Below are 121,646 nucleotides of genomic sequence, written 5' to 3'. Positions count from 1 at the left end.
TCCACCTTCTATGAAGCCAACATCACCCTGATACCAAAAGCTGATAGGGACAGAACAAAAAAGGAAAACTACAAACCAATATCTCTGATGAACACAGATGCCAAAATATTAAACAAGATCTTGGCCAACCGGATACAGCAACATAACAAAAAGATTGTTCATCACGACCAAGTGGGATTCATCCCAGGAATGCAAAGTGCAAGGACCAGAGCAAGGATCTCGGTTCGAGCCCCTGGCTCCCCACCAGCAGGGGGGTTGCTTTGCAAGCGGTGAAGCAGGTCTGTAGGTATCTGTCTTTCTCTCCCCCTCTCTCCATTTCTCTCTGTCCTATACGACAACAGCAGCTATAACAACAATAACAATAGTAGTAACAAAATGGGAAAAATGGCCTCCAGGAGCAGTGGATTCATAGTGCTGGCACCAAGCCCCAGATTTCAATTATAAGTATGTCTGTTTACCCAAGTACTGCAGGTGTCTTTCTGTCTGTCTCCCTTTCTGTCTCTTCCTTCCCTATCAGATAAAGAAAAAAAAGGGGGAAAAATGGCCACCAGGAGTAGTGGCTTCGTCATGCAGATGCAGAGCCCCAGCAATAACCCTGTTGCCAATTCAAAAATACTTTTTATATATAAACTTATTTATACAGTTTTAGAATTTTTATTTTGTAATAATGTGTAAATAATAACTCATAAAATTTTATATCGATTGACATATAAATTTATATGTACATAAGGTTTACATATATGATATGTGTTCAGTGAGGGACTACATATGTGTACAGACAGGCACATTGTACATGTACACATTTATAATGTGTTTGTATACAAACTAGAGTTTGTCAGGTAGAGAACATTAAAGCCTTGCCTGATTTCCAGGTCCACAGATTGCGTTATTGAGTTCACACAGTAAACCTCGTTGAGAGTGGGTATAGGAGTTCTCACTTTCGCTCAACCCTAGGCTCCAGGGCTAAATGGGAGGGGACTGGGTGGACACATCTGTTATGAGGTGATCAATCCCGGGGGTGAAGTGAAACGCTAGAAGAAGAAGAAGTAGCTGAAGTGCCTCCTGTGTAAATTCTGCCACGTTATCTTATTTAGGTATAGTATTTAAGGAACCCTCCTCTTTTAAAATATTTATTTATTTATTTATTTATTTCCTTTTGTTGCCCTTATTGTTTTATCGTTGTTGTAGTTATTACTGTTGTTGTTATTGATGTGATCGTTGTTGGGTAGGACAGACAGAAATGGAGAGAGGAGGGGATGACAGAGAGGGGGAGAAAAAGATAGACAACTACAGACCTGCTTCACCGCCTGTGAAGTGATCCCCCTGCAGGTGGGGAGCCAGGCGCTTGAACCAGAATCCTTACACCAGTCTTTGCGCTTTGTTCCACGTGCGCTTAACCCGCTGCGCTACTGCCCAACTCCCCTAAAAAGACTTTCTATATATAAAAATCAACAAAAACTAAATAAATAACTTCAATGTCAGTTCAGAGGAGAGGAATCCTTTTGTTAATGCCAGCTGGTGGCAACATACCTGATGCTCAAGGACAGTAGTCAGCAAACCAGCTCAGGAGGGCTGACTAGCCCAGGAAAGGTGTGACAAAATAGCATATTCATAGAAGGGGGAAAAACAGATTTCAATTATAAGTATGTCTGTTTAGGGATTGCACTGTACACTGGATAGGAGGGAAAGATGAGCAAGGAATGAGCTGGCATTTAAAAATGAATACCAGTCTTGTGGTCAAGAAAAGTATTATATAAAAATAAAGAAAAAGGACCTGAAATATTTTGGAACAATGGAGGCATGCTTACACTTGTAAAATAAAGAGAAGAATTAGTAGACAAGAGACCACTATGGCTGGAAGAAAGAAAGTGGAAACTTGAGTATCTGAATTGCCTGAGAAAGATGGGAAGGGACAGGACCAAGAACACATAAAAAAGGGATTTGGAGTGACTGAGGAAAGTGTAATAGGAGGTAGGTGAGGAGGGTATCTAGGTCTAAGTAGAAACTATTTCATTAGGTACTTTAACATGTCTTTTTAGGTCTTTCTACTTGCTTGCTACATTTACTGACTCACTGCAAACTACTGTGCACTTTTGCTTTCTGGTATGTATTTTGCCCTTTATGGATACATGTGTACATATGCCCTACCTCATGGGACCTGGTCTATTATCTAGGTTTTGGAGCTTTGTTAGGAAGTGAACCACCTGAAACGGAATTAGAGAATCCTAAGAAAGGAAAGGTCTCACCCAAGTAATGAGGCTGAAGGGTTGACATTCCAACGCCTGATGTCTCTGGACACAGTCCAAAGTGAAGCACGCTGAGGTGGTACTCATTGCATTGACTAGGTTGGGATTAGCAGAAGCAATATCATTTGGTATGAACTGAGAGAAGCATGCAGGAAAGTGAGCCCCACACTAGAGGTTCCAGGACTTGGGGAGATATGGGCTTTATAGAGAAAGCGGGAGGTTCCTGCTGTCGTAGAGTTTAAGAAAGCAATAGATAGTTATTGCTGTAATCATATTATTTGACAATTGGGTTAACTTTGAAAATCCCATTGTTAGGATTTTCTGTATCATACACAACTAGGACATCACCATAATTTATGACCTTTGACATTATTTATATATAGCTCTGTCTTATAAAGTAACATCACCAGTTGCTTCTGTTCTCCCTGGTCTAAACTTTTAGGAGTGTTAACATTTCAGAGAGCAAGCCATTATTAGAAATGTATTAACAATTTGAGACCACTGTTAAAATTCAGTCTGATTACACGTTTGGTCTTTTTTATTATTTATTTATTTATTATTTATTTCCTTTTGTTGCCCTTGTTGTTTTATTGTTGTAGTTATTACTATTGTCATCATTGTTGGATAAGACAGAGAGAAATGGAGAGAGATGAGGAAGACAGAGAGGGGGACAGAAAGATAGACACCTGCAGATCTGCTTCACGGCATATGAAGCGACTCCCCTGCAGGTGGGGAGTTGGGGGCTCAAACCGGGATCCTTACGCTGGTCCTTAATGCCACCTGGCTTAACCTGCTGTGCTACCACCCAACTCCCACGTTTGAAGTCTTAAGTGCTTAAACTGAAGGAACAAATACTCAGCCTATGGTCTGTGCATTAAAAGGTTTATGTGAAAGAATAAGCAGTAATATCACAGAAATCCTGGAGAAAATAAAACACATCTACGCCTAACAAATTTGAATATTATAGATATTCTATAATTAAAACATGATAGCGTTAAAACATTAACAGAGTGGTAGATTCTTGAAGAGGAATACAAGTCTTGCATCAGGACCTAAGGGAATACAGAAATATAGTATTTGATGAGGGCATCCCAAATCAGTAGAGAAAACCTGGGTTTCCATTCTTTTAATGGTAATTGTGCAACAAGACAGTCATATAAAACATAATAAAATTAGAACCATTTCTCATACCCTACAGATATAAAAAATGGCCACTGGGAATGGTGGATTCATGGTGCTGGCACCAAGCACCAGTAATAACCCTGGTGGCAACTAAAAATAGATAAATAAATAAAGCTTCTCAGAACTGGAGGAATAGCCTATTGGGTAGAGTACCTGCTTACCATGCACAAGACCCAGGTTCCTGTCATGGCACCACATGAGAGGTGATACAGCACTGAGACACTGAAGAAATTCCCAGTGCTGTAGTCTTTCCCTTCTTTTTTTAATATATTTTTTCAATAATTATTTATTTCCTTTTTGTTGCCCTTTTTATTGCTGCTGTAGTTATTATTTCTGTTGATGCCATCGTTGTTGGGATAGGACAGAGAGAAATGGAGAGAGGAGAGGAAGACAGAGAGGGGGAGAGAAAGACACCTGCAGACCTGCGTCACCGCCTGTGAAGCGACTCCCCTGCAGGTGGGGAGCCTGGGGCTCAAACCGGGATCCTTACATAACCAGGATCCTTACACAGGTCCTTGGGCTTTGCACCACGTGTGCTTAACCCACTGTGCTACCGCCAGACTCCTGGTCTCTCCTTACTTATCTCCCTCCATATCCAATGAAAATAAAACTGGCCCAGAAGCCATGAAATCATACATACACAAGACCCCCAAGGCAAAACAAAATTTTTTTCTTTGACAATACCAATTACCAGACAGTAATTACTAAAGAAAAGTTGTGATCTATGACTAAGGAGAAAAAAAAAGTCAACAGAAACACTCCAGAAATAACAGAGATGATAGAACTGGTATATTCAATAATTTAAGAAAAATGAACATGATGCTAAAATGGGAAATATCCCCAAAATGAAACACACATATACATATACATATACATATACATATACATATACATATACATTATCTGGGGGGAAAAAACTTTATTGTATAGCAACAGTAACTACTGAAACAAACACAGAGGAAAAAAGATTGACATAAAAATGAATATAGCCCTATTATCTATGGAACAATAGCAAGCAATCTAACAGTTATGAGTTCCAGCAGAAAAAAAAAGTGATCTATTTTTTTCTCAAATTAGATGGAATTATATACATATATATTCAAGAACTTCACTGACTCTACAAGCAGAATGCAGACAAAGCCAACACAAAGGTTATGCATAATCAAATTATTGGGTATCACTCTGAAACGTTTTTTTTGCCCCCAGGGTTATTGCTGGGGCTCAGTGCCTGCACCACGAATCCACCGCTCCTGGAGGCCATTTTATTTTCCCTTTTGTTGTCCTTGTTGTTGAAGCATTGTTGTGGTTATTATTGTTGTTGTTGATGCCATTCGTTGTTGGATAGGACAGAGAGAAATGGAGAGAGGAGGGGAAGACAGAGAGGGGGAGAGAAAGAGAGACACCTGCAGACCTGCTTCACCGCCTGTGAAGCGACTCCCCTGCAGGTGGGGAGCTGGGGGCTCGAACCGAATCCTTTGGCCGATCCTTGCGCTTTGTGCCACGTGCGCTTAACCTGCTGCGCTTGCGCCCAACCCCCACTCTGAAACTTTTAAAAGCAGCAAAAGGAAGAAAACACATCAACATACAGAGATATGGCAAAAGTGACAACAGACTTCCTATCAGAAATGATGAAAGAGGATAACAGAATATTTGAACTGCAGAGACACAAAATGTCAATTACAATTCTAAATTCAGTAGAAATGTATTTCAAAATTGAAGGTGAAATAATGGATTGTTCATACAAGAGAAACCTATTGCAATTACTGCATTATAGGAAATACAACCAGAAGTTCTCTAGGCAAAAGGAGAAAGATTAGTACATTCCATTTTGTAACCATGTGGATAAATACAAAAGCTATTTTTCTCAATTTTTAATATCCTTAAAAATAAAACAAGGTAATTGGTAGAAAGGGCAGGATGATAGGCAAAAAAAAAAAATGGTGGTATGATGAGGCAAAACCTCACTGTGAAATTAATTGTAGAAATACTTTTAAAAAATAATAGGATAGCCAGGATTATAATCTGTAAGATCTGATGCACTGGTGTCAATTAAGCATCCCTCCCAAGCAACACATTTGTCTCATGCACTTAAACAACCAAGCCTAAACTAAAGCACTAGCTGTATAGAAGAAAATTAGACACAGTAGGAATTAGGAGTGTAAGACCTTTCTGAGCATTTTAAGAATCACATAATGGTTTCTTTTGCTGTGAAGAAGCTTTCTAATTTGATGTAGTCCCATAGGTTTATACTTGCCTTAGTCTTCCTTGTAATTGGATTCGTTTCATTGAAAATGTCTTTAAAATTTATGCGGAAAAAAGTTCTTCCAATATTTTCCTCTAAGTATTTGATAGTTTCTGGTCTAACATCCAAGTCCTTGATCCACTTGGAATTTACTTTTGTATTTGGTGAAATACAGTGATTCAGCTTCATTCTTCTGCATGTTTCAACCCATTGTTTCCAACACCATTTGTTGAAGAGACTCTGCTTTCCCCATGTAATAGTCTGGGCCCCTTTGTCAAAGATTAGATGTCCATAGGTGTGGGGCCTCATTTCTGGGCTCTCAATTCTATTCCACTGGTCAGTGTGTCTGTTCATGTTCCAGTACCAAGCAGTTTTGATGACAATGGCCCTATAATATAGTTTGAGATCTGGCAGTGTGATGCCTCCGGTTCTGTTCTTTTTTCTCAAGATTGTTTTGGCAATTCTAGGTCTTTTCTGGTTCCAGATAAACATTTGTAGCATTTGTTCTATTCTCCTAAAAAATGTGCTTGGGATCTTGATGGGGATAGCATTAAATTTGTAGATGGCTCTGGGTAATATATTCATTTTGATGATGTTAATTCTTCCAACCCATGAGCATGGAATATCTTTCCACTTCTTTGTGTCTTTTTCAATTTCTTTGAGTAGTGACTCATAATTTTCAGTATACAAGTCTTTCACTTCTTTGGTTAGGTTTATTCCTAGATATTTTATTGTTTTTGTTGCTATAGAAAAAGGAACTGATTTCTGGATTTCAATTTCTTCTAACTTAGTGTTTGCATAGAGGAATGCCACTGACTTTTGAATGTTAATTTTATAGTCTGACACATTACTGTATTGCCTGATGATTTCTTCACAGCAAAAGAAACCACTACCCAAATCAAGAGACCCCTCAAAGAATGGGAGAAGATCTTTACATGCCATACATCAGATAAGAGTTTAATAACCAACATATATAAAGAGCTTACCAGACTCAACAACAAGACAACAAATAACCCCATCCAAAAATGGGGGGAGGAATTGGACAGAATATTTACCACAGAAGAGATCCAAAAGGCCGAGAAACACATGAAAAAATGCTCCAAGTCTCTGATTGTCAGAGAAATGCAAATCAAGACAACAATGAGATATCACTTCACTCCTGTGAGAATGTCACACATCAGAAAAGGTAACAGCAGCAAATGCTGGAGAGGATGTGGGGTCAAAGGAACCCTCCTGCACTGCTGGTGGGAATGTCAATTGGTCCAACCTCTGTGGAGAACAGTCTGGAGAACTCTCAGAAGGCTAGAAATGGACCTACCCTATGACCCTGCAATTCCCCTCCTGGGGATATATCCTAAGGAACCCAACACACCCATCCAAAAAGATCTGTGTACACATATGTTCTTGGCAGCACAATTTGTAATAGCCAAAACCTGGAAGCAACCCAGGTGTCCAACAACAGATGAGTGGCTGAGCAAGTTGTGGTATATATACACAATGGAATACTACTCAGCTGTAAAAAATGGTGAATTCACTGTTTTCAGCCGATCTTGGATGGACCTTGAAAAAATCATGTTGAGTGAAATAAGTCAGAAACAGAAGGATGAATATGGGATGATCTCACTCTCAGGCCGAAGTTGAAAAACAAGATTAGAAAAGAAAACACAAGTCGAACCTGAAATGGAATTGGAGTATTACACCAAAGTAAAAGACTCTGGGGTGGGTGGGTGGGTGGGTGGGGAGAATACAGGTCCATGAAAAATGATGAATGAAATAGTGGGGGTTGTATTGCTAAATGGGAATCTGGGGAATGTTATGCATGTAAAAAAAAAAAAAAAAAGAAGTAGAAACGCAAAGCAGAAATTGACTGAGTTTGGAGTATGGCACCAAAGTAAGAAAGCAGAAGTATACTAGAGTTTGCAGTGAGTACCTCCCTAATACTTCCTCTCCACTTTTCCAAGCTTTGGGTCCATGATTGCTCAACAATTTGTTTGGCTTTGTATGTTAACTCTCTTTTCAGTCACCAGGTTCCAGATGCCATCAGGATGCCGGCCAGACTTCCCTGGATTGAAGACAACACCAATGTGTCCTGGAGCTCAGCTTCCCCAGAGACCCATCCTACTAGGGAAAGAGAGAGGCAGACTGGGAGTATGGACCGACCAGTCAACGCCCATGTTCAGCGAGGAAGCAATTACAGAAGCCAGACCTTCTACCTTCTGCAACCCTCAATGACCCTGGGTCCATGCTCCCAGAGGGATAGAGAATGGGAAAGCTATCGGGGGAGGGGGTGGGATATGGAGATTGGGCGGTGGGAATTGTGTGGAGTTGTTTGTACCCCTCCTACCCTATGGTTTTGTTAATTAATCCTTTCTTAAATAAAAATAAAATAAAATAAAATAAAAAAAAGAATCACATAATGACTGCCCTCCAACACTCAACTTGGGCTGTTCTAAATTCTATTCACTATGCAGTTGATTTCAAAAAGGGATCTAGTGAAGTCATTCCCTCTAGGACTAGTATAGCTGAGATGTGGCCACTTGCAACCAAGGCTAGTTACTAGAGACACTTACATTAATGAGGACAGAATTAAACCAAAGCAATAAAACTGTTGGGGGGAAAACTCAAACCTCAGCCAGTGGATAAGTCAGGTTAATACCTGAAGTCCCCTTGGAAATGTTATGAAATTATAAAGTCTATCACCCCTCTTCCTCAATGTTTATAAGTAAACACACTTATCAATAACTATTTTTCTCTATAACCCATATTTAACCAAGTCTCAGCACTGATGAGGCCTTTTCACTGACAATTATTATACATCCTTCAGTGCAATTAAGAAATCCCAGCCCTGTTCTCAATCCCACTGCACAAAATCTACACATGGAAAAACAATTCATTACCACAAACCTCAAATAAGCCCCATCAGACAGACTATCCTTGGGGCCCGAGAGCAAATGAGGCCTCAGATTCATTAAAAGTTGCCTTTTCTCTGAAAACCTTTTGAGGGTTCTTCTGCAGATGATGCAACACCAGGGAAAGTTGCTCTAAACTGATATTACTGGTTACCATAGAGATCATATTACATGCATTTCAGAGCTCTTAGAACATATGCCCTTTTATTTCTTTTTGCTTTATCTTTATATTAAGGGGGGAATCACATTAACATAAAAATCACTATTTTAAGCATTTAAACTTTACATATTGTGCCTTTTAGTACATTAATAATGCTATATAACTATCTGTAAGCACTATTTTACTCCAGAATTTCATCATCTCAAAAAAAAAAAAAAGCTTCACTAAGGAGCCTTTCCCTACCCCAGCCCCTAGCAATCACTAATCCACTTTATGCTAATTTGTATGTTCTGATCATTTGTATAAATGGAATAACACAACACATAATATTCTGATTCTAGATCCTTTCATTCAACATAATGTTTTCAAGGAGTTTTCTTTTTCCCATGGTATAACCTTTATCAGTTCATTACTGCTTTTTAATGGCTGAATACTATTCCATTGTATAGGTATCTTACATTGTGTTTATCCACATACATATTGGTAGACATTTGTGTTACTTCCACTTTGGGGTTATTATAAGTAATGCTGCCTGACATCCAGCCAGAGAAGACAGTTATGGTTTTCTCTTGGCAGTTGTGTGGTTTTCTGGGTCCCCAGAAACACATGGAGTTTTGTAAAGCCCTAATTTTTCCAAAGTATCTAATTTCCTAGCCTCTCTTTCCAATATTTATAATTAATTTCTTTACCCCAATTGTTATCACTTGTGTCAGGGAGCAATTATTATTATATTTGCCCTTAGACATTGTGCAAATCCCATCTTCCTTCTACAGCTGCCTCAGTTTGGAGATTGATCCAGGGGAGAATAAACAGAGGCCAGATCTCTGAACTGGCCTAACCCACAACCATTCTAGGAGAATAGAGTGTGTTAAGTTTCCTCCTGTAATCAGTGCTTGGGACAGGAATGGGGATAGTTGCATTCAATACCAACACAGCTCAGAGCAGAAGACACACGGCATTTAAATGCCACAAAACTCTAACAGAGTCCAGCTCTTTTTGCTCAATGGTGGCTGCAAGTTTTTAATTCATGTCCAGAGTCTCAAGAAGCCTGAATTTGAATATAGTTGCCTTTGTGGGAGAGAGCACTTTGGGAGTCCCATGCTCTGCTAGTTTGGCTGCCAACATTCACTCACAGATAAACCCTAACTAAAGGACACATGCTGTTGTGGTCCTGCTAGGTACTCAAAGCAAAAAGTTCAAAATCAGCCTAATTGCAGTCCAGGCCTGGCTCTGTCACTTCCTAGCTGAATGACTGGCAAATTTACCTCCCTCTGAACTTCAATCTTGATGCTATTTCTGGCACCATCATTTAAGATCTAGAGCTTATGCAATTACAGAATCCAGACCTCCGAGCTTCTGCGCCCCATACAGATCTTTGGCCCATACTCCCAGAGGGATAACGAATAGGGGAGCTTCCAGTGGAGGGGATGGAATAAAAAATATATATAACTTACGGTTAATATGGCTCTCCTTGTCTTCACTACTGCAATCTGAACTGAAGAGAATATGGTTAAGACAGTGGGGGCTGGGAACATGAAGTCAAATGTCACTCTTTCAAGGCAAAACAACACACAAAGCTAAAGGCATTGTGGTTTAATTTCAGAAAAAAAAAGGTCTATGTAGCCATAGATAAACTTCAAGAAGGGTAGATACTACATCATTACAAATAATAATCATTAGGTAGAGGAAATCTGGTGGTGTGTGTTTGTTTTTTCTTAAAAAAATATTATCTTTATTTATTGGGTAGAGGCAGCCAGAAATCAAAAGAGGGAGACAGAGAAGGAGAGAGACAGAGAGACACCTGCAACACTGCTTCATCACTTGCAAAGCTTTCACCTTGCAGGTGGGGACTTGGGGCTCGAACCCAGGTCCTTGCACACTGTAACATGTGCACCAATCAGGTGTGCCACCCCCTCCCCACCCCAGGCCCCGTGTGTGTGTGTGTGTGTGTGTGTGTGTGTGTGTGTGTGTGTGTGTGTGTGTGTGTGTGTGTGTTATTGCCACCAGAGCAACAGCTAAAGTTTGGTGCCTGTATGACTAATCTACTGCTCCTAGCAACTTCTTTTTTCCATTCTTTTTTACATAGGACAAAGAGAAAGAGTTACCGGCAGCCCTGCTTCACCTTTCATGAAGCTCCACCCCCATCCCCCGCAGATAGGAACTGGGGACTTAGAACTGGTTCCTTGTGCATGGCAACATATGCACTCAACCCAAGGCACTACCATCTGGCCTCTCGTAATCTTTTAAAATTTTGCTAAGTATCCCCAGGGAAGTGGTTCAAGGAATACAGCACATTCCATTCCATGTAAATGCAAAGTCCAGGTTCAATCCCAGCACCACATATATGCTGTAGTGCCGCACTATACTCAGAATAATCTTTAACATGTCTTTTTTAAAATGCTTATGAAATAAGTAAAGTAAGGTCCATTTCTTCTCTATCCCCAGAAATTCAATTTTAAAAATAATTCATTTCAGGAGTCAGGCGGTAGCGCAGCGGGTTAAGCACACGTGGTGTGAAGCGCAAGGACCTGAGTCAGGAGCCTGGTTCAAGGCCCCAGCTCCCCACCTGCAGGGAAGTCCCTTCACAGGCGGTGAAGCAGCTCTGCAGGTGTCTATCTTTCTCTCCCCCTCTCTGTCTTCCCCTCCTCTCTCCATTTCTCTCTGTCCTGTCCAGCAACAACGACATCAATGGCAACAACAATGATAGCTGCAACAATGATGAAGAAAAAAAAGGAGGGTAACAAAAGGGAAAAATAAATATATAATTATAATAAAAATTCATTTTAAAAATAATAATAAATGAAGTTCCACATAGAAGTTATAGCAAGACAACACATTACCACAGAAGACAGGCTGAGCTGGTAGTCACAAATCCAGAGTTCTGGGCCCATTTCTACCTCTTACTAGCACTGTAACCAGGGGCAACAAACATGAGTAACTTCTTCAATTTCCTAATAAAATTTTTAAAAAGACATTAAATGGCTTTCCTCTTTGTCCCTGTGCTGGTAACAAGATATCAAGTCTAAAACACTTGCATAGCCAGAGGGCTACCTCACCAGGTTAGGCTGGAGCCCCAGCACCACTTGGGAGTGCTGTAGTGTCTCTCCCAGAATAAAAAGGTCACTAAAAATCCAAGGGGCCCGGTGGTGGTGCGCACCTGGTTGAGCGCTCCATCAGAGTGCACAAGGACCCAGGTTCAAGCCCCTGGTCCCCACCTGTAGGGGGGAAACTTCACAAGTGGTGAAGCAGGGCTGCAAGTGTCTCTCTCCCTCTCTGTCTCCGCCCTTCTTTCAATTTCTGGCTGTCTCTACCCAATAAATAAAGACAATTGAAAAAATAAATGTGTTTTAAAAAATATCAACTAAAATCTGATTTGCACACATCACGGTGTGCAAAGACCTGGGTTCAACCCGCGGTGCCCAGCTGCAGGGAGAAAGGTTCCTGCACCCTAAGACAGGGCTGCAGGTGTCTTTCTCCCGCTCTGTCTCGCCCTTCCCTCTCGACTTCGTAGTAAATCCATAAATAATAAAATATATGAAAAAAGAAAAATCAGAAATAAATGAAAGTACTGCAATGGTGGCTTCGGGGAGAAAGGGGTTACTAGCAAGGTTTTTTTTCCCTGATCTGATCAAAGTTTGTTGAACTATGAACTTATGCGCGTGCTAATGTAATATACACATGAATAAAAGCATAAGTTTTTAAAAAATATTTATTTACTTATTCCCTTTTGTTGCCCTTGTTGCTTTATTGTTGTAGTTATTATTGTTGTTGTTACGGATGTCGTTGTTGTTGGATAGGACAGAGAGAAATGGAGAGAGGAGGGGAAGACAGAGAGGAAGATAGAAAGACAGACACCTGCAGACCTGCTTCACCGCCTGTGAAGCGATTCCCCTGCAGGTGGGGAGCCGGGGGTTCGAACCGCAGAAGCTTTTTTTTCTAATTAATTTATTTTTGGATAAAGACAGAGGGCAGTTGAGTGGGAAGGGCCTTGGCTGAGAGGCAGAGAGAGTGAGAGAGACCTCAAAACTCCATCAGCACGTGCAAAGCTTCCCCCCTGCAGGGGGGGGGGCCTTGAACCCGGGTCCTTGCACATTACAACATGTGCGCTCGGCCAGGTGCGCCACCTCCAGGTCCCCAAAACGCAAACTTTTCAGAAGTACAAGGCGACGCCCGGACACGAGCCACCAGTAAACACTGAGCGTAAGCAAACCTGTGCAGGGCGCGAATGGCGCCGGAAGCACAGGGTCGCCTCTCCGCCGCGAGGCCCCGACGCCCAGGGGCGCTCGGACCCCCAGCCTCCAGCCCGGAGGCCGCAGCCACCCCAACCCCCGTCCGCGGGGCAGGTTCCCGCGTCCCGGCGCCCGCTCCTCTGCGCGCGGCCCGGCCTGGGCAAGATGGCGGCGAGCAGATGCGCCACGGCGCTCACGGACAGGGCGCATTTCGGGGCCTTCCTAGACCCCCAGCAACCTCCACACCACACCACACAGCACGTGAAGCTGAAACTCACACTCGCCTGTGGCACACGCAGGGCTGAGAGAGCATCTCCCAGCCTGAGGGAAACCCTTAGCGGAGGCGGAGCTGCGGCAGCCTAGGTCCCCAGCATCTGCCGCCAAAACAGAAGCCACGTGGGTCGTGCACGTGACTGTGTGCTCGTGCATGCAAATGACCCACGTGGACGCAAAGGACGCACCTGCACGCCCAGGACTCACGTGGGCACAAGGCCACGTGCTCTCGCAAGCCCAGCTGCTGGTGTTTCTCATATCCGTGTTGCAAAAGCCTCTTTGAACCGCTTTCATCAAGCACAAGCAGTTCAAATGTGAGCCAGTCGTGAAACATTATTACATGTCAGTAACTTTAAAATAATAATAGTAAAGGGTTGGCTGCCTGGGTGCTGGCACCATGGATAGATAACAGCGTTGGACTCTCAAGTGTGAGGTTCTGAGTTTGATTCCCAGTGTCATATGTGCCAGAATTTTATCCCATATATTTATAAATAAGTAAATATTTTTATAATTAAGTTAGGGAAAAGATAGTGTAGTGGTTCTGTGGAATGTCTTTCATGTCTGAGACACCAAAGGTCCCAGGCTCTTTTTTTTTTTTTTTTCTTTTTAACTCCAGTCACTAGAGCTCGGTGCCAGCAATATGAATCCACCACTCCTGGCGGCCTTTTTTTCTTTTTTTTTCTTACCATTTGATTCAATAGGACAAAAAAGAAATTGAGGGGGGAAGGAGATGTAGGGAGAGAGAAAGACACCTGCAGACCTGCTTCCTCACTTATGAAGCATCCCCTAGTCAGGTTGGGAGTGGACGCTCAAACCAGAATCTTTGTGCAGGTCCTTGCCCTTTGTATTATGTGCACTTAATCTTTGTGCCACCTCCTGGCACCCACCAAAGGTCCCAAGTTTAATCCCCAGCACCTCCATAGAAGTGGATGGCAAAATAAGTATTAAAAATTAAAATAGGTGGTGGTACATAGCATAATAATTATGCAGACAGACTCAGGCCTGAGTTCAATCCCCCACACCACCATAAGCCAGAGCTGAGCAGTGCTCTAGTAAAAAGAAAATTAAAATTAATTGAAAAATAAAAATAAGAATTAAGTTTCATAGTACCTGGTGGGGGGGATGCTTGAGCTGACAGAACACTGGACTTGCATGCCTTCTGGTTCAAGCCCCATAGAATGGTGCTCTGCCACCTCCCCATGTGAAGTTAATTCATATGAAATAAATTTCCTTTCTACTTTGTTGTAAATTTAAAAAATTAAACTAAATTCTACATGCCTAGCTTCACAACACTACTTCATAGATCAAGAATGTCAGGTTCAAAATTAAAATCCTAACTCCTATCTAACCCAGGAAAGCCCCACTACAAATTCCAATTCCACATGTGAACACTCTAATACTTCTAAATCCATCTACAACACCCCACCCCCAGGAGCCATTCCTTTGGTCCAGGGATGCACAACAACAGCATAAACCCCCTGACAGGATGAACCTGATGAAAAGAAAAGTCCCACAAGCCCTGGCCATAGGCCGAGGCTGTGAGGACAGGGAACTAGGACATCCAGGGTGTTGACAGGGAGCTCTATAAGAAGGTGCTCAGGCACTATAAGGGTACATCCTCTTGGTCCCACAGATTCCATGCCCAGTGGGAAGAGCATGGCCATACTAAGCAGGAGGGAAGGCCAAAGTCAGGGCCCCTTTTTTTTTTTTATTATTTTCCCTTTTGTTGCCCTTGTTTTTTATTGTTGTTGTTGTTGTTGTTATTGAGGTCGTCGTTGTTACACAGGACAGAGAGAAATGGAGAGGGGGGGAAGACAGAGAAGGGGAGAGAAAGATAGACACCTGCAGATCTGCCTCACCACCTGTGAAGCAACTCCCTTGCAGGTGGGCAGGACCCCTCTTACCAGTCTAGGGACAGCCCAAAAGAGCACCCTGGGCCCCATGTTTGCTTCTCCACATACCCAACCCCCAGATTATAATAAAAACAGAAATGTGCATATATTTTACAGTCTACAATGCACCTTCTAATACAATAAATCATTTTCTAACATTTATTTATTTTAATGAGATGCATGGAAGAGAGAGACACCAGAGCACTGATCAGCTGGCACTTTGAAAGTCTTCTTACCCCACAGTAAATCCTCTTCATCAGCATTCATGATCCTGCAGAGAACAGCTCAAGCCCATCTGACAGGTGGAGACACTAAGCTGAAAGCAACTTGTCAAAAGCCATACAGTAAAACAGTCAGTGAGCACTGTGGGTCCCCAGTGGAAGGTCTTTCCTCTAGATCTCAAAGGATGTGTTCTTTCTACTCTTGAACCCTACCACCCAGCCTGGCCAATCTAGAGAACTAATATGGCTTACATAAATAAATAAAAGGTAAATATATGGAAATTATAAACATGTGGCTACATTATAAGTATGCAGTCTGGGAGAAATTGAAAAGAGAGAGAGAGAGAGGCAGGAGAGGGAATTTAACACCAAAAACAGAACAGTTTATGGGAAAGAGCCTGAACCCAGAGGAAAAGTCATGACTGGGACAAAGAATGCTATGTAGCAGTTGTGATCCTAGCTGAGACTTGGGGGCTCCCTTCCCACCCCAAGCCACAAAATGAGGGCCTTCCACACAGTTCAGCAATCTCCACCCAAATTCCACACCAATTACAAGGGGTGGGGGTGGCTCCATCACGCTCCTTCTCTCCACCACCCCCCAAAAATACTTTATTAATGAGAGGGCAGCATAAAGCCACAGGACTCATCTGCTTGGGGGCAGCAGCAAGGCAGCAGCAAGGCAGCTGAGGCTGACACCCGACCCTGGGCCAGAGGACCGAGCTTGGCCTCCCTCTAATTACCAGGAGGCCTGGCAGGGGTCTGGTTGGTTATTTAGAGACCTGACCTACTCCTGGCACAGACACATGGGGGCTGGGGCTGCACATACATCAGCTCCAAGCCAGCTGCTCAAGGGTGCCATCTCCTCTCTCCACTGTCCTGGAACCTGCCTGCTGCCTCTGCACCCCAAAACAGCAGCATCATGTCACTTGCACATACAGCTGCTGAGTACATGCTTTCAGATGCCCTGCTGCCAGACCGCAGGGGCCCTCGCCTCAAGGGACTGCGCCTGGAGCTTCCCCTGGACCGGATGGCCAAGTTTGTGGCAGTGGGCTTCCCCCTGATGCTGATGTCCCTCGCCTTTGCCCAGGAGTTCTCCTCTGGTGAGTGACTTCTAAGACCCAGATCGTAGGTTAGGTGCCACTGAAATCCCAGCCTGTGTGGGCTCCAAAGTGAGACAGCTCCCACCAGCCTGGGCATCCCGCACAGGGCACAGCACACCTGAGTGTGGGACTCAGGCAGAGCAGAGCCACCCACTACTTTAGTCTCTGAAACTTTACAGCAGGAGATATTTTTGCTTTAATTTCAGTATTCTTGCATGCCATTGCAATAATTAAACTTGCTTTTTGATTTTCATATGAATGAACAGATAGGGGTCTCCTTAATTGTCTCAGGAATGCTAAAGGCCACGCTTTAAACATGTCTCTTCCTAGTGCTGTTCCCTGCTCCCATCTCCAGGGTTCCTGACCTGATGAGAACACAGTGAGGGAGGGGCAACAGACCCTTCCAGACCACCAACATAAAGTTCACAAACACATCTGCCTCATGTTCTAAAGAGCTGGGTGAACTGAGCAAGTCTCTTTCCCTCTTAAAGAGAACTGGGGGTTTGGCTTTCTTTTCTGGCTTCCTGCCAGTCTTTCCAAAGATTGTTACTCAAGGAAGTGGGTCAACTGCCTCTTTGTACACAAGATGGCGAGTACTGATCCCCATTTCTGCCTCTTTTCCAGAGAATGAATATAGCCAGAGACTTTCCTACCAAGTCCATGTAACCTCCAAGCCTCACAAAAGTCAGTTGCATAACCATTACACTCTCTCCTCTGCACCAGGAATTAATCCTCTAAATGTTAGACCAACAGCTACCAGCTCTCTGGGGCAGGATCCTGCAAGCCCTCTGGCACCAAGGGCAGGAGAGTAGGCAGCAGGGCACCCAACTGCCCACCTGTCTAGGAGTAAACAGGACCAGCAGGTGATATCAAAGACAACTTGAAGCAAGGATAGGTGATATGCCACCCCATGCTGTGGTGACAGGGACCCAGAAAACTGGAACCTGGGTAGAAGAAAGTTCCAGCACATCCATAAAGGGCATAGTAGTGTGGGTGGCCCCTGGGAATCGCTGATCTGCTTGTGTGTGGAGTCCAGCCCCCCAGGAGGTGTGGGCTGCCTCACGGCTGTGTTCTATTCCAGGGTCTCCCATCAGCTGCTTCTCTCCTGGGAACTTCAGTGTCCGGCAGGCAGCCTATGTGGATAGTTCCTGCTGGGACTCACTGGTTCACCATGAGCTGGAGGAGTCTGGCCAGTACAAGACAAGATCCCTCTGGCCTCACAAGGTAAAGGGGAGGCTGGGGCTCAGGCCACAGGTTCAAGTGGCACACAGCTGCATAGCTGAATGCTCTCCTACCTCCTGGCCACCCACTCCACTCTGTGTCTTGGTCACGGGCTTCATGTTCCCTGCATTCCTTAGACAGCAGGTCATGCTTGCCGGCTCCCTTTTATTTGATCAGAGCTGTGGTTGGGGGTTGCCTTACTCCCTGCAGCCTTGCATTTAAGGCAATCCCTGTAGATCATTATGTTAAAGCCGTGTTTAGCTGTTAACAAGAAACGGAGGACCAGAACATCATGCTTGCACATGCAAGCCAGGGATTGAACCAGGGTCTGGCACTTGCAAGTGTTGTGTTCCACCGCTGTGCCACCTTCCTGTGTCCTCTGGAAGCCCTCAACTGTCGGTATCTATAACCCTTCCTCTAAGACTGGTCAGAATTCTCAAGAAGAATCATTTGGTTCTTAATCTGTGCAGGGCGCAAGATGTAATAATGAGCCCAATAGCACAGTTTTAAGCAGCTTTTAAAGGGTTATGGATGTAGCTCAGTAGTGAGCATGTCTTGTATGTTTGACGCCTGAAACCACATATTAGAAAATAAGTAGGGACCTGGTGATGGTACCTCCAGTAGAGTGCAAATGTTACCCTGTGCGAGGACCTGGGTTCAAGTCCCTGTTTGCACATGTATGTGGGGGGAGGGGAGCTTCACAGACCTGCAGCAGTGCTGTAGGTATTTTCTCCTTCCCTGTCTCTCCTCCTTTTTATCTATCTGTCTCAACCTCTACCGAAAGCAAAAGAAAAATAATACAAAAATTAAAAGCTGGGGGTTGGGCGGCAGCGCAGCTGGTTAAGCACACGTGGCGAGAAGCGCGGGGACCCGCGTGAAGATCCCAGTTCCAGCCCCCTGGCTCCCCACCTATAGGGGGGTTGTTTCACGGGTGGTGAAGCAGGTCTGCAGGTGTCTATTTTTCTCTCTCCCCTCTCTGTCTTCCCCTCCTCTCTCCATTTCTCTCTGTCCTATCCAACAACAAATGACATCAACAACAATAATAACTGCAACAAGGCTACAACAACAAGGGCAACAAAGGGGGAAAAATGGCCTCCAGGAGCAATGGATTCATGGTGCAGGCACTGAGCCTCAGTAATAACCCTGGAGGCAATAAATTAATTAATTAATTAATTAATTTAAATAAAAAGCTGCTGGGAGCAGTGGATTCTTCATGCAAGCATCAATTCCCAGCAAGAACCCTGGTGGCAGGCGCTGGGTGGTGGCACAGCAGTTTAAGCTCACATGGCGTGAAGCACAAGAACCCGCATAAGGATCCGGGTTCGAGACCCTGGCTCCCCACCAGCAGGAGGGTCGCAAGCAGTGAAGCAGGTCTGCAGGTGTCTATCTTTCTCTCCCCCTCTGTCTTCCCCGTCTCCCTCGATTTCTCTCTGTCCTATCTGACAACAATAACAACAATAATAATAACAGCAATGATAAACAACAAGATCAACAACAAGGAAAAAAGTAGCCTCCAGGAGCAGTAGGTTTGTAGTGCAGGCACAGAGCCCCAGTGATAACCCTGGAGGCAATAATAATAATAAGTACCTAATTTTAAAATAAACAAACACCCTTTGCAAATAGAGCTTTGGCTGCAGGCAAAATAGAGGGCCCGACCCTGTGAAGTATAATGACTATGATAAGCAAACAGGCAGCAAAGGCTATTGTCTCAAGGAGCCCATGGTGTGAGGACTCAATGCTCACACATATGTCAATGTCAACTAAAGACAGACTGACCAAAAACAGCCCCAAAGAGCAACAAGAAGTGCCTGAAGGCCTAGGTTTCTCACCCAAGGAGCAGAGGTGAGGAGAGACTGAAGAGGAAGCAGGGAAAGTGAGGCAAAGGAAATGGGGCCCTCCTCCCCTCTGGAGGCTCCAGGGAAGTCAGCCTTTCTGGGGTCCCTGGCTGGAATTTGAATATTAGATGGGTCTGGTAGACTGATGAAAAGAAACTGGAGCAATCAGAGGAATAAAAGTGGAAAGTGAGAGGAGGCTCTTTCCCTCTGGCTGTGTCTCCAGTAAACCACCCAGGCTCAGGAGCAGGAGGCAGGCCTTGTGTGGTGCTCACACCCTCTCCCTTCTTTACTCTTTAAGCTGCCCTCTCTTTCTAGAGTCTAATACCAAGGCTGACCCCAGATGGGAAGGGTGGAGTTGGAGAGCGTAAGACATGCATGCCCTCTCTCCTAGGCCTCACAATGTGCAGATGGTCTGATGATGATGGAGCCTAAGGCTCCGGCCTGTGGTACTCCCTCCTCTGAGTCAGGAAATGTACCCTGAGCCCGGCCCTCAGCTGCCTCTTACCTGCCCGCAGGCCCTCCCTTACTCCCTGCTGGCGCTGGCCGTGATCATGTACCTCCCGGCTCTGCTGTGGCAGTACGTAGCTGTCCCAGGCCTCAGCTCAGACCTGCTATTCATCATCAGTGAGCTGGACAAGTCCTACAATCGCTCCATCCGCCTGGTGCAGCACATGCTGAAGACCCGGCAGAGGAGCTCTGATCCTCATATCTTCTGGGACGAGCTAGAGAAGTGAGTAGAGGCTTCCTCTCCTTCAGGCAGCAGCTGGTGGGGCACAGCAATGCTATCTCAGCAGGGCAGTCTTTAAACTCCCCTCTATGGCATCTGTCTCAAGAAAACGGAGTACTTAACATGGCATTTCATGGGACTGGGGTGGGCTGGGGTAGGGTGGCAGTTGTCTGGCACAGGACTTGCTTGCAAAAGGTCCTAAGTTCTATCCCGGACACCACTAGCAGCCAGAGATGAGCAATGCCCAGGCCCAAAGAACACAAATAACTTTCTAGCAGAGGAGAAAGCACTCTGCCTTCAGTTTACAGATAATACATGAAGTCACAAAGGGATGAATCACATTGATGGAGCACTGAGACACACACACACATTTCTTTTTGGGTGGACATGGTGGTTATGCTCAGAGGAAGCAGATTTTCATGTGAACCCAGAATGTCCTGATAGCTGCACAGATGAGCTATTTCCCCGCATGAGTCACCTTGAGACTTAGGATGTAGTCCCCAGAGGGCCCTTCTGACCTGGCCTCCCTTTTCCTTTGCCCAGGGCCCGAAAGGAGCGCTACTTTGAGTTCCCCTTGCTGGAACGGTACCTGGAGTGCAAGCAGCGCTCACACTCCCTCGTGGCCACCCACCTCCTGAGGAACTCCCTCCTGCTCCTCTTCACTGCAGTCGCCTACCTGTACCTGGGCCACTTCCATCTGGGTATCTTCTTCCAGGAGGAATTCAGCTGCTCCATCAAGTCAGGGCTGCTTGTTGAAGAGGCCCATGTCCCTGAGTTCATCAACTGCAGGCTGACCTCTCTGTCCATCTTCCAGATTGTGAGTGTCTCCAGTGTAGCCATCTACACCCTCTTAGTCCCTGTGATCATATATAACCTCACACGACTTTGTCGGTGGGATAAAGGACTGCTGTCTATCTATGAAATGCTCCCAGCTTTTGATCTCCTCAGCAGAAAGATGCTGGGGTGCCCCATTAATGACCTCAATGTCATTCTTCTCTTCCTTCGGGCCAACATCTCTGAGCTCATCTCTTTCAGCTGGCTGAGTGTCTTGTGTGTGCTTAAGGACACGACCAGTGAGAAGCACAATATCGACACGGTGGTAGATTTCATGACTCTACTGGCTGGCTTAGAACCTGCAAAGCCAAAACACCTCACCCACCGAGAGAGAGATGAAAGCCCATAGTGAAGACATCAAGGAGCAGGAGACCATATAGAAGGTCAAATATCTTTCTCTTTCCTCACAAGCCTCACATACCCATATACAAGTGCACCCACATTCAAATTGCTAAGCTTAGGGTCAGCTGAGTCATACTCCTGTATCATGTCTTCTTGAAAGAAAGGAAATACCACCAACACAAAAAGAAGAGCTGAAACACAGCTGAAGACTTAAAGAACCAAAGCTTTAGTTCTAGAGCATTCTCTGAAGGTTGGAAGAAAACTAAAATCAAAGTCCAGGCATTCCACATGGCAAGAAAGTTCTAAAAACTATGGAGACAGACTCACCTTGCTATATACAGAAGGACTATATCCATGGTTCTTCATGGCCAGTTAATCCTGAAGAGCAGCTGGGGCAACCTGGTAAGAGAATCAAAAGAAAAAAAAAAAAAAGGAAAGTCCTAGAAAACTGTTTGATGTGATCAAAAATCCTAGTGACTTTCACAGCTTGTCTTATAGAAATTATGCCCATTTCCCAGACCATGTACGGTCTACTAAGTTAGCCAGGAGTTAATGGTGGCAAAAACTTGTAATCTGCTCTCAGAACTAAGGACAATCAAGAATAAGGCCAAAGCCACACATCAGCTATAGGTGGAGACTTGAGATATACAGAGTTATACTTTCATCATCTAAACCAAAAACTCTAGACCAAAACTAAAGATTGAGATTATGGGCCTTGGACTCAAGCACAATCCTTAATAGGCTCAGATGTGCTTTTAATGCCCAGGAAATGGATACTTTAGCTAAATACCCACCACTTAGAACTAAACAAGGTAGATTATCTCTTCTTGGTCTTTAACTCCCATTGCTGGGCCTTTATTTTGACTTCAGAGGTCATGATCAGCCCACTATACCACTATGTCTCTCCTTTAACATTTCTTTTCATAATTGTATAGTATATACTTCTTCAGACAATGTTTGCATAAACCAATCAGAGCCTTCCTCATGCATATAAGTAGAGAAATGATGTTGCTCCTAATAAATTCAGATAAGTTTACCTAAAAGAAGCAAAAGGGCTAATATACAGAGACTCCCTGTAAGTATCCTATTGTCACTGAGTAGAAGTCTTTTCTGTTGATATACTAGATGAAATCCCTGCCAGTCTTTTCTTGCCTCTTTCCATACATTCTAATCAATTACTTATACTTCCTATACTACGCATTATGATGAGCCTTTGAATGTGTGGTCCCCACCACCCTCTGCTTTTGCTTGGGTTGACTATTGCCCTCCTTCATAGTGTAACTTAACATTTTCCTTCAAAGAAGCCTTCTCTTCTCTCTTTCCACTTCCTGAAACTGGTGCTGCCATGTCATGTATAGCTACCTTTGAGATAAAGACCCTCTCTGCTGTATTACTATGGCCCACTTATTTGCCTGCCTTTTCCTCTTAAATACATTTCCTACAGGTAGTGTCATAGTAGACATTAAATGAATATTCTTCTAAATACATAACTAGACTGCCCTGAAATATTACATTAGTTGGTGTAACAAGCCTACCTAGCTTCTAAAGAACTCTGTATGAGGGGTACTCACTGCAGACTCTTGTGTACTTCTGCTTTCTTAAATTAAAAAAAAAAAACCCTGTATGGAGAAAAACAAACAAACAAAAAAACCTGGTGCCTGAAGATTCATTTTACAGTAACTGACAATCAAGAAGTCAAAGGTCAATGGGAAATGTAAACAGAGTATACCAGAACTGGAATATGCAGAAGCCATTTAAAATTATGTTTATAAAGGTGTCAAAAGATCACTGTGAAATGAATATAATAACAATAAGTGAACAAAAATGAAATATTCAGTATTAAATTTATATGAATGAAAATATTTAACAAAATTCACTAAATATGTTCAAAGTGGATGACTACATGTGACAGCATTCAGGGCTTTTAAAATATTTATACTGGGGTTGGCAAAATACCTCACTTGGATAGTGTGCTGCTTTGCCATATAAGAGAGACCCAGGTTTGAGCAAAGCCCCATTACATTGAAGGAAGTTTTGGTGATGTGGTCTCTTTCTCTCTCTTTCTCTCTCTCTCTCTTCCTCTATCTCTCTCTCTCTCTCTCTCTCTCCCTTTCTGACTCTATCTAAAAAAAAAAAAAAGTACTATGTCTTCTAAACTTCTTCAATTTGCATGAAATGGTTTATATTGTAAAATATAAAACATAAATATTTTAATGCAAATAAGGCATATAACAGCATTTTCCTACTAGTTGAAATGAAGAGAAATGAAGTCAAGTCATGAAGTCTACAAGGACTAAATTCAGCTGGACTGCAAATAAGTAGGACATTGTGTGTGTGTGTGTGTGTGTGTGTGTGTGTGTGTGTGTGTGTGGTGGGGGGAGAGAAGGAAATCTCTTCCTATCATTCAGAACTACCTATTTACAGGTTTCAAGATAAAATGCCAGTTTATATAGTCAAAGGTATGAGTATGGATATTTGGTGGACTGAAAGTATTCCTGAAAGTTTTCAAAAATGAATCATAATAACTGCCTTGAGAATTTCTGTAAATACACAGATGAGGAGCCACTCTATTAAAACCCAGCCAGGAACAGTGAGGGCAGCTCACAATTTTTTATTTTATTTTATTTTCAGAAACTCAGGCAGTGTGATTATGGGGGCGGTACTCAGTCCTTCTTGGCCACCGCCTTCCGCATGGTGGCCAGCACCGTTGTTCAGCTCCTCACGCTTCCTCTTGGCGTGGATATGGGTCCCCACCGCTTTATTTATTTATTTATAAAAAGGAAACACTGACAAAACCATAGGATAAGAGGGGTACAACTCCACACAATTCCCACCACCAGAACTCCGTATCCCATTCCCCTCCCCTGATAGCCTTCCTATTCTTTAACCCTCTGACAGTATGGACCCAGGGTCATTACTGGGTGCAGAAGGTGGGAGGTCTGGCTTCTGTAATTGCTTCCCCGCTGAACATGGGTGTTGACAGGTTGATCCATACTCCCAGCCTGCCTCTTTCTTTCCCTAGTGGGGTGGGGTTCTGGGGAATGGGAGCTCCAGGACACATTGGTGGGGTTGTCTGTCCAGGGAAGTCTGGATGGCATCATGCTAGCAACTGGAACCTGGTGGCTGAAAAGAGAGTTAACATATAAAGCCAAACAAGTTGTTCACTAATCATGAACCTAAAGGCTGGAGTAGTGCAGATCAGATCAAATCGATGGGGTTTACAGTCAACAATATTTATACCCCTTTCCCATATTAGGGAGCTACTCTCTTCCTTGATCCAGCTTTCTGATCCATTTCCAGCCATGACATCATCTCCCCAGACAGTAACTTGGATCCTCCTGCATATCAGATTCCAGTCTCAAGTAAAAAAAAAACAACAACAACAACAACAACAAAACTAGTATAGCCACAGGCCCTTTGGGATTTAACTAAAATATGCCCACTAGCTATCTACAGAACGGAGACCCCCCCCCCCAACTCTTAAGGATTTATTGAGTGGCTACTACTAGGCACCACTGTGGACCCAGCCCACAGCAAAAACCACTGGTGCTCCAGCAACACCCCTGCGAGCTGCGGAGGGAGGCCAGGAAGGCGGGCCCGGCTCTCCCTGCATTCGGGGGCACCTGTCTGCACCCCGGGGGAGCCGGGGGTGAACGGAACGGGCTAGACGCTGGCGGCGGGCAGAGATTTTCGATTCAATAACATCCAGCTAAGGGCAGAGGGGCGGGTCACAAGCAGTTAGGAGGTGCCTCTCCAGCTCACCGACGTAGCACCGCCCCGCCGCCCCGCCCGGAAGTTGTACCCGCGACCCTGTTGCTTGACTTCCGGCCTGGGCCGACTTCCGGGGCAGACGCGGAAGCGCTGCGAGAAGCGGAGGGCCGAGCTCGGTTACCTGGCGTCTGACCCTGCCGTCGGCCTTGGCGAACACTCCTGGGAGAACGAGTTCTGCAGGCCCGCTTCCTCCGACCCAGCCCGGACCAGACCGGCGCGCCTGCCCGCCGCTCGCCCCCGGAGCCCATGCGGGCCGCGCTCGGGAGCCCCCATCGCGGGGCCAGACCATGAGCCTGCCGGGCGGCCCGGCCTCCCCGCCGCGGACCCCGCCGCAGGCCGGCAAGGCCAGGATGAAAAAGCTGCCGAAGAAGAGCCAGAACGAGAAGTACCGGCTCAAGTACCTGCGGCTGCGCAAGGCGGCCAAAGCCACGGTGTTTGTGAGTCTGTCTGCCCGTCCGCCCGCCCGCCCGCGGCCTCTCCCGGCACCGCGCCCCTTCCCAGGGTGACAGCTGAGTGCGGGCGCGGCTGGGTGCGGGGCGGCGGCCTAGCCTGGCCGTGGCCACTTCCCGCAGTCGCTCCGATCTGTCCCCTCGTCTGCAGAGGAGACCTTCTGCCTTGCAGAACTGCGAAGATGAGCTGAGATATAAGCAAACCTCTCGCTACCGAGAAGGTGGTCCCCTAAGTCTTAGACTCCGCTTCTGCCCCTGACCCCCCGTACTGGAGGAAGTCATGGTGAACAGGACAGTTTCCCCTGTGCACAGCTTCTCATCCCCTTTGATAGGTGTATGCACACCACGCTCACCGGCTGCTGGCACCTCCACCGGAGGACGCTGGGTCCCGACCTACTGAATTCAGTCCCTTCCTGCCTCAGTCTGCAGAACTACACTACACACAGATCGCCTTAAGTCTCGCCCTGTATTGTATTTTCCCTTTGTTTCTTCGATCCCACCTGAGTGAGCTCATCCAGTATTTCTTCTCTTGGTTTATCTCAACACATTTCCAGCAAGTTGAATCCAAAAATGTAGCAAAAGAAAAAAAAACAATCATTTCTTACAGCTGAGTAATATTTCATTGTGTATACACCACAACTTTCCTAGCCACTCATCTGTCCTAAAGACAAAAACAAGGGGCCAGGTGGTGGCGTACTCAAATGAGTGCACATTACTATCCACAAGGACCCAGGTTCGAGCCCCCCCCCGCCCCCCCCACCACCTGCAGGAGGGAAGCTTCACAAGCGATGAAGCAGATCTGCAGGAGACTCCCTATCTCCCCTCAATTCCTTTCTGCCCTATCAAGTTAAAAAAAAAAAAAAAATCTAAAAAGATCTATGTACACACCTGTATCCACACCAGCACTATTTACAACAGCCAAAATGTGAGTGTCTTCATCAGACAGAGAGGATAGAGAGAGGGAAAAACACCACAGCACCAAAGCTTCCCACAGTGCCGTGGGGACCAGGCTTGAATCAGGACCATCCACATGACAGAGCAGGTGCATTATCCAAGTGAGCGATCTCGCCAGCCCTTGACCTCTTCTTACCAAAGGCTGGCACATCTCTCAGCTTGTTTGTTTTTTAAGCAGTTTAAGGTAAATTGTAGAAATTAAAATATGAATTTCAAAAGCATTTGTTAAGCACTTGCTCCATACATAGAAGAATATGAAAACTAGAATTAGAGGACTTGATACCTAATTAACTATTACGTTTCACTCTCTACATGTCAAAGGGACCTATAAATAGGACCCTATGGTATTACATGGATTTTCCAACAAAAACATTGTTTTTGTGTTTTTTTTTTTTTTTAAGAGAGAAAAAGGGATATTACTTTGAACATTGAGTATGCATGAGGGCCCACTTAGGAACCATCTTGACTGGAATTTTTCCTTCAGATTGATGTTTGGCCAGTTAATTGGGCCATCAGTAAGGAGCGTGTTTGAAAGCATATTAAATATGGTATAAGGCTGGTGATGTTTTTTAATTTTCTTTAAGGTTCAGAATGCTCAGGGTGCTTAGGTTGGTTGTGTGAGCTCCCCAAGAGTCGAAGAACTTGGGAACGGCCATCCTTGAATTATATGGACTGAATGCAAGCATCTGTGGGTTTCAGCAGTGTGCCCTGTTCTCAGCCAAAGGCTCCCTCCCCTTAATCTTGATTTCCCTGGCCCTCATTTATCACACTTGGTAATACTTCTCTGACTTCAGTAAAGTAGGTGTTACCTCACCCATAGTAGAGCTGAGCTCTACCTTTTCCAGTAGACTCTTTTGTGGTTTTTCTGTAAGGTAAGCTCACTCTTCCTTCTCACCCAGCATCACAGACTGGTTTGGTTTGAAATGGAGCTCCTCTTCCCAGCACCACACTTGATCTGTCATTCTTACTTATGTGACTATGTTCAAAATGTTTCTTAAAGGAAAATGCTGCCATTTGTGACGAAATTGCTCGTCTTGAGGAAAAGTTTCTTAAAGCAAAAGAAGAAAGAAGGTGAGCTAGCTTCCTGTTATGTTCAGATTTTTGGTGAGCGGTAGGGTGCTAATGCTTGGGGGGTGGTGGTTCTGCAGTGGAACTATAGGCTCCTGTTTATACAGCTCACTGGATGCTAATCAAGTGCAGAGAAGCTCCCAACGTCTGGTGTTGCTATCTGTTTACCTCCGTAAACAGTTACTCTGTTGCTCTTTCTCACAAAGTTCTCTTGCCCCGTCTAATCATTAATCCTATTATAACTCCAATTATAAAAGCCAAGATAAAAGAATCTACTTTTCATTCTACAAATGCTTACTGAGCATGTACAGCTCTGTAAGACACAGTGGACATATGCTTATATGCACTTCATGTTGCATTTCCTTCACCTTCCAGCACCCACACAGAGGAGCAAGTGCAGGAGCACTAATGAGTCCTTGTCCTATGGAGTTGTTACTGCCAGGCAGGGATCAGTAAAAACCACACACACATGCACACACACACACACACACACACACACACATATATCTTTTTTTTGCCTCCAGGGTAATCACTGTGGCTTGGTGCCTGCACCACAAACACACTGCTCCTGGAGGCCATTTTTTCCTCTTTTGTTGCCCTTGTTGTTGTGGTTATTGTTGTTGTTATTGATGTCATTGTTGTTGGATAGGATGGAGAGAGGAGGGGAAGACGGGGAGAGAAAGACAGACACCTGCAGACCTGCTTCACCGCTTGTGAAGCGACCCCCCTGCAGGTGGGGAGCCGGGGACTGGAACCGGAATCCTTATGCTGGTCCTTGACCAATTGTGCTTAACTTATACATTTTTTTATGAGTCGGAATACTCAATGCATAGCTCTGATTTTTCCCAGTACTTGAGTAAAACAATGAGTTGAGATAAAAACAGGTGTTCATGCCTCCACTCTCTCCTTTTCTTCTCTGACCAGGTACTTGCTAAAGAAGCTCCTCCAGCTGCAGGCTCTAACTGAAGGGGAAGTCCAAACTCCAGCCCCTGCCCACAGCTCCAGTCTGCCCCTAGCATACAGCGTGGCCAGCTCGGCGGGAGCTAGTCAGGGAGCAGGGCCCATTTCTGGGCTCAACACTGGGGCTGAGGAGCCATTTGGGAAGAAACCCAAGAAGGAGAAAAAAGAAAAAGGCAAAGAAAACAACAAACTGGAAGGTACCTCAGGTGAAGCTGTCATTTGGCACAAGGACTGTTGGCACAGACTAAGTGGTACTGACATGCAGCAACAGATAGACTGGACCACCCACCTCTCAGTCTGCAGCCCTGACAGCCCTGCAGAGCCAGCGGACCAGTGTCCCTGTGGGTGGAGGCATTCTGCTGAGACCTGGCTGAATAGCAGGGGGCAGACTAAGGCCTCCCTCTCTTCTTGTTCCCAACCTGGTCACCTTCAGTCTTTCCTGGAGGCAGGGAAATGGGCTGGGGCCTTTTGAGCACACAGTTGGCTTGGGAAATTTCTAATCTTGTATATGAAATGAGAGGCCTTGTGAAAGCACAAGGCTTTCAAGTCCTCAACACTAGTGTTGAATTGGTTATTCCAGGTGGGTGGGTTAGAAAGCTGCTCAGAGGAGTGGGGGAAAGTCCCTATGCTCCCTCGGCGAGTGTGCAGAGCCAAGCCTGGCTCGTTGCTTTTGGCATCCATGGTACATTTGCCCCTTCCCCTCAGCACTGGGAGGGGCCTAAAGTGGGTGACCCCAGATTTGCGTTTCAGTTCTGAAGAAAACATCCAAGAAAAAGAAAATGGAGGGAGGTGCTCGCAAGCTGGTCCAGCCCATTGCCCTGGATCCCTCAGGACGGCCCGTGTTCCCCATCGGACTGGGGGGTCTAACAGTATATAGCCTAGGGGAGGTGAGTGAGACCAGCGGCACACAGATAGGAGGACCCACAGTCTGGGAAGGGGGTTGACCCTCCTCCCTGGTCCCATTAGCAGCAAGCAGCCCCTTGGCGGTCCAGACCAAACCCAGAACGAGCCTGGTCCCTATGAAACCAGGTCAGTCCCGTCTGCTACACAGCCTGTGAGCTACTCTCTGCAGCCCCAGCCAGAGTGGGGCTGATAGCACAGTGCACTGGACTTGCACATTCTCTCTAGGAACCTCAACAGCTTGCTGGCCACATCTTTTTTTCTAGATCATCACCGACCGACCTGGCTTCCATGATGAGAACACCATCTACCCTGTGGGCTACTGCAGTACTCGAATCTATGCCAGCATGAAGTGCCCAGGCCAAAAGTGTCTCTATACCTGTCAGATCAAGGATGGTGGTGTGCACCCTCAGGTACCCACTCTGCCACAGACTGCTGTTTTTCTCTTAATTACATTCTCCATGACAGGCACGTCATATGTATTGCCTATTTCTGACACTTTCCAAGGTAAGATACTGTATAATCAGCCACTGCTTGGGTACGCCCACGTAAGAGAAGGGATGGGCTTTGAGTTACACCTCTGCTAAGAAGTGACTGGGCTGGGCTGTGGTTCTGTCTCCTCCCCCTGAACCGTGCTGCTTCTGTGGTGACTGTGAGGCCTGATCAAGTCCATTTATTTGTAAAGTGCAGAGCCATAGAGAGGGAAGGTTAGTTGATGCTCTGCCACTTCCCGTATGACCAGAATGGAGGTAGCACGTTCCTGACAATTCTTCAGGACCTACAAGACCTGATGGAAGTCTTGACTTTTGTTCATCCTTGGTTCTACTATGCAAAGCAGTTCATTTTCCCCAACGATCAGTTCTGATCACTGGGAAAACAATAGATGTGTTGAGAGTTTAAGCTTTCCTGTTTCATATCACTAGAAGATGGAGTGGAATGAGGAAGAAAGTCTTACCTTTGGGCAGCAGCTGAGACACCCTTGCATGGGTAATTGTGCAGTGCTCCACCTTGGTTAGAGCTGTAAGGCACACTGAGGGCTCATGGTTCATGCATGCAGTACTTTTCAGAAGATGCTGCAACAGAAAGACTCAATACTGTAGCAGTATGTCCCATTTAAGACACATCTATCAATTTAATGCACATCCAAATTGTAATGGAAATTGATATGCTGGTTCTTAGTTTCCTCTGAAAGACATCACTAACATATTTTGAAATAGCGGGAAAAATAATAGTGTGTGTGCTTAATCCAGTGTGCTCCTATCCACCTGGCTCCTATATTTAGAAAAGCAATAGTCAAGGCCCTTTTTCAAAAAAAAAAAAAAAGTTTTGTTTTGCTTTGTTTTCTCATTAACGTAGATGGACATTATTTTTCAGGTAGACTGTGAGTTATAATTTTCCAGCTATCACTGAGTGAAACCCTTAATATATACTAAATATGTAGGATTCTTGAGTCTCTTCAGATAATGCTATTTGTCTATAACAGCCACTATGACTTTTAATTACTTTAATATTGTTTTATATAATACTGGTTTTTTTTTTTTTCCTCCAGAGTTATTGCTGGGGCTCGGTGCCTGCACCATGAATCCACTGCTCCTGGAGGCCTTTTTTTTCCCCCTTTTGTTGCCCATGTTGTTGTAACCTTGCTGTGGTTATTGTTGTTGATGTTGTTCGCTGTTGGATAAGACAGAGAGAAATGGAGAGAGGAGGGGAAGACAGAGAGGGAAAGAGAAAGACACCTGCAGACCTGCTTCACTGCCTGTGAAGTGACTCCCCTGCAGGTGGGGATCCAGGGGCTCGAACCGGTGTCCTTACGCTGGTCCTTGCACTTTGCGCCACCTGCGTTTAACCCGCTATGCTATCGCCCGACCCCCGAATATTTTTTATTTAGTTAGTTTTTATTGGATAGAGACAGAGAGAAGTTGAGAAGGGAGGGGGAGATAGAGACACCCCTGCATCCCTGCTTCACTTGTGAAGCTTTTCCCTTGCAGGTGGGGACCAGGGGCTTGAACCTTGGTCCTTGTACACTGTAATGTGTGCATTTAACGAGGTACTTGCGCCACTGCCTGACCCCAAGAAAAAAAAATTTTTATAATCATAGAATAAGATGAAAAGTATTCTGTAGTTTGACATGAGAATGTAGAAGCCATAAAGTAGTAGCAGATTTAACTATTAAAAACAAAGAGCTTTTTGTTTAGTTGGATTTGCATTGTATGGTTTTAGTTTCAACTTCATGTTTAAGTGAATAGTTGCACTGTGGCTTTATCTCTGCTGCTTCCTCCTCAAAGACTGGTCTGACTGCTTTTTTATCTTTTTCAGTTTGAGATTGTCCCTGAAGATGACCCCCAAAACACCATTGTCAGCTTTTCTGCAGATGCCTGCCATGAAGAGCTAATCCGGGTTATAAGCGCAACTATGTAAGTTCACCAACACCCTGGACAGACTTAAACAATCACTTTTGGTATGGTGAGGCCTCCCCTGACCCCTGGCCCTTAGTGAATGGAGCCTTTATTTTATAGAATTCTGCATCCTTTGAATATCTTGAAACCTACAGTCAGGAAACTTATTCTGTATGTTCCTAAACATAAATCACTCTGGTCTTATCTCAGTCTAAATTAAAATTTCTCCCTCTCTCATCTAGGGGGAAGCTAACACCCAACCTGCTTCCATCTGGGGCAGACTTTTTTGGGCTCTCTCACCCAGCCATCCACAACCTGATCCAGAGTTATCCAGGAGCTCGGAAATGCGTCAAGTAAGCATGGTCAAACCTGTTCCCTTGAGAGAAGCTCTGGGGCCAGCTGGCAGGGATCTAACCTGGCAGTGACTAGTTTGCTCCTTACACTTACTGAGCTGCTATCATGTGCAGTGCAGGCTTGCTCCTGAGGGAGTGGGTCCTGTTAGCCCCCTAGATGGGGGGCAGGAAGGAGCCAGTGCTCCACCTTATCATCACCAGCACTGCCTGTGTGTGCTGTGGCAGCAAAAGGGTTGGGAAGGCCTGCAGAATGCTGCATCACTAAAGTATCCTGTCTATCTGCTTTAAGTTAATGTGATTTTAAGATATGAAAGAAGTCTGAAGAAAGATTACTTGATCCCTGAAGTGAGATTGGGTTATTGTAGCTAACAGATAGGTATCTTTGTAGTAATGACAATAATGACCGCTTTTGTTCATGCAGTTACCACTGGGTGAAATTTAATGTATGCAAACCTGGAGATGGGCAGTCCCCCCAAGGACTTTCAGAGAATGATACAACTATAAGCTTTGAAGCCTTTCAGGGCCAGACCTTTGATGAGGACCACAGTGACCCCATTCTACAAGGTATCTTGTTGCGTTAGCTTTCTGGGTTGAAAAGTTAGCCTTCTTAGGTAGCCCTCCTCTTTTCATTCATAACTGAGTGTACCCAGAGATCTGAACAATAGCATGACTGCTTCAACTATGGACAGTCTTAGGTCAGGAGGCTCTGTTGTGTATAGAGTCAACCCTCTAGCTATTGCAGGGAGTGGCTTTAGTCATTTTAAGGCTGGGCCCACTGAGAAACCAGGGTTTCTCACCTATTTTCTTTTTTTTTTAATTATTTTATTTATTTGTTACTGGACAGAGACAGAGCAATTGAGAGGGGAGGAAGAGGTAGAGAGATAGACACCTACAGCCCTGCGCACTGTAATGTGTGTGCTTAACCAGGTGTGTCGCCACTTGGCTCCCATCTCGTCCATTTTCTAACCTAAATTCCCTTTCTCTCTCTCTCTCTCTCTCTCTCTCTCTCTGAGTATATATATCCAGAGGGCAGTTTATGGTGCAGCACTAATCTTCAAATGAAATAGTAGGGGTCAGGCCACAGCCTTGGTCCTGCCTTTGCTCCCTGGATTCGCCACCCACAAAATGTTGGAATGGCCAGGGGATTCTACACTTAAGTCATAGAGAGAGCTCTCCAGGCTAGAAGTAAAAAAAACTATTGAAATTCTCATTCTGCCTAATACACTTTACAACCCTAGGTATGTCACACTGCATCCGCCACAATGCTTTTCATTGCAAAAGTAAACACTTCCCTGTCTTACCAAAGGGGCAAATTGAGCTTTCTGCAAGAGTGTCAAGGAACTGAAGGGCCATGTGTGATAAGCCAGTCTCTTGAGCTCACTAGGCAGCAGCAGAACTTAAGGTATTTTTTCCCCCAGGATCCCTGGACCTCCCAGAGCTGCAGCCTACAGCCTTTGTATCTTCTTACCAACCCATGTTCCTGACACACGAGCCCTTAGTCGATACTCACCTAGAGCACTTGAAGTCTCCATCTCAGTGTAGCCCATCGCGGTGCTCAGAGTGAACAAGAAAGGATCAGACGCATCATTTCCATCGTGGTGAATATTTTAACTTAAAAGTACAACTTGGAAAGTATGGAAGAAAGCAGTGAAGACGTTATTAACACATCTTGTGGGGGTTCCTGTGGTGACAAGTTTTCCCTAGGAAAAACTTCAGCTGCTTTATTTTTAGTAATAAATTTATCTTGACAATTCTTATTTTCATCTCATTGCAATCAGAATATAATCTTTTTTGACTTATTGTGCCTGAGGCAAAGTAAACCTAGTTAAACTTCTGGCCACTTTCTCCCCTTGATTCTGATCCTCGTTAAGGAGGCTTACAAGCCAGCCCCTGTGTCCTGAGCTGCTAGCTATTTCATGTCAGCCTTGGGACAGTCAAGATCTACAGTCCAGGGCCCGGTCCATCCTCTTCACTTTGCACACATCTTTCCAGGATCAGATTCTCTCTACCCCTTTCTACATCTTTGTGGTTCCTTACTAGAGAATGCACTTTGAACTAAATACTGAACTGTATAAGAACACAATTTAAATAGAATGTGGTTGGGGACTGGTTCCCATTCTGCATAGCACACTCACCTTGTAAATAAAATCAATGCCACCTTCGATGCAACTGAGTTTGCTGGACTCTGCTTATGACAGTCACATCACCTACTCCAGTTAGTACAACTCCACAGTACCAAGGGAGCACCCCCACTGCCCATCCACCAGGTGCCAGGAGTTGCTGGGAAAGGGGGAAGGGATGGGGACAGCTGGGCCATTCTTGTGTCACAGCCTTTCACTGCTTTCTGGGGCCAGCACAGTGGGATTCGTGTTTTCCTATGAATAAATCTGTCCATCAGAGGGAGGGAGTCAGCATTTAGAGCACTCCACACTAAAGCAGCAGAAAGCAGGAGAACTGGTATTAATTTTCAGACCCTTACAATCTTTTTATAAGTCTGTATAGTTTCACAAAACAAAATAATAAATTTTAGATAATCAGGAGTAGAAAGGGGATTGTTCAAAAGTTGATCATGTTTTAATGAGCTGTTAATCTTTTTCCCTCTGCATACATTGCCTGAATGTATTTCCACATACACAGATGATAAATGCTGCTTGTACCACATTGAACATAGCTCTCCACTGTAGCCTAGGAAAGTAAAACATGATATGATAAAGCCTCACTTCAGAAATGTGAGGTTAGTGTACTGATTACTTTTAGGAGTGTCTATTTTGTAGCTTTCCACTCTGGTACACCAGCTTGAGCAAATACAGTAGCATGCTCAAGGACCCAGGTTCAGGACCCTGGTCCCCCACTTGTAGGGGCAAACCTTCACAAGTGGTGAAGCAAGGCTGCAGGTGTCATCCTCTCTCCCTGTCTTCTCCCCTCTCAATTTTCCTGCCTTAGCAAAGAAAGAAAAAAATAAAAGGAAATGTCCACAGGGAGCAGTGGAGTCATATGCAGGCACCAAACTCCAGCAGTAGCCCTGGTGGGAAAATAAAATTAATGGCACATTGAAAGGTTGGTCTTTAGTTTTAATTGCCGTGTGTACATATGGATAGGAATCTTGTGCATGCATCCCATACATGTATGCTGAGACACAGAACCATGTAGTATGAACCATGTAGTATGATCTTACTATGAATCATAATTTTGAAAAACACTGCCCTAGGTGAAAGTATCTTTCCATCAATTGGGTTGTTAAAAGAATTTTTTTTTGCCTCCAGGGTTATTGCTGGGTCTCGGTGCCTCCACCATGAATCCACTGCTCCTGGAGACCATTTTTTCCCCTTTTGTTGTCCCTGTTGTTGTAGCCTTGTTGTGGTTATTATTGTTGTTGATGATGTCGCTCGTTGTTGGATAGGACAGAGAGAAATCGAGAGAGGAGAGGAAGACAGAGGGGGAGAGAAAGACACCTGCAGACCTGCTTCACCACCTGTGAAGCGACTCCCCTGCAGGTGGGGAGCCGGCGGCTCAAACCGGGATCCTTACTCCGGTCTTTGCACTTTGCTCCACGTGTGCTTAACCCGCTGCGGCACCACCCGACCCCCTAAAAGATATTTTAAATTTTGACACCCTCCTATGTCAATGCGAATGAGGAGAAAATAGGGCTGTGCCTTGGTGGGAATGTTAACTGCTGAACCTCTTAGGAGGATTAAATATAAGTGTCAAAAATTATAAACGTTTACCCTTAAACTTGCTCTTCCAACATTAAGAACTCTGAGGAGATAAGTATGATCTGATGTTTGTATGTGAGAGTCATCACGGTGTTTAATAATGAAAAATTATATTCACTAGTAGGAAATGATTAAAATATGGGGCTCCCACAAACAAATACTAAATCCATATTCAGTTTACACAGGGAAATTACTTGGTTAAAGTATGTTGAGAACACAGCTTATAAAATAATATGCCATGGAGTATGCAAAATATCAATATATCCCATAAAAATTGAATATTCACCAACATAAGTGTTTGTTTCCAAATGATGAATTTTGGAGTAATTTTTACTTGTTTATACTTTCTGTTCATCTTCAGAGCCACAGTGATTATAAATTTCATATCGGAAACAATAAAATTGCATTCATTGGAAAGCAAACTCAATTCTCAGTGTCTCAGAAATAAACTTCCACATGACTTCAATGGATATATTCTCTCCCTAAGCCTACTGTTAACACTGCACTAGTGTTTGGGGGGTGGGGCATGGGGAGGGAGTGAAGGAGCAAATAGACTTGGAAATTTTGGCTACTTTCAGCTGTCTCCCAACCCATATGTGTTTGGGTGGAAGGGGTGAGCAAGGAGATCTACTTTTTCTCAGGAGTTTCTCACTAGCTTCATGATTCCATCAAGCCAAATGTACAGAAGATCAAAGTATAATGTTGGGAGGTCAGTGGATACTAGGAAGTCCTCAGAAGGGTTAAAACTCCTTAGAGACTGCAGAGTTGTTTGGAGTTCTGCCTAAGTAAAATCCTGGCAAAAAACATAGCTACTCCTGGCACTATAGGGGTAGCTTGAGTGTTTCATGGCTTTAGTTCACATAGAGGAATGGAAGTCTTTCTCAAGCTTCAGGGGACCATTTAAAAGCCCATTCCTGGGGGCTGGGCATTAGTGCAGCAGGTCAATCCTGATTCGAGCCCCCGACTCCTCATCTGCAGGGGGTTGCTTCACAAGCAGTGACACAGGTCTGCAGGTGTCTATCTCTCCCCCTCTCTCTCTGTCTTTCCCTCCTCTCTCCCATTTCTCTCTGTCCTATCCAATAACAAGGGCAACAAGAATGGGGAAAATGGCCTCCAGGAGCAGTGGATTCGTATAGGCACACCAAGTCCAAGAGATAACCCTGGAGGCAAAAAAAAAAAAAAAAAAAAAAATTTTAAAGCCCATTCCCTATCCAGGTGTGACTGGATATAAATATATACACACTTAGATACTTTCAGTTCCAATTTCTAATATGAAACAATTCTTTAGTTCCTTTAGTCAGCTGATGAGTATTGCTTTTTTAAAATGTATATTTATTATATATTATTAAATATATACTTGATAATTAAGTATATTTGTGTTTTGTTTTTTTTTTTACCAGAGCACTACTTAGCTCTGGCTTATGGTGGTGCAGGGGATTGAACCTAGGACTTGGGAGCTTCAGGCATGAGAGTCTACATAACTATTATTGTCACATTCCTTTTCTTTTTTGCATAACCATTATGCTATCTACCCGTCCCCAGCCCTGTTTATTTTTTTTAATTGATAAAAAAAAAAATTATTGTCACCAGGGTTATCACTGGGACTCGGGGTCAGTACTATGAATCCAACATTACTGGTGACCACCTTTTTTTTGTTTTTTTTCTATTTGATAAGACAAAAAGAAATTGACAGGAGAGAGGGTGATAGAGATGGAGACAGACACCTGCAGACCTGCTTCATCACTTGTTAAGCTTCCCCCCTGCAGATGGGGAGCAGCAGCCTGTAGGTGAGACTGGGGAGGGGGGTGACCTGAACCTGGTTCCTTCCACATGGTAATGTGTGTGCCATTGCCCAGCTCCCTAGTGTTAGGTTTCAAAGACTTTTCACACTTTGTTCTCAGTACTGACTTTCAGTCTCACTTTTCTTCTTCCATCTGGATTATCCTTTATATTGGCTGATTCTCTTCCCTTTGAAGAGCCAGGACTGACCGACTCTACAGACCTGTTTGCCTCAGTAACCTTTGCTAGCCTGTATTCCAAGGTCTGAGACTCCCTCATCCCTCCTGTCACGGCAGCCTGAGTGCTGTCCCCATAAACCAACCCCCACTTCCTCTTCATTCATGACACGGTCCCCTAGCACCTCCCAGAAGACCTGCGCATGGTTCTGGCTCATTTCAAACATTCACAGTTCCATTATCCAGACAGAAGAAATGACACTGTCTTGTGCTTAACATGCAAACCAGGCTATCATCAGTTATATGAAAGCTCTGAGTAGTGGAAGAAAGATCTCAATTCCACATAAGGAAAAACTACTGGGAAGTTTAGAATAGAACGCTATGCAAAGATTCAACAAACACTTGTCAGATGTTAATAAAAGTCATAATATTAGTTGACCTACTTGGCCTTGAAATGTCTTCCAACCCTGAGTTTCCACAGTTGGAAAGAGGACAGGTGTTAGATGGTGCACTCCGATAATGAGGGAGTGAATGGCACTGAGGTTCAGTGTGCAGTTTAGAATTAGTGCCTGGCTTGGGGGGGGGGGGGTTGGCAAACACTGCATTTACCTACCAACCCTGGCTCAGCTCAGGTCAGCCTAGCAACAGCAACATGCTGGGAGTTGTGCAATGTGGTCTTTCTATGAATTTCCTTTAAAAATAAGTTGTCATCATTGAAACTCCCTAAATTCCCAAATCTAAAGGAACCCCACTTGTGTCTGAGGTAGGGTCAGACTACAGCTGAATCTGTAGTAGCTGTGTTTCAGGATTCTGTCCATCAAAGACAGCCGTGAAAGGTGGGGCTGGCAGGGTGCTAGTGGGGTGGTACAAGGGGCAGCTCTTATATTCACAAGGCCATGTGGTCCAGGCATATCGCACAGCAACTGGGGTGCCAGTGCAGTAATGGATATCCAAGGTCAAGGTCTGGACAGATGATGTTAAAATGGAAACTGGAATCCAACTGCATTCATAGTCATCACAACAGGAAACCTAGTGAGAGAAGAGAAAAAGGAATCAGTGAGAAGGCTTTTCAAAAAGAGTGGGAACTACTTGCCCAGACAGACATGAAGGCAGAGAAAGGGACCCTCTTAGCTAACAGAACCAGAGTCCATGCTGGGTCTGGTCAACTAGCCACCAGCTGGGACAAAATGTTCATAATTAAGTCAACTAGTCAAGAAAGAAAAAATTAAATTGCTGCAGGAGACTAGGAAGCATAGTTCCCGGTACCATTTGGTGAGGGTTCCCTCCCGCCAAATGGCAGCAGTGGATCAGTCAGCAGCCCTGGCACCCCTAGGGGGTAAGGAGGAAGGACGAATAATGGGGCCCAGAGGAACTCTGGGTAACAAGTCCTTCTCAATCCAGTTAAGAATATTTACTGGGGACCAGGTGGTGGTGCACCTCGTTGAGTGCATGTGTTACAATAACCAAGGACCCAGGTTCAAGCCCCCAGTCCCCACTTGCAGGGGGAAAGCTTCACAAGTGGTGAAGTAGTGCTGTAGATGTCTTCTGTCCCTCTCTCTTTCTACTTCCCCCTTCCTCTCAATTTCTGGCTATCTCTATCCAATAAATAAATAAATAAAGATATTTAAAATTTTTTTTTAAATACTTACTTTCAGGAACACAGAGGTTAAATTCAGTCCTGACCCGACTGCAAACTGCAGTAACTGACTAGAGAGAATAGCTCTGCATGCAGAGACTTCCTGGAGCAAGAATTCGTCTAAAGCTTGGTGTCCACAGAATTACCGGAGGGAGTCAGACATGGGATTCTTCCATCTCTTCCAATGAATGACCTTTTCACACAACCACCCCACTCTAGTGGCCTGCTGATCCCCAAGCACATTAAATGTTCCGTCTTAAAATGTCTCAGCCCTTCTAGCCGCACTGCAGGTGGCTCCTAAATAACCCCTTTAGTCAGCAGCCCCAGGTCCACAATGGGCTCATCCTTGCTCTAGGTATTAAAAATTTACGTTAATTCACACTCATTTATCCAACGTCAAGCTTAAGCCTCTTAAAGAAGACATTAAACTCAAAGGAACATCAGAATGTAAAACAACGTGACAAGAGACACCCAAAAATGAGGGTAAGAGGCAGAAAAGCAAGCTCACCCACGTAGGGTGCGTGCATTGCCATGCACGAGACCCAGGCTCAAGTCCTGGTGGGAATCTTTAGTGATCTGATCTCTGCCTGTCTCTCTCTTTCTATGTCTACAGGAATGAACAAGAAGTCAGTCCAGGAGCAGTAAGGTCACCATGAGTAATGCCCTGGCTCCACCCAAAAAAATGAGAGAGAGAGAATGAAGAGAACTATTCTAAAATAAGGAGCCCCACAATAGGCAACCTCCCAATAAAGCTGAAAGTCATTTCAGCTTGTTGATTGTTCTTGGAGAGGAACTATAGAAAAGAACATCAATTTAATGTGGACTCACTTTCCCTTCTATGATTGTCTTGTCTATCAAAACTGCTTCTAATCATATGAGCAGCTGCTTATTTCCCCTGAGTTAAACTCAGACCCCATCAACCAAGACCTGCCCCATCATCATGTTATAATTAAAGACATGGGCCTGTGGGGAGGGGAACTCCTGACCTGACTTTCTCTCCTCATCTTCTTACCATAAACAGCCTGGTATCCATAGTGATCACTTGGATCTGCTGGGTATACGTGAGGATGAGCAGGCCCTCGTGTTCCATGAACTGTATCTTCTCAGGCATTGGTCCTTGAAAGAGAAGCTTCTCACCGTAACCCACTGCGAGCGCCCCTAAGAGTAGCCTATAGGCCACGGTCTGTTTATCTCGAGGGTGGATGCTGCAGGGTGGGGAACAAGTACAGAACTTTTGGTTTAACCTCAATAATTATCATGTTATTTTTAAAGGAAATACTACAAAACAAGGTGAGAATGAAATTGATTGAACTCAAGATCCAGTGACCAGTGGCCTTAGCAAAGTGCTAAATGGTAACTGGAGATGGAGCTCTACTCCTTCATGGGTTGGAAATCTCCAAGTAACAGATGCCTTAGAAGGAAGGAGTAAGGGGAGAGAGGGAGAGACGCATTGGAGGGAAGGAGAAGGGAAAGCATAGAGAGCTAATTCCTAAGACTATCCCAACCATTAAAAGTCCAGTGTTTAATTAAAAATCAGCTGTTCATTATTTGATCTCTAGATTTTAATCATCCATTCAATAAATATTCATTCACAAGTAAGCATCTGTTTAAGTTTCACTGGAATGCAGACACTGCCTGCTGGGATCCATCTGACATTTGCAATGTCCTATCTTCCAGCTAGAGTATAGGCAGAAGCCATGAGGTAGGCTCTCCTAAGTCCACGGTAGCACTCCATTTCCTGCCTGTGTTTGTTTTTTCTTCTGATTTACCTTGGCCAATCCAAGTAAATAGAGGTGGCATGTGTTAGACCCAAGTGGAGGCACTTAAGGCCAGGGTAGACTTGAAGGTAAACAAAAGCATCCATCAACTGGGAGCCTTGTCCTGGTCATCTTCCCTGGACATGCAGTGTGAACAAGAGCATTTGTATTGCATTAAGAGTTCTTCACATTACAGCAGCACATTTCAGCTTAGGTGACTGGCAGAAGGTGCTGCCAATGTTCAATCCTTAGGTCACCTACTCTGTGTCCCTCAGAAGTGAACATCAGGGTGAAGGTGACGAGATCATAGATAGTTCCAGCAAAACCCAAGAAGGAACCATACCTGCCAAAAGGTGAGCTCCTATCACCAAGATCCATAGCCACAGCCATGAATGTGTTGGGCATCTTTATGTTGGGGGCGTAGCCAAAGTCAGCTGTTTGATGCCAGCGGATCTCAGGGAACTTCTCATCTGAGGTTCTATCAGTCTCATATGAAGATAACTGAAAAGCAGAGTGATTGCTGCATCAGAATCATGTTGCTTTAGAATCCTAAATCCTTTAGGAGCCTTTTTTTTTTACAAGCAGACACTGCTTTTGCTTCACTCTTTATTATTATTATTATTTTTACCTCCACGCAAAAAATTTTATTGCTGGGACTCAGTGGCTGCACTACAAATCCACTGCTCCTGGAGGCTATATTTTTCCCTTTTGTTGCCCTGGTTGTTTTATCGTTGTTGTGGTTGTTATTGATGTCGTTGTTGTTGGATAGGACATAGAGAAATCGAGAGAGGAGGGGAACAGAGAGAGGGAGAGAAAGATAGACACCTGCTTCACTGCCTGTGAAGTGACCCCCCCCCGCAGGTAGGGAGCCGGGGGCTCGAACTGGGGTTCTTATGCTGGTCCTTGTGCGCTTAACCTGCTGCGCTACTGCCCAAACCCCCCCCTTTTATTTATTTATTATTGGATAGAGACAGAGAGAAATTGAGAAGAGGTGGAGATAGAGGAGAGAGACAGAGAGACACCTACAGTCCTGCTTCACCACTTGTGAAGCTTCCCCTCTACTTGCACACTGTAATGTGAGCGCTTAACCAGGTGTGCCACCCCTGGCCCCAACTTCACTCTTTTTTAATGTTATTTATTTATTACTTTTTTATTGCTATCCACCAGGGTTATTACTGGGATTCAGGTCCTGCATAATGAATCCACCACTCCCAGCAGCCATTCTTTTTTTTCTTTTTTTCTTATTTTTATTAGGACAGATAGAAATTGAGAGAGGAAGGGAGAGAGAGAGGGAGCGGGTAAAAGAGACACCTGCAGACCTGCTTCACTGCTTGGAAAATGTCCCCCTTGCAGGTAAGGACCAGGGGCTTGAACGTGAGCTCTTGCATATGACAATGTGTGCACTTAACTGGGTGCACAACCACCCAGCCCCTCTGCTTTACTCTTTCGTCCAAGTGTTCATTCACAACTATTTCCTGACCTATAAAGATTTTACTATCTAGGCAGAATCCCCCCTTTTCCCACATGCTACCCCTCTCAACAAGAGAGAGAGTCTGTTTCTCCTCACTGAATCTGGGCTAAGCCCAGATTTTCTCTGACCCACAGAATGCAGCACAGGTGATGCCATGAATCTCTGCCTTCTGATTTCATCCTCTTAGAACCCTGAGACAACTATGTTAAAAATACCTAACTACTCTGCTGGAGGAACAAGCAGAAAGATGTCAGAAATCAGAAGCTGGTTGGTATATTGCACCAAAGTAAAAGACTCGGGTAGGGGGGTGGGTTCAGGTGATGACAGAGGAGGACCTAGTGGGGGTTGTGTTGTTATGTGGAAATTTTATACATGTACAAACTATTGTATTTTACTGTTGAATGTAAACCATTAATCCCCCGATAAAGTAACTAAAAAAAATCAAGCTGGGGCTGGGTAGTGGTGCACCTACTAGAGTGTACATGTCACAAGGCACAAGGACCTGGGGTCAAGCCCATAGTCACCACCTGCAGAAGAGCTTCATGAGCAGTGCTGCAAGTATCTGTCTTTTCCCCTGTGCCCTCTCAGTTCCTGTCTCTAACAAAAAATTAATTAATAAATAAACCATTTTTAAAAGAAACTGGAAGCTGAGGAGAAAGAATTCATACCCCCAGTAATTCCAGCTGAGGGGCCAGTCTTGTGAATTCTGGGTGCTTCAGTTCAGGTTGCAGCCTGACTGTCCTCATTCACTGTTCAGAGGAGCCATCCTAGCTGGGCCCTGCCCAAGTAGCTCATGAAATACACGGTTCTTTCAGCCACTAAATTGGGGGGGGGGGGGTTACGAAGCATGTGGTAACTGATATATCTGTGCAGTGTCATGTGTCCATTAACAATGTGGAACTTGCTAAGAAATGTGTCTCCAGGCAACTTAGTGTGGACTCAACATCAGGCATGGATTCTGGACACTTAACGGACCATAAGGAACAAAGTAGCATGAGACCAGTGAAGCACAAGGGTAAATAGTGCCCTCAGGAGAAGCACTCGAGCCGCACAGGGCTACTGCCATCTGAAACGCTATTGGGATGGCTATATTGTCACGGAGCAGGGGGGATGCATGCGCACATACAGTCCACCACTGACCACACTGTCACTGTGCGTCACCTTGCTGCATGACACAGGGCCCTGAAGAGAGTCAGAGAGGAGTCTGCCTCGCCAAGAGCAAAGTCAATGGCATCAGAGGTCCCAATTCTCCTCACCTGCCTAGAGCCACACCTCCTGCCCAGTGGGCCAGGCTTCTCCTGACCACTAGCTTCTCAGTTCAGCCATCCAGTCTGTTCTGCTCAACAGACTAAAACAGCAGTAATGGTGTGGCAAGCTAGCCCAGCCTTGGGAGACCAGGCCTGCTTTCACCTGCTCTTCTGCATTGCTGTTGTCACCCTGGAAAAGGAGAGGTGGACCCAGGGAGGTATGAAAGCACCTAGAGGAGCACGGCCAAGGTGCCATCTCCCAGCTGCCCTACCCATGACACCTGTAGTAACCAGTGATACTTTCAGACACAGAGTTTTGAAGTGGCCTGTGTCATAGCAGTGGCCAAAGTGCAATACACTTTGTAGGACAGATCTGCAGTGAGAAAGTGAATAAGTAGCAGTGTCAAGTAGTGTGGAGTAAATGCTATCTTCATGCTGCAGATAGCAGCAACCTACATTTAAAACAAAGTTTATCATTATTTAAAAAAAAATGGCCTCAATATGTTTTTAAAAATCTAGGTGGGCAGTGACTAGTGACACAACCAGGGCCAGGAGCATGTGTGTGAGAGTGACTAGTGATGTGACCAGGGCCAGGAGCATGTGTGTGAGAGTGACTAGTGACGCGACCAGGGCCAGGAGCATGTGTGTGAGAGTGACTAGTGACGCGACCAGGGCCAGGAGCATGTGTGTGAGAGTGACTAGTGACGCAACCAGGGCCAGGAGCATGTGTGTGAGAGTGACTAGTGACGCGACCAGGGCCAGGAGCATGTGTGTGAGAGTGACTAGTGACGCGACCAGGGCCAGGAGCATGTGTGTGAGAGTGACTAGTGACGCGACCAGGGCCAGGAGCATGTGTCTGCTTCCCGCAGACACAAGAGGACTGAAAAGTGGAATCACAGTCACTACCGGCCAGTTCCAGGATGAGGGTCACAACCACAGAGTTCCTGGAAGGAGCCTAAGGTATAGTCTGAAGTTTAACAGGAAAAAAAATTGTGACAAGGGCCACTCAAATCAAGGAAGCTGTTCAAAATGTCAGTTTGCTGACAATTCTAGTGGCGATTCTCCATTCTGGTGCATCGGTTGCACTACCACATAGTGGCCACGTGGGGGAACCAGCTTACCCACATCCAAGTGAGATCACAGTGCTCTCCCTGTCTGACAGAAGCACTGCTCAGGCTCCCACTGGGACTGGTAGAAGAGCTGCTGCTAGTGCAGGTGTGTAACAGCCAAGGGTTATAACAGCAGCCACATCTGGAGGGCTGTACACTACTAGCACACCGCAGTCTGCAGTCTGTTCCACTGTTTCTCTAAATGCCTGTGACAAAAGGAGATGCTGAGAAAGTACAGCTTCTCCTCTCCACTCTCTTGCTGCTGCTCCTGGTGGCTCTTCACTAGTCACTCTCACACACATGCCCCAGGCCCTGGTCGAGTCACTAGTCATTCTCACACACATGCTCCTGGCCCTGGTCGCGTCACTAGTCACTCTCACACACATGCCCCAGGCCCTGGTCGCGTCACTAGTCACTCTCACACATGCCCCAGGCCCTGGTCCTGGTCGCGTCACTAGTTACTCTCACACATGCCCCAGGCCGCCCTGGTCTTGGTCGCGTCACTAGTCACTCTCACACATGCCCCAGGCCCTGGTCGCGTCACTAGTCACTCTCACACATGCCCCAGGCCCTGGTCGCGTCACTAGTCACTCTCACACACATGCTCCAGGCCCTGGTCACATCACTAGTCACTCTCGGACACATGCTCCTGGCCCTGGTCGCTCCATGAATTCCAGTCTTACACCTCTAACTGTGTTGTTGTATGCGAGAAGCACTTGCAAGTTGACTCCTCTTACTCCTCCTCTTCCCTTTTTAAAATTTTATTTTATTTATTTATTATTTATTTTTGACAACAGGGTTGCCACTGGGGTTAGTGCTTGCACAGAAACTCCACCCGTCCCAAGGACTATTTTGGGGGTTTTTTTGTTTTGTTTTGAATTTTTCCAGTGTTTTCAAAATTTTTCAAGTTTTTTTCCTATTTTCAAAATTTTTCAGTTAGAGACAGAGAGAGAGAGAGAAGGAGAGGCACCTGCAGTACTGCTTCACCACTTGTGAAGCTCCCCCACACACGCAGATGGGGGTTAAGGCTTGAACCCAGGTCCTCATTTATGCTGTTGTGTGTACATTAATGGGTGTGGCAACACCTGGTCCCCAAGCCTGACACTTCTATGAAGCCAATTCATCTTTCCTTTACAAGCCAATTCCGCTTTTGAATGTCCCAACTTCTCTGAATCACAAAAATAAATACTAACAGCTAGTATGTGTTAGGCTTTACATGGATTAACCCAGTGTGATACTTAAAAAATAACAGAGATTTTTCAACATCCTGTGCAGAATTATAGAGCTACAAAAGTATCAGAGTGGGATTTCTTCTCAGGAAGATGATCTCTGGACCCATGCTCTGGTTCATTGTTTCATATTCCATAGCACCACTTGGACAATATATATTTATATCACAAGGTCTCTACACATCTGTTGATGGTGAAAAAGGTAAAGTCCAGGGCAGGCAGGTGGCTCACCCAGTAGAAAGCACACATGACTATATGCACGGACCTGAGTTCAAGTCTTAGGCAACCACAAGGGAAGCTCCATGAGTGCTGAAGTGTGCTTCAGTCTTCCTTTCTCTGCCTCTCACCCTCTACTTGGAAAAAAAAAATCACTGAGAACTTTGGAATATTATAGGCACTGAGGCCAAGATAACTTTGGTAGCAAGACAAAAAATGTTAAAGTCCAAAAGCCAAAGGGCTTCATGTAAGTGCAAGGATGAAGGTCCAGGGGGCTCATGCTGCGTTTCTATCACCTCACACAGTCCACAGCATGTACAAAATCCCCCAATACACACATTTGGCTATATTCTAGTCCCCATGTGTATAGGCCAAGATTAAAAAAAAAAAAAAAAAAAAAGTACCTCAGAAATCAAAATGTAGTCTCTACCAACAATAATATAGAACTGGTGACAGGAGTGGCTATTTTGGAAATAATGAGCAAGGTAATCTTGTTTCAAGTCAAAACAAACATAAGAGAGAAGAGAGAAAATGATCACAAAGTTATCAGTGGAAAGGCTGCTGATAAAAATCTTCCTCCAAGGAAAGGCCTGGTGGGATGGAAGGCAAACAGGCTGGGACAACAGTGAGGATGTATCTGCGGGCATGCAGAGACAGCTGTCTGGAAGCAAGTGTGTCCCATTAAGACAATATAGCCTGTTCTGTTATTATTAGTGAATTGGAGCATGCTTATGCAATGCCTTGCTGGATTAATTTCCTTTCTCTCTCTCTCTCTCTCTCTCTCTCTCTATCTCTCTCTCTCTCTCTTTCTCTCTCTTTATTGTTGTAGTTATTGATGTCATCGTTGTTGGATAGGACAGAGAGAAATGGAGAGAGGAGGGGAAGACAGAGAAGGGGAGAGACAGACAGACACCTGCAGACCTGCTTCACCGCTTGTAAAGCGACTCCCCTGCAGGTGGGGAGCCGGGGGCTCGAACCGGGATCCTTATGCTGGTCCTCGAGCTTCGAGCCAATTGTGCTTAGCCTGCTGCGCTACCGCCTGACTCCCTATCTCTCTCTTTTGTGAAAGAGAATACATACAGCACCAAAGTGTCTTTCACTGTGGTGAGTCTTGGGCCTGTGCTTAACCCTGATCACGCACATAGCAAAGCGGCATGCCATCCATTTTTCTTTTTTCTTTTTTGTTTTTGCCTCCAGGGTCATCACTGGGGCTCAGTGCCTGCACTACAAATCCACTGCTCCTGGGGGCCATTTTCTTCCATTTTGTTGTCCTTGTTGTTTGTTGTTATTGTTACTGCTGTTACTGCTGTTGTGCTATTCAAATTTTTTAAAAGATGTCAGCGGAATGAAATGTTATAAGCCAGTGGGTTTACTACTTAATAACAGACAAAAAAATTAGTAAAAGTCCCAAAATATGGAAACTCAGCAGTGCACTACTTAACAAATACTGGGTCAAAGAGGAAATTAAGGAAGAAATCAAAATGTTCCAAGAATTCAATGAAAATGAAGACATGAGGTATCAAAATATTTGGGAAACAGCTAAGGCAGTGCTGAGAGGAAAGTTCATAGCCATACAAGCATGCATTAGAAAAAGCTAAAACAAGAAAAAATTAAAATAACCTGATTGCACATCTTAAAGACTTAGAAGAAGAACAACAAAGGAACCCTAGAGCAACCAGAAGGACTGAAATAACTAAAGTCAGGGCAGAAATAAATAACACTGAAAATAAAAAAAACTACACAAAAGATCAATAAAGCTAAATGCTGATTCTTCGAAAGAGTAAACAAAACTGACCAACACTTAGCCAGACTCACAAAACAAAAAAAAAGAGAAGAAAACAAAGAAATGAATAACCCAGGAAAGAGATCTCAACAGCTCCCCCACTCTAAAGCCCAAAAGCCCCCATTCACCCCACGTGTACCTGGACAAAGCCAAATGGGAAGAGACGATGTGTCTGTCGCTGGGAGCCGAAGTGGAAGGTCTGGCGCCAGTCGTCAATGAGCTCGGGGAATGTGCAATTATACAGGTCCCTGTTAAAATCCTGATTGGATTCCCCTAGTAAAGACAGTTCCGACTGAGAGGAGTTTGGATGGCACACAGTAAGAGCAGGCGTTCCTCCCAACCTCAGCATGTGCCCTTGGATAGCAGCCTGCCTGCAGTCTCTCCAGGCCGGCCTGGGGACTTGCTCTGGCCACTGCAGCAGCAGAAGCTTGAGATTCGCTCCAGCTGTGGGATCTGCTCTCTCTAGATACACTTGGAAGACAATATGAGCAATTCATATTGACTAGCTTATGAAGGAGGAGAGGCACAAGGGAGCCACGGTACCCCAGTGGACAGACTGCACCACCACCACCCCACACTGTCCCAGGAGTGGGAGAGGTCAACACAAGCTCAGTGAGCCAACCCTACAACCTGCCAAAAACACATCAGTGGTCTCAGCAGAAATTAGCTGAAGCAGCCCAGACAGAGAACTAAGAAATCATATATATATCCTTTTTTTAAATCTAACTTCAGTGACTAAGTTCTGGTTTGTTACACAGAAAAATATAGCTAGCACAATGGGGAGGTGGCAGATTGAGCACTTACCCTGGTACCATATCACCCCTTTGAGTGTCATTTTGTGTAGGGGATATATCATGGCATTCCAGAGGACAGAGTATTCTCTGGGACCAGTCACGAACTCAAGTGAACCCATTCTAGAGAAACAGAAAGCACAAGTATCACAAGGAGCTAGGGCTACACGAGCGCTGCTCCCTGAGCTGGCAGCTATGCATTTTTCTCTCTACTGACAAAGACCATGCAAAATCAAACTGAACCACTCTTACATGTGAAATTGTGAAGCATCTCTAAATCTCACACTCAGGCTCTTCCCAGAAAGCTTTTGGTCATCTTTCTGTGAGTTCCAAGAGGGCCATCCCAGTTCTCAGAGAAAACCATTAATGTGAGCAGGACTTTATTGTCTCTCACATACTCAACATATTTAATGAGAGTTCAGTGGATAGTCAGTTAAATTGTTTTAAGCTTTTATAGGCAGTGCTATGATTGTCTTCTTGATTACTGTGCATGCAGGCTTAATTAATTCCTTAAAATCTATTTCCAAAAGTGAAATCACTGAGTCAAAAGATTTTTTTTATTTGCCTCCAGGGTTATTGCTGGGACTCAGTACACTATGAATGCACTGCTCCTGGAGACCATTTTTTTTCATTTTGTTGCTGTTGTTGTTACCATTATTACTGTTGTTGCTGCTGCTGTTGTTGGATAGGACAGAGAGAAAGTGAAAGAGAAGGGGAAGACAGAGAGGGAGAGAGAAAGACAGACAGCTGCAGACCTGTTTCACCACTTGCAAAGCTGCCTTGCAGGTGGGGAGCCAAGGACTCAAACTGGGATCCTTAAAGCCAATCCCTGCACTTCACACCATGTGCCCTTAACCCACTGTGCTATCACTGGCCCCTAAGATATATTTTCTTTTAAGTCTGTGAATGTGCTCTAAAATGTCCAAGTAGAACACTTCTATGAATTGGTACTTGCAGTAGTTGTGCATGAGAATGTTGCCTTGCCCTTGTGCCCTAGGATTGTCCCGTCCATGTCCCCAGGTATCTGGTAAGTCTGGCATTAGTTCTCTCCTGTCTGCTATAGGAGATTCTTCTTGTTTCCAAGTTGACTGACTTCACTCCCCCATAGGCAAGTCTTTACCCAAGAGCTCAAGTCCATCTTCAAGCAGTTCGCATGCTGTTAACCTCTATGCTAATATCAGGATTTAAGTAATGGGCCCTATAACCCCCTCTGCCACAAGTATTCTTCCTGACCCAACCTGTCCTAAGTGCGCTTTCTTAATCCTTTGACTACATGTACATTTGTTACATCTGGGAAAATGTTTGTTCTCACTGGAAGGAAGGTGCAGGGGCCTATGGCAGAAACTAAAGCCATCCTTTGTCATAGCCATTTACTATGTCCATGAGAAAATAAGGAAACTTCTCCGAGACGTGGGATCTCTATCTACTGCACACCTGTGGAATCTACACTTCTGAGGTCACTGTGTGACTTGAATCAATCATATAAAATAAAAAGAAATGGTTGTAAAATATATATGTAAAGTATTTACAACAGAAGCATTATGGTAATAAAATACATATTATATAGAAAGCTTTCAGTAAGTATCAGCTATTATTATTACTAGGGAATAGGATCACAATTGCTTCATGTTTGTAGTGTCAGACTGTAGTGCAGAAGACAGTGAAAACCAATCCTCTCCAGTGCATGGAGTAAGGACAGAGAGACTTCCAGGCACCCCTGGACCTGCAACAACACACACCTGACTCCTCAGACGGGCCCATGGCCCTTTTCTCTTATACAGTTTCCTGCTAGGTTTTCTCCCTCCAGATGGGAGGGTGCCCGCTTACCTCATCCATGGGACCCCACAGGTTTTCAGCGGTCTTTTGGATGACCAGGCTTCAATGGGTGTTCCACCCCAACAGGAGGAGATCAGCCCAATGGGATAGTGAAGATTGTCATACAGGGAACGCCCAAAGAGCCAGCACACTGCTGACATGTATGTGAAACTTCCATGGCCTAAGTTTTCTGTTTGGAGAAATAGTTAAATAAAAAGAATCAGGGATGGGAAGGGCACCGGGCGGTAGCACAGTAGGTTAAACACACGTGGCGCAAAGTGCAAGGGCCGGTGTTAAGGATCCCAGTTTGAGCCCCCAGCTCCCCACCTGCAGGGGGGTTGCTTCACAAGTGGTGAAGCAGGTCTGCAGGTGTCTGTCTTTCTCTCCCCCCACCCTGTCTTCCCATCCTCTCTCAATTTTTCTCTGTCCTATCCAACAATGATAGCAATAACAAAAATAATAGGGACTGGGTGGTGGCACACCTGGTTGAGTGCATATGTTACAGTGCTCAAGGACCCGGGTTTGAGGCCCCAGTCCCCACCTGCAGAGGGAAAGCCTTGCAAGTGGTGAAGCAGGGCTGCAGATGTCTCTCTTTCTCTCTCCCTATTTCCCCTACCCTCTCGATTTCTGGCTGTCTCTATCCTAAAGATAGTAAACAGACAAACAAAAAATTTTAAAAACACAATAATAACACCAACAAAAATGATGAACAAGGGCAACAAAAAAGAAAAAAAAAATAGCCTCCAGGAGCAGTGGATTCTAGCACAGGCACCAAACCCCCACCAACAATAACCCTGGAGGCAAAAAAAAAAAAAAAAAAAAAGAATCAGTGTGTGTGAGATAAGGTAAGCAGGCAGAATATAGGACTTGTATGCTTGAGTTTCTAGGTTTGATCCTTAGCATCTCATGCTGGAGTTGAACAGTGTTCTGGCTTTGCTCTTTCTCTCCTCCCTTCCCACTCTCATAAAAAAGAAAAAATTGAAAAAAGAAAAAGGACTGGAAAGAAACACAAATGGCCCCACTGGGAGAAAGGAGTTGAAAGAGGACACAGAGAGGGAGAAGGCAGAGAAGAGTTTGAGGAAGGAAGTACCACACACACCAGCAGAGGGAAGTGCAGCTTCTAAAAGCCATGGCCAGTGGGGTGCAAGTGTCTATCTTTCTCCCTCTCTATCTCCTCCTCCCCTCTCAATTTCTCTCTGTCCTATCCAAAAATAATAATAATAATAATCTACAGGAGCAGTGGATTCATAGTGCAGGCACCAAGCCCCAGTGACAACCCTAGAGGCAAAAAAATAAGATAAATAAAAGCCATGGCCAGCAACATACAGCTGCAGAATACCCAGAGGGTCTATGACAGTCTGAGTCACCGTGAGGGACACAAGTTACTGAGGGAAAAGCAGAAGCCAGGTTACAACAGATACTGAAAAGGGTGAGCAGAAAGCTATCTTCTACTACAAAGGACACAAACCAGAGGGGACAGATTAGGTATTGTGAGAAAACTGTGACATTTACTTTTGCTTTGTTCTGTCCTACCACTGTTGTATGCCAGGGACCCAGCACAGAGCCTGATGGAGAAGAGCTTGAAAGTTGGCTGAGTGGACAGAGGGCAAAAGGGCAGTGCCTAAGGGAGGGAAGAAGGTTCTGGAGGAGATAGGAGCCCACATGGAGGTAGCCCCCTCAAATGACACAGAAACAAAGGAAGAAAGAGGAGAGGAGAAGATGCTGGCAGAGTACTCTGAGCAGCCCCAGTATGTTCAGCAAAACCAAATGTAGTGCCAGCTGCTGTGTGGCAAGAGGGAGATTCAGTGCAGAAACGTTAAAAGAAACAAATGGAATGCTCACCATTCCAGGAGTGGGGCATTCAGGAAGAGATGATTTTAAAAAATGAGTGAATCGCCATCCTGACTTCCCTAGGCAGATGAACTCACCAATATGTCCTGGAACCCCACCTCTCCAAAGCCCTACCCACGAAGGAAAGACAGGAACAGGCTGGGGGTAGGGACTGATCTGCCAATGCCCATGTCCAGCAAAGAAGCAATTACAGAACCCAAAACTCTCCTCTTCTTCACTCCAGCAAGAATTCTGGGGGCAGGGGTAGATCACATAATGGTTATGCAAAGAGACTCTCATTCCTGAGGCTCCAGAATCAGTCCCAGGTTCAATCCCCCCACACCACCATAAGCCAACGGGGTAAATGACAGGGGAAGTAAGGCAGGGCTCTGTACCCCCATTCCACCAGGACCCAACATGTTTGCCACAAGGAATCTTGTTTTTATATCATCAATGTAATGGAAGTAAATATGGAAAAGCACCAGAGGAAGCCAGCACAGTCTCAGTTATCTGGGAGAGAAGAGGAAAAAAGGAAAGACACTTAAAAGTAGTAAAAGGTGTAGAGATAAACTAGAAAGGGAGTAAAGGCAGGCGGGGGTAGATAGCATGATGCTTATGCAAAGAGACTCTCATGCCTGACTCTCTAAGTCCCAGGTTCAATCCCCCACACCACCATAAGCCAGAGATGATCAGTGCTCCAGTAATGAAGAAGGAGGAGGAGGAGGAGGAGGAGGAGGAAGAGGAGACAAGCAGGAGGAGGAGAAGAATGAGAGTAAAAGCAGGACCATTGAAAAAATGGGGGAAAAGAATATATATACACAGATACAGATAGATAATTATGGAATCAGCCCATATCAATAACCTTGGGTGACTGCAGTTTCTATTGGAGGGAATGGGGTTAAGAACTGTTGGTGGTGGGAATTGTATGGAATTATACCCCTATTATCTCACAATTCCGTAAATCAATATTAAATCACAAATAAAATAAGATAAAATAAAATTTTTTAAATGATTAAATACTAACAGATAAGATAGAACCAAATTCAAATTGACAGATTCCCCTGGGACACTAACCCATCATGTGTGAGAGACGGTGTGTGTTCCAGCAGCCACTCACCTGCAGAGGGCGTTGACCACCCTAAGTCAATCTCAGCAATATCTTCCAGCTCCTTGCCTGACTGGACAAGAGACAAAGACAAGATGCGCACAGACTGGTAGGCAGCGGTGTTATACAGCTCTGCTGTGGCATTAAATATCTGGAAAAGAAAAGGAAACATCATTCTTTCCTCCAACCTTTGTGGGGGAATCAACTATCTTACTGCTTTAGTCAATACTGAGCTCTTCTGAAGAGCAATACACCAAGGCCAAGTGCATAACTAAAACCAATGATGGGCAGATTGAAGTTGCCTTGATCCCCACTGACCCAGAGAGACTCATGAATCATGACCCCAAGGAAGGCAGGAGTCTAAGGACAACTGTAATTCTAAACAGTAGGCTCACTATAGACCAGTGGGCTTTGCATTAAAGAAGACAGAGCATCAGTTAGATTACGGGGGTATCTCAAAACTAAAATGCTTCTATTCAGGGGGAAAAAAGAAGAAAGAAAAGCAAAAGCATCTGATAACACAGAGCCAGGGAACTGAATTAACTTCTTTTAAAACTGATGCCAAAATGGGCCGTGGGAGGCAAGCTTGGATGATCCATAGCATTTAAGAGCATTTAAAAGAAATAGCCTGAGAAATGATAGTTGAGCTATTGAATCCAACTGAAATGGGTCTCAGAACACTTGTATTCTCATCTGGGTCCTAGCTAATCAACAAATCTCAGGGTAAATGCTGAGAACAGTCCCAAGAAACTAGACATAGAAAAGGCTCTGTCTAAAGGCAGGTCACTTTCTCTCAGATCACTTAGTAATAATTCATCAAGTGTGGAGATAAGAACAGGTGTGGTTAAGGCATTTTCTGGACAAAGCTGTGCACAGAGTTTCTAGAAAAGTCTAACAGAAAAATCAGAATAAAATGCACTAGCTCTTAAATGTTCAGAGAGACAGGATATTTCAATTACATCACTATTTTATTTTTAGAAAGAAAAGTATTATAAAGGTGTGTGTGTGTGTGTGTGTGTGTGTGTGTGTGTGTGTGTGTGTGTGTGTGTGTGTGTGTGTGTTCTCTTCCAGTCTGCTCTCTATTCCCCTCTAGACTAATGGGGTTTTCCCAAAACAAAGGGCTAAGGGAGTGTTCATGGGGAGGAGGCAGTTCTCTGAGGCCTGGGGGAACAGGCGGTCCAGCTGAGCCGGGCCAGCCACCACAGCAGCCAGGAGGCTGGGACACTTTCCATTGGCTACTAGCCACAGAGTGTGCAGCTGGCTCGCCTTCCCTCCTGCCCACAGTGAGAGAGAAAAGACAAAGCAGGCAGAGTGCCCCCACAGAGCATTTCATTGAAATACACTGCCCCTTGAATGCCTTTGCCACTGAGCCTGCTGTGGCCAATCCAATGGCCAGATGCACAAGAAACAACTCTGAAGGTCTCCATGAGAGCCAGGACCATGACCATGCTGCCTCCTGCACTGCAGCAGCACCAGTCTGTCGGGGTAATTGGGCTCCCCATTATCTGGACAAAGAGCACAAGAGGGTCTCAGGAAAACTCCAGAGGCCATCCACACCTGTGTGTTCTAGATCTCAACTGGCAAGTCAAATGTAAAATAAATATTCCTGAGTTAGAGCAGGCAAATGTTCTCACAGCATATCTTGGCAAGGAAATTATTTTTCAGCAGTAACTACCTGTAAAAAGTCACCTCCCTTGAAATTCAGCTCTGCACTGAGCGCAAAGGATCAGATACTGCTTCCATGGTAACAGTGGATGAAGCTGCTTTCTCTCTCCCACCCACACAAGCTTCCGCACTGATGGGAAGACTGAAGTGCCTTGTAGCAGCAAGATGCCACCTTGGGGAGGCAGCCTGGGAGACTACACCACCTCCCTTGGGGCCCGTTGCTAACACCACAGAGGACGGCTAGGCCAGCAGAGTCAGGAAGGCTGGCATTCTCTAATACTGTTACCAGCACACAAATGGGATCCAAAATGTCGGCTGGAAAACTTCCATTTTCAAACTCACATGCTATTTCAAGCCCAAACTTGAAAGTCACAGAAAGTGTTAACAAAAATAGGAATGTGTGTGTGTGTGTGTGTGTGTGTGTGTGTGTGTGTGTGTGTGTGTGTGTGTGTGTGGAATGACAGTAGTACTAGCAGTCAATTACTTCTGAAATGGGTCTCCTTTCTCAGTCTCACCAGGTCTTTGTGATGGAAGCATTTCTCTGGGGATATTGGCAGCAAACTTAGGAATAAAGAGATTTCTGGAAGATTTTCATTTAAATGACACTTGGTTTCCCCGCTGATGAAAGGGGAAGCCTTACTCCATCTGCTGAGATCAAATTTCATCTCATCAAACACCTCAGTGTAATTATTTTTCTACCAACTATTTAAATGAGGATGTAAATGAATACGAAGGCATTTGAAGTCATTAAGGCAGCGGGGACCAGGAGAGAGCACCACTGCCTCTCTGGGGACCTGCCGGTCACCATCAAAGCAGCTGCTTGCCAGTGTTCATTTTGTAACCTTTATACCACATCCTTGAATTAATGAAGAAGCATCAAGAATCTATTTCCTCAGAGAATCTAGGTCTGGAGCCTTCAGGGGGAGCAAGGCGTGTGTGTGTGTGTGTGTGTGTGTGTGTGTGTGTGTGTGTGTGTGTGAGAGAGAGAGAGAGAGAGAGAGAGGGGGAGAGTATGTATACACACACACATAAGCACACACTCTGAAGGACACAGGAAGTCATAGGGATTTGGATCTGCAGTGTGTGTGTGGGGGGGGTGGTTTTGTATGAATGGGGTTGGTGGTTCAACAGTAAGCAGAAGGGTCTGAGATTCAAGTCCTCGCACCAGTTATGACCAAGCTCTGGTCTGTCTGTCTGTTTCTCTTTCCCTCTTCTCTTAAATCTTTTTTTTTTTTTTTTAAGAATTTGTATTCTAGGAATCAGACGGTAGCACAGCGGGTTAAATGCACATGGTGCAAAGTGCAAGGATTGGCATAAGGATACTGGTTCGAGCCCCCGGCTCCCCACCTGCAGGGGAGTGGCTTCACAGGAAGGGGAGTCACTTTATAGGCAGTGAAGCAGGTCTGCAGGTGTCTCTCCTTCTCTCCCCCTCTGTCTCCCCTTCCTCTCTCCATTTCTCTCTAACAATGATGACATCAATAACAGCAACAATAATCACTACAACAACAATAAAAAACAACAAGGGCAACAAAAGGAAAAATAAATAAATATTTTTTTAAATAATTTGGATTATTTTACATTCTACCACAGCATAACATATAAGTTTTAAAGATAAGGTCACAACTATGAGTACGCCAGCTTCCTGTGGATGTTCTCCTCTGGAGTTTCACTTCTCTGCATGCACAGTGGAGCAAGGATTGTTGAGACACTAGGACCTGGACTGCCTGCCTAACACTGGCCATCTTATTTGGAGGCTAACTAGAAATAGCCACGTCTTAAGACCCAGCCCGACTTAGGAGGCAGCAGATGAACATTTAGACTTTTTCTCCATTTATAAACATCTCACTCTGTGTTATAAATAACACTCAGTTTTAAAATTCGACTTTACCCTAACAACAAGATGGGCATACAATCTGCCATTTCCTTCATTTGAATGTGAAGAGTAGTGGGTTAAAGTGGAAATATTACCTCCTCTAAAAAGGCGCTTCAAGGGAGGGAAGAAGAGAGATATTATGTGTGTCTGTGTGTGCACACACAAGAGCACTGTGTGTTATCAGTGGCATTTTAGATAACTTCATAAAAGACGGGCTAAAAAGCCTGACTTTTGGTAATATATCTAAAAGGCTATCTTGCAAACTAAGTGCATGATTTTAAACAGCAATACAATCTTTCAGCAGAATCTTCTATTTCCATATATCTGAGCTTGTAGCCCTGCTAAACACAGAATGCTTAAGAGTGAATTCTAGCTATACAGCTATCAAGAACAATGAACCCACCTTCTCTGACCCATCTTGGACAGAGCTAGAAGGAATTATGTTAAGTGAGCTAAGTCAGAAAGATAAAGATGAGTCATCATCAACAGAAGTTGAGAAAGAAGATCTGAAAGGGAAACTAAAAGCAGGATCTGACTAAATTGAAAGTAGGGCACCAAAGTAAAAACCCTGTGGTGAGGGGTAGACATGCAGCTTCCTGGGCCGTTGGGGGTGGGGTGGGGATGGGGGTGTGGGATGGGACACAGTCTTTTGCTGGTGGGAATGGTGTTTATGTACACTGCTAGTAAAGTGTAGTCATATAAATCACTAGTTAATTAATATGAGAGGGGAAAAATTAATTGTATGTCTCGAAGTTTTTAAAACACAGACTGAGTCTTTTTAATATATAGGCTGTGTATTTGATATGCAGACCATAGCCTAGACCAAAGCCTAGACCAAGTAGATCAGAAGCAACCAATGGCACAGCTACATAAAAGATACTGGGTACTGTACAGCAAACCCTAACAAAAGGACTTTTCAAAGTTAACCCAATTACCAAATAATGTGATGAAAACATTAACTATCCATTGTCTTTTTGAACCCTAAGACAGCAGGAACCTCACATCTCCACTATAGAGCCTATATTTCCCCCAGTCCTGGAACCTTAGGATAGGGCCCACTTTCCCGCATGCCTCTCCCAATCCATATCAAATAATATTGCATCTGCCGATCGCAACCTAATCAACGGAACGATTGCCACCTCAACATGCTTCAGCTCAGACTGTGTCCAGAGACTTCAGGTGTGGAATGACAACCCTTCAGCTTCATTACTCGGGTGAGACCTTTCCTTTCATAGTATTCTCCAATTCCATCCCAGGTGGTTCACTTTCTAACAAAGTCCCAAAACCTAGATATAGACCAGGTTCTGTGAGAGAGAGCATATGTTCACACATATCCATAAACAAGTGCAAACTATATACCTGAAAGCAAAAGTACACTAGAGTTTGCAGTGAGTACCCCCTAATACTTCCTCTCCACTATTCCAACCTTTGGGTCCATGATTGCTCAACTATTTGTTTGGCTTCATATGTTAACTCTCTTTTCAGCCACCAGGTGCCAGATGCCATCAGGATGCCGGCCAGGCTTCCCTGGACTGAAGACCCCACCAATGTGTCCTGAAGCTCCGCTTCCCCAGAGACCCAACCTACAAGGGAAAGAGAGAGGCAGACTGGGAGTATGGACCGACCAGTCAACATCCATGTTCAGCGGGGAAGCAATTACAGAAGCCAGACCGACCTTCCACCCTCTGTAACCCACAACGACCCTGGGTCCATGCTCCCAGAGGGATGGAGAATGGGAAAGCTATCAGGGGAGGGGGTGGGATATGGAGATTGGGTGGTGGGAATTGTGTGCAGTTGTACCCCTCCTACCCTATTATGGTTTTGTTAATTTATCCTTTCTTAAATAAAAAAACAAATAAAAAAAAGTGAATTCTAGGCAGAGAGAATATGTTTACACTTAACAATCAAAATTCGACAGAGTGTGACAGAAATTGGGATGGGATCCCCTGGCACAGACTGCGATTGAGAACCTAGCTGTACAGATACAAACAGATCTGTGCAAACAGGGCTGCCTGTGCAAATAAGGAACTGCAATGAAAGCATTCAAGAAAGTGCTGTTTTCCTTACTGAGGTCATACTTACTAACTCCCCACTTCCATGGAAAACTACTTTTTGGGGGGTTTGGCCTCCAGGTCTATTGCTGGGGCTTGGTGCTGCCACTATGAATCCGCTGCTCCTGATGACCATTTTTTTCCATTTTATTAGGTGGGACAGAGAGAAATTGAGAGAGGAGGGGGAGATGGAGAGGGAAAGAGAAAGACAAGACACTTGCAGACCTTCTTTGCAGCTTGTAATGCATCCCCCCTGCACATGGGAAGCTGCAGGCTCAAACCCAGATACTTGTACCTGTGCTTAATTGGGTACGCCACTGCCTGGCCCCCAAAACCATGCTTTCTATCAAGAGATCAATTATCCCATTTGCTTCATCTACTTATGCTCAGAGAAAGCCAGCTAGAGTTCAGTTTACCAAGTATTTAAAATTTAAAAAGCTTCCATGTATTTTAGAAGAGAAGGAAGCAAGAGTAAGTAAAACATCAGAAAGAAATCACGCAAAGATTTAGATTTTGAATTAGTAAAGTAATGGTGAAGGAAGCTGGGTGGTGACACACCTGGTTAAGTGCACATATTACCTACCACGCATAAGGATCCAAGTTCAAGCTCCTACTCCCCATTTGCAAGAGGGATGCTGCATGAGCAGTGAAGCAAGTCTGCAAGTGTTTTTCTCTTTCCCTCTCTATCTCTACCTTTCTCTCAATTTCTCTCTATCCTATGAAATAAAATAGAAAGAAAAGAAAAAGGGGGGAATGGCCAACAGGAGTGGTGGATTTATAGTGCTGGCATAGACCCCCAGTGATAATCCTGATGGCAATAAATAAACAAACAAAACTAGTGGTGAACATGAAGTGGATGTGTCAGATATTTCTAGCACAGGACTGTTTTAGTTACAGTATTTTGGCCTTTTTTTTTTTTCAAGAACACTATTTCGCTCTGGATTAGTTGGTGCAAGGAACTTCGGAGTCTCAGACATGAGTTTCTTTGCATAACAGTTATGCTATCTCCATCCCACCCCCACCCCCCCACTCACAGTACTTAGTAATCACTTTCAAAAAAGAAAGTGAAAAAAAGAGGAAAGAAACTATAAGTAGTAGAAGTTGTGGCAGCAAAACAAGAAGGCAGAGTTTGAGGGAGTCGGGCAGTAACACAGCGGGTTAAACGCACGTGGCGCGAAGCGCAGGCACCGGCATAAGGTTCGAGCCCCCGGCTCCCCACCTGCAGGGGAGTCGCTTCACAGGAGGTGAAGCAGGTCTGCAGGTGTCTGTCTTTCTCTCCCCCTCTCTGTCTTCCCCTCCTCTCTCCATTTCTCTCTGTCCTATCCAACAACGACAACAATAATAACTACAACAACAATAAAAACAACAAGGGCAACAAAAGGGAAAATAAATAAAATTCAAAAAAAAAGAAGAAGAAGGCAGAGTTTGTGAAAGGGTTCAATTTTGTGCATTTTTTAAGAAAAGAAATTCACTGAGGGCTGGCAAAGCAGTAATGTGGGCTGTGCGCTGCTTTGCCAGGGGCATGGCACCAGGCTCAAGTCTGACCCCCATTACACGGGAGGAAGTTTCAGTGCTGTGGTTTAACTCTCTGCCTATTTCTAGCTAAAAAAGAAAAAAGAAAAAAAGTCAAGGAAGGAAGCAAGAGGAAAATCTTTTTTTTTTTTTCCATTTAAAAACATTTTCTATTATCTTTATTTATTGGATAGAGACAGCCAGAAATCAAGAGGATGGAAGAGACAGAGAGACATACCTACAGCATAGCTTCACCACTCACAAAGCTTTCCCTCTGCAGGTAGGGACCTAGGGCCTTGTGCATTGGGATATGTGTGTGCAGCCAAGTATACCACCACCTGGCCCTAAAGAGGAAATTCATGAAAATCAAGATGTAGGTGCAGAGATTTGACATTTTAAATTTAAGTGCTTCTCAAACATGGGGAAACTGTCAGTGAAAGGCAGGAAAATAAAAGTCAACTTGAGAAGTATGTTTTAAAGAAAGAGTTAAGGGGCCGGGTGGTAGCACACCAGGTTAAGCACACATAGTACACAGTGCAAGAACCTGTACAAGCATACGGGTTGGAGCCCGCAGCTCATTGCCCGCAGGGGAGAGGGGGTTGTTTCACAAGCAGTGAAGCAGGTCTGCAGGTGTGTCTATATTTATCTCTCACTCTCTATCAACCCCTCCCCTCTAAGTTTCTCTCTGTTCTGTCCAATAAAAATGGAAAAACAAAAGGCCACCAGAAGCAGTAGATACATAGTGCTGGCACCAAGCCCCAGCAATAATCCTGGAGGCAAGAGAGAGAGAGAGAGAGAGAGAGAGAGAGGGAGAGGGAGAGGGAGGGAGAGGGAGGGAGAGGGAGAGGGAGAGAGAAAGAGTTAAAATAATTTTCCCCCGAATTTTTTTTTCTTTTTTTCCTCCAGGGTTATTGCTGGGGCTCAGTGCCTGCACCAGGAATCCACTGCTCCTGGAGGCTATAGTTTCCCCTTTTATTGTCCTTGTTGTTTTTTTATCATTGTTGTGGTTATTATTATTGTTATTGATGTCATCGTTGTTGGATAGGACAGAGAGAAATGGAGAGAGGAGGGGAAGACAGAGATGGGGAGAGAAAGATAGATACCTGCAGATCTGCTTCACCATCTGTGAGGCAACTCCCCTGCAGGTGGGGAGCCCGTGGCTCAAACCGGGATCCTTACGCCACATGCACTTAACCTGCTGCACTACCGCCCGACACCCTCCCCAGAATCTTAATCTCCTCCCTTCCTTCCATCCATCCATCCTTCCTTCATATCAGAGCACAGATTAAGGGCTAGGAAAATATGATGGTTATGCAAAAAGACTTATGCCTGAGGCACCAAAGGTCCCAGGTTCAATCCCCAGCCCCTAGGATCTTAACCTACTAAAGGAAACAAATAAAAGTATATAGGGATTTTTTTAGTGCCAACCACTCAAATGAAACTTAAATAAGATTCTTATTATAAGGCGCACCTTTGTTGTTAATATAACCTTTGACAGATTTAAGAATTAGGTAATTCAATATCAATTTACTGTTCTTATAATTTTCTTTTAAAAACTATAATCATAAATATATATATATATAATTATCTAAAGTTCACTACCGAAAAATAATGCAAAGAAAATCAGGCCCAGGAATCGGGCAGTAGCACAGTGGGTTAAGCACAGGTGGCGCCAAGTGCAAGGACCAACGTAAGGATCCAGGTTTCAGTCCCCGGCTCCCCACCTGCAGGGGAGTCCCTTCACAGGCGGTGAAGCAGGTCCGCAGGTGTCTATCTTTCTCTCCCCCTCTTTGTCTTCCCCTCCTCTCTCCATTTCTCTCTGTCCTATCCAACAACAATGACACCAATAACAACAACAATAAAACAAGGGCAACAAAAAGGGAAAAATTAATTAATTTAAAAAAAAAAAAAAAAGAAAATCAGGCCCAACTTTAAATGTGTGGAAGAACTTAAAACTACTTTTTCTGAGGTTCTGATACTGACTGAAAAGTACCTGGAGAAGACTGTGGTGGCTCAGCAGACGGAGCACATGTCTCCCTGATGGGAGGACCTAGGTTCAATCCCCAGTACCACACATGATGGAGTGATGCTTTGATCTCTTGCATCTCTCCCACCCCCCACACTCCTTTTCAGCACCAAGACCACACAGAGGTGTGGTCACTACTGGGCCAACTCTTTGATCCTTTTTTTCCAGATATAGAAATAAGGCAGAGAAAGCGGGAAAGGCAGCAAAGCACTAGAGCCACCCCAAGCGCCATGGCACCCCTAAGTGGTACCAGGACTCACACTCACACCAGGGCTGCAAATATAACAAGGCACAGGCCCAACCAACGGGTCTATCTTCTAGCCCTAAATAAGTAAATCTTTAAAATATTATTCAGTAATCTTTCAACAATATTTTAAGGCTCTACTGTATAGTTTAAACACACCTACAATACTGCTATTACACTGTCCAGCCCTGATTCTAATTTAAGTAAGTCAATGGTCTCCTTTACTGGTTTTTTTTATTATTACTGTTAAGTTCTACCAAACAGATGGAAAATAACAATAATGAGAAGCAAAGCACTAACCCCCAGCAACCTATGCAGAAATCCACTCTTTGTTTTATATAGTGTTTCTGTGGTAAAGTAGCATCAATACCAAAAAACACATGAGAGCTAAAGACAGACAGGACCAAGTCCTGTGCTTCAGCACTGTCTCTTTCTAGTACCTCACTTGCATGGCTTGCTTCCCTTGATAACTTCTTTAGTATCTTTTTTTTTGCCTCCAGGGTTATTGCCTGGGCTCAGTGCCTACACCATGAACCCACTGTTCCTGGAGGCCAATTTCCCCCCTTTTGTTGACCTTGTTGTTGTAGCCTTGTTGTGGTTATTATTGTTGTTGTTGATATCGCTCGTTGTTGGATAGGACAGAGAGAAATGGAGAGAGGAGGGGAAGACAGAGAGGGGGAGAGAAAGATAGACACCTGCAGACCTGCTTCACTGCCTGTGAAGCGACTCCACTGCAGGTGGAGAGCTGGGGGCTCGAACCGGGATCCTTACTCCGGTCTTTGAGCTTTGCGCCACGTACACTTAGCCCACTGCACTACTGCCCTGCCCCCCCCTTTAGTATCTTTTTAACCAGTTTTGCTTAAGACCTCACTCACAGTAGGATACAATCAGGACCAAAAGAGGAAAAAATTTTTGATATATAATGTAATATGGGTGGACCTTGTAAATAGGCTTTGTGAGACATGCCACAGAAGAAGTATTGTGTGAGTCAAAGTATATGGAATACCTAAAACGGGCAAACACACAGAAAGAAAGCAGGACAGATGTCATCAGGAGATGGAAGAAGTGGGTAGGGGGTACCTATTGCTGAGCAGGTATGGTGTATACATTGAGGGTGTTAGAGACCATTGAAAAATTTGGGGGACCAGGTGGTGGGACCCCTGGTTGAGCACACATATTATCATACCATGTGCATGGACCCCAGTTAAACGCCCAAGTCCTCACTTACAGGGGTGGGGGTGGGGTGGAGCTTCACAAGTGACGAAGCAGGTCTGCAGGTATCTCTCTTTCTCCCTCCCTCTCTACCTTCCCCTCCCCTGTCAATTTCTCTCTGTCCTATTAAATAAAGAGAGAGAAATAGAGAGCAAATAAAATAAAAGAGAAGGGGAGTTGGGTGGTAGTGCAGCAAGTTAAGTGCAGGTGGTGCAAAGCGCAAGGACCAGCATAAGGATCCTGGTTCAAGCCCCCAGCTCCCCACCTGCAGGGGAGTCGCTTCACAGGTGGTGAAGCAGGTCTGCAGGTGTCTATCTTTCTTTCCCCATCTCTGTCTTCCCTTCCTCTCTCCATTTCTCTCTGTCCTATCCAATAACGATATCAATAATAACTACAACAATAAAACAGCAAGGGCAGCAAAGGGGAATAAATAAAAAATATTTTTAAAAAAAGAAAGAAGGGGAAAGGAAAGTAAAAGGAAAGAAAAGAGGGAGCAAGTGGTGGTGCACCTGGCTAAGTGCACGCATTACAGTGCCTAAGTACCCAGGTTCAAGCCCCTGGTCCCTACCTGCAGGGAGGAAGCTTCATAAGTGCTGAAGCAAGCCTGCAGGTGTCTCCTTCTCTCTTCCTCTCTCTCTTCCTTTGCCCTCTTGATTTCTCTCTGCTTCTACCCAATAAATAAATAAAATACAAAATTTAAATAAAAATAGGTTAAAAAATAAGCATACATGGCATAGAGTGCAAGGACCCACATAAGGATATCAGTTCGAGCCCCCAGATCCCCACCTGCAGGGGGGTTGCTTCACAAGTGGTGAAGCAGGTCTGCAGATGTCTATCTTTCTCTCCCTTTCTCTGTCCTCCCCTCCTCTCTCGATTTCTCTCTGTCCTATCTAACAACAACATCAATGGCAATAATAACAACAAGGACAACAAAATGGGGAAAAAGTGGCCTCCAGGAACAGTGGATTCGTAGTACTGGCATCAAGCCCCAGCAATAAACCTGGAGGCAAAATAATAATGATAATAATAATAATAATAATGATAATAATAATAATAGAAGAAGAAAATGATTGCTGGGAGTGGTGGTTTAGCCATGCAGACACCAAGTTTTGAGTTTAAAAAACACCACTGAGTACACACAGCCCTTTATTTAATGACACTGAACTGTAGACTTAGCAACAGTAAAAGTGATAAACATGTTATATTCATTTTAGCCACACTTTTTAAAAGCATGTCTTAAAAATAAAGTCTCAGAAATAGCAAGTGATTTGCTCCATGTCATGCAAGCAAGGAAGAGCCCACACTCAGTTTTAACAGTTTTATCTCCTTGACCACAAAAGACAAGAGTATATTAGTTGTTCAGCATTAAAACAAAATCTAATTGTTTGGACTTCCTGGGCTCTCTCCAGAAGCTCATCTTCTATGACTGATCACCAGTAAGAAGAATAACCTACAGCATTCCCCTCAGACACTTGTGAATGTCTGGCAGCCTTTAGCCCAGGAAGGTGAGAAATCAGAGCAGTTCAATCCCATTACCACTTCCTCTCTACACTCCACTACTGACTGTGAGACCATAGGCAGGGAATTCAACGGTCCCACACATACTCTTCTACCTGTCACCCAATCACCCCACCACCATTGCCAACACTGCACTCAGTGAGCAGATTCCTCACCTGGGAGCTGTGAATAACAGGTTTTGGCTTATAATGTTAATTCAAATTAAAAGATTCAAAGCACTTATACCAGATCATGGTACTTGGTTAAACAAAGGATCCTAGTCTTTCTCTTCTTTGCCCCTCTCCTTTTTGTTTTCACCATCAACATTATTTATAAGCGCCAAGACTCTGTAAATTACCTGTGAGACTGTCATCTCCATGTTGCTTTGCCCACTGCAAAGCCAGACATCTCCAAATAGCACATCATGAACAAACAGGGTGCTGTTCATGTTCACAGTAGTCTGCTGTGCTGTCAGTTCATAGGGTCCGCCTGCCTTCATGGGATCTAGTATCACCATCCAGACATCAGAGTAGGCTGAAATAATAACAAGACTCAGAGGAATTAATCCATTAATTAAAACAGAATTAAAGCCCAATTCTGTCATGCACCAAGCTCATTTGTGGCTTTCTCTTGCCTCTGTGATAGAATGAATTCAAAGTGATTGAGACTGGCCTGATTACAGACACTCTGCAGCGTTCCTGTCCTTAATCTGTACTAATACCTCCTTACTTTCAAAACACTGAGAAGAAAAAATGCATTACCCAGTTACCATCGTAGATGAGATCAGGCAAAAATACAGCAGAGATCAGAATTCAAGATAATCTAATGAAAAACATGAAATAGAAATTCTTACAACATTTCAATATTAACAGAATCATAGCCTGAAGCATCTACCAGTGCCCAAGCCAAGGTATAATTATCCAGGCAAATGTGAGCACAGATTAGAGGAAAAAAAAAAAACAGTTCTAGGGGCAAGGGAGATAGCGTAATGGTTATGCAAAGAGACTTGCATGCTAGAGGTTCCAAAGGCCCAGGTTCAAACCACACCCCCAACAACCACCCTGTGCCACCATAAGCCAAAGTTGAGCAGTGCTCTGGTTAAAAATAATAACCATAAAAAATAATAACCATAATAATAATAACTATTTCTAATTTAGCCTCCCCCTTCCTGATGCCATAAATTCCCCCACCTCCTCCCATGTTGCTACCAAGGATTGACATGACAAGGGTTTCTGGGTTCTTTAACCCACAGGTAAACAAGTAGGGGGCAAGTGACATATAAAGTAGTCAGAAGCACTTAAGTTCTCTGAAGAAAGCCTTTAGGCTTGCCCAATTAATTGTTTTCACAGAGTTATTTACTAGACTTGAGGATTTTTTTTTTTTTTGGACGCAATCAGGGAGATGGAGGATATCCAAGTTTTTACCCTGTTTCAGAAATTCATGGCATATTCCCACAGAACCACCCCCCCACCACCTTCCTACCTTTCACCCACTCACCCTACCACCGCTGCCAACACTGCACTCAAAAACTTAAGGAAAACAGCTTCAAAACAGCAAAATTATCCCTGGGAGAACCAAACAACAGAAATGAAAGTGAAGATACAAGAGAGAGAAAGCATAAAATAAATAGAGAAGTGATCACTTCAGAATAAAAATTCTTGGCATAAAGCCAAACCACTTATACAAAGTGATTTCTAGTCAGATCCATGTAAATTCAGAGAGAGAAAGGTCAGGACTGGAAAAGGAGCAGCCTAAAGTGCTGACACCAACTTAGGAAAGGCAGGCTCCAGGTGCCTACTCCCTGTGCTGACATGCTGCAATGTTCTCTGAGCCGGTCCTCACAGGAACAAGACAAGTCCAGAGGCCCCACAGGACATCAGTGGAAGCTCCAAGCTTAAAGAACCGCTGGGAGTCTATGGGAAACAGCTCAGTCCCACCCACACCCGGGCACCAGGAAAGGGATGCCTGCTTGCTCCTCTCAAAAGCATAGCCCACTGAGCTCGTTCCTCCTATCCCTAAGAGGTCAATTAAACCCACAGCCAAATGTTCGCTATTGTCATTGCACCACCACAGGCAGGCAGGAACATATTAACTGTATCATTCACCTAAAGCAGGAGGTTCGCTGTTTGGGAAACAGTGGGCAGCAGAGTGCAGATTGTGTGGCCCAGGTGCGATGCGCTCCGTCTGCCTGGCTTCTGAGCAGGCAGACGCTGCAATCTGTCCCACTGCCGCCTTGCCAAGGTCTTTCCAGGCTTCTTGTTCTGACACATCTTCCTGGAGCTCTGTCCTTCTGCCACAACATGACTCACTTCTCACGCTGAGGTCGACTATTCACCAGGGCTATTTTTCAGAGTCCTACTACTAAACAGCCTATTCCTGGTAACAGCAGCTAATAAAGTGCTACACGCTGCCTCACACTGCAGGAAACGCGCCTGGTAAAGTGCCTGCATCTGAGTTTCTGGGAAGTTTTGCGGCCCAGCAGGAAAAAAGACAGTATCGGAACGAGGAGGCATCTGTACAAGTGTGGCAATTCTGTCCTATCAGGGATGAGTTTGTGCTAAGGCCTAAACTCTGAAGAGGCCAAGGCCTCAAGACATGAGCCTTATTCCCAAGACCTGCTGTCCTCTCCCCAGGAAGCCTCCCCATTTCCTCTCAGAACTCAGAGAACTTCCTTCTGTGATAGCCTCCTGGTTTGTTTCCTGTCTACCTCTGCTCCTTTCCCACTTCATAAAAGGAAAATGGACTGACACTGAAATGAGTGTGAAGTGAATGTTAGGTAAGGCGAGGAAACCAGACCTACTAGTGAGAGACCCTAAGGGTCAAATGAACTCACAAGCAGCCATTCTACATGACTTGGATCTGTGTAAGAATAAGCATGTGAGGGGACGGTGAGATAGCTCACCTGGGATGGCACCTGTTTTGCAACGCCCCTAGTACACCACAGGGGGGTACTGCAGCACCTGGGGAAGCTTTGTTGCTGTGGTGTCTCTGCCTCTCTGTGTGTGTCCCTTCTTCTATCGGTAAAAGTCATCCCAGAGCACTGAAGTCCCTTCAACAGCAAACACAAATAAATAAGCACAGTAGAGAAGCCCCTATGAAGGCTGTTTCTTAAATCAAGGCGAATGGTTTCAGCGCAACAGCCACCATGATTCAGCCTGTCAATGGAGGTCTGGGTGGTTAAAGCAGAGCTCACACAGGCTAACGCAGTCCAACTAGTTTTTAGAAACTCTGACCCCCCTTCGGGGTCGGGCGGTGGCGCAGCGGGTTAAGCGCACATGGTGCAAAGCGTAAGGACCGGCATGAGGATCCCGGTTCGAGCCCCCGGCTGGCTCCCCACCTGCAGGGGAATCGCTTCACAGGTGGTGAAGCTGATCTGCAGATGTCTTTCTCTTCCCCTCTCTGTCTTCCCCTCCTCTCTCCATTTCTTCTGTCCTATCCAACAACGAACGACATCAACAATAACAATAATAACCACAACAAGGCTACAACAACAAGGGCAACAAAAGGGGGAAAAAATGGCCTCCAGGAGCAGTGGATTCATGGTGCAGGCACTGAGCCCCAGCAATAACCCTGGAGGCAAAAAAAAATAATAATAAATTAAATAAAACAAAAAGAAACTCTGACCCCAGTCCCCTGGGAACAGTCATACAGTGAAGTTACTGGCCATGAAGAGTCGAGACTCACCATCCAGCTGGCTTCCTGAGAAGCTCAGGTTTCTTCTGGAGGAATGGCAGACACTCTCATTCACTCTCGAAATCTCCTTTCTTCTTCTCAGACAACAGAGAACAGCCTTGGAAGCTTCTTCACCACCCCAGGCCCAGGTGTCTATAGTTCTTACTTTGTTACTTTAACATCTCTACTTCCTTACATTCTCCATTCTAGGAAGTCTCACTTCCTTCCTTCCTCACAGTGGTACTAAGAGCTCTTTCCATGCACCACTCTCCATCGGACAAGCAGCAGAAAGTCACCTTTGCCCTGGGCTGTACTGACAAAGCAGACTCTCAAATCAACCAACGTCAGATGGATTGGCCTGCCAATATCCATGTCCAGCAGAGAAGCACTTTACAGCAGAGCAATTACAGAGAAGCAGTTCCAGAAGCCAGAACCTTCTGCACCCCAAGAAGAATTTTGGTTGACAGTCCCAGAGGGGGAAGATATGTTAAGAGAAGATAACCGGAAGGCCCTGAACTCCAACTCCATGAGGACCCAGAGAGAGAAGAGGGGAAAAAGCTCGGCTTCTCCTCACACTGACAAGCAGTGAAGCAGGTCTTCAGGTATCTATATTTTTTCTCTCCCTTTCTGTCTCCTCCACTCCCTAATTTCTCTCTGTCCTATCAAATAAAAAAAAATGGAAAGAAAAAAAAAAAGGAAGAAGTGATCACCAGGAGCAGTGGATTCATTGTACAAGCACTGAGCCTCAGCAACTGGAGGCAAAAAGAAAAGGAAATAGGGGGAGTCGGGCTGTAGCACAGCGGGTTAAGCACACGTGACGCAAAGCACAAGGACCGGCCTAAGGATCCCGGTTTGAGCCCCCGGCTCTCTACCTGCAGGGGAGTCGCTTCACAAGCGGTGAAGCAGGTCTGCAGGTGTCTGTCTTTCTCTCCCCCTCTCTGTCTTCCCCTCTTCTCTCCATTTCTCTCTGTCCTATCCAACAACAACATCAATAACAACAATAACTACAACAATAAAACAAGGACAACAAAAGGAAATAAATATTAAAAAAAAGAAAAGAAAATAGTGTGCAGGAGCTGAATGATAACTCACTCAGCAAAGCACATACTTTGCCAGGTATGAAGGGACCCAGCTTTGAGCCCTCATCACCTTGTGGGAGCTCAGCGGTACAGGGGAAGCTTCCCATGTGGCAGAGAGGTGCTGTGGTTTCTCTTCTCTAGCTATCCATCTGTTTTTCTTTTCCCCTGAAATTGGGTGGAGGAAGAGTTCACTGGCAGTAGTACACTGAGGGGAAGGAAAGAAGAGAGGGAGGGGAGGGACCAAGAGAGGGGGAAAAGAAAGTAAAGCAGCCATTTTTAAAAGCTGAATAGTATAATCATGTTGAGTGAAATAGGTCAGAAACAGAAGGATGAATAGGGGATGATCTCACTCACAGGCAGAAGTTGAAAAACAAGATCCGAAGAGAAAACACTAAACAGAACCCGAACTGGAACTGGTGTACTGCACCAAAGTAAAAGACTCTTTGGGGTGGGTGGTGGGGAGAATACAGGTCCCAGAAAAGGTTGACAGAGGACCTAGTGGGGGTTGTATTGTTATGTGGAAAACTGAGGAATAGTATGCATGTACAAACTACTGTATTTACTGTAGAATGTAAAACATGAATCCCCCAATAAAGGGAAAAAAATTAAAAGAAAAAAGAAGAAGAAAGTAAAGCAGCCCTTGTTCCCAGGAAATCACCACCAGGAAATCACCAATCATCCATGAGCCACTCAATTCCCTTTGGTGCCTGCTGGCTATTTTAACTCCAAATGATGCAGCATTTTCAGTGAAGCAACGAGAGCATTACCTGAACCTAAGCTAGTAAATCAGAAAATAGAGCTGAGGGAATAAGTTCCAGGAAGGTGAAGACTGTGCATTCTCAGGGTTCCTGGCTCAGTCTATCATACATAAAAAGTCTTCTTCTGATATCTATACAGCTGACCTCAAAACAAGTAAGCAGGTTCACTGTGGCTGCCAAGAAATTAGAAGGCTCACCGCCCCCAACAACTGCCATTTCTTTCTCACCATCACCACCTTCCCAAGCCCCTTCAAGTATTAGTCCTGAAGCAGCATAAAGGGAGAAAAACTAAAAATAATGTCTAAGAATATTTTTTAAACTGCAGTGCTATAGAATATTAAGCACTTTCTGTACCTTTCTCTACAGAATGATGTAGTCTCTGTGTCCCAATCCCAAGTATTTATTGGCAATGATAATCATCAAAATCTAGGAGATCTCATTTCTTCCATTTAAAACACAGCTGTTCTTTGGAATTCTATACAAATGTCATTTACTGAGAACACCACTTTTTATGCTTTGTGCTGTTCATTCCTAAAATGGCCAGAACACAAAACAGGAAGTACTGCTAGTCTCTTGAATTCTACCTTTTCAGTTCGGCCTACAAGTCACCAAAGCATTTAAATTTAACAGAAACAGCCTCTCCACCACCCTGTGCTTACTCTTCAGGAATATTAGCTTGACCCAATAACATTCTTACCACCTAGAATCCAGGAACTAGAAGGGTCTACCTTATTTCATCTATGCCTAGTATACAGTATTTTTAAATGACTACTGAGTGGAAATGATTATAAAGAACCCCTATCAGGGGGGTCAGGCGATGGCACAGCAGATTAAGCACACATGGCATGAAGCACAAAGACGGTCAAAACAATCCCGGTTCAAGCCCCGGCTCCCCACCTGCAGGGGAGTCATTTCACAAGTGGTGAAGCAGGTCTGCAGGTGTCTTTCTCTCCCCCTCTCTGTCTTCTACTCCCTTCTCCATTTCTCTGTCCTATCCAACAACCAACGACATCAATAATAACCACAACAATAAAACAACAAGGGCAACAGGAGAGAGAAAAAAAAAAAAGCCTCCTGCATCTAGCGGCTTCCAGCTCGGCTTCTCCTCACACTGACTTCTACATTTTAGTTTATTTATTTATTTTCCCTACAGGGTTATTGCTGGGGCTCGGTGCCTGCACTACAAATAAATTGCTCTTGGAAGCCACTTTAATGGATAGGACAGAGAGAAATTAAGAGGGGAGGGGGAGGTAAAGAGGGAGAGAGAAAGATAGACCCTTGCAGATCTGCTTCACCACTTGTGATACGAACACCCCCCCCAACCCCCACAAGCAGGGAATTGGGGTCTGGAACCAGGATCCATGAGCAAGTCCTTGTGTTTCGTATTATGTGCGCTTAACCTGGTGTGCCACCGCCCGCCCCCCCCCTCGTCTTCTCCATCTTTATCTCATCTAGACAGAGGCCCCATTGCAAGACCTCTCTATTCAAGAGGCTGCTGACTCCCATGTTCTTGCACACCTTCAAAGCCACTGACTTGGGTCTAGTCCTTGTTATCTATTGCCTGAGTGCGCTCCCTAACAGCCTGCAGACAGGTCCTGCCACCTCTAGAGTGGGGGGTCTCATTCCTCTTCCACAGAGATTGCCAGAGTCAACCTTCTAATGTACACAGATGACTGTGTTTTGTGCTGTTTCAGATCCAACGAAGTGTCCTGTTGTCCTCAGCAGTGAGAGTTTCATCACTCATTTCCAACCTTGTCTCCTGTCACCCATCATCAGCATGAATCCGTGTTCCAGACAAACTAACTGGTCAGCCACTCTTCAATGCACATCCACTTGTGCTCCAGCCTTGGCCCAGGGAAATCCTCTCCCAAGTCTGCCCAGCTCATCTTTCCAGGGGAGCCCAGTCAAAATTAACTACCCCTACCAAGCACTCCCACCACATCTGCATTTCTGCCTCCACCCCTAGCCTATAATTTTCACTAGGGAACAGACCACATTTCATTGGCTAGCCACTACGTCACCAATACCTGTCACAAGAACTGGCATAAAACAGACACTCAGTAAATATTTGAGTGATGGACTAAGTAGTCATAATCACAGCAAAAATAAGGTCATACTTACTCAGCACTTTTTACATGACAATGATCGTAAATACTACTATTATTTCTACTTTATAAACAAGAAAACTGTGATACTGCAATGTGAAGTAATGCGTTCAAGGTTATACTGCCATGACGTGACAGAGAGAGGACCTGAACCCAGACAGTGAATGATATAGCCTGGGTTCTGGACCATCGCCCAATTGTATCTCTCCTTTACACATGAAGCGGATCCAATGTCACCCGTTCATCCTGAGTTAAGTGCTTGTTCTTTCTGTCCTATGCTCCCTTGTATATGCATCACAGCATCTATCACACTGCACTCTATGGTCTGATGCCTATTCCCAATGTTCCTGCTCCCTCGAGGAAAAAAGGCTTGAACTCGGGTTTCTTTTTCCTTCATGTCCCCAGTACATGGCAAATCGCTCAGATGGATGTGTGGGTGGGTGAGGGAATGCGGTAGATGAAGAATCTGAATTTGAGCGTTGGTGTTCATGTTTTGATCATCCAGCAGGTGGCAGAAGAAGACAAAAGCTGAACCTTACCTCTCACGTAGGTGGTTTTCTTCATGACCGGCTTCCCCTGCTGGGTCAGAGTCACTACCACTTCGGCAAGGGATGTGCTGTAGCCCCAAATCACTGCCCCTGAAGGCTCCTTCTGCAGCACCATGTAGTCATCAATGTATGAAGCAAAGCGGAAAACATCACCTACACAATTCAGTAAATGCTTAGAGCATCCTTGGTATTTTCATCCAGGACTGAGTCTAGCTAAACTGCAAAGAATATACAGTCCTTATACAGGTGAATTTTAATAAATTCAGTTCTACTAATCTTCTGAAACTAGCTCTGATTTCTGCTAATTCATTGGAGGAGATTCGTGCCTGCTTGAATCTCAAACTGCAAAGAATAAACAGTCTTTATAGCAGTGAATTTGAATAAATCCAGTTCTTTCAGTCTTCTAAAACTAGCTCTGGCTTGTAATTAGATAAGCAACATACTGAGGACAGTTTCCCCCAATATGTCGTATAGCACAGGGTAACCAGTAAGGGAGCCCAGAGCCTAGGGCAGCCATCCAGGGGCCACTTCTCTCCTGGGTCTTCTATGCTGCCTGTCCCTCTCTCCCCCAACTCCCTAAAATGCTCCTTTTAAGAACCCCACAGATGGTATTTATGAGAAAAATAAACCACTTCCTTCCCCTACTTTCCATTACCACACCCAATCCTAGTAGCTGGGAAGAAAGCCTGCCTTTCTCCAACACAGCCTTCTCCAGTCCTTCTCCACTCTCTCTCCATCTTCCCAGCACTGCCAGTCTCCCTCAAATGACCCCCCTCACCACCACTGAACATTCTAAATAAGCAGTCATAAATATCTGTGACAAATCTGCCCAAGGTAAATTCAGGATTGTTAGCAAAAAAAAAATGGTAATAATAAATAAATAAGACAAGATCAGTGAGAGAGAATAGGTCAAAAATGTCTGAGCAAAAATCTTTAGTTGCAGTTTTACCCATTTCACAAACCACACTTACGAAACAGAACAAGAGGAACACTTGGAGCTGGAATCTATTCCAGAGAGTCATTAACAAGACTGAATATGGACTCACTTTAACGAGACTATTCCTATTTTTAACATCCAGCCTATATAGCAAAGTGTCTGATTAATCACAAGCATTTATCCAAAATATCAGTGGGTACATCAAAAGTTAACAAGGGGGAAAAAAAAGATTAAAAAAATACTCCTTAAGTTATATCCTTTTTAAGTCTAAACAAAACAGGTAAAATCCCTAGAAGAAACCAATTAACAAATTTAAGGTTTTTGCCCAAGGGCTTTAAACAAAAATGATAGGCAGGAAAGAGAATAAGAACTAATAAGTTGACATTTTCCTCCTGGAAGCTACGAATGATGATGCCTTCAGCTATGCTTAAGAGCAGTGCAGCTAATGAACAGTTTCCTGCAGAGTGGAAGGTGGCCTACCTGTCCTGCCAGTAAGAGCCCAGGCCCTACATAACCTCCACCCTGTGATGACCATGAAACCCACATGGACCAGAAGGCCTCTGGGCTAGAGATTCATGGCTACCATAAGCAGAATGCTCTGAGACTCTTAACACCCCAGTTGCATAAGCTCCTTGGCAACTGGCTGGAGAGAAGGGGAGAGGCACATGTGTGGGCAGGCCCTGTCTTGGGTAGGTGCTTCATCTGGAATAAAAACTGAAAGCCAAAGGCCTTAGAATGAAGCAGAGAGAGGTGGGAATGGGCAGGAGGAGTGAGAGCTTCCTGCCACTTGCATAAGAGCCCTTGCAAACAAACGGTTGGTTCTCTGCATAGGTGTACAGTGGCTGTGCGCTTTATTGGCTGAGGAATACCTTTGTAAGTCATTTTTGCCAATCCAGGTTTGCTTACTGAACCTCAGTGAGCCCAGCTATACTCAGAAATAAAGGAATTTAGAGATGGAATGAAGCTTTCACACCTTGAGGTAAAACTATGCTATTTATTGATCAACAGACTGAGACCAAGAACATGAAGTAATGCTTAAAAACAGCTTTCCTATTAGTTAATTCACAAAAATTGAGTGCTGCCTATTGTGTGCCAAGAAGTATTTAAAGCACTGAGTATATAACAGTGGAAGAAAAATTAATATAAAGGTTACAAATGCCTGCCAGCAGGGAGCTTCCATTCTACCATGGTACCTGGGAGCTTACTTGTAACAGGCACAGTGTCAATGTGCTGCGTTGAACTTCGACTGGCCTCAAGCCACAAAGGTAGTTTACCAGGTGAGTAGCAACCAAGCCACCTCAATTCCCAAGGGACCACAAGCCTCACTCTATGGCAGTTAGACACTGGTGGCAGCTCAAAGAAATGTCAAGTCCCCTGTCCTTCTAAAGCTCACATTCCAAGCTGTTAAGTGGAGTCATTGGAACTTTCCCAAGGAATAGAGCAACAGGCAAAAAAAGGAGAACAAGAAAAGCTGGGGGGGGAGGGCACAAGTCTTGTTTTTGTCTGACACAAGACACTTGACATTTGAATTTTTTTTTTTTTTAGATCCTTAAATTTTCTTCATGTAAGTGTTGGGCTAGAAAAACAGGACTGGTGTCCTGAAGGAGTCAAACGTAGTCATTAAAAATAAAGTGAACAAAGGGCATAGGCTTCCTTTGGTGCAGAGCTAGTGTGGGCACTGGGGAGGAAATCCCAAGATTTCCTCAACAAAAAAAGAGCAAACCCTGGTCCTTAAGGTGGGTGGAAGGCCCATGGGTGTTCGAGTCATTGTCAAATGTCAGAATATGCAACCCAGTGGGAAGGGAAGGCAGTTTAGAACATTGATGATTAGAAAATATAGTCAATATTCATGACACTGATGTGACAGTATGACCTAAACAAAGAGTAACATACTGCTGTTAAGGAGAACAGTCTTTAAGACTTTAACCTCCCAGGGCAGGAGTAGACAGCATAATGGTTATGCAAAGAGACTCTCATGCCTGAGGCTCCGAAATCCCAGGTTCAATGCCCCACACAACCACAAACCAGAGCAGAGCAGTGCTCTGGTAAAAGAATAAAATAAAATAAAAGTTTAACCTTCCCTCTACCTTACATGCTGGGCCATAGGTCACTAGGGAAATAGGACACTAAGCACTACTACTATACCCTAATGGGCTGCGTTTGTTTGGTTTGAGATACTGGGGCGAGGGGGGGGGGGTGTTCCAAAGGACAGCGGCTGTTATTACTGTCCTCCATTCTCCCACCTCACTTTTCATGTCTTACCAGGGATCTGTGGTGTTCACTACTTGAGTAGCCCGGAGAGGGGGCTTTAAAAAAAAAAAAAATCTTGTAGCATTATCACTTTACTTTGCATTAGCAAGCAGATTCCAACTTCTGGTTTCTCTGTGGGCTGACCCAGTGTCCAGCCTGGGGCATGGATGGAGAATGAAAGGCTCTAACCCGGACTAGAGTCACTCCTCCACCAAGCCATCCGAGCACCCCTCCATCTGCAAGCTGCACCTTAAGAACTCAAGAGCTGAGTCTTCCCTACTCTGAGCCAGTGAGGGGGCTGTTAGATCTGAGCCCTCCCTCATCACCACTCAGCCTAGTGGGATTGAATTCCCCCAGGAGCCCCGCCTGGAGCGAGCCCTCCCCGGGGGTACCGCTGAGGGGGCAGCGCTCTAATGTTTCGGGTGACTCAGCCACCTGTTTCCAAATATTCTCTAACGAGCTTCGCCCCCTTCCCTGCGAGCTCCCCGACAGTTACTCGAAGGCCCGGGGGGCGTGGGCCTGGGCGCACAGGGCGGGTGGCAGGGAGCCCCCCCACCCTCCGCCCGCAGCGCAAAGGGAGGGAGCAGAGGGGCGCCGCGCCCAACCCGCGCCACGACCCCGCCGCCCGGCCCCGCTCGGGAGGATCCTCCCCGGCCTCGGGAAAGCGGTTCTGGGCGGAGGAAGAGGCCAATGGGGTCGAGGGCTGGAGCGGCGCAGGCTGACGGGCAGGGCCTGGCCGCGTCGCCTCACCTGCACTTTGGTCGACCAGCAGGACTAAGGGCAGCACCAGCCCCAACAGAAGGCCTGGCACGGCCATGACTATGAGGGTCGCTCAGCCCAGCACCGGGGCCCGGAAGTGAGCGCCAGATGAGCCGGGGGAAGGGCCGGCCCGTATAGGGGCGGGGCCAGCGCACACAGGGGCGTGGTCAGCGCGTCTCGGGGCGGGGCCAGCGCACATAGGGGCGGGGCCTGACTCCGCCCTTCCCAGGTTGTTCAGTCTGCGAAGCGCTCCGCGGCCTCCCGGAGAGGCCGGCTCTCTCTCCTTCTCGGCCGCCGTACTTCAATTAAAAAAAAAAAAAAACAACGGTTACCCGGCAACGAGAAAAACAACCGGAACCATCGACCCCAGCTCTTGAGAGAGAACGAGGTGAGGCGGTTTCTTCCACTCGCCCTCCAAAATCGATCCCCTCGCCTCTCTAGATCCGCCACGCACCCCGGGCTCCCCAGGGCAGAATGGGGGGGTCCCCGGACAGCCCATTCTTGAGCGCCGAGTCCCCCCAATAGACCTGTGTCGCCCTTTCTGTCCGTCCCACCGCCTCCTCGGATCGATTCGGGGCTCCCCAGGCATTTCCACAACCAAACCCAGTCTCCTGTTCCCTCAAAACTGTCTTTACCCCCCAACATACACACCAGCAGCCCCCCTGCCACTCCCCCTCTTACTGGGCTTCTGCCGGATCTCGCAGCAGCAGGTTCTTCCCTGGGGGTCCCGCCTGCCTGGCCTCCGCCCTTACTCAGCCCTTGTGTCCGAGGCAGGTAAAAAAAAAAAAAAAAAACCTGGTCAAGACAAAAGCAAAAATATTATTTGAGAACCCCCCCCCTCCAAAACAAACTCGAGGTTGGGATTGCAAAAACCAAGACCCCACCATCACCCCCACCCCAACCCTGGGTCCTTCCAGAGTATCCAGGTGCTGAAGCATCAAAGGTCTGTGCTTCACCAGTGGAAACTAGGGGGGAGACTAACTGGGAGGTGTCTTCAACAGGCTACAGTGGCTTCTATTTATTTATTTTCCCTTTTGTCGCCCTTGTCGCTTTTTATTGCTGTTGTAGTTATTGTTGTTGTTATCGATGTCATCGTTGTTGCATAGGACAGAGAGAAATGGAGAGAGGAGGGGAAGACAGAGAGAGGGAGAGACAGACAGACACCTGCAGACCTGCTTCACCTCTTGTGAAGCGACTCCCCTGCAGGTGGGGAGCCGGGAGCTCGAACCGGGATCCTTATGCCATGTGCGCTTAACCCGCTGTGCTACCGCCAGACTCCCTACAGTGGCTTCTAGAACCACAGCTATAGCCTACTTTTTAAAGACAGAAATACAGAGGCAGAGAGAGAGAGAGAGGGAGACACCACAGGACCTAAGCTTCCTTCAATGTGGTAGGTGGGGGCTGAGCTCAAACTTAAGTCACAGACATGGCAAACCTCCTTTGCCAGCCCTACTTCAACTTAGTTTTTGGTTTTTTTTTTTTACATCCTAAGCAGGTTCTTCTCCACAATTTATAATGAATTCTTTCAACAATCACTCTCTCAATTCCTGTGGTATAGCAAAAATTACTTTTAATGGAGAGCAACAGAGAACAAAAGACATCATCGTGTTATAGTGAAAATCTCTGATTTTTCCTTGTTATTTTTTTATTATCTTTATTTATTTACTAGATAGAGACAGCCAGAAATCTAGAGGGAAGGGGGTGCTAAAAAGGGAGAAAGACATCTGCAACACTGCTTCACCATTTGCAAAGCCTTCCCCCTGCAGGTGGGGACTGGGGGCTCAAACTGGGTCCTTGTTAATTGTAACATGTACGATCAACCAGGTGCGCCACCACTGGCCCCTGATTTTTCCACTGTTTAAATGATCGTACCTTGTGAGCCAGTGTTTGTAATATTCTAGTAATGGAAAAGTCAAAACTCTTTGGATAAACATAGGTCATATTAGGGAGAAAAGGGCTGAATTGGAAAATCTTGTGTTTCACAAATAATTTGATGTCATAGTTGTGATCATTTAGGTAAAATCAGAAAAAACAATTTACAGACAGTATTCTTTAATGAACCTCTAGGTACAGTAGACAGTTCCTTCCAAGGAGATGTCGATTCCATTCTCCAACACCCACTACCGAATTCCACAAGGATTTGGGAATCTTCTAGAAGGGCTAACACGCGAAATTCTGAGGGAGCAACCGGACAATATACCAGCTTTTGCAGCAGCATATTTTGAGAATCTTCTAGAGAAAAGAGAGAGTAAGCTTTTTAAAAGTAGACATTTTAAAAAATAAAAGCCTAAGCATTTGATATTGGTAAGACTTGCTTAAAACCATTCCTTTCCTACAGAACGGCAGGTAACTTCAAATAAGAGTTCTTGCTATTTAAAAACGTGTCTTTTTGACAGGTTCTCTTAAACGGCGCTATTTCACATTATTGAAGATTACCTATTTCTAGCGAAGAACTTTATGGTCCTTTTCTCATGGACACCTTCCTCGGGTGGCAGGAAACCTTAGAATATCCTCCCCCACCCCCAAGTTCTCTATTTTCCAGAGGGTTTTTCCTGTACCTGTCAGACAACTGACTGGTCTTCCTGGGTATCTTCCTGGTAATCCTGAGTGGTATCTTGACTCTTCTTACTTGACATTGCTCTACAAGTACTGGCGGTGCGTGGGAGGGGGCATTCTACACGACTTAGTTTTTTAAAAAAGTGTTATTTGCTGGGAAAGATGAAATGGTTTCAATACAGGCACAGAGGAAAAACTACTTTGGAAAGTTAAGTTATAGCAGAAGTTATGGTGGTTTTCTGTATTTTCATGGTCCCATTCTGCTCAGAGACTAAGATTCATGTGAATAGTAACTTTTACTATAGCAATTTCAAATCCTCAGCCTTGAAGATTCATGACAATGAAGAGCTGGCCCAGAACTGAAAATAGGAATTACTACAGCTATAAGTTTCCACTAAAAACCTATTGTTGATGAGAACTGTTTTGTATAAGCCATTATCATTAATTTTGGTTACAGTATTCCTGCAGAGTATAAAAGGTGACTAGAAATAACCACGAGCAAATAAGTATCTGTATTAAATCATTTTACAGAAGAAAAATACCTAGTACAAGTCTTGTACTCCTCTATACACTCTGCTTCCTTCTTTGTTCAATCCTAGCAGAACTTAAACTCTCTGCCACTTCTCTGACTATTCTTGGGCTTTTCCATATCCAGTCAGTGGTTAAGTGGCAGGAAGAAAGCTATTGAGAAACCTTGCAGAGTAAGAGGTGAATAGTAACAGCACTAATTTAACTGTGTTCTTGTAACATTAATTTTACAAATTCATGCAGTAAAAAAATCTTTAGTCATTTAATTTTAGACCTCAGAAACATCCCTTTACAAAAACATTGGAATCACTGTTACCAGATCACGGTATTTTAAGCAACTAGTGATTCAAATTAATGGTCTCAGAATATTAGCTAACTAAGGAAAAATGGGTAAACCTATTTGGAAAAAAAAATTAAACATCTCACCCATTTCTACTCATGTAAAGCAGTGGTGAGTCATCCAACTGATACAGGTATAAAAACTGAGTCTCCAAATGAGAAAAAAAGCCTTTAATCCTATGTTTTCCAACACAAGGAATCCCCTACCAGCATTCTTCATAGGGAATTAGTAGTCTTGATATTTTCTATATGTGCAACAGAAAATGTGTTAGTATATAAGTAGTGTCTCAAATCACTATGAAAAATAAGACTGGCTTTTTAAAGAATAAGATAATTTCAGCCAATGCAGGTTTTTGTTTGTTTTCCACCAAGGTTATTGTTGGGGTTGAGTGCCAACAGTACAAATCCACCCCTCTTGGTGGCTGTTTTTTTCTTTTTTTTTCTCACTCTTTCTATTTTTATTTGAAAGGACAGGTATCAAGAGAGAAGGGGGAGTAGAGAGGGAGAAAGTAAAATAGATACCTGCAGACCTGCTTCATCACTCATGAAGACTCTCCCCTGCGAGTGGGGAGTGGGGGCTCAAACCCAGGTCCTTGAGCCTGGGTAGTATGTGCAATAAGCTGCCCAGCCCTCCTTTTTTTTTTTTTTTCTTGGTTTTTTGGCTGGCTGGCTGGTTTTCTCTCTCTTCCTTCCTCACCCCCTTTTTTTTCTTTTACTTGATAAGACAAAGAGAAATTAAGAGGAGAGGGAGAGGGGGCCGGGCACTGGCATAGCGGGTTAAGTGCACATGGTGCAAAGTGGTTCGAACCCCAGGCTTCCCACCTGCAGGGGGACCACTTCACAAGCGGTGAAGCAGGTCTGCAGGTCTGTCTTTCTCTCCCCCTCTCTGTCTTCCTCTCCTCTCATGATTTCTCTCTGTCCTAGCCAACAACAATGACATCATAACAACAATAATAACAACAACAACTATGATAAACAACAAGGGCAACAAAAGGGAAAAAAATAGCCTCCAGGAGCAGTGGATTCGTGGTGCAGGCACCGAGCCCCAGAAATAACCCTGGAGGCAAAAAAAAGGGGGGGAGGGAGATAGGGAAAGAGAAGCATATGTAGCACTGTTTCACCACTCATGAAACTTCCCCTGTGTAGGTGGGGACCAGGGGTTTGGAACTCAACTGGGTGCACCACTGCCTTGCTCTTCTGAAGGTTGGTTTTTTAAAATAAAATGATGTAATATTGATGGAAAAAGATAAAGTTGGGTTAACTCCTTACACCATATACCAGGATGAGTTCCAGACTGATGGAAGCGTAGATATATTTAAATGAAACTGTTGGGCAGTAAGCCAGCTCCCCCCTGCTTAACGCTTTGGTCTATTTACATAACCACTGTTACCTAATAACCGCCCTGCCTGCAGGGCATTGGTTTCATCCCCACTGGTTCCCACTCTTTTTCCACTCCGCCCCCTCTCCTAGTCACACCCTGTTTTCCACCACTAGTCTGCACTCTTTTTTCGTTGCGCCCTCTCTCTCTATGTCACATCCTGTTTTCCACCCTACTAGTTCCTTCTTGGTGAGTATAAATACAGCTGCTCTTCTGATTAAACATTGAATTGCCTTCTGGCTGAGAGTCCCAGAACACTAGCCCAGCATGAGGCATGAGTTCCTGATCCCTCTTCCACGTAGCAGCCTAGGTTGGCTCCAGTCGAGTTCTCTCCAACCCAGAGAGCACTTGCTAGGGAAGAAGCACCCTCAGGCTATCCCAGCATGAAACCATGCAAATACTAGAAGAAAACACGAATAAATTTCTCTATAATGTAAAAGAGGAGGAGAAATGCTAATAGCTACATTGTTAGTTATTTTAAAATCCAAAAAGCAGTTAGGAACAGTAATGATAATATTGACAACATAAAAGCAAACTTTCACATGGTAAAAATCACCAGAAGGGGCTAGCAAAATAGGTCATTTTGATAGTGTGCTGCTTTGCCATAGACACAACTCAGGTTTGAGTGTGGCCGTCACTACATCAAAGGAAACTGTGGTGCTGTGGTCTCTTTAACTTTCTCTCTGCCTCTAGCTAAAAAAAAAAAAAAAAAAAAAAAAAAAAATTTAGGAAGAAAAAAATCACGAATATCAAACTAAGAAAACATATTTGCAATCTATGTAGTAGATTAGTAAATCTAACTGAAAAACTGTAAATAGGGGCCACGTGGTGGTGCACCTGGTTGAGCGCACATGTCACAGTGCACAAGGACCCAGGTACAAGCACCTGGTCCCCATCTACAGGGGGAAAGCTTCACAAGTGGTGAAGCAGGTCTGCAGGTGTCTCTCTGTCTCTCCCTCCCTATCTCCCCCTACCCTCTTGATTTCTGGCTGTCTCTATCCCATAAATATAATTTTAAAGGCCTGCATGACAAAAAAATTTTAAACACTGTAAATAAACCAATTCTATATAAAAAGGGGAGGGCAAGAGCAAATAACTGATACAGAAATAATGCAAACCTAGGGAGCTAGTTCAGCATCCTGAGGTTCCAGTTTCAGCCTCTGGTACTACAAACCAAATCTGAATGATGCTCTGGCCTGCCTGCTTCTCTCTCTCTCTCTCATCTTTATTTATTGGATAGAGACAGTCAGAAATTGAGAGGAAAGGGGGTGACAGGGAAAGAAACAGAGAGACACCTGCAACACTGCTTCACCACTCACAAAGCTTTCCCCCTGCAGGTGGGGACCAGGGTCTCGAACCTGGGTCCTTGAATATTGTAACGTGTGCTCAGCCATATGCACCACCACCTGGCCTGCCCCTCTCTCTCCCCCCCTTATAAAAACAATGCAAATGGCCCTTATTAAAACATGAACTAGTTTAACACATAACAGACACTCAAATCAGAACTATACTGAGATACCACCACCAATCACTGCCCCCTCATCATCATCAGATTGGCAAAAAGTGAAGTTTGCCACTTTATTCTAAACAAAACTAAATGGAACATAAACATTCAAGTTTGTTGTTGAAATGATGAAATATCAAAGAGGGAAGATTGGTAAAATCACCAAAATTATATATGACTTTAACCTTTAGCCCATAAATTCCATTTCTGCAATGCAGAACATTGTTTTGCCAAAAGTTAAAAAAAAAAAATCAAACCGTAATCAAATCTGACTACCAGTCTACAGGAAATTCAAAGGCAGAGGAATTTATTAAAAATCATCATGGGAATGGAATCAGAAATATCTAACCTGTGGAAAACTACAAAGGAAAAAATGATCCAATTTCATCTGCAAATAAATTGCAAGGGGAAAATGCAGTATAAGAGGTAGGGAGCTTTTAATTAAAGAAGATTTTAAAAACACTTTTTTAAAAAAGGCTTTTTTGTGCCTGTTGTTTGGGTCCTGATTTGAATAGGCCAATATATAGTTTTTAATATAAAATATTAAAATTTGTGTGGTTTGTGAATTTTAGTGATAGTATTGTTAAACGTGATCATGGGATTGTGACTTTATAGCTAGAGAGTCATAGTGAAATAAATATTTTGTTCATAGACTAAGAGAATGTCTGCTATTAACTCAAGAAGAAAAAAGGCAGTAAAGTAAGTAGGGTTATAGGTCAATATGTGATAAATCACGAGTTTCTAATTATTGAATCTGAGTCATGTTCACAATGGAATTTGCTCTGTTATTCTTCCTTAATGAAGAGTTAAAAATTCTGTTTAATTATACATATTTCTTCCTGTCTATGTCATTTTACTATGTGATATGCTTCACTTTTTTTTTTTCCCCCTCCAGGGTTATTGCTGGGCTTGGTGCCTGCACCATGAATCCACTGCTCCTGGAGGCCATTTTCCCCCCCTTTTTGTTGCCCTAGTTGTTGCAGCCTCGTTGTGGTTATTATTGCCATCGTTGACGTTGCTTTGTTGTTGGATAGGACAGAGAGAAATGGAGAGAGGAGGGGAAGACAGAGAGAGAGGGGGAGAGAAAGATAGACACCTGCAGACCTGCTTCACCGCCTGTGAAGCGACTCCCCTGCAGGTGGGGATCCTTACGCTGGTCCCTGCGCTTTGCGCCACGTGCGCTTAACCCGCTGCGCCACCGCCTGACCCCCCTATATGTTTCACTTTTAAAAATACTTATTTATTCCTTTTGTTGCCCTTTTTTATTGTTGTTGTCATTGATGTCGTCTTTGTTGGATAGGACAGAGAGAAATAGAGGAGTGGAAGACAGAGAGGAGAGAGAAAGACAGACACCTGCAGACCTGCTTCCCCACGTGTGAAGCGACTCCCCAGCAGGTGGCGAGCCAGGGGCTCGAACTGGGATCTTCAGGATCTTCACAATGGTCCTTGCTCTTTGCGCCACCTGTGCTTAACCTGGATATGCTTCATTTTTAAATATCCTTTCTCATCCTTCACTTTTCCAAATTTCCTTGCTATTTAGTATTCGGGCTACTGCATTTTCATGCATTTACTAATGAGTTTATAAATCTCTGTACATATATATGGCATCTTCCCTGTTTATTTATTTATATTTATTATTACATAGAAACAGAGATTGAGAGGGGAGAGGGGAAAGCCAGAAATAAGAGGGAAGGGGATGATAGAAAGGGAGAGAGGCATACGCCTGTAGCCCTGCTTCACCACTTGTGAAGCTTTCCCCCTGTGGGTGTAGGCTGGGGGCTCCAGCCCACGTCTTTGCTCATTGTAACATCTGCGCTCAACCAGGTGCATCACCACCCGGCCTCCAAATACATAGCTTTGAATGTTCTCTCTCTCTCTCACCCTCTCAATTTACTATAAATTCTGTGGAGATAGGAATGGTTTTTCTACCTTTCTTAATAGCCCTGAAATATCACCTAACGTTTAATGTCATCTATTTAATGATCACTGACTCTGTCTGTCGCTAGGTTACATAAAAGGTCAATACGATTTTCAACTGTCAGTAAAGAACTTGTGACTTATATTTACTTTAGTGAGCTCAACATAAGTTCAAGTAACTATATATTTTTGTTTAGAAACCAACTTTGATCCAGCAGAATGGGGGGCTAAGGTAGACGACCGCTTCTATAACAACCATGCATTCAAGGTAAGGTCCTGGGAAGTTACTGATTGATTCTGGCTGTTTCTTCTCTGCTTTCAAAGTAGAGATTATTGCTATTTCCTTAGAATCATAAGAACTATGAAAGGCATCACAAATACCTTATTAAATTGTACTTTTCTGATAAGAAATTCTAAAACTAACTGAATCATTTACAGATACTTAGCTTAATTTTTTAGAAATGATAACAGAAAGAATATACTTGAAAATTAGAAAATAAGGGAAGTCGGGCTGTAGCGCAGCGGGTTAAGCGCAGGTGGCGCAAAGCACAAGGACCGGCATAAGGATCCCGGTTCGAACCCCGGCTCCCCACCTGCAGGGGAGTCGCTTCACAGGCGGTGAAGCAGGTCTGCAGGTGTCTATCTTTCTCTCCTCCTCTCTGTCTTCCCCTCCTCTCTCCATTTCTCTCTGTCCTATCCAACAACGACAACAACAATAATAACTACAACAATAAAACAACAAGGGCAATAAAAGGGAATAAATAAATAAATATAAAAAAAGAAAGTTGGCAATTTAGCTTTAAAAAAAGAAAATTAGAAAATTACTCTGCCCTTCAAATCTCATCATCACAATGCTTAGCAACAGCAGATACTCAGTAAATATTTGTTGAATTAATGAGTATTTCTTAAAAATAAAGCATTATTTGTTCAGTTGCTTTATTACCAATGACATCTTACAATAGAATGATTAGAATGAAATATTGTAATGCTAGAGTTTTTTTTCCCTTAAAGCTAACCTTTGCAGGGGTAGATAGCATAATGGTTATGCAAACAGACTGTCATGCCTGAGGCTTCTAAGTCCCAGGTTCAATCCCCTGCACCACTGTAAACCAGAGCAGATCAGTGCTCTCTTAAAAAAAAAAAAAAGCTAACCTTTTCAGAGGTTTAACCTATCTTCTCTTTAGCAACACTCTCACAACTAACCTTTCATAACCAAGTTTCCTCAAACTAAGCCCTAAACTGAAGGCTCCCATTGCATGTAGCGAATGAGTGCCTCTTTTGTATTAAGACTGATTCTGGGAGTCGGGCTGTAGCACAGCGGGTTAAGCGCAGGTGGCGCAAAGCACAAGGACCGGCATAAGGATCCCGGTTCGAACCCCGGCTCCCCACCTGCAGGGGAGTCGCTTCACAGGCGGTGAAGCAGGTCTGCAGGTGTCTATCTTTCTCTCCTCCTCTCTGTCTTCCCCTCCTCTCTCCATTTCTCTCTGTCCTATCTAACAACGACAACAACAAATAATAACTACAACAAGGGCAACAAAAGGGAATAAATAAATAAAATAAATATTAAAAAAGAAAAAAAAAAGACTGATTCTACCCTTGGAAGAACTGAAAACATCCTGTGCCTGTGATCCAGAGGAGAAGCATGACTGAGAAGGGCTGTGTGGGATGGGTCCAGTATCACTAGACCAATTAAAAGCTTTAGAAATGCAAGGTCTTAGACCCTATCCCAGGCCTGCAGATCAGAAGACCCCCTAGTAGTTTGCAGGTTCATTAAACTCTGAGAAGAGTATTTATACACCACTGAAATAATGCATTAACCACAGTGTACCAGCAGACATTAGAATTAAGAGGAATTAACAAAGTTCAAGTTTTGATGGTGTTCTGCAGTTCTGCTTTGGGGAATTTCCTGGGGAAATGGCTGTCACTTATTCCATTAGTTCAAAAGTGAAGTTCCATCCATTTGTACTTGCCAGATATGGGGGTGTTCTGTTTATTTCCATTCAGCTAGATTCCCTTACTCATGTTTTATTGAAATCAAAAGGATAACATTGAAGATTTTAAATCCCCATGTCACACAGCAATTTCAGGGTGCTTCTTTTTCATTTCTCTTTTGAAATCTAAAGGCTCTGTTTGATTAATTTATATGTCCCTGAATTTCTACTTTATCAATTAAAAAAAGTTCTCCCCATAAGTCTTGAATTAGAATCTCTGTGTTTAGAGGAAGATTTCAAACTACATCAAAATGGGCAGAACTCTTTCCCTTTTTCTATTAAAAAAAAAAAGGGGAAGAAGGCTCTATTATTTTTTCCCTTCTTTCCCTTTTTCTATTTAAATCATTCTTCATAGAAAAGTTACCTCTTGATTTATGTTTTTAACCTACAAGATTCAGAAAAATGTCAGCCTAACCCTACATTAAAAAACATAATGGGTGGTCTGGAAAGTGGCACAGTGATAGAGCTTTGGACTCTCAAGCATGAGATCCCGAGTTCGATCCCCGGCAGCACATGTGCCAAAGTGATGTCTGGTTCTTTCTCTCTCTTCCTATCTTTCTCATAAATAAATAAATAAAATCTAAAAAAAAAAAAAAAAACTGGTGGGAGTTAGGAGGTAGCGCAGCAGGTTAAGCACATGTGGAGCAAAGTGCAAGGACCAGCAAAAATCCCTGTTTGAGACCCCGGCTTTCCACCTGCAAGGGAGTCGCTTCACAAGTGGTGAAGCAGGTCTGCAGGTGTCTATCTTTCTTTTCCCCCTTCTGTCTTCCTTTCCTCTCTCCATTTATCTGTTCTATCTAACAACTACAACATCAGTAACAACAACAATAATAACTACAACAACAATGAAAAACAACAAGAACAACAAAAGGGAAAATAAATAAATATAAAAAAATTCTAAAAAACACAATGGTAAAAAAAAACCCACAATGGCTTATATTTTGCTCCTAATTTAGAAATTATTGGGAGTCGGGCTGTAGCGCAGCGGGTTAAGCGCAGGTGGCGCAAAGCACAAGGACCGGCATAAGGATCCCGGTTCGAACCCCGGCTCCCCACCTGCAGGGGAGTCGCTTCACAGGCGGTGAAGCAGGTCTGCAAGTGTCTATCTTTCTCTCCTCCTCTCTGTCTTCCCCTCCTCTCTCCATTTCTCTCTGTCCTATCCAACAACAACGACAACAACAATAATAACTACAACAATAAAACAACAAGGGCAACAAAAGGGAATAAATAAATAATAAATTTAAAAAAAAAACAGATGTTTAAAAAAAATTATCATCACCCCTTTTTATTTTATTGAGAACCTATTAAAGCACCTTATCAATGTTTAGTATGGCTGTTTGGTTTTTACTACAAAACAACGGCACTGTACACATTTCACAAGCAAAAGATCAAATGTGCTAATGAGTCCCTTGGTCTATAGTGTCTGTTTATCCACAATTTTTATTTATTTGAGACTTTTCTACCTTTTCTTCCGACCTAGTTGCCTTGTTAAAAGATCATTATACTTTAATTCCCATTATTTCTTAATAACTCACGGTAATATTTAATTACCATCAAGTCGTTTGATTCAGAACTTAACTAGTTTGGGAACATTACTCATTTGGCTGTCTCACGTTTCTCCAGGAGCCAGAAACACCTGAGAAAGGCGAGCCTGTAAAAGAAAAGCTTCAGACATCTGTGCAAGAGGAGACCCCGGTCACACCCTTTGTGAGTTATGACTGCTATATACTATTGGATTCCTACAATGGAGGACAGCATTCAGTTTGAAACTGCACTCCAACTATGTACCTAGTTTGTTACCCATATTGTTAAATTTGCTATTTTTGCTTTCTAGATAGCAATCATCAAACTAAGCGGTAGATCATTTATAGACATACCTATATTTGTGTATCTACTGAACTGCACACTTAAGATCTATACTTGTTTTTAAAGACTTACCTTATTTACTTCATATGGCATAAGAGGGCTTCATGAGGGAGGATGGTGGAATACAGGGAAGGAGGGAGGGAGGGAGAAGGAGAGAGAGAGGGAGAGGGAGAGAGAGAGGGAAAGGGAGAGAGAGAGGGAGAGAGAGGGGCCAGAGTACCAGCTGAAGAATGCCAGGGATCAAACTGAGAGCCTCAGGCATGTGAGTTCAGGCTCTACCAGTTGAGCTGCAGTACTTTTACTTTTTTCTTTTTTCTAGTATTTTACTCTGGTACGTGTGCTGCCAGGGATTGAACCCAAGACCTCATGCTTGAGATGGACTGATATGGTCCAATGTTTTCATTATTTATTTAGAGAAGAGGAGAGAGACAGAGAGAGAGAGAGAGGAGAGAGAGAGGAAGAATAAATGCATGGAGCTGCCATGTGATACCAGGGCTCAAACCCAGAGCCTTGCATATAGCAAGATGTGCACTCTACCAAGTGAGCTAGCTCCCAGCCCCATTCTGTAGACCTCAACGTCTGTAAACGATTCCTAATTTTTGTAACTTTTCCAGGGTTATCATCTGGGCTCTGTGCCCACACAGCTCTATTGCTCCCGCTTGCCAACTGTCATTCTTTTCTGTCCCTCCTTCCTTCCTTCCTTCCTTCCTTCCTTCCTTCCTTCCTCCCTTCCTTCCTTCCTTCCTTCCTTCCTTCCTTCCTTCCTTCCTTTCTTCCTCTTTCTTTCTTTCTTTCTTTCTTTCTTTCTTTCTTTCTTTCTTTCTTTCTTTCTTTCTTTCTTTCTCCTGATAGAATTGAGGGACAGATGAAGAGTGGAGGGAGAGCGACAGAGAGGAGAAACACTTGTAGCACTGCTCCTCCATTTGTGAAGCCCTCCTACACACACACACACACACACACACACACACACACACACACACACGTGTGCGCGCATAACTGAAGGTGGGAACTAGGGACTTAAACCTGAGTCCTCATGAACTATGAGGTGTGTACTCTACTTGAAACCTAAACTTTAAGGAAAAAAAAGAAGAAGCAGGGGCCTGGCTGGTAGCATACTCAGTTGAGCACACACATTACCAGGCATAAGGACCCAAGTTCAAGCTCCTGGTCTCCATCTGCAGGGAAAAACTAAACAAGTGATGAAGCAGTGATACAAGTGTCTCTTCCCCTCTCCCCGCTCACTTTCTTCTATTCTATCAAAATAAATAAAATAAAATAAAATAAAAAATTTAAAATAAGATGCTGTATACAAAAGTTCAACTTAGCATAGAAAGCTGACACTACTGAACTAAATGGATTTTTCTTTGGCAATCCGCTTTAAATATGTGGTTTTGATTAGCTTATCATTGAGAAATTAAGAAGTTCACATTTTAGTGGTCCAGGAGGTAGCACAGTGGATAAAGCATTGGACTCTCAAACATGATGTCCTGAGTTCAATCCCTGGCAGCACATGTACCAGAGTGATGTCTGGCTCTTTCTCTCTCCTTCTATTTTCTCATTCATAAATAAATAAAGTCTTTTTTTAAAAAAATAAGTTTACATTTTATGTGATCATGATTTTGGACCATCATATTTACTATTGGTCTTGATATTTCACCATGCATCAAGGATTCTAATTTACTCCTCCCCCCCCCAAAAAAAAATGGTGCTGCTCAGCAAACTGTTTAGCAGGAATTATGTTGGGGGTGTGAGGGGACTTGGCAATGATACTTTATTGCATCAACATATTAAAGAGTGACAAAATGAAATGCCTGCTATTTTGAAATTCACCATTTGGTACATAATGTGACAATATATAAAATTCCCTCAGGAATCAACAGATCTTGGCTGTTGCATCCTTAAATGGATTAAATGTATGCAATTATTTTTATGACCTCAATATAAAAGATCTTAGAGAGTTTCTTGTTTTACTGTGCATGAAGGAGTTTTCTGAAGAGGACAGAGAAAAGGAGGAGCACGCTGCTGTGAAAATCCAAGCAGCCTTCCGGGGACACTTAGCCAGAGAGGAGATGAAGAAAAAGAGGTCCTATGAGAACACTGCTCTCGCACAGAACACAGAAGAAAATGAGTGAGAAGACTGGTTTTACTGGCATCACCCCCACCCCCTACTCCCCCAGAACATGAGAAGATAATGTGAACCATCCACCTTGTTGTGACTGTCATTTTTCCCTTAATAAGGGAGATGTGATGTGGTGAGATAGCATTTGCTGCTGTTGAGAAAATCTTTCGTGAGCATTTGTTTAATAAACATGCCATTGTAAACATGCCTCTTGGTAATTTTGCTGAGGTTTTTTTTTTTTTTCCTCCAGGGTTATTTATCATTGGGGCTCAGTGCCAGCTCTACAAATCCATGGTTCCTGGTGGCCATTTCTTCCCATTTTTTTTTTCTCTCTCCATTTTATTCGATAGGACAGAGAGAAATTGAGAGGGGCGGGGGATATGGAGACCTGCTTCCGTGTTTGTGAAGCAACCTCCCTGCAGGTGGGGAAGAGGGGAGGAGAAGGGCCTCAAACCCTGGTCCTTGCGTGGGTCCTTGTGCATAGTACTTTGTGTGCTTAACCAGGTGTGCCACCACCTAACCCCTTGTGCTGAGATCTTGAGCCTTATTTATACTGCCGCTGGCTCTATGTGTGCAGACCTGAGTTTCTGACTTTGAGAGGTTTCAGTGGCTACATTGTGTAACCATCAGTTTATAAATAAATCCTCCCTATCACGTCACTGAAGATTTATTCTGAAATGGAGCTGGGTGGTAACATAGCTAGTGAATCGCACATGCTGCCATACATGATCTAACTCCTGATTCCCACCTGCGAGGGGGGGGGAAGCATCATGTGTGTTGGAATAATGCTGAAGGTGTCTCTTTCTCTCTGTTTCCCTCTCTCTCCCTCCCCCCACCAAAGGAAGGGAAAAAAAAAAAAAAAGGAATAGCCACCAGGTACTGAGCCCCAGCAGTAACCCTGATGGCGAAAACAAACAGAAACAAAACAAAAAAAAACCTTAGCCCCTGCTACACTCCAATAATTCACTGCCTTCTAAGAGTAGATTAATTGACATTTCAAATAGTACATTACTCAATGCATAAACATGGTAAAAAGTATGATTCCCTGAAAGTTACACTTTGGTTTTCACTTGTCACATACACATTTAACCATTTCTCACGAAGTGTCAAGTCCAACTAAGTGCCACAATTGAGTAGTGTCTGATTTTATACTCAAGTTTTTTTTTTTTCTTTGTCTTCCTTTCCAGAACCTCACAGAACATGGGCAATACATCCAATTTGGGGAGAGAAAAAAAAAAAACTATCAGAACATCATAATCTTGGGGCCTGGACAATAGTACACCTGGTTATACACACACACACACACACACACACACACGGCCACGTAAAAACCCCTGTAGGAGCCCTGCTCCCCACCTGCAAAAGGGAAGTTTCATGTCAGAAGCTATGAATCAAGTACTGCAGGTGTCTGTCTCCCACACTTGTTTTTTTTTTGCCTCCAGGGTTATGGCTGGGGCTTAGTGCCAAGCACTATAAATCCACAGCTTCTGGCAGCCATTATTTCTATTTTATTGGATGGACAGAGAAATTTTTGAGAGGGGAGGGGGAAGTAGAGGGAGAATGAAAGATAGATACCTGCTTCACTGCTTGTGAAGCGTACCCATTGCAGGTGAGAAGCCAGGACTCGAACCTGGATCCTTGCATGGGTCCTTCCACTTAGTACTATGTGCACTTAACCAGGTGTGCCACCACGAGGCTGCTGCTCTATTTCCTCCTTCCTTCTCAAATTCTTTCTGCCCTATCAAATAAAGGGGGAAGGGAATTAAAAAAAAAAAAAAAAGGCTGCCAGGAGCAGTGGATTCATCAAGCATGCATGAAGCCACAGCACTAACACTTGTGGCAATTAAAGAGGAAGGAAGGGAGGGTAGCACAGCAGGTTAAGTGCACAAGGCATGAAGCACAAGGACTGGCTTAAGGATCCCAGTTCAAGCCCCCAGCTGCCCACCTACAGGGGGTGGTCACTTCACAAGCGGTAAGGCAGGTCTGCAGGTGTCTTTCTCTGTCTTCCCCCTCCTCTCTCAATATCTCTCTGTCCTACCCAACAACAGCAATAACAACAAGGGCAACAAAAATGGCCTCCAGGAATAGTGGATTCATAGTACAAATAATCCTGGAGGCAAAAAAAAAAAGAGAGAAGGAAGAGAGGGAGGGAGGGAGGGAGGGAGAGAAGGAAGAAAAGAGAAAAGAAAAAAAAGAAAAAACATACTATCATCTTAAGTTCACACTTTTCTTTTGTATATATATGGTAATACTAAAAGTGAACATTTTCATTCTGATCTAGAAAGCTCTATGGAAACCGCACCCCCTTTACTTCCCTAGCACCTTTCCCTTATCTTTTCCTCCTCTTGGTTCTGAACACTGACACCTCTTGCTTGCTATCTGCTTCCTCCCACTAGAACGATGCTCCCTGAGGATAAAGGGGTTGCTATGTTGTTCACTGTCTAATGCTGCATTTCACATGCAATGAGAGTGAATCATGTTTAGTGGCTTATGCAAAAGGGGGAGAAGCCCTGGAAAATACCATCTCCCACCAAATTAGCTGTAATTAGGTTCCACAGCCATTCCCCGGAAGACTTTGAGCCAGAGGGGGCAGGTGAAGGCGCAGCCAGTCGAACACATTTTACCATGAGCCAGGACCCAGGTTCGAGGCTTCAGTCCCCACCTGCATGGAGGAAGCTTCATGAGTGGTGGAGCAGTGCTGCAGTTCTCTCGCTCGCTCGCTCTCTCTCCCTACCTCCCCCACCCCTCTCAACTTCTTTCTGTCATATCAAATAAAAAGCAATGGAAGGGGCAGGGCAATGGCGCACACCTGGTCGTGCACATCACCATGCAGGTTTGGGCCCCCACTTCCCATTTGCAGGACGGAAACTTCCCAAACAATGAAATAGTTTTAGGTGTCTCTCTTTCTCCCTCTCTGTCTTCCCATACCCTCTCAATTTCTATCTTTCCTATTACAAAAAATAAAAAATGGGATGAATATGGGATGATCTCACTCTCAGGCAGAAGTTGAAAAACAAGATCGGAAGAGAAAACACAAGTAGAACCTGAACTGGAGCTGGTGTATTTCACCAAAGTAAAAGACTCGGGGGGCGGGGAGAGTACAGGTCCAAGGAGGATGACAGAGGACCTTGTGGGGGTTGTTATGTGGAAAACTGAGAAATGTTATGTACAAACTATTGTATTTACTGTCAAATATAAAACATTAATCCCCCAATAAAATAAAAAATAAAAAAAGGAGGAAAAGGAAAAATAGCCACTGGCACTGAGCCCTGATGGCAATAACAAATAAAAATTAAAAGGAAAAAAGTGGTTTCCAGGAGCAGTGGATTCATCATGCAGGCATGGAGCCACAGCTACAACCTTTGTGGAATTAAAAAAATAAATACAAATAAATAAACAAACATAAATAAATCAGGCACTGTGTGGTATAGTGCACGTATTACCATGCCCAAGGACTGGGGTTCAAGCCTCTGGTCTCACGTGTGGGGGAAAGCTTCACAAGCAGTGAAGCACTGTTATAGTTGTCTCTATCTACACATACCTTACCTTTCCCTCTCAATTACTCTGTCTCTATTAAAAAAGAAAAAAAAAAAAAAAAGGAAATACCTGGCCACTGGGAGTGGTAAATTCGTTGTTGCAAGTACTAAGCCCCAACTCTGGTGGCAATTAAAAAACAAAAATCATTAAAGGGGAAAGGAATATGCTAATTGGCTGTTGCCACCGTAACAATTCCACTCTAAAGGGAGCTGCCTACCCAAGCCCAACTGGCAGTCACAGAAGTGACACTAGAGGTGGTGCTATGGCTCAAGTGCTGGACTTGAAAGTCCTAAAGTTCCATGTTTCCGACAGGAAAAAGAATTGCTGTCAGGAGGAAGGGGCAGTACATGCAGGGCGGGGAACCAACAATTAAGTGAAACCTGCTGTTCAACTATTTGTCAACATTGACTATATGAGGAGTATCAAGAGTGAAAGAACAGTAAGTGATAGGTCCACAAGACATGGCGTTAGTGAGCACCACAGACTCCATCTTGCTGTCCTCATTGCCCTCTGCCCTTTAGCCTTGTGTCCTCTTTCTAATGGAGTGTTAAACTAGGGAGCAGTCATGTGGACACTGTTTAATGATGTCATCTCAAAGCTTTATAAAGGTCAGACCGGCAGACCCTGGCCATTCATGCCATATGACAGAACCTCTTCTCTCCCACTGGCCCACTACCATTTTCTTTTTTGCCACCAGGGTCATCACTGGAGCGCAATGCCTGCACTACCAATCCATCACTCCCAGAGGTCATTTTTTCCAATTCTCTTTCTTTCTGTGTTTGTTTGATAAGATAGAGAGAAATTGAGAGGGATGGGAGCTAGAAAGAGGGAGCAAAAGACAGATACCTGAAGACTTGCTCCACCACCTATGAAGCGTCCCCCATACAGGTGGGAAGGCAGGGCTCAACCTGGTCCTTGCTCATGGTAGTAGGTGTGCTTAATTGGGCGCATCACTGCCAGGCCCCGCCCACTACTCTTTATAAGCCCTGTCCCTCTCCAAGAGGAAAATGGCTTTTTCTTTAAAGATTTTTAAAATATTTATCTATTTATTCCCTTTTGTTGCCCTTGTTTTATTGTTGTAGTTATTACTGTTGTTGTTATTGATGTCGTTGTCGTTGTTCGATAGGACAGAGAGAAATGGAGAGAGGAGGGGAAGACAGAGGGGGAGAGAAAGATAGACACCTGCAGACCTGCTTCACCGCTTGTGAAGCGACTCCCCAGCAGGTGGGGAGCTGGGGTCTCCAACTGGGATCCTTATGCCGGTCCTTGTGCTTTGTGCCACCTGCGCTTAACCCGATGTGCTACCGACTGACTCCCAAGAAAGATGGCTTTTTGAGACTCAAGTCTGCTATCAGGATCACTAGAGCCAGATTAAATTGGTTGCTCTCTCACTTAAACTGGTCATCTGAATGTCAAGCAGTACAAACTTTTGATTCAGTAACAATGAGAGAAGAGGACAAACAGGTGTCAGTTACTAATTCCTAGCCAGAACTCCATCTTGAGGATATTTTGAAGATGATGCAGCTGACGAAGATAGGAATAAGACTTTCTTCTCTATATTTTTAGTCCTATTCCCCTCTCCCATGCATCTGAGATGAGCAGACAATGATGACCCACTTTGTGTCAATTTAAGATGTTGATAAACTCATTTCCAGTCTCAGTGCTTCTTACAAATATAGCTACTGCAGTTGACATTTATGTCTGTGAGGCTCTCGGAAGAGACTGAACATGCAAAATGCAATACTTCAGAATGTGAAATTATTTTGTGAATGAAATGCACTTGGCAGTAAGTAGTCTCTGATGTATGAAGTTACAAGGGGTGGTCGCCTGCTGTATGGTGGTGCTATTACAACTAAAATCTCAGGAGCCACCATACTCATTAGCAAACAGCTTCATAGAGAGCCAGGAGATAGCTCACCTGGTAGAAAACATACTTTCCCCAGCACCTTGATAAAGTATTGCCAATATACTCTCCCCAGGGGCTCAGACAAAATGAACACCATTCTATCCCTGAAGTCACCAGTCTCAGAGACTTCCAATCAAGACTGAGGCATTGTGTTCCTCTGAAATTCTCATGCTAAAAAGTAGACTTCGAGTTTGGTACCCTAGCTCTTAAATTTACTTGGGGAAACTACCAGAAAAAGCTTGGTTCTCTTATCATTCAAACAGAGGAAAGTATGTTTGTCTAAACACCTAAGATGCAGCTGGTAGGAAACAATGATCAGTGCAATGTCATTCGAGTAACGAGACTTGAGTCGGATGCTTTTCAGATTGCTGGCATGATGTAGACAAGACTGTGGGTACTTCTGCAACCCACAGCTGCCCCTATCCTGTCTCACTTTTTGAGGTCTAAAGCCTGTTTTTTTTTAAATTGCCACCAGGGTTATCACTTAGGCTTGGTGCCAGCACTAAGAATCCACCACTTTAGGGGGCCATTTTTTTTCCCTTTTGGTACGCCACCATCTGACTCTCATATATGTAGGCTGAGAAAAAGAGACCATAGCACCGAAGCTTCCTCAATGCGGTGGGGGCCATGCTCAAACCTGAGTCATGTGCACGGGCTACTTCCTCCTTCTCCTATTCCTCTTTCTCCTCCCTCCTTTCTTCTTCTTCCTCCTCTTCCTGCTCTTCTTCTTCTTTCCTTCTTCTTTTTTTTTTTTTTGTCATCTCTGGGACCTCACGACTCTGCCTTCAGACCTCAAAAAGTGGGGTAGGGTAGAGGCAGATGTGGATAGCAGAAGTGCCCACAGCCGTGTATACAGTGACCCCAGCAATCTGAAAAGGCTGTCACTCAGGCTCTGAACTCAAACTCCATCAGGACCTGAAGAGAGAAGAGGAAACTGGGAGGGACAGTGGATGTAGAAATAGATGTAGGTATGACTTGGAAAGGAAGAGAAGATGGTACCATAGGAAAAAAATGGGCAAATATATACAAATATAGACAGACAGTTGTAGAAATAATAGTTAACCCATACGTGCATGCCTTGTGAGAACTGCTATAGTTTTCAACGCAGGGAATGGGGATAGAGAGCTCTGGTGGTGGGAATGGTGTGGAGTTGTACCTGAGTTACCTTGTAATTTTGTAAATCAATATTAAATCACTAATAATTTTTTTAAAAAAGCATATGACTTAAGTCTCATTACTTAAATAGCACTGCAATGATCATTGTTCCCTACCAACTGCATCTTTGGTCTTTAGGCAAGCATACTTTATTTTGTTTGAAGGATAACAGAACCAAGGTATTTCTGGGGGAAACACACACACACAATTTTTCAGATAGACCCAGTGAGACAAACATCAAAGAGGCAGAGAGCAAGAGGCAAAGACACCAGAGCACCAAAGCCTCCTGCAGTGCAGCGGGGCCAGGCTTGACCCTTGCTCATATACAGGTCAAAGCAGCACAATATACAAGTGAATTATTTCGTCAGCTCTGAAGGAAATTTCTTTTCCAGGAATTGTCTTAAGTGTCAGAGAACTGCCACATCCTAGACTGCACAACTCTGCAGGGTTGTGAAGGAGCCAGCGCTAGGCTTCATCTTGCCTTCCATACATAGACTTCTTAATGTTTTCCTTGCCCTTTGGCCTTATCTTCTGAAACTGAAGAATGCTGAACTAAGGTGAGGGGACAGTCATGTAAACATCTGAGTAAAAGATACTACTTACTGATGATATCTCAAATTCTTCAAAGGACATACCAGCAGGCCCTGACCATTCATCTGACAGGACCCCTTCCTCCCCTACTGATTCACTTCCGTTTATAAAATTCCAAATTCTAACCTGAGAGTAGATGATGAGAGTTGAGATACTTCTTTCACTTGAATGCTGCCTCAAAAACCTACTTCAGGGAAACTGACCTATGACAGGTAAATAGATAATCTCTGCCATACCTGCACATTAAAAACCCTTACCTTCCTCTGAGATCACCTGTAGGAGAATTCAATGATGCTGTTCATCAAATGTGAAAAATACACAGTTCAAGCTGGGGAGACAGCATAATGGTTACGCAGAAGACTTTCATGCCTGAGGCTCTAGGGCCCCCCAGGCAAAACACCTGGCACCACCATAAGTCAGAGCTGAACAGTGCTCTGGTCTTTCTCTGTACCTCTCTCATGGAAATTAGTAAAATACTTTAAAAAGAGGGCTGGGTGGTAGCGCAGCGGGTTAAGCGCCTGTGGAGCAAAGCAAAGGCAGAGAGGTGGGGGGGCTGGAGCCAGCTACCTGGGAGACTCACCTGGCTGAGTCACCCGGAGGCAATGACTTACCTATGGGGCTCAAACTCCTCTTTAGAATGGGGGAGTCACGGGAGTCGGGCAGGAGCGCAGCAGGTTAAGCGTAGGTGGCACAAAGTGCAAGGACGTGGGTAAGGATCCCAGTTTGAGTCCCCAGCTCCCCACCTGCAGGGGAGTCACTTCACAGGCGGTGAAGCAGGTCTGCAGGTGTCTATCTTTCTCTCTTCCTCTCTGTCTTCCCCTCCTCTCTCTATTTCTCTCTGTCCTATCCAACAACAGCAATAACAACAATAATAACAACAATAACAACAAGGGCAACAAAATGGAGAAAATGGCCTTCAGAAGCAGTGGATTCATAGCACTGAGCCCCAGCGATAACCCTGGAGGCAAAAATAAATAAAAATAAAATCCTTTTTTAAAAAAAAGAAAGAAAAATGCACATTTATTCTTTAAATGAAATGCAATTAACCAAATCCCAAATAATAAGACTACACACGGAACTGGATCCCCCACCCCCAGCCCCAAATCATACATCACAGTCCTAGTCCTCAGAATGATGATACCTGCATGAGGTTGGTGTGAAGTCAGGAGGGCAGGGAGCTCATGAGGGGACATTGCTGCCCCTTGTAAGAAACACCAGAGAGCTCTCTTGAGTTCTCTAGAGCTCTCTCTCTCTCTCTCTCTCTCTCTCTCTCTCTCTCTCTCTCCACACCTGCACTATGGAAAGGAAGAGCATACTTACCAGAACCCAACTGTGCTAGCACTCAGGTCTCAGCCTCCAGAATTGGAGCTATCAAGCGTCTGTGACCAGAGCCACCCCATCTGCTACTCCACTCAGCCCAAACAGACTGGGAGATGAGATGATTACTGAGTAGCTGAGAAGTGAGAGACTCACTGTCTATGCCAGTGCTTTTCCATCCTTCTCAACTGTTCACATCATTATTCTAGTTCTGCTGTAACAAATACATACAGACCTAAACAAGGAGGGGTGAGAGGGAAATGTGGAGGAGCTAGTGCTGAATCAGGCTGAGGATGGCTGGCCGATATCAGTATGGACGAAGTATGGCAATGGGCCCTTTGCTGACATGGTGAGCCTCAGGTCAGATCTGTCAGGGGGTGGCCATTTCTTAACTATTGGTCCAATTTCCACCTTCCCTTTCTTTTTTTATCTCCAGAGTTATTGCTGGGGCTCGGTGCTTGCACTACAAATCCACTGCTCCTTGAGGCCATTTTTTCCCTTTAGTTGCCCTTGTTGTTATTATTGCTGTTGTTGTTGGATAAGATAGAGAGAAACCAAGAGAGAGGGAGAAGACAGAGAGGAGGAGAGAAAGACACCTGCAGACCTGCTTCACTGCTTGTCAAGCAACCCCCTGCAGGTGGGGAACCCGGGGCTCCAAGCGGGATCCTTATGCTGGAACTTGCGCTTTGTGCCATGTGCATTTAACCCGCTATGCTACCACCCAACCCCCCCTTTCCCCCAGTACCTGTCTCTCTTTTTTTTTTTTTGGTTTCTATTCTTCATCAACACAGACCCAAACCCAAACCAATCCCAAAGAAATCTCTAGTTTAGTTTAAGCCAGTCAGTGCCTTTTATACTTTCAGGGCTGGACTTAGGGCTTAGACCCAGAAACAGGTTCTCCCTTTCCCTATGTCTCTCTGTCTCTCACACATGCATGTGAAAACACATACACACACACTTGAGAGTATACAGGAACATCTGGCAATTTGTGGGATTGTTTCAGTGATCACAATTCAGGATATGGAGGATAAATGCTCTCGTGTTAGCGTGTGAGTAGAGACAAAGGCAGTTACCTAACATTCAGCAATGCCTGGGGACGGACACATATACCCCAAGGATTGTCCAGCCTAAATGTCACCAGGGTAAGACACATGTGTCATGCACAAAGATGTCATGGGGCAGCAAAGGAGAGCAAGCTTTAGGATCAAGCTGGTCCAGCAGGAAGTAGGGCAAAAGAGAGAAAAAGACCATATGTTTCTCTAGTGATTATCCCCTTGACCAGAGGAATCTAAGCTGAAATCCAAGGACTTTCAACATGTCTGTGGCAATTGATTCCTCTTTTAATCACATTCAATAACCTGGAACAAAGAGTTGTAACTGGTATTTTTTAAGCCTCTGAAAGAATAAAAAGAAATGCTAATATGAAACAAAGGAAAAGAGAGAAAGGGCCACAGGTCTTTGATGAAGGAACAGCAGAGAGAGGGGGTGTGCAGAGAAGAGTCCCTACTGTCCACTAGTTATGCTCTGTGACCTGCCAGTTGGGCGAGTTAGTGACACTGATACTGTGGAGAATGAAAGAAGACTATAGATCATGGCTTTTCCTCTAGGGAACATCGACCTTCACCAAGGTGATAAGACACTCACACATATGTGGAGGAAAAACACAGAAAAGATAGAAAAAGAATTTTAAAAATACAACACAAAAGGCACAAACCCTAAAAGAAATATTTGATACATATGATCACATTAAAATTTAAAACTTTCCTATATCAAAAAACACCATAAGCAAAGTGAAAAACACAGCACAGAATGAGAGGAGATATTTGCAATTCAAAATGCATAAAATTAACAAAGGGTTAGTATCCAGAGATAAACTCCTACTCAGTACAAAAACTTTGCACGGGAGTGGTAAACATGAAGACCATGAAAATGTTTGTTGTAGGGGGAAGAAAAAAAAAAAAGGATAGGACTGGAGAAAAGGCCACAAGAAGAAGCTCAAGTGTGTGTGTGTGTGTGTGTGTGTGTGTGTGTGTATGTGTGTGTATGTGTGTGTATGTGTGTGTATGTGTGTATGTGTGTGTATGTGTGTATGTGTGTGTATGTGTGTGTATGTGTGTATGTGTGTGTATGTGTGTGTGTATGTGTGTGTATGTGTGTGTGTGTGTGTGTGTGTGTGTGTGTGATGCTTTATTGCTTTTTTTCTTTTGCTTTTGCATTTTTCTTTTTATCACCAGAGTTATAGCTGGGGCTCTGTGCCTGCAGTATAACTCTGCTGTTTAGCTTCACTCCCTTCCCTTCCCATCCCTATCCTCCCCTTTCCTCTATTCCTTTCCATCTTTATTTTGTGTTACAGGGAAAGATAGAGAGAGAAAAGGAGAGAGAGAGAGAGACCAGCAGTACTGATTATAAAGCTTCCCTCCTGGAGGTGGGGATCAAGGGCTTGAACTTGAGTCCTTGGACATAATAATGAGTGCAGTCTACCAGTGTGCCACTACCCAGCCCCATTTTATTTCTAATTTTTTATTTTATTTCTATTATTAAAACCTGAATCAAATGAGACAATAAATGAAGACAAGACAATTTAATGGAGCTGGGTGGTATGGTCCCTTATTCTTATCTATATATTTCAAACACACACACACACACATTTCTGAAAATCACTAAGGAGATAAGAACATAGAGCAGAGACTATAAGCAGAAAAGAAAATCCATATCTCATAGATGTAAGGAAGCAAGATGTTCCTGATAAGAGAAATATAAATTAAATTTTCTTTTTAATTGCCACCATAGTTATTGCTGGGGCTCGGTGCTGGCACTACAAATCCACTGCTGCTGGCTTTTTCCTTTATTTTTTTATTTTTTATTTTATTTGCCAGAACAGAGAGAAATTGAGAGGGGAGGGGGATAGAGAGGGAAAGAGAAAGATAGACACCTACAGACCTGCTTCACTGCTCATGAAGCGTCCCCCCTGCAGGTGGGGAGCCCAGGGCTTGAACCTGGATCCTTGAGCAGGTCCTTCTGCATAGTACTATGTGCATTTAGATGGGTGTGCCACTTCCCGGCCTTAGAGGAATATAAATTAAGTAACAGTGAGATACAATTTCTTATTCATCATCATCTCTGGCATTATGCTATTCCACTGCAGAATACTGTGCCCCAGTATGGTTCCGTAGCCCCCATGTCCACTTGGTCGATTCCAAATTATATTCCTCATTGAGGATAATTTCTGGAACCATCCGTTCCACCCCGGTTCCATGGCTGCCAGTTCTTAGCAACATCGCCCCGCCAGATATTCGTCGGGATGCGGCATCATCTAAGCTCATTTCTCACGTCTACGCTCGACCGGACCTGCCAATATACGCGGATATCTTCGCCCACCCTGTCCAACGCCTGACGTCTCGTCACCCAATCTGGTCCCCTATGCCTACACTGAACTTCTCTGTTCCAGACTCTTGGAAACAGAGTTGGCAGTCAGCTGAGGTAAAGAACAAACACCTCATCACAGACCCCTGCAAGCGTCAACCCGGCTTTGACCTAGCACGTTATGATTGGGCCCTCCTCAATCGCTATCGAACAGGCCATGGCCGGTGCGCCACTATGTTCCATCGCTGGGGAGCCAGAGACGACCTGAACTGCCCCTGCGGCTACAGACAGACTATGACCCACATAGTCAACGACTGCCACCTCTCCAGATTCAAAGGAGGTCTCGAAACTTTACATCAGGCTCAACCTGACACTGTTGACTGGCTACGGAAGAAGGGCAAACGCTAGAAGAAGAAGAATTCATACATTGGCAAAATTTTAGAGCTTAATTATGGCATGGTGTGGAACAACTGGAATTTGGTTACTGTTTATTACTCTTGGCAATGGCAAATTGATCCCATGACTAATAACATATATAATGAGCACATTGTTAATGGAGATGAATCTGTAACTACCCTCCTTCTCCCACCCAAAATTGAATCACTGAAAGAATCAAATGGGAATCCAAAGACTGTTTATAAGGAGACTACTCTGGGGAGCAGGCAGTGGCATACCTGGTTGAGGGTGCATGCTACCATGCGCAAAGACCTGGGGTCAAACCCCTGGTTCCCACCTGCAGGTGGCAGGCTTCATGAAAAATGGAGCAGTGCTGCAGGTGTCCCTCTTCCTCTTTCCCTCTCTATCACCCCTTCTTCTTTCAATTTCTCTATATCCTACCAAAGTAAATAATTTAAAATTTTAAAAAGCACAATATTCAAAATGGATTTTGACTTAATTGGATTAGCAATTACTATGTCCCCACACATGACTATAATTGCTGTGTGGACTTGTAACCAAATCAAAACTGCTAACTGTTCACTTCTCAGAACTCCAATTACCTCACAGGCAAGGCTTGGGGCAAGAAAAGACTTACTTAAGTGTGTGTGGTCCTGAGAAGATGGTAGATTTGTGTCTCAAAGGGCCATCTTACTCTCAAACTGGGACTCGAGAGTTTATAAAAGGTAGTGGGTCACTGGGGGAGAAGGGGTCCTGTCACATGGAATGAATGTCCCTTGTAAAACTTTGAGATAATATCATTACGTAATATCTGTTACCAGATGTCTGCAAAACTGGCTCTTTGCTTACCATTCCTTGGAACCAGGAGACAAGGCTAAAGGGCAGAGGGCAGTGAGAGGACAGCAGAAGTGCACATGTGGAGAGTAAGATGGAGTCTGCCATGCACACACACTGACAACTCCCTACTGTCAGTACCTTTCCTTCCATTTCTAGGGGGTAAATGGGGTGTCATGATTCAGCTGACTGCTCCCTGCGGACAAGGGGCATCACAGGGTTTGAGAATGTAAGAGATGTGCACAGTGGAAGAATTAATTGATTCCCTACTACCAATAGTACCCCAGGTTTCCACCTTTATATCTGGAACTCCAAGGCACTGCATGGTTTTATGGGGTCTAAGCTGGGACCATGGCCTCTGCTTCCATGTGAAGCTCCAAGCAAAGTCTCCAAGCTTCACCAGTGTGTCATTAACTGCAGACTGAAAAACACAACAGCCTGGCCCTGGGACATTTCATTAAGGAGTAAACTGAGGGGGCCAGGTGGTGGCACATCTGCTTAAGTGAACACATTATCATGTACTGGGACCCAGGTTCAAGTCCCCAGTCTCCACTGTAGGGTGAAAGATTCACTAGCTGCAGCTGTCTTTCTCTCTCTCTCCCTCTCTCTCTATCCTTTTTCTCCCTCAATTTCTGTCTCTATCCAATAAAATATTAGAGAGAGAGAGAGAGAGAAGGTGGCCAGGTGGTGGCATACCAGGTTAAGCACACAAATACAAAGTTCAAGGATCCTGGTTCAAGCTCCCAGTTCCCCACCTCCAGGAAAGTCACTTCACAAGCGGTGAAGCAGGTCTGCAGGTGTCTATCTTTCTCTCTCCCTCTCTACCTCTCTCTCCCCTCTCAATTTCTCTCTGTCCTATCCAATAAAATGGGAAAAAAATGGCCACTGGGAGCAGTGGATTCATAGTTCTAGCACTGAGCCCCAGCAATAATCCTGGAGGCAAAAAAAAAAAAAGTAAACAGAGAACCTGAGCCCAGGAGGGACTTGAACTCAGAAACAGTCCTTACTGACTGAAAGATCAGAGTTCTGGTAGGTATTTTAAACACTGTGTATATATTAAAGCAGATGACAACTAATATCTAAGAAAGTTTATAACATATTAACAGTCAGACAGTATTCCCCCAGACTTTGTATACTCTGTATTGAAGCTTCTTCTAGAAGCTTGAATGTGGGTCTGTGTGCATGGCAATGCAGGCAAGCTGTCTTGCTAGCCTTGAAAGTCGTTTTTCCATAGGTTCTACAGTTACTAATCTTTAGCTCCATTCTAAACCTGTGTTCCAGGGAACTTTCCAGTGAAAGTTTCTCTGCATATGTAACTTTAGAGGAAGTAACTTCTGTAAATGGCAAAAAAATGATCATGATTAAAGTTCTTAGCTTACAAGGTAAGGAATGTTCAGGGTGGTATCGCCATAAACTAAAGTTTTTATTACAACATGGCTGGTCTAGGGCTGGACAGTGGCACATCCGGTTAAGCACACATAGTACTACGCATAAGGATACACACAAGGATCTGGGTTTGAGACCCTGCTCCCCACCTGCAGTGGGGACACTTCATGAGTGATGAAGCAGGTCTGCAGGTATCTATCTTTCTCTCCCCCTATCTCCTCCTCCTCTCTCAAGTTCTCTCTGTCCTGTCGAATGAAAGAAACAAAACAAAACACCAGAAGCAGTGGGTTCATGGTGCCAGCATTGAGCCTCCATGACTGGAGGCAAAAATAAACAAACAACACGGCTGGTCAGCAAGTTTGCTTTGCTTTATGGCATACATTATTTTAGAATAACCAGAATTCGGGGGCAGGCAGTAGCACAGCAGGTTAAGCGCACATGGCATGAAGCACAGGTATCTGCAGAAGGATCCCAGTTAGAGGTCCCCGCTCCCCACCTACAGGGGGAGTCACTTCACAAGCAGTGAAGCAGGTCTGCAGGTGTCTTATCTTTCTCTATCCCTCTCTGTCTTCCTCTCCTCTCTCTCTTCCTCTCCTCTCAATTTCTCTCTGTCCTATCCAACAACGATGACAATACAACAATAAACAACAAGGGCAACAAAAGGGGGGAAATGGTCTCCAGAAACAGTGGATTTGTAGTGCAGGCACTGAGCCCCAGCGATAACACTGGAGACAAAAAAAAAAAAAAAAAGGAAGGAAGGAAGGAAGGAAGGAAGGAAGGAAGGAAGGAAGGAAGGAAAGGAAGGAAAGGAAGAAAGAAATAAGAACCAGAATTCATTTACTAGAAGATATTCATAAGGCATTAGGGTATCCACATTATTATTCACATATATTCAGGTTCAACATTTCTTTGCAGAAGACAGTAGTTTTTGAGAGGTTTCAACATATCAGATCATTAGTAACTTTTCCCTGATGGGGCTCAACCCATCACACTGTTGGAAGGATTCCACTCCTATTACTAACTCATAGGTCTCAGGTTAAAGATAACTGAAGCATCACAGGTTTACATTACTTCAATAGTTTACAAAATGTTGCTAAAAGTTGACCAACGTTTAAGAGTATGTTTCTCCTTCTACCAAAAGATAGAAATCAAACTGGTTTTGACATAAGTATACTACTGATATTAAAGTTTAACTGGCCTCTCACATCAGGGTTTTTAGTTTGTGCAATCCCCCCACCTGGAGGACTTGTTTTTATTTTTTCCCCTTTTGGATTTCAGATAGAGAGAGGCAGAAAGGATGAGAAGGGCAGAGGGAAAGAGACACCACAGCACTGCTATACTATTTATGCAGTTTCCCATGTAGTGCCAGGTGCTCAGATCTTCATTCGTGGTAAAGTGGGGATCTACTGAGTGAGCTATCTCCGACACCCTTACACTTTCACTTTTAAAAAATTCTTGTGTTGCAGGGGGTCAGGCACAGACAGGACAGAGAGAAATTGAGAGGGGATGGAGAGATAGAGAGGGAGAGACAAAGACACCTGCAGACCTGCTTCACTGCTCATGAGGCATCCACCCTGTAGGTGGGGAGCGGGGGCTGAGACCTGGATCCTTGCACATGGTGATATGTGCACTTAACTAAGTGTGCCACTGCCCGGGCCCCATTTAATGTATTTCTGTAAACTTGAGTTTTGTTAATAATTATTTGGGGGGGGGGAATGTCAGTTATTCTGCTAATCAATCTGAGTACTAAGTACAGGTAGAAAAAGCATTCTACCAATATCAACACTTTAAAAACATGCATGTTGGGGGTCGGGCGGTGGCACAGTGGGTTAAGCGCATGTGGCGCAAAGCGCAAGGACCAGTGTAAGGATCCCGGTTCGAGCCCCCGGCTCCCCACCTGCAGGGGAGTCACTTCACAGGCGGTGAAGCAGGTCTGCAGGTGTCTGTCTTTCTCTCCCCCTCTGTCTTCCCCTCCTCTCTCCATTTCTCTCTGTCATATCCAACAATGAAAAATATCAACAATGCAATAATAATAACCACAACGAGGCTACAACAACAAGGGCAACAAAAAGGGGAAAAAATGGCCTCAAGGAGCAGTGGATTCATGGTGCAGGCACCGAGCCCAGCAACAACACTGGAGGAAAAAAAAAAAAAAGACATGCATGTTTCCATTTAAATGCTTACATTTTGAAAGAATTTTACTTTGTTTTTTAATTTTTTAATACCATCTTTATTTATTTATATTTACTTATTGGACAGATAACGCCAGAAACTGAGGGAAGGAGTGATAGAGAGGGAAAGAGACAGAGAGACACCTTCAGCACTGCTTCACCACACACGAAGCTTTCCCCCTGCAGGTGGGACCAGGGGCTTGAAATTTGGTCCCTGTGCACTGTAACAGGTGCACCCAACCAGGTAAGCCACCACCTGGTTCCAATAATTTTACTTTATACACACACACACACACACACACACACACACACACACACACACACACACACACACACACACACACCTACCTTAGATCATATTTCTTGAAGATCTTTATTTTGGGTCAATTATTGTAATAATGCCATCCAGGGGTAAAAATAAAACAGCAGGAAGTGGTGCAAAGATACAGGCATACAGAAACCTCATGATTTCAGTTGCATTCAATTCCAAATAGCTTTTCCTTTACTTCTGAGCCACGATGATTCTCCTTAAAGCGGTATCTCTTGAAAATACTTCACTAAGCTACAATGTTAAATTCAAACTGATACACAGGACAAATGCAGACAGGCAGACTGACACAAAAATCACCAGCTTACAATCTGATTCATCCCCACTTCCCAGACTTTTGGCAGAATAGTTCCTACTAGAAAATAGCGTTGTTGCTTAAGGAGATACTCAGTGGCCATGTTTCCTCAAGTTTTAAGATATACATAGGCCAAACAGTATTTCAAATAGAAAATAATTTTCCTTTTGGTCATGGGCCTACATCATAGGTGGTTCACTCAGGGAGTTTATGCTCCAGGGGCTTTCAGATGGGACAGAAGATGAATTTCCCATAGTTGCAGTGAGTGGGGAAAAATCAGAGCAAATCCAAATACAATTCTTCCCTTATGCAGATCTTCATATACAAGAGGCAGGAAGAAATCATATATATTGCATACCCTATAGATACCTTGAGTGGTCCAGCAGTCATTCAGTCTTAGATGGCAAAAGTCCCAATGGTGAGTCCTGAGGAGTCACAGTCATGCACACTGAGGACTCAGCCAGCCTTGCAGCCCTCCAAACCCAAGCACCTTTTCTCTACCAGCATAGCACTAAGGGCAGCTGGTGCCACAAGGGGAAGAGAAGGAAGACCCCCAAGGCAAGAAGGCCTCAACAGCTTCTAGTCCTCCCCCAAACTCCCCTTGGTGGTGGTGGTGGGGAGCTTGCGGGGTGGGGGACAGTTAGCCAGGAACAGCTGACACATGCAGATGGCTGTTACCATTTTCAGTAACATGGTCAGGTCAGCCCTAGTGTACTTCCACAGCTGACCTCTGACTGCTGGGGACCAAGAAGGTAAATCCCAAGGTGCACCACCACTAGCTGGCTGGCTCACTGATATCTGGTACCTGACTGAAGGTGCACATTGCAGGAAGCTCAGAAGACCAGTTAACTGAGAGTGAAAGGAAGTTTGACTCAAGAAAAGCAAATTTACTCAGGTTAACAGTTCTGAGAAGATAGCAGATTCATTTCTCGAAAAAGCTATTTTCCTCTCAGACTGGGGCTTGGGGCTTATAAAAAGTAGTAGACCAGTGGGGAAGATTGGGTCCCATAATGCAGAATGACTTACCAAGGATTGCTAGTCTGTCCCTTGTAAAGCTTTAAGATAGCTTTCTTTTTTAAAAAAAAAAAATTTTAAATATTTATTTATTTTCCCTTTTTGTTGCCCTTGTTTTTTATTGTTGTTGTAGTTATTATTGTTTTTATTGATGTCTTCATTGTTATATAGGATAGAGAGAAATGAAGAGAGGAGGGGAAGACAGAGAGGAGGAGAGAAAGACAGACACCTGCAAACCTGTTTCACCGCCTGTGAAGCAACTGACTACCTTACAGGTGGGGAACTGGGGCCTCAAACCGGGATCCTTAAGCCGGTCCTTGCGCTTTGCACCATGTGCGCTTAACCCGCTGCCCTACCGCCCAGCTCCCTATGGTAGCTTTCTTTCTTTCTTTCTTTCTTTCTTTCTTTCTTTCTTTCTTTCTTCCTTTCTTTCTTTCTTCCTTTCTTTCTTTTTTCCTCCAGGGTTATTGCTGGGCTCAGTGCCTGTACCATGAATCCACCGCTCCTGGAGGCCATCCCCCCCCCCTTTTTTGCCCTTGTTGTTGTAGCCTCATTGTGGCTATTATTATTGCCAATTGTTGATGTTGTTCATTGTTGGATAGGACAGAGAGAAATGGAGAGAGGAGGGGAAGACAGAGGGGGAGGGAAAGATAGACAACTTCAGACCCCCTTCACTGCCTGTGAAGCAACTGGGCTCAAACCGGGATCCCTATACCGGTCCCTGCACTTTGTGCCACATGCGCTTAACCCACTGTGTCACCACCCAACCCCCTATGGAAGCTTTCTTAAGAAATATGATTTTCACAGCCCAGGAAGTGGAGCATTGGAAAAAACATTGGACTTTCCAACATGAAGCCCCAAGTTCAGTACCAGGCATCACATATGACAGAGTGATTCTGTGGTTCTTCTATCCCCTCTCTTTCTCATTAATAGAGAAAATAAAATATTTTAAAAGAAAAATGATTTTTTTCTAGATGTCTCAGTAACTAGCTTCTAGTTCAGCATTCCTTAGTATTAGCAAACAAAAGAACAGAGAGAAAATATAAAGTGTAATATGGAGAGCAAGATGGAATCTATAATGCTCACTCACTCATTGACTTTGGTTTCATTTGGGAGTGAGAGAATGATTTTCATCTGTGAAAAGGTGGCAAGAGAGCTGGCTTTGTTGTATGAGATTCAAATATGCTCAGAAGGGTGCCTTTGAGTTCTGAGTTGCCAAAAGGGCAGAATATGCCTTTATTCAGTTACTGTCTCTCAGCTTCGGCTCTGTGATGCTAGGTTGGAGCCTGCAAATCACATTTCCCCTAGACCAGTAGGGTTTCATGTTGGCTCTGAACAACAAGGCTGGTCAGGGAAGACACTGTAAGACTAGGGAAGTCTTACTAGACCTGTCTTTCTTTTTAGCTTCCTTTGTGCTTCCCTCCTCTGGTTTTTTGCTTTGGGAGGGGTGTGTGTGTGTGTGTGTGTGTGTGTGTGTGTGTGTGTGTGTCTGTGTGTGTGTGTGTGTCTGTGTGTGTGTGTGTGTGTGAGTGTAATCACTTCACATATGCACTTTCCCACCATTCCTGGGCCACTTTTTAAATTTTCTTATTCATTTATTTTCCCTTTTGTTGCCCTTGTTTTTTTGTTTTGTTTTGTAGTTATTGTTGTTGCTATTGATGTTGTTGTTCTCAGATAGGACAGAGAGAATAGAGAGAGGAGGGGAAGACAGAGAGGGGGAAAGAAAGACAGACACCTGCAGACCTGCTTCACCACCTGTGAAGCGATTCCCCTTCAGGTGAGGAGCTGGGAGCTCGAACCAGGATCCTTATGCTGGTCCTTGCGCTTTGCGCCATGTGCGCTCAACCTGCTGCACCACCACCCGACTCCCTCTGGGCCACTTTTTTCTTGTGGTTCAGATAGAAAAAGGGAGCCAGAGAAAGAGGGAGAGGCATCAGAGCACTACATATTTAAACTACAAATGTCTTCAAACTTCTAGTGGAAATAGTTTCAAATCATTAATTTTAGGGACCTGGGGAAATGACACAGTATTTATACAAAAGACTTAGATACCTAGACTACAAGGTCCCAGTTTCAATCCCTGGAACCAGCAGAAACCAGAGCTGTTCAGAGCTCTGGTAAAAAAAAAAAAAAAAAAAAAAAAAAAAAAGCCAGAAAGGCAGCCTACCTAGAGAGTATGCTTATTTTGTCATACGCACAACCTAAGTTTGAGTCTGGTCTCCACCACACTGAAGGAAGCATTGGTGCTTTGTATTTCTCTTCCCCCGAAGAGAATTTTTCCCCAGAAAATTGGCCTGGCACAGTTAAGACGCAGTGATTAAAAAAAGAAAATTTAATCTTATCAAAGCAAGGACTGCAAAAGCTGAATAAGGGCAAGAGACTGACATACTTTAACGATGACTCTTTATAGTCACTACCAGGCCATTCCACCAGCTGGGGCCCTAATCGGGGAGTCTTGAGATTCCCAAACAGACTTGATGGGCCTAGAACTCGAATAAATCCCTCTCTCCATTGTTACCAGTCATTTCTATCAGGAACAACAAAACAGACCCCTTTGTGGGCCCCCATAGGACCTTGCCCTCAACTTGGATCAACAATGGTAGAGAATGTTCCATCCTCTGAAGGGAGGATGGACAACATACTCTATCATACACCTGAGCAAGATGGGTTGATATTGGGGCAGCATGGAATGTTCCTACTCATGACCACAGACTGTGAGCTCGGATCTACAGGGATGCAGAGGTCACATAGGCTCCTAAGCTAATTATGGGCCCCAGATCACATCAAATCGATGGGGTTTACAGTCAACAATATTTATACCCCTTTCCCATATTAGGGAGCTACTCTCTTCCCTGATCCAGCTTTCTGGTCCTTTTCCCAGACATGACATCATCTCCCCAGACAATAATTAGGATCCACCTGCATATCAGGTTTCAGGCTCAGGCAAAAAAACAAACAAACAAAAAACATTAGTATAGCTATAGGCCCTTTGAAATATAACTAACATATGCGTAGTAGCTCTCTACTAGGAGATACCCCCCCCCCCAACTCTTCATCTGCACTACTCCAGCCTTTAGCTCCATGATTGTTCAACAATTTGTTTGGCTTTGTATGTTAACTCTCTTTTCAGCCACCGGGTTCCAGATGTTAGCAGGGTGCGACCAGACTTCCCCGGACAGACAACCCCACCAATGTGCCTTGGAGCTCCGCTTCCCCAGAGCCCTGCCCCACTGGGGAAAGAGAGAGACAGGCTGGGAGTATGGATCGACCTATCAACGCCCATGTTCAGTGGGGAAGGAATTACAGAAGCCAGACCTTCCACCTTCTGCACCCCACAATGACCTTGGGTCCATACTCCCAGAGGGTTAAAGAATAGGAAAGCTATCAGGGGAGGGGAGGGGATACAGAGTTCTGGTGGTGGGAACTGTGTGAAGTTGTACCCCTCTTTTCCTATGGTTTTGTCAATGTTTCCTTTTTATAAATAAAAATTTTTTTTAAAAAAGGAAAGTTGTGTACTCCTTCAGAATATCATTCAAATATGAAGGAGAAACAAACTTTTCCGATGTGCCAGGTACAACTGGACACTTCTGTCATCGCTTCCAGAGCCTCACCTTGCTCTGTGGACAGGAGAAAGCTCTAAGTGCTTTGCAGCAGCCGTCTCCCTTTTCTTCTAGTCTGATACAGGAGGTAGCAGCAGAAGGAGGGGATGAGAAGGACACATATCCTTGCCTCCCTCTCTGCTTCCACTGGCTCATCTGCATCCCATTACCAGAGCCTCCAGTTTTTGACAAACATCCTATCCTATAACGACTCTCTCCAGGCTCTAGTACCATCTTCCTCCCATGCACCCATGTTTCTAGGATCCTGTGCTACTTCTCTTGGTTTGTCCAAGCTGGTGCATCTGCTAGCTATGACCACACTACTGCTTCACAGTTACCAAACAATGTCTTCAAACAAGCTTTTGTCCCCAAACTTCTGTACATCAGCTGGAGTTGGAGCTGGAGCTGGGTGCAATTGGGGCATCTTTTACTTCACGCTCGGTGTTTGGTGTAACCATGCTGCTTGCTGCAAGTCCAGGAGCCAGTGGAGAATTCAGGGTACATTTCTCATCCTTACCCTCCTTGGACCAGCAGGTGTGACCCCCACACACCCCCAGTGGTGAAGTATAAAGCACCAATAAGATCGCGTGTTTCCTAAGCTTGGAGCTGGCATGTCCTCCTCTCCACCCACATGCCATTGGCCAGAACATCATGTGACCTAGCCCAAAGATTTACAACAAGGAAGCACATTCCACCCATAACGAGGATGCAAAAGAGCAGGGATAAAGATAGGGAGGCCTAGACCCAATTATTCAACCTACCAGCTCTTCATCCTTATAAATAGTTCCTTTATTAAATCCACCTCACTTTCCTTATTTGAGTGTGCCATGTGTTGCCTTCCTGGTTTGAAGTGATGTAAGAATAGAAAGCAGGAAGGGCCCAAGCAAACAGCCCCCCAAAATTAGGCCTGATATTCTACTGCTCACCTCATTAAAAAGCACACAGCTAAACTCCTCAGCAGGAAGAATGGAATATGGGGAGTCACGGAGTGCCATGGTAGGTACCACACAAATTCAACTCATTGCTGGTGACAGCTGGGAAAGAAGGACAACAGCGACAATGGAGAGGCTGGGGAAGATGGTCACCATGGAGACAATGGTGATTACAGAGGTGGAGGGTCAGCTGGCTGCTTCCCTGGCTCTGAGGAGAGTAGGCAGGAAGCAGGGCATCTGAAGGCATGAAAGGGGGCTCCGAGCCACATGGGGCATCAGAGGTCTCTGTGAAAGCCCTGGGGGTCTTCTGCTGCAGTCTGGAAATCAAAACCAAGTCTGGAAAATGACTTTTCTGACTGCAGGTTTGCAAGCCCAGCTAAACACTCAAATCCTTTGATTTTAGTTTCTTACAATCAGCTGGCAGAGGTACCATGCCTCTGCCCCCCTCCCTCATGCCATGGAGGAGACTGACAGCATCAGCCTCCCCGGACAGCCTGCACCCCCATCTCCATCAACTAAAATGAACTGTGCCTTATAAGGAAACTTGATTTTTCTCAGCACCCACTTCCTCTTCCCCTCATTACTTCCAAACCTTCAAGGAGATGTGGGTGTCAGTCATCTAACCTATACTCCAGTGTTCATATGGTGACATTCCAGGCTGGGGCCTGGGGAGAGATTCGGTGCCAAAGATTGTGGGACTTCATTCACTTGTACCAGCAGGAATCTTGATGAGCTGTATTGGATTCTAAGGTAGTTGGGGGGGGGGCTTTAAAAAAAGAGAAAAAAGGAAAGAAAAAATAAGAGAATGAGAGGGGGTGCGAATTCAAGAGCTCTCTCAAGTGCCTTAGCGCAAAGGGATCTTGTAGATGCAATTATTTCCCTTTTACTTAGGGGTGGGCAGGAGAAGCCCTACCTACAACACCACTGCATCGTCCATGGAGCTTACCCTGTGTCCACCCTGGGGCTCCCAAGCCCCGCTGGCTGCAACCCAGTCAGGGCCTTACACGTGGGAAGAGGAAGGAACTGCCTCAGGCTTCCCAAAGAACCTATGCTGGTGAACTGAAGGCGAGGAAAAGCCTGCATAGTGGAGAACAATGCTCTGAGCCCTCCTGCTGAGGGAGACCCCTCCACCACCACTTACCACCCCACCCCCAGCAGGGAGCACTCAGGCCAGAGCAAGGGAGGAGTGGGGGCGGCGCTCTGTCCAGCTGTCTGTGGCTCTGGCTTGGACCAGGTGAGGAGAATCCTGTCTCCAGGCTGCAGACCTGCCCTGCCGCCGGCAAAACCGCGTCCGCCCACCTGTGAGGCCCCGCGGCTGAGGGTGGAGGCAGGAGGAGAGTAGTAAATATTTGGCAGAGCGAGCAGCCTTCGGCTCGGGACGCAGAAGGCAGCGCTTCGAGGAGCAGTTCCGAGGCCCGGGCTCGCAGCCCTGCTCGCAGGAGGTGCAGCAGCGCCTTCCTGCCCGGGGTGCGCCCCCGCGCGCGGGCGGAAACCCAGGGACCGGGCACGCTCCGCCGTGCAGGGGTGGAGGGGTGGAGGTTACCCTGAGGCCCGGGCTGCAGGGACTGGAGTCGCCCAGCCCCAGAACACACGGCTTCAAGTCCCAAGACCAGCCCGGGCTTTACTGTTGTGGATCGGCGCGCCTGGCTGAGCCCCCAGCACCCGGGCGCCCCCACTGCCCGACCAGGCTCCGGCCGCGCCCCCCCCAGCCCGCCAGGGGGCCAATCCTGCTCGGCTCGCTGGCCCCCGCGGAGCCCAAACCTGCAGCTCCGGGAGGAGGCGGGCGGTGCGCTAAGGCACTAACTGTATTAATGAAAATGGCAAACACACATCCTCCCCATCTGGTCACATAAAAGGAAAGGTTACTGGGGATGCAATTACCCACTCCTGGAGAGAGTCAAATATTTGTCAGGTTCAGCAACGGAACTAATAGACCCAATTACCCGAACCTCACTAAGGAGAGGAGCACAGCTTGCCTGCTGGCCCAGGGTCCAGTGCAGAAGGAAGGCTTGGGGCCCAGGACCAGCGCAGCTTCCCTGCAGGAGGAGTGAGCTATCTTAGTGACACAGGCCCTGGCATTAGGAGCTGGGGCTGTGTGGGGGTGTCCATCTGGAGTGCTCCCTCTGGGGCCCAGTCGGGGTCCTGCCCTGCAGCTTTCCCCAGCAGCCGCTGCAGTCCGCTTGGGCCAGATATGCCTGCCGTTCCCATCCCTTCCCTGCATGAAATGTGTATGTAACAAACGTTTGGTTCGCTTTAGGCAGAGCATATGCTACATATTTATTGAAATAAGTTTTCCCGTTCCTTAGCATTCTGCTCGCTGATATTCCGTGTGATAAAAATATCCCTGCTTTCTCCCCTGACACCGAGTAGTAGGCAGTCACAGTTTTCCTCTTTTTTTTTTTTTCTGGGCAGAAACCAGAAAAAAAAAAAGAGGAGGGGGAGTATTCTCTACCTTTGGAGCCAGTGACCTGATTTCCCACCCAGGGAGAAAAACACACTTTTCTTTCACTCATCAGTGACATGGAGAATACTATCAAGCTGCATCATTCTAGGGAGCACAAGGCCAGCCGATAGCCCTCCCCAGGGATTCTGCAAAGTCCATTACTCTCTGGGGGCTAGAATATGACAGGTGTAGGAAGCAAAGAGGCACTAAACATTTAGGTAAGCTCAGTTTCAGTTAGCAGGTCTTTTTCCCTGGGAGTTGGCTCTGAGCCCCTGGGCATCCACATGCTCAGCCCACAGCTTCTGCAGCCTCCCTGATTTCCCAGTGGCCCTATGGGGGGGGGGGTATGGTCCCTGCTTATCCCCAGAGACACAGCAATGGGAAACTAGTTTCTGCACCAGCTCCAGCAACAAGAACGAGAACATCGAATAAGCCAGGACTATCTGCATTTGAAAACTCTTAAAATGGTAGATGGGGGTGGGGAGGTGTATGACTAGGAGCTGCTGGAGGAGTGGGGTGGGGGTGGGAAGAGATGTTTACCAGCAAGAAGGAAGAACAGCCCACTCCTTGGAAGCAACCCCAGCTGAAGCTGCCCTTGTCTGCACCCGGCAGAGTGGGAAGACAGAGGATGGAGTACCCACAGGCAAGGCGCTGGCCTTACTGACCCACAGCCTGCGCAGCACTCCCCGGGGGAGCCCCGCACACACACCCCTTCAGAGTACTGCAGCTTGCATGAGGCACAAGTGCCCAGAGCCAGCTCTCGGGCCTGGCCTCAGAGACCCTGCAAGCCGACCAAACACCGGAACTCATTATGTTTCAGATCTCCCCTTGCAAGCTGGTTATCTTTAAGTTAAATACCTCTCTCATGTAAACAACATATGTGCTCGCTCACTCGGCAATTGGCGATTGGGAGCCTAGTAAACAGGTGCCCAGCACACAATGAAAGTCAGCCTAGACTGTGTTCCCAGATCCATCTCTAAGCAGCCAGAAAAGTTTCCAGTTATTGACGGATAACTGGCATGGAGGGGGGTGTTGGCAGCCAGAGCCAGGGCTACCTGGAAAATAACATTTCCCACCTTAGCAAGAGCAAAAGCAACTCCCACCTGGTCCCTGAGCAACTGTTAGAAGCTGGGCTTTGCTGAACGCCTGCTGTTTGGCTGGGCTGGGCTTCTCGAAGACCCTCAGATGAGCTCTCAGCGGTAAGCATGGCCACCCTGGGCTTACAGATCACAGGACCCAACTCTCACAAGCTTAGAAAGCTGCCTAAGGTCACAAGAGTCAGTGACCAATCTCAAACCTATCAATATTTATCAACCAGGTGCATCAGCGAGGGCTTTAAGAGTGAAGGATGGGCCCACAGAAAGGATAAGACTAAGGACACTCTTAAGTGGGCAGGAATGAGCCCCAGATCTGAGCACCCCAGCCAGTTCCCCGAGGTATGACCTCTTGCCTCAGCCAGCTAGGTCTGGACAGATCCTCACGTCAGACCATGAACTCAAGTCACCAGACACAACTGGGAGTCAGAAGGCTGTTTTCCCTATTTCTGGGGGAGCTGTTGGAGAAGCCTGGCAGGAGGAAGCCAGAGTGTGAGTAATGAAATGCTGCTTATGTAACAAGGAAGCCACCCTGGCCAGGGCCCTCACGTCACCAGCAGCTGGGATCCTGGGGCTCTGGTCCAGGCTCTCCCACCCTGGCTTCCGGCCCCTGGAGTCAGCCACCTCCTTTGCCCCATGGAAGCCCCCCATGCCTGGCCCCACCAGCTGCTGGCTGCCACTGAGGGACATCCATTAGCTTCTGCCCCTGCCAGTGCCATTTATCTGCAGGGCTTGCCTTCCTACCATGCTCCCACAGACTGGGGGCCCCCACTGCCTATCAACTGTGTCTCCCTGTAGATATCATTGAAGTGCCTGCAATGACAGGGGAAGCGGGTGTTTCTCCCAAGGGTCTAGCAAGATTATCACAGTTTCTAACTGTCTAGCTGTGTACAGAAGAAAGCCAATTGCAGCTTACAGTGGAGAGGGGCTGGGAACTGATAGCATCTGGTAGAGTGCATGCATTACTGTGATCAAGAACCTGGGTTCAAGCCCCTGCATCAGATAGAAGTGCCAACATGACCCTTGTCATGTTGGCACTTCTATCTAACCCTTTATCTCTCTCCCTCCCTTAAATTTAAAAAAGAAAAAGGAGCCAGGTGACACACCTGGCTGAGCGCACACGTGTTACCATGCTCAAGGACCTAGGTATAAGACCCTGCAGAAGGGAAGCCTCACAAGCAGTTGAGTAATGCTATGCAATTCTCTCTTCCTCTCTATCTCCCTTCTCCCTCTCAATTTCTCTCTGTCTTGTCAAATAAAAGGGGGGAGGGGTAATAGTCACCAGGAGTGGTGGATTCAAGTACAGGCACCAAGCCCCAATGATAATTCTGGTGGCAATAAATAAGTATAGAAAAAAAAACATAGAAAAAGATTCTGCTGGGAGCAGCAGAATTGCCCAGGTGCAAAGACCTAGTACTCCAAAATAAAAATAAGAGGGAAGGGTTCAGACCTGGATACCTGCTTTTCAGTTCCACCCCTGCTGCCAGTTAGCTCTGTGCCTGGTGAGAGTCACTTCTCTCTGGACCTCAGTTTCTCCATGTGCAATTCTTCTTCTAGCGTTTGCCCTTCTTCCGTAGCCAGTCAACAGCGTCAGGTGGAGCCTGAAGTAAAGTTTCAAGACCTCCTTTGAATCTGGAGAGGTGGCAGTCGTTGACTATGTGGGTCATAGTCTGTCTGTAGCCGCAGGGCCAGTTCGGGTCGTCTCTGGCTCCCCAGCGATGGAACATAGCGGCGCACCGGCCATGGCCTGTTCGATAGCGATTGAGGAGGGCCCAATCATAACGTGCTAGGTCAAAGCCGGGTTGACGCTTGCAGGGGTCTGTGATGAGGTGTTTGTTCTTTACCTCAGCTGACTGCCAACTCTGTTTCCAAGAGTCTGGAACAGAGAAGTTCAGTGTAAGCATAGGGGACCAGATTGGGTGACGAGACGTCAGGCGTTGGACAGGGTGGGCGAAGATATCCGCGTATATTGGCAGGTCCGGTCGAGCGTAGACGTGAGAAATGAGCTTAGATGATGCCGCATCCCGACGAATATCTGGCGGGGTGATGTTGCTAAGAACTGGCAGCCATGGAACCGGGGTGGAACGGATGGTTCCAGAAATTATCCTCATGGAGGAATATAATTTGGAATCGACCATGTGCAATAAGAGGGGTCAAATCAGAGGGTCCCAGGGCCCTCTGGCTATGCAGCTATGCAACTGTTGGCTTCCTCACCCAGAAATGACACTTCCCACCTCCTTACCTTTCACCCAGAGGCATAAGAAGGCTCCAGGGTGGGTTCTCTGGTATACACAGACCCAGGACCTCTCACCATGCCCCACCTCAAGTGCTGGTGCTGGGCTGAGAGGCACTCTGCCCACCACAGCTCACCTTCATATCTTCTCAACTTGAGCCTTTGCCCCGACCAGCTTCCAGGCCTGGCAGAGTCTCAGCTCAGCAGGTGGCCCCTGGCTGGAGTTAATGGGGAGGCCTTGCCCACCCAGTCACCTGCCCTCAGGACAGCTCTGCTCTGCTCCACTCGCCCTGCCCTGTGTGGGCTGGCTCCTGTTGCTAGGAGAACCTGACCATTTGCATTTCCTGCTGTTTTTATTTTAGATTAGCAGCCACACTGCTGCAGGAACACAGAGTATTTTAAGAAAGACAAAAGTGTGTGAGTGAATGTGTGTGTGTGTGTGTGTGTGTGTGTGTGTGTGTGTGTGTGTAGGACCTAGCATGGGTCCCGCTTCCCAAAGGCATCCCAGACACTTGAACAAAGGGCACCCAGTCCCAGACAAACCTCTCCCCTTCTCTTGTGCCAGTCCCAACATTGTCACAAGCTTCCTCAAGCCAAACAGACACCAAACACAGTCTTCTTCCAGTAAAAAGCCGGTAAAGGTCAGACCCTGTACCCAGCCAAACACACAGCACCTATATCTGCTAGTACTCAAGCAAGCAAGCAAGCAGAAATACTTCTAGAAGCCTGCAGGGACCCCCAACCT

General features: G+C 44.9%; 4 protein-coding genes and 2 long non-coding RNA genes across 12 annotated transcripts; 3 read left to right on the top strand and 3 right to left on the bottom strand.

Annotated features, from left to right (window-relative positions):
* Nucleotides 1–15,234: 15,234 nt before the first annotated feature.
* LOC132534974 (uncharacterized) lies at nt 15,235–21,050 on the bottom strand. 4 transcript variants are annotated; one of them, XR_009546739.1, is made up of 2 exons: nt 20,914–21,050; nt 15,235–20,273 (listed from the first exon to the last, which is right to left on the bottom strand). It is a non-coding gene; the product is annotated as an uncharacterized LOC132534974 (long non-coding RNA). The 4 variants fall into 4 exon arrangements; XR_009546738.1 differs by having other exon boundaries at nt 15,235–20,333; nt 20,914–21,005; XR_009546737.1 differs by having other exon boundaries at nt 20,869–20,995.
* Nucleotides 16,274–21,420, top strand: PANX3 (pannexin 3). Its single transcript, XM_007520660.3, has 4 exons — nt 16,274–16,454; nt 17,536–17,678; nt 20,026–20,240; nt 20,781–21,420. The coding sequence occupies exons 1-4, from the start codon at nt 16,274–16,276 to the stop codon at nt 21,418–21,420; spliced, it is 1,179 nt and encodes a 392-aa protein (XP_007520722.1).
* A 30-nt stretch (nt 21,421–21,450) lies between these two features.
* On the bottom strand, nt 21,451–25,213 carry LOC132534973 (uncharacterized). The gene is made up of 3 exons (XR_009546735.1): nt 25,146–25,213; nt 24,302–24,536; nt 21,451–21,812 (listed from the first exon to the last, which is right to left on the bottom strand). It is a non-coding gene; the product is annotated as an uncharacterized LOC132534973 (long non-coding RNA).
* Nucleotides 25,214–25,276: 63 nt separating this feature from the next.
* On the top strand, nt 25,277–36,399 carry TBRG1 (transforming growth factor beta regulator 1). 3 transcript variants are annotated; one of them, XM_060179845.1, is made up of 10 exons: nt 25,281–25,621; nt 27,588–27,658; nt 28,580–28,812; nt 29,366–29,502; nt 29,782–29,928; nt 31,832–31,929; nt 32,154–32,264; nt 32,686–32,828; nt 33,683–33,862; nt 35,528–35,662. In XM_060179845.1, exons 1-9 carry the CDS (start codon nt 25,472–25,474, stop codon nt 33,826–33,828), a joined length of 1,236 nt encoding a protein of 411 aa, XP_060035828.1. In that variant the 5' UTR covers nt 25,281–25,471; the 3' UTR covers nt 33,829–33,862; nt 35,528–35,662. The 3 variants fall into 3 exon arrangements, with proteins under 3 accessions (XP_060035829.1, XP_060035828.1, XP_007520721.1); XM_060179846.1 differs by lacking the exon at nt 33,683–33,862 and having other exon boundaries at nt 25,277–25,621; nt 35,528–36,399; XM_007520659.3 differs by lacking the exon at nt 35,528–35,662 and having other exon boundaries at nt 25,282–25,621; nt 33,683–34,433.
* Nucleotides 36,400–38,334: 1,935 nt separating this feature from the next.
* On the bottom strand, nt 38,335–78,303 carry SIAE (sialic acid acetylesterase). The gene is made up of 10 exons (XM_007520690.3): nt 78,101–78,303; nt 74,155–74,316; nt 66,360–66,535; nt 53,934–54,072; nt 50,999–51,176; nt 49,185–49,294; nt 48,520–48,653; nt 41,669–41,826; nt 40,581–40,773; nt 38,335–38,961 (listed from the first exon to the last, which is right to left on the bottom strand). Exons 1-10 carry the CDS (start codon nt 78,165–78,167, stop codon nt 38,707–38,709), a joined length of 1,572 nt encoding a protein of 523 aa, XP_007520752.2. The 5' UTR covers nt 78,168–78,303; the 3' UTR covers nt 38,335–38,706.
* Nucleotides 78,304–78,370: 67 nt separating this feature from the next.
* On the top strand, nt 78,371–92,514 carry SPA17 (sperm autoantigenic protein 17). Of its 2 annotated transcripts, none has more exons than XM_007520689.3 (5): nt 78,371–78,497; nt 80,177–80,357; nt 86,529–86,599; nt 89,946–90,029; nt 92,171–92,514. In XM_007520689.3, exons 2-5 carry the CDS (start codon nt 80,204–80,206, stop codon nt 92,318–92,320), a joined length of 459 nt encoding a protein of 152 aa, XP_007520751.1. In that variant the 5' UTR covers nt 78,371–78,497; nt 80,177–80,203; the 3' UTR covers nt 92,321–92,514. The 2 variants fall into 2 exon arrangements, with proteins under 2 accessions (XP_007520751.1, XP_060035830.1); XM_060179847.1 differs by lacking the exon at nt 78,371–78,497 and adding an exon at nt 78,607–78,883.
* The last annotated feature ends 29,132 nt before the right edge of the window (nt 92,515–121,646 follow it).

This window comes from Erinaceus europaeus, chromosome 20, assembly GCF_950295315.1.
Source record: "Erinaceus europaeus chromosome 20, mEriEur2.1, whole genome shotgun sequence".
Classification (NCBI taxonomy): Eukaryota; Metazoa; Chordata; class Mammalia; order Eulipotyphla; family Erinaceidae; genus Erinaceus; species Erinaceus europaeus.
Note: the sequence above shows the minus strand (reverse complement) of the source record. Positions and strands in the feature narration are given on the sequence as shown.

Coding starts and splice junctions, on each gene's coding strand:
- PANX3 (XM_007520660.3), top strand. CDS start 16,274: ATGTCACTTGCACATACAGCTGCTGAGTACATGCTTTCAGATGCCCTG. Junction 16,455..17,535: donor TGCCCAGGAGTTCTCCTCTG/GTGAGTGACTTC, acceptor GTTCTATTCCAG/GGTCTCCCATCAGCTGCTTC. Junction 20,241..20,780: donor TTCTGGGACGAGCTAGAGAA/GTGAGTAGAGGC, acceptor TCCTTTGCCCAG/GGCCCGAAAGGAGCGCTACT.
- TBRG1 (XM_060179845.1), top strand. CDS start 25,472: ATGAGCCTGCCGGGCGGCCCGGCCTCCCCGCCGCGGACCCCGCCGCAG. Junction 28,813..29,365: donor AGAAAACAACAAACTGGAAG/GTACCTCAGGTG, acceptor TTTGCGTTTCAG/TTCTGAAGAAAACATCCAAG. Junction 32,265..32,685: donor GGAGCTCGGAAATGCGTCAA/GTAAGCATGGTC, acceptor TTGTTCATGCAG/TTACCACTGGGTGAAATTTA.
- SIAE (XM_007520690.3), bottom strand. CDS start 78,167: ATGGCCGTGCCAGGCCTTCTGTTGGGGCTGGTGCTGCCCTTAGTCCTG. Junction 74,317..78,100: donor GCTGGTCGACCAAAGTGCAG/GTGAGGCGACGC, acceptor TGAATTGTGTAG/GTGATGTTTTCCGCTTTGCT. Junction 51,177..53,933: donor GTGGTCAACGCCCTCTGCAG/GTGAGTGGCTGC, acceptor TTCTCCAAACAG/AAAACTTAGGCCATGGAAGT.
- SPA17 (XM_007520689.3), top strand. CDS start 80,204: ATGTCGATTCCATTCTCCAACACCCACTACCGAATTCCACAAGGATTT. Junction 80,358..86,528: donor TCTTCTAGAGAAAAGAGAGA/GTAAGCTTTTTA, acceptor ATTTTTGTTTAG/AAACCAACTTTGATCCAGCA. Junction 86,600..89,945: donor ATAACAACCATGCATTCAAG/GTAAGGTCCTGG, acceptor ACGTTTCTCCAG/GAGCCAGAAACACCTGAGAA.